General features: G+C 41.4%; 1 protein-coding gene across 1 annotated transcript; it reads left to right on the forward strand.

The window, feature by feature from the left end:
- The first annotated feature begins 4,410 nt into the window (after positions 1–4,410).
- Wwc3 (WWC family member 3) lies at positions 4,411–118,271 on the forward strand. Its single transcript, XM_090325834.1, has 23 exons — positions 4,411–4,688; positions 46,412–46,521; positions 49,456–49,659; positions 60,650–60,726; positions 62,037–62,116; positions 71,763–71,892; positions 74,554–74,703; positions 77,357–77,430; positions 88,717–88,959; positions 91,957–92,046; positions 93,284–93,849; positions 99,910–100,030; positions 100,929–101,003; positions 102,253–102,339; positions 103,440–103,632; positions 104,884–105,051; positions 105,476–105,627; positions 107,221–107,386; positions 110,035–110,199; positions 112,266–112,358; positions 113,517–113,744; positions 114,206–114,333; positions 115,625–118,271. Exons 1-23 carry the CDS (start codon positions 4,411–4,413, stop codon positions 115,689–115,691), a joined length of 3,645 nt encoding a protein of 1,214 aa, XP_090181960.1. The 3' UTR covers positions 115,692–118,271.
- Positions 118,272–119,757: the final 1,486 nt, after the last annotated feature.

Here is a 119,757-nt window from a genome sequence, read left to right on the forward strand (position 1 = left end):
TGAAAGACAGCATTCTGTAAGTTATACATCAGTGCGTTTTAGCAGCCTCAGAAAGGGAACTTCCCAGAGGAACTGGGGATAGGAGAACAAAAGTATTTGCATGTCCTTTACCCAGAGCTAAAGTGGATTTTTCTGAGCTGTTTTTCCATCTGAAATCTTGGTGGGAGGATGAATCATTACAATGCCCTTACTTCTGCTGTTAGCATGGCTGTTGGTTTTAATGTGGAGGAAAGAAAGAATGCATAATTGTGTATTCAGTTAAGACTAGACTCCTTTACCCTGCAATGTTGTGTGAATGCACTTATTTTTAGTTCAACATGGAAAGTACCATTTAACTGTAAGAAATATAGGCCTCATTTTTTTCTACCAGTTTGCATGCTTGTATGCATACATCCCCTAACCCCAACTCTATGTACCCTTTCATAATTCATGACAATGCTGGGGAGTCAAGAGTTTCTCCACCCCTCTACCAACTTTCCCTTCCCAATTCCATTCATAGTTTTTTTTTTGTTGTTTGTTTGTTTTTTGCCAGTCCTGGGCTTGAGCTCAGGGCCTGAGCACTGTCCTTGGGTTTTTTCTCAAGGCTAGAGCTCTACCACTTGAGCCTCAGTACCACTTCTGGCTTTTTTCTATGTATGTGGTACCAGGGAATTGAACCTGCGTCTTTGTGCGTACTAGACAAGCACTCTACCACTAGGCCAAATTCTTGGCCCCATTCATAGGTTTGTAAGGATAAAGAGTGGATGCCTGGCACCAACACTGCAAATCAAAAAGGACTAGTGGTGTGATAAAGGTCATGATCACCCCCAAACACAGGCTTTTCTGATGTTGATTTTCCTTTTCTAGAAACTCCAGTGACATGTTCTGTTTAGAAAGGCAGATCCACCAGCCCTGCCTTAGTTATCTCAGGCAGAGTGGTCCAGAGGCAGTCAGTGGTAGATGGGCTTCTGGATTAAGTTTTTTTTTCAGAATATATCTCCAATCTCTCATCACTGCCCTGTCACGTTTCTTCTCTATGAATCTGGGGCTGAAATGAAGAATACCTTTAGATGTGGTGATGATGAACTGAGCTCAGATTTACTGTCTAGACAAGAGCAGGCATGGAGGAGACAATCCCTGTCAAGCTCCCTAGAAATGAGCCTTCAGTGGCTGAGATGGACTTCTCCTGTAATCAAATGATTGGGAACATATTTGCAAGGCTGTAAGGAGGCAGGACTAGACAAGCTATGGTTTTGGAGAAATCTAGCTTCAGTCCAATTCCTCTGGGAAGCTTTGAATGTGAAGGGTGCTCATTAGAGTTTGTCTCACCAAGACAAAGAGACCTTGTTACATTACATAGTCACCCACTCTGGCTTAAGTGGTGTGGGCTGGGTGCACAACCTCTCAAGCATCTCTTGTCAGTGAATAGTTATCCTTAGTATCCTTTAAAGAAAAGAGCCAATTTCAGCCAGGGTGAATGGGAATGACCATTACAGAGTCTGCTACAGAAATCAACCAAGATTTGATGACAGTTGTTCCATGTACCAAGAGGCAAGAGCTCAGAGCTCAGGAATCTGGAGACCAAAGCTTTAGTTTTCCCATTCAAGTTATCTTCTCTTTAGTTTCACAAAACCTACTCTGAGTCCTCAATCTGATGCTGGCACCTTCACTTCATTTGTGCGCAATTCACCATTGTTCCGTAACTGCCTGTTTCTTTGCTTAGTCCCCTAGGTAGGACTGTTGGTATAGAGACTTTATTCTGTGGCTTGCAGCAGTGTAACACCCAGCACCACATCCACAGCCCATATTTGGGGCCTTCAGAACGAATCCATTGTCTCACTAAAGGCCAATCACTTGCTTCTGTTATCTCCCGATAGGACTGGACATCACAAAGTACAGTTGTTGGTTTTCTGTGCCCTGAGTGGGTGAGAGAGGAGAGATTTGTTCCGGGACACTGTCCACTCCAACCAGAATCCTGAGATGCTCAAGATCCTTTTATAATATGGCATGGGGTTGGCATACACCAATGCAATTGTCTTGCATACTTTATCTCTAGATTACTTAGAATACATAATATGTTTATGTTATATAAATAGTTGTTAGACTGGGTTGTTTTGGGAATAATAGCAAGAAATCTGTTCATGTTCAGCCAGCCTGGTGTGAAAAAGCCAAGTGAGAACACGAGGGTCTGAATTTAAGTGCTAATACTAACACACACACACACACACACAGAGGAAATCTGCTCATGTCTGGTATGGACAAAACCACCAGCCTTTAACTACATAGCACATAGTAGGAACAACGTCAGTTTTTTGGTGGTGGTGCTGGTGCTGGTGTTTGAATTCAGGGCTTTGAACTTGCTTGGCTCCCTGTCTGCCACTTGAGTTGTGCTTGCAGTCTGGCTTTTGGCTGCTTATTTTTGGAGATGGAGTCCTGAGGGATTTTTTTCCCCCTGGCTTATTTCGAACAGAGAGCCTCTGGGTCATGACCTACGGAGTAGCTAGTATTATGGGTTGGTTTGTTACTGCCACTTCCTAACAATGTAACATTTTCTATTCTTGGTTGGTCAAATTAGGGAATACAGAACCCAAGGTTTGCGTGGCCCACTGGGTGTGCTTTTATAACCCTCTTCCCTTTTCTCTTGACCCCTATGAATTGTTCATAGTTAAATAAAATCCCAAGTGATGGGATTTCTAGCATAGAACAGATGTTCACTGTGTAGGAGGAGCAGATAGACTAATTGGGGAGCAAGGACATTTTAGGATTGTAGTGGGAGGTGAGGAACAAGGACTTTCCTTCAGGAGGAACCTGTCATTCTCTATAACTTCACATTCTTCTTTTCAGAAAAAAATTCTTTGTCTTACAAAATAGTAGCATTTTACAAAAACAAAGGAAGGTAAATACTGAAAGGAATGCAGAGTACTGTGAGCATTTGGAGACGTTTTGCTTGAATCTCTTCCCCCATGTAATTGGATTTGGATCACTGTTGGGCTTCCTTAGCAAAAGTTTTTGTATCATTGGAAAAGTGTTTAAAAACCTCCCTGACACTTTCCTGAATGTCGTGGAATAAGGTCTTATGGCCCTGGGGCTGGAGCACTCAATGGCTGGGGAACTTGAAGCATGACACGGCTCCAACTATGGGGCTTTGGTTTCTTTGCCCAAGACGTGCTCAGAACAGAAGTTATCTATGTAAGCTTCACGATTTAGGAGATGAGCAGGCTTCTTCCCGGGCGGTGGCCTAGTTGGGTTTCTGCTTAGATCCCCCACACAGGAGGAAGCCCTGGGGGGTGTGGGGGGACAAAAGTGTGGACCCCTTGCTGAGCCGTCTGCCGCTCTCCTGGGAGGGACACAGAGTGGCCACCTGCGCCGTTGCTGGCTTCCAGGTGTGTCCTTTCTCCTGGCCCCACCCCAGGGGACTGAGCGGGTTCTCCTCCAGCTATTCAGCTTGCCTGGCCTCCCGGTGGGGGCTCAGCCCACTTTTGCGCAGCAGCTTGGATATTCAAGAGACTGAAGGCGCAGCCTCCACCCCTAGATACGCAGAGGGGAGGACCCTAGATGTCCAGAGTTGGCGAGCAGGTGAAGTGAGGTGACGGCTTTCTCCCGCGAGAATTGTTTGGACTTCAAGAGTCAGCTCCAAGCCGGTGGCGCCAGTAACCCGGGTGGAGCGTCGTCCTCCTGGCCTTTCTTTCTTTCTGCGGTGGCCTGGGAGCAGATTGACGTGGCGGCGCCCATCCTGGCCCCCGTGCGGTTTCCCAAGGCCGGAGGAGGTAGTGGAGCAGCAGGGAAGAAGGAGGAGCTCGCTCGCGGAGCCAGAGCACCAAGGCAGAGGAGGAGCGGCGGCTGCGGGCGTGAGGGGGTGGGGCAGAGTAGCTGAGAATGGAGGAGGAGCTCCCGTGGGAGCTTGGAGGCGGAGCGGCGCGCCAGGAGGATCGGCTGAGAGAAAGGGCGGGGAAGAGGGAGGCGGAGTTAGAGGCGGGGCGAGGAGCGGTAAGTAGAGGCCTAGGATGGAGGCGGAGCCTCGGTGGGAGACTGAACGAATTGCAGCGAGTAGGGGCGGAGCAAACGAGAAGGGGGCGGGGCCTCGGGCTGCCCCGCCCTCCAGACCCGGCTACGCGGAGGAGCGAAGATGGCCGGACGGGCCTCAGGAGTGAAGTGGTCGCCCATAGCGGCGGCTGCAGCTCCTGCTGTGAGGCTGTGACCTGGTGCGCGGCAGCCACCCGGGCCCACCAGACATTGCAGGCGGCGCAGACAGCGGCGCACAAGATCAGGAGGGCGCCGGCGCGAGGGCGCCCAGCAGAGGATGCGCCGGGTGCGGCGGGCGGTTCCCCGCGGCCACCCCCGCGCCCTGGGCACCCGGCCTTAGTGCTGGCTGAGGCGGCGCGCGCGGGGCGGCCGGGCGGCGGCGGCGGCGGCGGCGGGGCCCGCGCCGTCATGCCGTGGCTGAGTGGTGGCAGGCGGCGACGGCGGGGACAGACACGGGAGGCCCAGCGGGAGCCACCGTCGCCCGCGCAGCCCCAGCGAGAACCGTCGGTGGCGTCCCCCGCTGTAGTCCCCGCAACGTCGGTGCCCTCAGGACCGCCGTCGCGGGCCAGGGAGAGTTCCGAGCTGCCGCTGCCAGCCGGCTGGGAGGAGGCGCGCGACTATGATGGACGCGTCTTCTATATTGACCACAACACGCGCCAGACGTCGTGGATAGACCCTCGAGATCGGTAAGGGGGCCAGCGGAGGCTGCGGGATCTGGCGTGGTTGCCACCATAGGGGATGCGCTGGCGACACGCCCAGTTCCGCTCCGGGCCACCAGGAATCCAGGGGTGCCCCTGTCCCGAAGCCTAGGGGCCAGAAGGAGTCCTACTGTCCCGAAGCTGGGACTTCTCTGAAGCCCTGCAATCCGGATGATGGTCGTGGTGTCTCCAACCTCCCGAGTCCGGGCGAAGTTCGTGTGTGCAGTTGGGGTTGGGCGAGAATCCGGGCCCCTCTGCCCCTATGCTACTTCCAGGGCTCTGGCGGAGGATGGGACGCTCCCGCTCTCCGTGCCTTGGGTCCCTGGAGCAGAGCTCTGGCTGGCCTCCTCCCGGTCTCCTGTCGCGGGGCGGACACTCTGATTCGGTTTCCTCACGTCACCCGCGGTCCAGGGCCTGGGAGTTGGGCCCCTGGAATTTCCTCTCCTGAGCTTTGACGGATGACCCCCTTTTCCTTTTTTTTTTTTTTTTTTGCGGTAGCCTCGCCCGTGCCTACTCCTGGCCTTTAGGGCCCCCCGTCCCCAAGGCGGGCCAGCATTCCCGGCCCCCGCTGTGGCAAGATGCGCTGTCACCTTGGATCATGAACGTGTGCCCCAGCTTCGGGGTGTGGGTTCCTTAGCTGGCGGGCTGAGCCTGGTTTCCATCCAAAGCCTAGTGCCAGACTGGCACTAAAGAGATTCCCAACCCTGGAGCTGGGAGAGACTGTTCCCAAACTCGCTGGATTACTCTAGCGCCTTAAAAACCAAGTGAGGTAAAAATCTGTTTGAAATAGCCTTGTGTACTGTGGCCAGAATGGGATATGATTAGTCCCATATGCTTTTGGAGTAAGTGAAAAACAAGAGTCGTATTTTAAGTTTCCTTTTAGTGCAAGATATGCATGGGACAGTTGTGTTATTCCTCATGTAAATACATCAGGTTCAGTAAAAACAGTCTCGTAAAAGCACTACCAGATTTCATTTAATTAATTTCATGTAATAGCGTTTTTCTTTTCCTTTTCCTTGATTGTCTGCTGGATCCAATGGTTTAGCTACTTTTTGAAGAGATGTATTTTTTTTTTGTAGAATTGAGAATTCTGTGGAAATCAAGTATTTCCATTGGTTATTTGATATCTTGTCCTTTTCAGAGCAATGTCTTTCCACCCTGGACCTAATGCCAAAAAGGAAATACTGCAGGCTTCCTAGTAATTTCAAGACTTGAAAAGGCCCAGTGTGGTGACGTTGTGCCTGCTTCCTCCCACCTACACAGGAAAGGCAGGCTGCATGGCACTGGATTTTGAAAATAAACTTTTGAGGAGGGAAGCTAACTTGTTTGAAGATTTCTATGGGTTTAGATGGGGGAGAAACAAGACCAAACAAAGGAATCATGGTTCCCCAACATTCTTGGAGCCTATGTGGGTCTCTGGACTCTGAAACTCATAGAAATCCTAGAACAATCTTATGGGTTAAAAAAGATGCTTAGTTATTTTGAAAATCAGGTGACATCATATAATTTTAACTAAATGTGAGAGCCACCTCACATCTGTTTGATCAACCCTGAATGGTTCAGGAACTGGTAGAAAGACCTACTTGGAATGTGGGACTCTTTTGTGCTGTATGTTGAAAAAAGCTCCCCCCCCCATGGCAAATGAACCAGCTAAAACCATGTTTTGAGCCTGGTGTAGTGACACAGGCCTGTAATCCCTTGGGAGGCTGAGGCAGGACTATCTCAGTTTCATTGCCAGCCTGAACTACATAGTAAGATCATGTCTCCCAAAACAAAGAATTTTGCTTAGAAAAGGGATATGGCTAATTTTATGAGTGTAATATGAAACAGTTGTGGGCGTATTGAAATGGGGATTCATTGTGAGAGATATAAATGTATTTTTGTTTTAATGGTATAACCTGTGACATATGTGCATAGACCCTACAGAAATCAGCTTATAGATTCTTGGTTTTCATGTATTTCATATACATTGTCTATGTTCTCCCCCCAAATCTGTTTGTTACTGAATAACATTATTCACTCTTTTCAAACATTACTTAGCTTGCAGGTCCCCCCCCCTTCCCAGAAAGTACTGTTTCTAATGCTAAGTGTTGATTGAGTGAACAAAAGTAGATATTTTACATTTTTTTGTAAAGTAAAAACATGTGTGTAGTTTTATGAGACATTGTTTTTATAATGAGTGAGAATTCAGCTGGGGACAGCTTGAACTTCAGCTCCCATAATACCTTGCCCGAAATATGTATGGAATGTTCAGCAAGCCACAAACATTTCAGTGGAGTCGGCTGAAGGGTGTAATAGTCATTCTTCCTCTTTCAAAACACAACTTTGCTGACTTTTATAGGTGACTGAGAACCCTTTAAAGTAGTAATTAACTTTTATTATATGGACAGGACTGTATGGCAGAGTGCAGTGTTTACTCCCTGTGCATCTGACAGTTAGAGCCCGTTTTGAATCTTGTTTGATTCATAACACTGGAAAATGGTGTTGAAGAAAGGTGAACTTTCACCAAATAGCTAGTTTCCAAAAAGCTGACAGGAAAGGGGCAAATGTGTTTAAAGAAAAGAAAATTATGGAGAAAATAAATGAATATAGTAAGTTAGGTAACAATTATTGATTCTAAACATTATTTCATATGTAATTTAGTAAAAATGAGAATTATATGAAATATGCTGTTGTAATCTAAGTAATCAAGAGCTAAGGGATATAAACAAAATTTCTTCTAGTGTGTTATAGTAATCATTTGATATTGCCAACACTGGGGCTCTTTTTTTCTTTTTGAGATGGAGTCTTATAGCCTAGGGGACCTGGAACTTAAGACCCTCTTTGCTTCATATCCCAAGTACTGGGATTCTAAACACACAGAACTATGTTTCCCTTTTTTGGAACTCTAACTTTTTTTTTTTTGCCAGTTCTGGGCTTGAGCTCAGGGTCTGAGCACTGTCCTTGGACTTTCTCAAGGCTAGAGCTCTACCACTTGAGCCTCAGCACCACTTCCGGCTTTTTTCTATGTATGTGGTACCGAGGAATCGAACCCGGGTCTTCATGCATGCTAGGCAAGCACTTTAACCACTAGGCCAAACTCCCGGTCCCTGGAACTCTAACTTTTAAAGTTGCATTAAGAACATGAAACTTAGGGAAACATCTTTACAGATGTGTTTAATACAGATGTGTCAAAAATTCTCAGTGTTCTATAAATGTAACTTTTTAGTTTGGTTATGAGTTCCCTTTAGGTTTAAACGCATTTTAATAGATGAATACTCTGAATATAGTTTCCATATTTATGTTACTGTGAATTATATTAAAAAACTCTTTTTCAAAGTCAATTTGCCATTTCTATAATATCTGAAAGTTTCCTTGGGTAAGTTGTGTGTGTGTGTGTGAATGAGTGTGTGTGTGTGTAGTGAGATACATATATTCTATAAGTATTAACTCAGAGCTTAATGGCCACCTTATAAAAAGTATTCATTGGATAGAAAATATGTGAAGGAAATATTTGCCTTAAAAAATTCAGCGCCTACAACAGTTGTATATATACGTGCTTCCTGCGGGGTTCTTTTGAATTCTTCTGTAAAGGGATTCAGTCTTTGAAACTGGATGTTTTGTTTCCTGTAGCTCAGTTGGAGTTGTATGATACTGGTGATCTAGCTCGAGGCATTTGAAGAACCCTGTGAAAAATCACATTTGAGATCAAAGCAGAGTGTAAATAATCATAATGATGGTAGACCACCAAAATGATATTATGGCATGAGCCTTTGTGGACCTATTTGTTCACTAAGTGAGATTTGACCCTTCACCAAATGGAAGAATTCTGTGGTATATGAAAATCCCCCGAACACGTTTTTGTTTTTAAGTAGGAAAAAGAACACACATAATTTATTACATGCCTAAGAGATGGGAGTATTTGACTTGAGTCTTTTGCTTTAAGAAGAAAACAGTCTATGGCTTTGGAATTTGCCAGGTTGGATCTTCATTTAACAGAAGCAGGATAACATTGCTACTTTCTTGGAACCTCTGTCCAGCATTATTTAATAAGAGTTTGTCTATATTTACTCCTCAGAGTCTGTTTCTGGATTATATGAACGGTTGTACTTGAGCTTTCTCAAAAAATTAATGAGTTCTCCAGTTTTCATTTTTTCCCCCGAGACAGTACCTCAGTATGTATCCTAGGCTGGCCTTGCCCTTTCCATTCTCCTATGTTAACATCCTGAGCACTAGAATTATGGGCACGAGTTACCACACCTGGCTCATGTTTTAAGATTATAGCTAACAGTTGTGTCAGGGAGTGTCTGGCTTTTAAGGCCATCAGAATCTTCTCTTCCTTCCATTTAGATTGTCAGCAATTGCTTCTTAGTTAAATATCTTTCATTTCCTTCTCTTTTTTTTCTCCAAGAAAAATGAATGGAAAAGTCATTGATTTCCAAAAATAGTATCCAGTTGTTTGGAAATCTCCAAGTATCCTCGTTCTCTTTCCTTTGCTTTTGATTTGGAAAGTGGAAATAATGTGTATCACGGTCTCTGGTAGGTTCTACTTCAAGAGCCTGTGGGTTAAGTGATTTGATCAAGGTCATGTGGGAAGCCTGATGTGGGAATTTTGACTTCTAGCCCACAGCCTTTTGCTAATGTCTGCCTTTCCAACAAATTCAGTAAAATTAATCTGATGTAATAAAAGTAACGTTAAATTCTGCTGAGCTCAGTCGGCCTCACTTCACTTAAATTTAATAAAGCAAACAAATATTTATGGAGATTCTTAGCCTTCTGTGTGCCACGATGGTGTTTGGAGACCAGTTTTTCCCCCCCTTTTAGGATATGGAAGACAGACATAAAATGAAGGCAGAAATGCTCACGAGCTATCGTATTAATTCAGTTTCTTGGATGGTAATCACTTCTGAGAACAGGAGAATCAGCTCTTTTGAGCCTGGGGTGGCATTTTCCCTTGTTTGTTAGTCTCAGGGGGAGGGACTACAGTGCTTTTCTAGTGATGAGCAAGATAAGGTGGGACATGAGAAAAATGCTGGAGATGAGGAAGTACTAGCTGTGTTCATAATAAGTGAGATAATCATGTGATTTGACTGACACAGGTTTCATGTGAAAGATAGAAGACTCCCCACCACATGCATAGCTTATAGAACAAAAGAGTAATATTTTGCTCAAATTCTTTTCACGCTTGACAGCATAACTAAGTGGCATGTTCTGTTGGTAGTTGGAAGATCAAAAACTTGAGCTGGGGTCTTTTGACCCATGATCTATTCCTCTTTCTAGTATGCCACCAAACTGCCCAGTGCTACACATTTTTAAGTATCCTGCCTCTGTTGGTTTGCTCATTTATTTAACAACTCTTTTGTGCAGTTTTCAGGGACTGTGACTGCAGCAGCAAGTAACACTGGTCAGGTCCTTGTCTCTATGAGACTTAAACCACATAGATATTCTCTGAGTCCTCACCTTTCTATCCCAGCCAGTGTGTTTCTCCTTCCTTGGATCCCTTGACTCTGAGTGCTCCCCCCCTCAAAGTATTGATGATGAATCTCAGGATCTCTAATGCATACTAGGTGAGTGTTTTCTCACTGAACTATACCCCAGGTTCCTGGCTCTGAATATGGTAGACATGTATGAGTGTTTATCAGGTACCAGTAGTTTAGGCATTTACATGGATGCTTTCTATCAAAAGTTCTCATGCTCTACCTGTACCTTAGCTAAATAACTGTGTGCCACTTGTACATGGTTATTTTGATCTTGCATTCATTGTCCTTTGATATTTAATCCACCCAGTGGTATGATGGCCCCTAAAAGCTGTCCTTGTCTGAATGTCTGAAACCTGTTAATAAGTTACCTTTCATAGCAGAATAGACTTAAAGTGATTAAGTTAAGGATCACAAGATAGAGAGATGATCCTGGATTATCTGGTGGGCTCAGTGTTATCTCAGGGTCTTACTGGAGGGAAGCTGGAGGTGGAGAGACAGAGGTAGAGAAATAACAATAGAACCAAAGGTTGGAGTCACAAGGCCATGAGCCAAGGAATGCAGGTAGCCTCCTGCATCTGGAAAAGGCAAGGAAATAGATTCTTCCCTTGAGCCTGTAGATGATACACAGCTCTATTGACCCAATGACTTTATATTCTTTTTTTATTTTTCCATATATTTTTAATTGTAATTAATAGAAGGGTTACATTATATTCACCAGATAGAAGGTGCATTATTTCACAAACATTGATATCCTTTCTCATGACATGGTCCCAATTCCCCCCCCCATCTTGATTCCCCCCCTTCCCTATCCAAATTCAAGCAACCAATTAAGCATATATAAAATATATCAGATAACCAGGTGAAATATTGACACATTGACTTTAGCTTGGTGAAAATGATGGTTGACTTCTGACTGCTAGAAATATAAGCTAATAAACTGGTATTTGAAGTCCTTTGGTTTGTGGTTGGTTTGTGGCAGTTTTGTCACATCATAGGACTAATGACTATACTTCCAGGCATTGGGTCTTAACCATCTGATCAGCTTGATATCTTTGGTAACAACCTCAATAACTGACATTTATCACATGCCCTGGCAGATACATCACTAAACATTTTGTACCCATTTTGTCTTCCTAGCTTCTCATAGTCCTGTTAAGATGGACTCTCATTTCTCATGGGCCAAGTGTTGGGACTCACAAGAGACTCACAAGAGACAGTCTCACCACATGCTATATTGTATGTGGTAAGCTAGTAACGTATATGGTGGTAGACAGGTTAGATTTCTGAGGGCAAGGCAGGTTGGAGACTTGGAGTTTTCTCAGTTGGTGATAGGTCTGAAATAGAAAAATAAAAGCTAGAAAAGTTAGGCCCTATATCAGAGAACTTGCAAGAAGTGCAGAGATATTTAGACAAGGCTTAAAGGACAGTTAAATCAAGAGGGGCTCAAAAGAACCTTGCTACCACCTTAGAGGATGTTGAGATACACTAAGGGCAAGCCAAAGGCCTTCATTTTAATCGTACTTAGAAGCCTTTGTTATCGTAGAGAAACATGTTGAATCATTCAAGTTACTGTACTGCTGATAGATAATGTCCTAAAATATATACAAATCATGAAAATGCTACTTTAGATGAGGCTTTCTCAGACTTGGCAGTAACAATATTTGGGATGCAATCATTTTTTGTTGTTTTGGAATTGTCCTGTATTCTTTTTTTCCTTGAGACTTTTTTATTTTCATGTTAAAGGTTGTACATGTCCATTTAAATGTCCAGTGCTTCTTTTTTATTGTCGGGATGATGTATGGAGGGGATACAGTTACCTTTGTCAGGTAATAGGTGCATTACTTCTCACACGTTGACCCCCTCTCATAACATTTAGCAGTATTCTTGACATCTACTCACAGCATCTAGATGCCAGTAGCAAGTGACCTCCCAAATTGTGAGAAACAAAAATGTCTCTGGAGACATTTCCACAGGTTATACATCTTGCCTGAAACAACTGAACCTGTTCTAAACAGACTGAAAGTTCCTGAGGTGATAGCTGGTAAGAACATAGTGGTCTGATTTCTGTGTTTTCATGAAGAATACAAATATAATGAAACGAAAATCCAGAACTAGTGCATGAAACTTTAGGAACAGTTATTTATATGTATATTGCTCAGTCCTGAGAATACATTGAATTGAGAAGTATTTATGGTGTGTCAAGTACATACATATATTCAGTTGAACAGAAAAAAGTGAATCTGTTCACACTTCATTGTATTCTAGCAGCCTTGAGAGCTGACTGGCCCTTTTAATATGTGTGTGGATGTACATGTGCCCTTGATTTTCTTTGCTCAGGTCTAGAACTGCAGTGCAAACACATCTCAAAAGGCTGCTTAGGGAGCTGTGAGATAGCCAGCATTTTCCATCTGGAAAGTCTTCTTTATTTCCTTAAAACATAAAGGGGCTTGGAGGGAGAGAGTAGGAAGGAGGCTTAGATGAGGAGCTAGACCTTCCTGTACCAACCCTTAGGCAACCAGCCCTGGAGGGACCATTGATGCAGCCTTACACACACACACACACACACACACACCGAGAGAGAGAGAGAGAGAGAGAGAGAGAGAGAGAGAGAGAGAGAGAGAGAGAGAGAGAGAGAGAGAGAGAGAGAGAGGGAGAGAGAGGGAGAGAGAGAGAGAGAGAGAGAGGGAGAGAGAGAGAGGGAGAGAGAGGGAGAGAGAGAGAGAGAGCGCACCTCTATCTCCATGGGGGTGGTGGTGCCTTCAGGCTGCCTGGAGCTTGGTCAGGAAACCCAGTGGCCATATCTGTACCTTCAGAACTCCATGTCCCTCACTAGGGGAGGTCTCGGAGTATGGAGTTGGCTGAATTGGTTCAGGAAATGATTCCCATTTTAAACATTTGAGATCTATACAGTGTAAGACGTGCCATTTTAAAGTATATAATTTAGTGGGTTTTGGTATATTCATAAGGTTGGGCAACCATCACTGCTATCATTTCCATCATTCTCCCAAACAATCCCATGCTTATTAGCATTTATTCTCCATCTCCCCCAAACCCTGCCAACCACTAATCTACTTTCCATGTCTATCAATTTGCCTTTTCTAAACTTGCACAGGGACCTCCCTGGGTAATTCTTGGTAACTCGCTGCGAATCTATAATCATTTCCACATAGAAAAGTTTAAAAAAGGGAAGGAAGGAACTAAGCAGAGATGTGGTTATATACAGTTTTTTTCCAAATTAAAGAATCTTTAACTCACTTAGATTTTCTTCTGCTTTGTCTACACAGTCCTTAACAAGTGTCTATTGAATGCCACTATGCCTATAGATCTAGGTTTTATTGCTTTATAATGATCAATTTGTATTTCTGAGTTTGTATCTCTGAGTATTTCTGAGTTTTTCTCATGTATTCTAGAATTCTCAAGACTGATCCCTTCTTTCAAACCCTCGGTACTCCTATTTTGTTGAAGTGGCCACTCATCTTGACTTGGGGTAGAACTGTCTAAGCAGCTATGGATGAAATTCTAATGGCTGTAAGCTAGTTGGTCCCAGTTAGGGACGATCTTGGTTTCTAGGGGAATTTGGTAACATTTAGGGATATTTTTGGTTGCTCCAACAAAGGGTAGGTTCGACTGACATCTAAGGGTAGAAACCAAGAATGATGGTAAATATCTAGAACAGACCCTACCACCACAAAAAAATGACCTAGCCCCCTTGATCAATAGTGCTTGAGATTGAGTACAGCCAAATCATATAACATCTAAGTCTGCAATTGCTTGAGGCAGAAGTACTTGACCCAGACCTATCCATTGATTTATGAGGAGAGGTATGAGGCAGACATAGTTAGAGAGAAGTTTATTGTTCCTATAGCCCTGCATGAAAGAAACTTCTAGTACTTCATATTCTGTCTCCATAAAAGCCAAGTGCTGCCATGGAGGCAGAATGGAGCTGGCTAAAAATACCTAGGGTGGTGGAGTAGAAAAATTATAATCCTGTATGAATAAATAAAGCTTCTGGGGCTGTCTGCCCTCAATATGTTTTTGTTGGTTGTGGGACTTGAACTCTGGGCCTGGGCATTATCCCTGAGCTCTTCAGCTCAAGGCTGCAGCCTTACCCTTTGAGGCACAGGGACACTTCCAGTTTTCTGGTGGTTAATTGGTGACAAGAGTCTCACGGACTTTAGTGCCAGGGCTGGCTTTGAACCGTGATCCTCAGATCTAAGCCTCCTGAGAAGTTAGGATTATAGGTGTGAGCTACCACGCCCAGCTTCGATAATTTTTTTTAATGTAAAAAGTAAAATAAAGGCATCTTTTCTTTTTGTTTGTGCCAGTCCTGGGGCTTAAATGCAGGGCCTGGGCTCTGTTCCTGAGTTTTTTCCCCCCCCAAAGCTAATGCTCTACCATGTGAGCCACAGCATTGTTTGGTGGTTACTTGGAAAGAAGCGTCTCGTAGACTTTCCTGCCGAGCTGGCTTCAACCATGATCCTCATATTTCAGCCTGAATAGCTGGGATTATGGGCATGAGCTTCCAGTGCCTAGCACAGTTATTTTCTGTGTAGGTTCATTTTTTATGTTTTTAGTAAGAGATAATTCTAGACACAATATACATGAAATTAAATGTAATTTTGTTTGTTTTAGCACAGTTCTTAGGATGTTTCAGAGTTATAGAACCTTTGTAAAAATTGGGCAGCTTCCCCATTGTTAGTATACTGTATCACCATAGTATATTTATCAGAACAAAGAAGCCAAGCTTGTTACATATTACTATTACCATGCTGTTTCTATTCTAGATATATTTTACCAGTTTTTTTTCACTAAGGTTCTTTTTCCATTTCATTAGGTGTTAGTGCTAAATTACTACTATCTGAATGGTTCATCATAATATTTTTGATGATTTCCTAGCCACTTGTGCGGGTAGTCTTCCACACGAGTGATAACCTTGCTCTGAGGCTTCACAGAGAGTTCAGTGATCTGAAAAAACCTGGACATTATGGAGCTTGGGAAATCTGACATTAAGATTGTGAATCTGTGTTCAGAGAAAGTTACCAATTCATGGTAACTTATTTATGCTTTTAAGAGGATTACAGACCACTACAAGCCTTACAGTGATTCCTGGAAAAATTTGGATTTGGTTTGTTTCTCCCAGAGATGTGTGCTATGTACTCTGGAAGGAATGCTGAATGAACACATTCTCCTGCATTTACCATCACCAGCCTAGGTATGTCATAAAAGATTCATCTGACAGTGATTCACAGAGAGCCTTGCATGCTTTCTCCAGGTCTTTTCTGTCCCTTCCCTAGGCCAGATTTAAGCTGTGGTATACAGGTACTAGATACAAGTCTAAAGGACTGGATAGTTTTCATATGAAAAGGGAAGCTGTGGGTGAATCAAAACCCTGGAAGACTTAGTGAAAGCAGAAGAAACAAAGAAAGCCTATGATAGGATCTATTTTCCACAAAATGTCCAGAAAAGGATATGTCTTCAGAGATGGAAAGTGGATTGGTGATACCTGGACTGGGAGTGGTGGTGACTGCTAATGGGCATGAGAGGTTTTATTGGGATGATGGAAATGTTATAAAACTGAATTGTGTATTACACAGCTCAATAAATTTTCTAAAAATATAGAATTGTACACATGAAGCAGCAGGAGAGTTTTTAATTTAATGTTATTATCAAGGTGATGTGTCTTTCTTCCTCTCCTTTTCTTTCCTACTCTTTCTTTTCCTTCTCCCTCTCTTTCATTTTCTTTCTCTTTTCCTCCCTTCTCCCTCCCTCTCTCCCTTCCCCTTTCTTCTTTCCTCTCTCCTTTGTCTTTCTTTCTCTATTTCTCTCCTTTCTTTCGTTTTCTCCTTCCTTCCTTCCTTTTTTCCCATCCTAGGGCCTGGGTGCTGTCCCTGAGCTTTTTTCCTCAACATTAGCACTTTTTTGAGCATCAGCTCCAGTTCTGGACTTTTTGAGTGATTAAAGTTTCATGGACCTACCTGCTTGGGCTGGCTTTGAACTATGATCCTCAGGTCTCAGCCTCCTGAGTAGTTAGGATTAAGGGTGTGTGAGCCACTGGCACCCAGCTGTAACAGGAGAGATTTATTACATGCTGAGTATACTTTAATAGGTGCGTTTATGAACAGTTTTTTTTAAGGGAACTCATTTTTAAATTCAGAAGGCTACTTTGACTTTGTAATAGGAGAGGCCAGACTATGTAGATTAGGTTTGGTGGCCTCAGTCCATGCAAAAGGGATTTTTTTTATCTTTTCTTTTGGCTTCTCAAATTGTCCATACAATTGTCAAGGAAACTTGCCAAGAAGCCACATGTTAGCATTGCCTAGAAGTTTTGCCAACTGTCAAGGGAGAACAATACCTGGTATGTAACAACCTGGTAATCATTATTGGATTAAAAATATAGCTGGTTTTCACCAAGGTAACCAACTTTTTCACTCAGAGCAATTTACCTTATAGGGTGACTCACGCACATTTCTGGGTGTTTTAGTAAAGTTGAAGCAAATCTGGACACCTGGCAGTATCAGAAATAAAGAGAATTTTGTAGTTAAAGGACAAATTGATACTTGGGCTTTTATGAATCAACATTCTTTATATATATATATATATTATGGAGACCCTTTTAAGTTATCAAACACACTTTTATAATGTTTTCTTTGTAGTTAGGGTTTGTAAGGTGACCATCAAGCAAGTTTGGTATGTCCTAGAAGGTACGACTAACCACATGGACTGTGAAAGTCTGAGTAGCCCCGCTTTCAGACATGGACAGCCTTGAGAAAGGCTTCCTGCCCCTGACATTTGTTGTGGGTTCCAAGGCAGGTTATTTGTGTTCTCTTAGCCTCAGTTCCTGCTTTTATAAAATGTAAATTAAATCTTGCCTTATAGGTTGAGTGAAGACTCCATATGATTGGGTAAAGACAGCACTTAGGTCAATGTCCAGTGCATGCTGGCACTCACATTTTTGTGTTAGCTTACGGTAGTTATATAAAGGGGGATTTCATTGTTATATTTCCACACATACGCACTCACATTTTAATTGTTTCTTCGGCCACACTTCATAGTCATTTAGCTTTGGGATTCTTCTGTGTTTTTAAAGCTCTTTAACCTGTGAAAATTCCCACTCTAGTATATCTTTTTGGCTTCTGATTTACTTACTCATTTTCTTTTCAGTTGGTTAGCTCTGGCAGCTCATCTGGTAAAGTCAGAATTCACAGTAACTTTTTCTTGCCTGCCTGCAGCTGTTCTTTGCATTTTCTTGATTTTGTGACTGACTAAGTGAAGTTGATAGAAATGAAGTATTCAAAGAGAGAGAACACAGATTAGAGTAGAACTGTCAAACTCTTTTTGTTCAGGGCCAGATAGTCTTAGGCTTGGCAGGCTACAGATCTCTGTCAAAATTGCACACAACTGCGGTTTTAGTGCAGAGGCAGGTAGAGGCAGCATAGGAGCGAATGAGCCTGTCTGTGTTTCAATACAGCTTCATTTAGGCAGGCCTGCTTTGGCCAGTAAACAGTTCACCACTGCATGGTTGATATCATGATTGTTTATTTACCATATTAACACAACCAAAGCTTTTATGTTATAAATTTTTATTATTGTTGCACCAGCTTGATATTTAGGATATCTGAAAATATCCCAACTATATACAGAACTATTAAATTCTAAGGTATTGATTTTGTCATGTTCTGGAACTTGAAATCTGCAGCACTCAGTGACATTAGGGACTATAAAAATTCACATCATGTGATTAGATCTTGTTCCATAACTTATAGTTATTTACTTAATATGGGCCAGGCAGAGGAGATGGAAGCAGCTTGTCATAGGCATACCTTTGAGGGTCCTTGTTCTCATTGTATTCATGGGCCAATGGTGGGAGAAGGGAAAGTAGATAAAGCAGGTCTAGAGAAGCAGCAGAAAGCCATGCAGATTAACTTCAGTGTTAGCTTAGGTATTTATTTTCCAAACAGCATGTGCCCCAAACCATAAAAGAATTTTTACTCTTAGGTTCACAAATTCCACTGAAATAGCGGTGGATATCAGCCAGGGATAATTTAGCCCTCCAGGGGACATTTGGAAATGTCTGGAGACATTTTTTGGCTGTTATAACTTGGTGGGAGTGGGATGAGGGGAATGTGTGCTAAGGGCTTATAGTGGGTTGGAGGTCAGCAATGCTACTTGGCATCCTACTGTGCACAGGACGGCCTGTCATGACAGCAAGTAGGCTGGCCTCTGTGTTCATAGGTCTGAAGCCAAGAACCTGCTCCAATGTTTGAACAGTAATCTATTCTTAGACAGTCCTGGTCGATGTGGGGCTTCCAAAGCTTGGTGGCAAATAGCAGTAGCAAGTATGTCAGTACTGTGTACCAAAAACCTCTGGTGGGTAAAGTTGCCAGGGATACTGGTGGAGTTAGGTGGCCATATTGTGGAGGGCATCAGGGGGAAGCTTTGAGTTGATGCCTGCAGGAGGTTAGGAGGGAACTTGGGAGTCTTCAGGGGAGAATCCTGGAGAGCTGGAGAGAAGGAACCACATAGGCTGAGAGAGGGTGATGAGGCTAGTAGAATGTGGTGATTAGGAGGATGTGGTTATTTAAGGTCTTTATGGATCATGGTAGAGACTGTGGCTGTGGGAAGCCATTCTGTTGGGACTTCACATTTTATTGAGATTTCTCTGAAACTAAGAAGGTAGAAGCTGAGGCGAGAAAACCGGTTAAGGAGATGGCTGCTATCATTGGGGCCAAGCAGTGGTGGCTTAGGTGAGAGAGGAAGCAGTGGGTGCTAGATGATTTCTGATCTAGATGTGGTTTCTTTAGGCTCTGGATGCTGTATTTTGGTCTCCTGTTTGATTGACCTGGTTTCGATGCTGCCCCTGAGAATCCCTGCCAAAATGGATGTCAAGGCTGTAATGCTTGGATTGGCACAAAGGAGTTGGGGTTTTTCCTGTACTTAGCTGCTGGGGCTGCAAGGAATTCCATGAAACAGACAATACTGTACTCTACATATATTCTGTTTTCATTTATTTTAAGTATATAGTCAGGCTGTGTACTTAAAAACATAGCAGCTACAGAGAAGGCTCCTATGCTTTTGGAGTGCTCATGTGCCATAAATAATTTAGTTTAGAAACTGTTCTTTTATTGTTAGTCTTTAAAAAGTAGTGATTAACAGTTGGAATAGTTCAGAATCTAAAATGACAGAGTTTGAGTCTGTGGTGGCCATCTCCACAGGGTTTGTCACAGTTTTTCCTCCAGGAGGACAGTGGATTTCCTTCAGAAGCTGTATGACACTGTTTTGCTATAGATATACTGATTTAAAAGGTATTCCAGGGGCTGGGAGTTTGGCCTAGTGGTAGAGTGCTTGCCTAGCATGCACAAAAACTTGGTTCAATTCCTCAGTAGCACATACATAGAAAAAAGCTGGAAGTGGTGCTGAGGCTCAAGTGGTAGAGCTCAAGCCTTGAGAAAATCCAAGGACAGTGCTCAGGCTCTGAGCTCAAGCCCAGGAACTGGCAAAAAAGGTATTTCATATAAATCATTCTGTGATTAACCTGACTCACATTAGCTCAATATTGTCATCTTGTTAATTTCAGTATTAAAAGCCAAGACACCAGAAACTGACCTTCTCTCTTCCCCGGCCCATATCATAAACCTCCAAAATGTCACCATGCACATGGCATATTGACAAAAGGTCAAGGATTACCAAGAATAACTTCTTGAATTCATGTGTAGTTACTAGAGATGGTTGAAGTAGCTTTTGCATTTTTAAGTACCACCAGAGCAACCAGATTGAAGATTTTAATTTGAATAACTCCAGATGCTTAGCTTTTGGGGCTTTAGAACACACTTTCACATTTTAAATATGAACGCATGTACTTATTAAGATTCTAAAATAATTATTACAAAGAGTTTTTTGGTGTTATTTCATTGATCAATAAAACCCACCCTCACCCCCACCCCTTTTATTCTTTTGCCAGTGCTGGGGCTTGAATTCTGGGCCTGGACTCTGTTTCTGAGTTTCTTTTGCTCCAGGCGAATGCTCTACCACTTGAGCCACAGTGCCACTTCTGGCTTTTTTGAGTAGTTTAGTGGAGATAAGAGTCTCATGGAGCTTCCTGCAGGGCTGGCTTAGAACCATGATCCTCAGATCTCAGCCTGTTGAATATCTAGGATTACAGGTGTGAGCCACTGGCGCCTGGAAAGACAGTACTAAATGACCAACTTCCCAAAGCAAGGGGAAAAAAACACTCCAGAAAGACATCAGTTATAGTACAGTTTATAAAAAGACAAGTCAGTACTATGTATAGCAGTGCTTTATAGTAATTAACTACTTATCTTTGATCAATATTGTTAACATCTGATTTCAGAACTATATATATATATACATATATATATACATATATATATATATATATGAGAACTATCCACAGTGAACAGTGAACATAATAGACTTAAAGCCTATTGCAAGGTGGATCTTACTCTTCAGATTTCCTGTAGGAATCAGACTGAGAGCATTAGCTCACCACCAGTCATGTGGCTAGGTCCTTCCTGACAAGTGGTAGCTCCAGCCACTGGTGGCAAGCCGGCTCTACATGGCTCCATCTTTCTTCCCTTGAGCGGTTCATTGCTGCAGCTGAAGTTTTACCTCCCTGTATTGGCTAGAGGTCTATTACTATTTGTCCTCATTTGGTGTTATTAATGAGCACATCATAGTCTGCTGATAGTTGATGACAGCACTCCAATTCGTTCAAAGTGTTCATCTGTGCCTACTAAACTGTTTTCAGAGCTTTTGTATCTTTCTGGAAGTATGACTTAAATGTACTCACTGTTCTCATTGCCATGTTCTTGAATGCCTTGTAGCTGTGATTTTGCTATTATCTTTATTTTCTGAATATTACATAGCTACTTATCTTGTTTTAAAATACATATTTTTCTTCCCTCAGGGAGAAGAAGGGAAGCAATGTCATGCTCTGATGAGCATAACATCAGATTAAATCCTAAGGACTTAGGCATAGCAGTGGTAGTGGTATACATCTAGCATTCTAACCTGATGCTTTTCAATCCTAGATTCAAGTAATATTAACGTGGAAAGTTGTAGTGTGTCTCTTATTCCCAAATAATAATCTATTGTAAAGATAGTTCATGTTTATTTATCTGTCTGTTCATTATTAATACAGATATTTGCTCAGAACTGAGAAGGTAGGAGAGTCCTAGGACTGTTGATGAAACTTTCTAATGATAAAAGTTCTTATTCAGTGGGAAGCTGGCATGAGGGCAGGGACATTTGGTGCTCAGGCTCTTTTCCCTGTGTCATAGTAACCTCTTAAGAAAAATATCCCATTCAGCACCCTGGCATCCACTGTCATGTAGCATCTTTTATTACCCTGATAGTTCCTTTCTTGGTCCTGGGCCCAGAGGGCCTGAGCCTACCATATGCCTGCCTGTCTCTCCCTAGCCTACCACGTGGACTTCCCTTTCCCTGCTTAGATGATGGAGCCGTCATAAAAATTCCTAAAGTCAGCCTGGCACTGGTGGCTCACACCTGTAATCCTAACTACTCAGGATGCTAAGATCTGAAGATTGCGGTTTGAAACCAGCCTGGGCAGTAAAGTCAGTGAGGCTCTGATATCCAATAAACTACTCAGAAAAATTCAGAAGTGGTGCTGTTGCTCAAGACGTAGAGCTTTAGCCTCTATCACAAAGAGGCTTAGGGATAGCACTTAGGCCCAGAGTTCAAGCCTCAGGATCAGCAAAACAAAACAAAACCCTAAAGCATGAAGTTTGGGCATCTTTCTAGGTTGAAAAATGTACCTATTTGTTTGGAGGGTTAACCGTACGCCATGGGAGGAAAAGTTCCTGGGCTTTTCCCTACTCCAAGCTTCTGATCATAGCTTGGCCTTTGTGGTGACCAGCTGCCATTCAGGAGTGCACTAAGAATCCCTCATTAGAACAAATGGCGTTCCTATTAATCCAGGGAAATCTGAGATATTTGGTTCTCTGTCGGATCCTGTGAACAAAGACCAAAATACGTATTTCCTTGTCTACCACAATATCTTAGTTTTTGACTGTTCACCTAGAAGCTTCCCTCTCCAAGTATACCCAAGCATTCAGGAGACAGAAGGAGCGTCCCTATAAAAAGTGTTTCTCACTCCAGATCTCAAATGTGAATTATCTAAAGAGTTCTTAAGAAAATGCCATTGCTCTACCATGATGAATTAAGCCCAATCTCAGAATGAGTCCAAATAATGATCCTGCTCACAATGATGAATGACTATTTTTTGCTGGTCCTGGGGCTTGAACTTTAGGCCTAGATGCTGTCCCTGAGCTTTTGCTCAAAGCAAGCTTTCTACTACTTGTGCTACAGTGCCATGTCTGGCTTTTGTGAATAGTTTATTGGGCATTAGTTTCATGGCATTTCCTGTCCGGGCTGGCTTTGAACCTCGATCCTCAGATCTCAGCCTTCTGAATAGCTAAGATTACAGCCATGAGCCACTGGCATGTAGCTTATTATTATTATTATTATTATTATTATTATTGGTTGATTGTGGGCTTTCATTTAGAGCTTAGAAACTGTCCCTGAGTGTATTTGTTCAAGGCTAGCACTCTACCATTTTGAGCCACAGTACCACTTATGGTTTTCTGGTGGTTCATTGGAGATAAAAAGCTCATGGACTTTCCTGCCACAAGGCACCAGGTGGTAACTAAGCCTGCAGTACATGAGGGTGTGTGTGTGTGTGTGTGTGTGTGTTGGTACTAGGGCTGAACACAGGGCCTGGGTGCAATCCCTAAGCTTGTTTGCCCAAGGCTAGTGCTCTACCACTTGAACCCCAGCTCTTCTGGCTTTTTCTATGATTAATTGGAGATAAGAGTGTCACAAATTTTTTTCTTACCCAGACTGGCTATGAATAACAGTCCTCAGATGTCAGCCTCCTGAGTAGCTAGCATTGCAGGCTTAAGCCACTGGTGTCCAGCACAAATGAATATTTGTTGATGATTTCAATGCTTTTCTGAAGCATGGACAGGTAAGCCTTGATCCTGGGAACAAGGAATGACAGTGTTGTCATGGAGAAAGAAAGATGAGGATGAGGATCCTGATCTTGAGGATGGCCCTGGGCAAAGACAAAACCTACCTAGAAAATAAGCAAAAAGGGCTGAAGTGGTAAAATGGTTGTCTAGCAAGCCAAAGGCCTTGAGTTCAACCTCCAATACTGCCAAAAATTATATTTATATTCAATATCTTCCATAGCTCTGTGATTCTGCCCTCATATGAAGTGAATGTGTGGGTAATGGAGATTCGTTACTTGTTTGCTCCCTGGTAGGGCTGAATTCCTTGAGGTTAACTCCTGGCACTGAGCATCTCAAATAGCTTTCGTGCAGTGAATATTTGAGCAAATGAATAGCACTTTGCAGTTTTTGTAGAGCTTTTCCTAGGGTGGGGTCCTCCAGCTCTCTCATCCTTAGCCAAGATTACATGCCTGAGGCTGTGAGCATCATTTATACGAAGTTTCACGCATGCCTCACCTGGCAAGAGCTCTCTGTACATACCATCTGTCTGCCCGTCCATTCCCACCTTTGTGCCTCACCTTAATGTGCTCATTATAGTCTATGATACCCACCAGGGTTGGGCCCAACCCCAGATGGCCTTATGTCAGAGGTAGCCCAGAACAGGGTGAGGGTAGGGGGGGGCCTGGTGAGCTAGCAAGCAGTTTCTTTTGAAAGGCATGGCCTTCATCAGTGTTAGCCAGCTTTTGTCTTTGGGGACTGGAATACCTTTCTCCTACCTCTTCTCCTTTTAGGAGCATGAGAAATTCCAGACATTGAAATGAAATTTCCTGAGCTTAAGTATTGGCAACCCATTGAAGTCTTGTTAGAACCTGCCAAGGGCCAACACAGTAAGACAGGCAGAACATACCTGCAGGTAGAGGAGGACTGGGTGGTTTGGAGTCCAGTGATTCTAGCTTTTATTACCTGGCTTGGTCCACTTTGAAGCAGAGAGAAGAACTCAGAAAGAATCCAGTGATGACCCTAGTTGCCATCAGGGATCATGGAAAGAGGAGGCCACATTAGGTTTTGGGTAAACTCTTAAAATATGGCTTATTTTCTCCCACCTACTCTATTAACAAAAACAGCTGCAGCTGCATTTAGCTATCTTCTCTTTTTCTCTTTGTAAATACAGGGACAAAAATATCAGATATCAAGTAAATTTGTAGCCATTTTTTCTTACCATTTAATCGAAACACTCCTAAATCATGGCAGTATCAGTTGAACATACTTAAAAAGTTATCCCAGATAGGCTCACAATGATAAAAAATTTTTTGTTACAGGCTTTGCTCTATTCACTGCGTCCACACAAGTATTAAACAAATAACTTTTTAAAATATAAGATCTTGTTATACAGTCCAGGATGGTTTTATATCATCTTTTTCCCTTACCTTCTATAGGCTCACAAGGACAGGAATTCTATTTTGTTTTTACTCTTGTTTTTTTTTGTTGTTGTTGTTTACTCCTAGTATTCAAGCAGGTATGAAGTAAATATATTAAATACATTCTTTGAGGCAAGGTCTTCCTGTGTAGTCCAGGCTGGTTTGGAATTCCTTCTGTAGTCTGGACAGTCTTCAAAGGCATCATCTTTTCTCTTTAACCTTTTGAGTACTATGACTACAGATGTGTACTCCAGTTCCTGGCTAATGAATAACTATTGAATGGTTTTTGATATGTAGTAACTTTTTTGGATCACATCCTTGACATTAGTTTTTTGGCTTGTTTCCTTTTTTCCTGTGATTATAAATAGAATTCTGATGCACCTTTTTGTCCATTAAGTTTATTACATGTTTTAGATGTTTTCATGAGTTTATCATTTGGATAAAGATCATTGTCTGTGGTGGAGACTATCCTGTGCATTGGGGGATATTTGAAACCCTACCCTCCATCTCCACCCACTAAATGCAAAGAACACTTCCAGTCAGTGTTAAATATTGTCAAGTACCCTCCTGAAAGACACATATAATCTCTCTGCAAATGCAGTTATTGAACTGAAGGATTATTCCAATATCTTTTAAGATTTTGGACCCCAAGGTATATGCTGCCTGTTGATAACATTTCAGTAGCTTGTTGCTCAGTATATCTATCTATGTCCTGTTTTACCCAGTCTCCTTTTGCTATGAGCTTGGGAAGTCAAGGCATTGATTGCCATAGTCCCCTTAGAGGATTGCAGTCTATATGTCAGCATTCACAGAGTACCACTGGCTTAGGAGCATCAACAGTAGAAATTTAGTTTCTCACAGTTTGGGTAGCTGAAGTCCCAGAGAGGGTTGAGTTCTTTTTCTTGGTCGTGGGCTTTGAACTCTGGGCCTGGGAACTGTCTTTGAGCTTTTTAGGTCAGAGACCACGTTGAGCCACAGCACCACTTCTCGTTTTCTGGTGGTTAATTGGAGATAAGACTCACAGACTTTTGTGCCTGCACTAGCTTTGAATGGCGAGCTCAGTACTCAGTCTCCTGAGTAGCTAGGATCACAGGCATGAGCCATTAGTGCCGAGCTTGATTTCTTGTAGCTTCTCGTCCTTGCTTGTAGTGGGCCACCTCCTAAATGTGTCCTCACAAGGCAAAGAGAGCAAGCTTTCTTTTCTTTTTCTTTTTTGAGGTAAGATCTCACTACGTAGGCTTGGCTGTCATTAAACTGTGATCCTCTTACTCTGCCTCATGACTCTTCATCTTTTAGGGTTACCAACCCTAGAGGGACCAATGACCTCGTTTAACTTTTTTTTTCAGTCTTGGGCTTGAACTCAGGGTCTGAGCACTGTCCTCGGGCTTTCTCAAGGCTAGAGCTCTACCATTTGAGCCTTAGCACCATTTCCGGGTTCTTTCTATGTATGTGGTACTGAGGAATCCAACCTGGGTCTTTGTGCATGCTAGGCAAGCACTCTACCACTAGGCCAAACTCCCGGCCCCCTCATTTAACTTTTATAACTTCAAAGACTTTGTCAACAAATGTTGGGACTTAAGACTTTAACATAAGTTTAGTACACAGCATTGTACCATGGGCCTCTCAAAGTTCATGTCCTTTTCATATACAAAATATATTCCTTCTATCTCAATAGCTACCAAAGTCATTCCAACATCAGCTGTAAGGTCGAAGGTCCAAACACTCTTCTTCAAAATGCCATCTTAAATCAGATATGAGTGGGGTTCATATGATCCATTCTAAGGCAAAATTCCTTTTCAGTTGTGAATCTCTAACACAGACAAGTTTCATGCTTTCTAAATAACAAAAAATGGAACAAGCATGCGATAGACATTTCTATTTCAAAAGAGAGAAGTCGGAAAGGAAGGGGTGGCAGGGCCCAAGCACACCCAAAACCTAGTGAGGCAGATGCCATGAAGTTTTAATGCTCAAGCTTAGCATTATGCAGCTTGATGCCCAAGTTTCCAAGTCCTCTGGGATGGTGACATCACCCTAAAGGCTCAGTGGAGGGTTTCTGAGGCCTGGGGTAGGAGTGATAGCTTTGATCTGAATTGCCTTCATGGTAATTCTTTGATTTTCTTACTAGTTCACGTTCCTACTGGAACATGTCTATGATTGCGTCCTTTATAATCTAAGAGATCTGATACCTTTCATTCATCCTGATTTCTGTTTTCTGTATAATTCAGACTAGCAGTCTACCAGTCTGATCCCTTCTCTATTTCTGACTGCTTCTAGGATGGCTGATTATCATTGTAGGTACTGCCTTTATATGGAGTGATTGTTTAGTCATCCTCTTGGCGTTGTCTCCAGAACAAGCATCTTCATTTTTCATATCCCTCCATTTGTCCCTTTGGCCATCCTTCAGTCCATCCACTAAGATACCCTGCTATCAGTTCTTCTGCCCCTCTATCTTTCCACACATCTGGACACAGTGCACTATGGGGTTCATGCTTGGTTCCAGGGGACAGAACACCTCTGTTCCTTGACTTCATGGTGTGCAGAGTGTAGTGGGTACATCAAAAGTATTTTTGCTACTGTGAGGATTCGAAAGAGCAGATGCTTGGGATCAAGATTGCCTGGGCCTGTGCTGAGGTGGATTCTTCAGGGAAAGAAGACTGTGGCTTCCTGGGAGCGGGAAGAAGATACTTTGAAATAAGGGCATTTCCGAGTTTAAAGCTGTGGCAGATGTTTTGGGGGATACAAAGACAAAAGGCCTGTATTCTTATAATATCTTACGTTACTGGATTGCTGATTCAGGCAGGCATAGTCCCTTTGGTTTCTATATCTTAAGATAACTACTTACTGCTATGTGTCTCTTCTTCCATCATGAAGCAGACCTTGGGCACACAAGGTTTGCGCCAGCAAAGTCACTCAGCATAGAGTTCTGATAAGCATTGTTCTAGTGATATGGGTGGCCAGACAGTTCTGCACACTAGTAGATCTGAGTTACCTTACAGTTCCTCGTGATGGTAATGCTAAACTCTTTGGATAGGCACAGAGTGTGTCCCCGGAGGGAGCTAATTCTAAGCCAACGTGCAGATTCTGGTCTGGTCTAAGTGGGCCAGGCAGAGAGATTAATCACACATCGCACTGTTGGTACTTGAGAGGCCCAGTGTGGATGTTGAAGGCTTTCTAAGTATTTTAAGGCCCAGAAAAATTATACCAGAATGGCAAGGGCATGTGGTGATAGATATGGGCTTGGTTCTACATAGTGCAGTTTGAGGTAGTTGGTAAGATGGGGAGTATTTGCTGAGCTCTCCAGGTGGGCAACTTGAGCTTGCCTACAGTTCTACAACAGAATGTTGTGTTTGGCCTCCAGAGTTTTTATGTCAGGGGTTTTTACCCACATTCCTGCTGTGAGGACTTAAACATGATTTTTGTGGGTCGGGAACATGACCTAGTGGTAGAGTGCTTGCCTAGCGTGTATGAAGCCCTGGGTTTGATTCCTCGGTACCACATTCACAGAAAAAAGTCAGAAGTGGTGTTGTTGCTCAAGTGGTAGAGCTAGCCTTGAGGAAAGTCCAAGGACAGTGTTAAGGCCCTGAGTTCAAGCCCCAGGACTGGCAAAAAAAAATCAGTGATTCTTACGACTTGATAAGGAGCAAAATGACAATCCCTGTACCAGTACTAATTATTTGGGGAATGGATTCCTTTATTAAAGAATGTCTGCATCCAACCTAGCAACACCTGGACTTTCATTCACTGACTTGTTGGAATGTGAGCATATCAAGCCCCTGCCGGTGCCGTTCTTGCTTCCTAGATGACTAGAGCTGGAGACAGTTCCTATTTTGATGGGAGAGCAGGAGTGCAAATGTACTGCAAAGGCTCATACTTGATGTCTTGCCCATTCCCTTTGGGAGGAAGACCAAGGCCATGGAAAAGAACAAGAATAGTAACCAAGTAAGTCCATGTTTTCCCATCATACTTGCCATGGTGTACAGCAAGGAGATAATGTTTATGCCATTCTAGGTCAGGATTATGGTGAATCTTTTCACAATAGATTCACAGGACCTGGTCTTTCTGTGGTGGCTTGTGGCTCAGTACTAACTCAGGCAGGCCTTGTTACTTCCCTATTTTGTCACTTGTTTCCCTCCTTTATGTACTTCCCCCCCCATTCTCTTATGTCCACTTTCTCCTTTGCAAAACTAATCTGCAGCTGACACACCCTGCTTCTCATTCCTAAGTGGCTTCGTGCCACCTGCAGAGCCTGGCTTGTATCCTTTATCAGGGCATCCCACTCTTTCTTCAGGAGCCTCCCTTCCCTGCACCTACCCTGAATGAGGATAGGGTGGGGCCCCAGCCTGCTTGGGACTGGCTTGTCTAGGTTCAAGTGCCCTTTTCTCCTCCCCTGAGCTCCCAGTTAAGTTTGAGGTGGCCTTGGTATCTCTGTTAAACCAGCCTTTCCACCTGGAGCAGTACTTGTTTACCCTGCTGGCTCTGCCTCCAGGCTGGGAGCTTTGGGGACGGGTTCCTGAGCCTGGAATTCCCAGACTAGAAGCATTGTGGCTGTACATGTAGGCACATTTTTCTAGGATGGAGATCAGTGCATGTCTCATATTCCTAACGTCTAAGATCTCAAAAAGAACCACTGTCCCCAAGAGCTTATTAGTTTCTGAATCTTTACTGGCACACAATTAATACTTCATAGATATTTGGCATTACCACCACTAATACTATTGTTAATAGAATCAGTGATATTTGCAAATATATACCATTCTCATGGCAGGTTAATTGCTGAAAAGTTTTTTTTTCTTTTTTTTTGAAGGTGGAAGTGGTAAATAACATTAAAAAAAAGCAGATGATAAAATCCTTCTGTGTTTACTCCTGGAATACTGGTGGAAGAGTTTGCCACTAGGTTCTAATACAAAGGAGAACTTAATTTTGGCAATATTTGAAAAGTTTACATTGAGATTATACAGCCCAAGGGAGAGTGACATTGCTGCTACTGAGGATAGCCAAGAACATCCTGGGTCACCTCCCCTTGTGATGCCACTTCTCAAGAATGTTATTGTTTAGCCTCTTTGCTCTCCTTGATCAGTGTAGTTTTCCTCTCTCATTTCGATTGGATTCACTTCCGTCCATTGTTACTGGGTTTTTTTTTTCTTCTTTCCTCCCAAATCTGTCTTTTAAAAATCCTCTTTTAACCTTCAGATAACTTCCTGTCTTTTTATGTTCGGTATTAAGTTAAAAATCAAATTATTATACTATTTTATTTTGTTTTTAAAGGTTAAGGCTTCCCCCTTACCATTTTGACATTAAAAAAAATAACAACTACTACTCTCACCAGAATATATTTGTCAAAGAAAGTAAGAGCAGTAAGTCACTACTTAGTCAGGTACCAGTGGCTCATGCCTGTTACCCTAGATACTCAGGAGGCTGAGATCTGAGGAGCATGATTTGAAGCCAGCTCAGGCAGGAAAATCTGGGAGAGAGACTCTTATCTCCAATTAATCATGGAAAAAGCTAAAAGTGGCACTCTGCCTCAAGTGGTAGAGTACTCTCCATGAGCAAAAGGAGCTCAAGGAAGCTCTCAGGCCCAGAGTTCAAGCCCCAGGACTAGCAAAAAAAAAAAAAAAGAACAATCGTTTAAATGCAGGGTATGGTGCATATTACCTTTAAGAACTCTTGGAGTCCTATAACTTTGCATGACATGTTACTGGTTTGGTACATAGGCTTTGTCTAGCCTCGGCTGTGTCTCTTCTGTATCACATTTTTTTTGCAGGTTCTGGGGCTTGGATTCAGAGCTTGGGTGCTGTCCCGGAACTCCTTTTGCTCAAGGCTAGAACTCTACCACTTGAGGCATAGCTTCACTTCTAGATGTTTTGATAGTTTAATGGAAGTAAGAATCTCATGGACTTTCCTGACCACAACCCTCAGATCTCAGCATCCTGACTAGGTAGGATTCCAGGCAACCACTTTTTAAGTATTCCCCCACCCCTATCTCAGTTTCCTCCTGTGTCAATTGGGGGTAGAACCCAGGGCATTCTAGACAAGCACTTACCACTGAGCTGTAACCCCTGGCCTCAACCTACCTGTTAAAACTGGTATCATAATGACATGAGATTTTTCCTTTTTGGCCATACAGTACACCTGGATGTTGCTGCAGGGTGGTTGGCAAATTTGGCTTCACAATTGTAGTAGTGACTGCAAAACTGGCAGGGTCATATGCAGTGAGTGGCCAGGTGCATTGAGTCCTTTCATGCCTTATGTAACTTTACATGTCTATATACTGTCAGCCTTCTGCATCTGTGAGCTCTGCATCTATAGATTTAGTCAATCTTTGAGCAAAAATATTTGAAAACAATTCCTTTAGACTGAACATGCACAGATTTTTTTCTTGACTCTTTCCTGAACAATATAGTATAACAACTACTGACAGAATTTATACTGTCATTAGGTAATGCTCTACCATTTGAGCCACAGCACCCCTTCTGGTTTTTGTGTGGTTAATTATAGGTAAGAGTCTCATGGGGACTTTTCTGCCTGGGCTGGCTTTGAATTGCAATCCTCAGATCTCAGCCTGTTGAGTAGCTAGGATTATAGGTGTGAGCCAGCAGTGCCCAGCTGAGATTTTTTAAAATATGCAAGAGGATGTGTGTCAGTTCTGTGCAAATACTGTATCATTTTGTAGAAGGAGTGGAGCACCCATGGATTTTGGTACCCATCAACGTCTTGGGACCAATCCTCTATGGATATGAAGGAATGACTATATAGATATATCCTGGAATGTTGGTTTTCCAACTATGTGTGTTATCCGAAATAAGGAAGCTATTTTATATCACATGCACAACTAAAATACAAGGTAATGTATAGTACCTACTGTCCTACTCTTAGGAAGAATCATGTGTTCATTTGATATCTTTGCTTCCTAATGGATTGTGACTGTAGTATGAGTACCTTGATGCAGTGTGATGAATGAACAGAGAGGATCAGTAATCAACGGTTTAGCCTTAATGCATTGTGCTGCAATGTAACTTAGTGCAATCACTATGGAAAGCAATATGGAGGTTCTTAAAAACTAAGTACATGATCCTGCTATACCACTCCTGGAATGTAAGTCAGCATACAAGTGAGATACCTCCACACCCATGTTTATTGCTGCACTATTCAAAATAGCTAATCTGTGGAATCAGCCTAGATACCAATCAGCTGATGAGTGGATAAAGATAACATGGCATACATACATAATGGAGTATTATTCAACATAAAAAGAATAAATTAAATCACTTGTAGGTAAATGGATGGAACAAGAGATTATCATATTAAGCCAAATAAGCAGGATTCAGAAGGTCAAAGTTTTCTCTCATATGTGTCATATATAGAAACTAGACTGAAAAGATAAGCATATACACAAGTACATATCAATTTATATATGCCTATATATGTGTCTCTCTATATAGTATATAAAAAGATAATTATAGAGGGTGAATAATATCAAAATACATTGCAGTATATGAAGATGGCATAACAAACTCACTGAAAGCTGTTGAATAATAGGTCAGCAGGGAGGATGAGGAATAATAGAATAGGAGAGAGGGAGTCAATCTGACTAAAATACAAATAGTATATGCACATGTGAAATATCACTCTGTTCAATTAATATACACTAAAAATGAAATGAAGACTGGCAGGAAAGTAAGAGAATCTCTTTGGGGGGCTGGTACCAGTGGGAAGGGAAAAGGCCACATGGAGAGAGTGAATGATTGTGAATGTTGTCAAAATACTTTATAAGCACGTAGGAAAATAGAACAATGAAATTTGTGAAAATTGTTTGAAGAGGGAAGGTAGGGGGAGTGAAGGAGAGTGAGGGGAAGGGTGAGCCTAATCATTACATTGTAAGTAGATACGGAAACATCACAACAAAACGCTCTTGTATAGCCAATATGTGTTAGTAAAATTTAAAAAAACCAAAAGTTTGAGTCTTTATAAATATAAGTGGTTAAGAGAGTATTTCAATATATGTTTAGGTATTTGGAAAACATTCTGGGCATCTATCAGCTGTTAATTCAAATTTGCAGATCAGAATTGCCAGCTGTGGGCCAGGAGTGTGGTTTAGTGGTAGAGTGCTTGTCTAGCATGCATGAAGCCCTGGGTTTGATTCCTTGGTACCACATACACAGAAAAAGCGGAAAGTGGTGCTGTGGCTCAAGTGGTAGAGTGCTAGCCTTGAGAAAGCTCAAGAACAGTGCCCAGGCCCTGAGTTTGAGTCCCGGGACTGGCAAAAAAAATCGAAAGGTACATCTAATAGCTGAGAGTGAATAAAGATGACAGAGAAACTAGTAACTGCACCCATATCCTCTGATTTTTTTCCCTTTTCTTTTCCTAAGTGTTTCATAGGAATTAGAGTTCTGAAATTTTTTTTTGCACAGCAAATGTAAGGTATTGCTCAATAGAAATGTCAATTACTTGTGTGTATAATATTTTAATGCTTTAATTTACATACCATAAAACCATTCATTTTAGTAGTTTGATGCATTTTAGTCAATATATACAGCCATGTGACAATCACAATTCCATCTTAGAATATTCCCATGATTACACTGCAATGGCTGGTATTCCCTTTGGGGGCCAGCTAGCTTGATCTTAAGCCTAGGAAGGATGACTCAAATAGAGGCTCTCAAAGATGCTGAGGGCTGCTTTGCAAATGCATAGTGGGGACCTGAGAGGCAGATAAAGAATAAAGGCTTAGAGCAGACTTGGAGACCACCTTGTGAGGTTCTTTTCGACTGTTCTGGCTCCTCTCCCTTAGCTCTGTGTACCCAGTATGCTTGAGTTTCTGATGGTACTGCAAAACATCCTGTAGTCAGTCCTTCAGGAGGAAGCCATGTATTTATCATACTTCAGTCTGTTCTTCCTTCACTCCAGTCTCATGCCTCAGTGGTGTACACCTGCTCATGAATAGATTCTCTTGAGACCAGTGCCATCTAACAACAGCTCTTAGAGGTACCATAGGTGACATCTATTTGGGTGATAGACTATTCAGTGTTGATCAAGTCTGACTCATCCTGTGCATGCAATGACTCCATTGCCTGCTGGGCATGCCCCAGAGTTCCATGGGATTGAGTCAGAGTTAGAGGAGATGCCAGTCTTGCCCTGAAGGCACCAATACTAGGGGAGATGGGACAAGAACAAATAACCATACTCTTCCTACAGTTTTAATAAACATCACCGAAGAGAGCAAGTACTGAGGCTGACCCGAAGAAAGAGAAGCTTGCTTCTTGCTGGGATGGGCTGAGTTTGGACATGAGAGATATGATCTACATCTTGCAAGAAGCATTACGATATGAAGTGGAAGAGGGGCAGGCAGCAAGCATGCCAAAGAAAACAAAGCACAAGTTTGGAGATGACTGTTCCAGAATATTGCTAGGGGAGCAGCATATGGACAATAAGGGAGCAGAAGGAAGCCAAGAGTTCTCTGCTTTATATTTTGTGGTCTCAGAAACCTGCTTCTGTTACACTTCCTACCAGGACTTATGGAAGGCAGCTTCTCTGGTCAGATATTTCTTCAGCTGTCTCTGCCTCAGCTGGATGGGTTTTGCTGTGATCAGTCATAAATCAAATGATTGAAGAACTTAGATGAGATCCTAGAGCTCTCCAATGCAGTAGCCTCAGCTTTGTGCCACTAAGTACTTGACTCTTCGTGAGCTCCAGATGGGAGGAAGCAATGGCAAGACTTCAGTGTGTAAAGCATGTGCTTGAATTCAAAGCTTTCATACAAAAATTTTACAATATTCCACTTACGGTTTTTATAGTCACTGCATTTTGAAACAGTAATGTTTTCAATAGACTGGGTTAAGTAAAAGTATGTTTCTAGAGTTAGTTCTACCAGTTCTTACTCTTTTGAAGTATAGCTAAAAGAAGGACACGGTTTCCACTGGATAGGAATACCCTAGGGAAGTCATTTTACCAACTTGGCTAAATTTTGTCTTTACTTTACCTTAACTTCTGTCACTAGTGCTTATATGTGGAAGTGAACAAATGTTTCCATGTCATCTCAGGAATGTGTGCTTGATAGACCTACTGAGAAATCCTTCTCTTACTCCTGCTGGGTTGTGTGCCCAGTCTTAATGTCAGCTACTTGGGCCCTCCTCTGGGTGTGGTTTCCTTTGGGTGGTACACTGGTAGGTTGGCCTGATGTCAGCTTGCTTTTAAACTGTGTTCCACTCATACAGTCTTACGTGCTAAATCAGAATGGTAATGACATTCTTCCAGTTTTTCCATGGAAGGAAAACAAACCTTTATGGAATATGTAATAAGTTCCAGAAACCTATCAGTCTCGGCCTTTTGGTTCCTTCAATCCCATAATAAAGATTTGAAAACTGAGGCACAGGGAGAGATCCTTTGCCCTGGCTTAATAACACCGATATGTGCTAATAGAGTTGTATCAGTCTGAAGTTACTCTGCCTTTAAAGTTTAAAAAAAAACCTAATGCAGTCTACTCCTAAGAGTGAATAAAATATACACGGAGGGACCTTACATTTCTTTATTCACTAGTTGGGGGCATTTCCCAGGGTTCCTAACTTCTATTGCACTAGTGCCTGAACCTGTTTTGAGAACTGGTTGGATGAGATGGCTGTGGGAGTTTGCTTCTCTACTGATTTCTCTTGGGACAGTTTATTCTTAGCTGGAGAATAGAACATCTTGCTCAAAGTTTGCTTCGTTGTCTTCTCTGGATACTTTCTTTCTGGTGGATATTCAGGAAATTTTATAATGCATCAAGCTGAGTTGAACAGTAGAGAATAAGAACAAAAAGATAGCTCTGGTAGCCTGGTGGATTACCCTTCTTCCTTCTAAGGCTATCTCAGTTTAAAAGCAGAGATGACCAAATGAGGACTAACGAGTATCCCTGGCCTTCTAAATCCTGCTTTCTTATCACCTGAGTTTTAGGATTTCACATTCAAATGTCTTTTTTTTCTCCATTCTCTCCCTTTCCAATTTTTCTTTGACTGTCAATAGGCTCTATTCCGGTTCCTCCATAGTTTTGGTTTCTGAAATTGGCTGGATTAATTGGTCAAAGACTTCAATGAAGGCTTACTGTACTGGGGGTTCTGGCTTAGCAAGGAAAATCAGAGGAACAGTGTTCTTACTTTCAAGGAACTCACACTTCATAGGGAAAATAGCTATGTTATGATCCATAAAAGAAGCACCATCCATAATAGAAAAATGCACCCAGGTCCTTTTTACTCTTTCCCACAAAACTCTCAAGTGAGGAAAGGGCAAACCATCCTGTCCCCAGAAATGTTCTTTACTTGGCGCTCTTTTGTGAATCACTAAAGACACAACCTCAAATGGTATTATAAAAATCTGGTTATTTCCTTCTCTTGTTCAGATCTCCAATTGTGGTAGATAGTAAGTGTTTTAGGAAACAACTCCAGAGTTTTGTTTGCTTAGCAATAGAAGTTTCTTGCTCATGTTAGTTCATTGTGGGTGATGGGCTCCTAAGACCCTCTGATCCATGTATCCATTCAAAGACTGAGGGCTTTCTCCATAGTGTGATTCACGTATCTTTTGGGATTTTACTACTCTTTGATGACTATTCTGCTTCGGCCAAAAGGCAAGGGAAGAGAGAGGACATGGAAATCCTGTCAGAAGCTTGTGGGACAAAGGAAGAAGATGAACGTATATTTCTTTGGTCCACATCCCATTGGGTACAACCATCACATGGTCCTGCTCAGCTGCAAGGGAGGCTGGGATATGCGTTTTCAACCTTTCTTTGGGTCTAAGGTGGCACATAGTACTGTTGCCATTCAATTACTTTGAGTAACAAATGCTGACCTACAGATGGCAGCTTTTAAATATGGGCTCAATTGATGCAGCGGTGCTGGTTTATTGGCTGTTAAAGCCATGGACTTAACATAGTTCTTCCTGGGATTTTGTGATCTGAGTACTACTACTGCTGAAATACCAGCAGCATTCGCTTGAGAGAGCATACAAGTTAACTGTGAATAGGTTCCCTTAGCTCTCCTTTGGCTGGCTGGCCTATTGCTTCACTATGAAAAGCCACACCTTGTGGAACATGCTATCCTGTAGCTTTGCAGATAGAGGTTCAGGAAGACATAAATGTCATGTATCATCATAAGGCCATATAGTATGAAGCTAATTGAAAGGACCTCCAGGATATTGAAACAAAAGCCATATAACGAATGATTGTTGTCCTTAATGTACTATGTTATCCCTCATCTCCTTTGCTGTCCCTTGGGTATCTCATATTGTTACAGTATCTCACTTTGTTATCTGATATATTGAATTTATTTGTATTTGGTTATTTGAAATTTGATAGGGAAGGGGGGAAAACCAAGACAGGGGGTGGGTGGTGGGTGGGGGGGAGGGTAATGGGTACCAAGACATGTGAAAGGGTATCAATGTATGTGAATTAATGCACCTTCTATCTGGCAAATGTCATGTAACCCTTTTATTAATTACAATAAAAAATATAAAAAATAAATAAAATACCAGTGTAGATAGGTAAGAATTTAAAAAAATGTCATGTATCATATGGAGAATTTTCTTCCTGGGTCGGGGGGACATGGTCACTAAAAAAGTTAGTAAGCTATTCCTTGTTGAGAGCTAAACAAATAGTGGCATAGCTTGTTACTGCTGAAGCAGAGAACTACATCTGGTGTGATATGCCTCTTGTTTCTCCTACTGAAATTTTGAGGCGAGATCTGCTGTAAATACACTTTATATTTTGAAGGGGTTTGTTTGCTGTTCTAAGTTTGTAGTAATTTGTTTTATGGGTTCAGTGCTATTCATAATACCTTGAACCAGCCTTTTCCCTAGAGATAAGGTCAAGGAGTCATTTGCTCCTCAGGGTAGTCTGGGATCTGTTTGTATCCTATAATGGTTTTATGTTTGAGACAACGAAAAGACTGACAATTGTATATTTTTCTTTTCTTCTCAATAAAACTCAGCATTTTTGCACAGAAATTATAAATAGTGACCTGAAATGATGATCAGTTCTAAGGTACTGTCACTAAGCTAGACCTCACAGTTCATTAACACATAATGTCATTTGTGGTGTTTAGACTCAGTGTGATTATGCTCCATCCTAAATTCTAGAATTGGGACTTGATGGCAAGTGCCAGTTCAATTTCTATGTATAGTTTAGGTGAATATTGGGTACAGAGGGTATATGTAAATGATTATTACACATGACTTTTCAGAACTAATGTGGCAAGTTTATGGTACCATTCACTACCATTTTAAACATTGACAATTGAGGAGTATTTGTGAAAGAACTTCTTAACTTCATTTTGAAGGCAAATGACATTCCTTGGAAATCTGCTGAATGTTGCTCATAGCTAAACGAGAATCTTGGCCTTAGGATGTAAATGATATGTCACCCAAAGCTTGGAGAAGCAACTAGCAGAAGACACAACATCAATTCACCACAGAAAAAGCCATAAATGGCCTGGTGTTCAATTCCAGTAGGCTTCAAAACACACTTAGAGCCAGATATTGTAGATAAAAGGTAAAGGAAGTCATTACTATGTCTTGAGGATTGGTTTGGAATTGAAGTAGTGATTAATAGTATCATATCTGAAAGCATATTAAAAATGAGCATGAATTGGAAATATAAATATTATTTTGTCTCTTTTTTTTCCAGTCCTGGGCTTGAACTCAGGGCCTGAGCACTGTCTTTGGACTTTCTCAAGGCTAGAGCTCTACCACTTGAGCCTCAGCACCACTTCTGGTTTTTTCCATGTATATGGTACTGAGGGATCGAGCCCAGGTCTTCATGGATGCTAGGCAAGCACTCAACCACTAGGCCAAACTCCCAGCCCCGCTAAATATTATTTTGTTCTAGGAGACTGGAAGGAGTAGCATAAGTGCCAAACTATTACTCTGGGTCTCCTTCTGAAAAGGTGAATATATATATATATATAGAACCAGAATATTTTGCTCTCTGCCTCCTGATTCTACATCTTTGCAATTTATTGTGGTTGATGTTCAGTATCCAGCCCCCTGAGCCCGGCTTGCCTGGGAAGATGGGTGGGAACTTGTAGGTCCAGGACTGCCATTATTGCTTTGCTGTCCTTTCAGGCCCTGTAGTCTCTCCAATGGCTGATTTGTGGTTTTCCCAGTAATGACCTCTGAGACCATCGCCCATGTTCTGAACCCCAGAACCCATGGAAGTACTGTTTCATGTGGCAAGAGGGACTTTGCAGATGTGAATTAAGCATGAAGAGATTAGCCTACCTTATTTAAGTTGACCCAGAGTCATTACCAAGGTCCAAATTGGAAGAAGAAAGAATAAAGAGAATCAGAGGAATTATCCCAAAAAGGCTCTAGTGCCATGGCTGCCACTGAAGATGGAGAAAGGGAGGGGCCCCAGGCCTAGGCAGATTTATTGCCCATGATGAGAAATATCAGGTCATAGTAAGTGATGTTGAGTGAGTTGGAAGGCATGAAATACCCAACCAAAAAATAAGTGTATGGAATTGTATCTAGTGAGATATCAGCCACGAAAAATTGTAGAGAAAAGAAGCAAGGCTAAAATGTGAATTCAGGGTTTCTTGATCACAAGGAGTCCTTTTCTTTGTTCTTTACATTTATTATGTGAATTTTGACATTGAACTTCAAATATCAGGGAAAAAGCTTCAGTCCTTTGCCTCTGAAACTTGGTTTTGGGAATCTTTGAAACATAGTTATAAATCGAGCTTTAAGTTTTGAACATGCAGATTTTTTGTTCATTCTTAATCTAAGTATAATTCACATAGCCCATAATAGTCACTAGTATACAGTTTATAGGTTTTCATTATATTCACGAAGTTGTACAAGCCAAACATCACCATTCTATTTACAGGATAGGAAAGCCCCTTTCCTCCAGCTCCTGGCAACCTATGGATATTCTGGACTTTTCCTATAGATGGCGCCACATAACGCATGGCTTGTCTGGCTTCTTTCCCAGCACAATGACTTCAAGGTTTACCACATTGAAGCATATGTCAGCACTTTATTCTCTTTTATTACCCAATACTATTCCATTGTATGGATAGACCAAGTTTTATTCATTTATTCATTACTTTGTGACTATTAGTTATTTCTGTCTTTTGACTGTTGGGAATAATGCTGCTGTGAATGCCCATGTGCAAGTTTTTGTGTGGATGGACATTTTCATTTCTTTTGTCTACACACCTAGGAGTGGATTTCCTGAGCTGAATGGTAATATATCCTATGTTTATTTGAGAAATTGCTGTACTGGTTTCCAAAATGAATGGCTCTCAGGGATATTTATATCACTGAAAACCTAGGAATAGTCTAGATGTCAATAGTAGGAATGGGGTTTAGGTAAAGTATATTAATCTTCTGAGTGGATATTTTACACAAATACCAGTTATTCATCAAACATTATTGAACACCTACATTACTGTATTCTGGACCAGATCAAATACATTATAGATGGCATAACTGTTCTCAGTGAGCTTAGCTAGTCACCTATTCCAGGTGATGCTTACAAATAATTTATGACAATAGGGACAGAAGTCTTATAGTTAATATTAGGCTAGCTTTGGAGAGTTTCAGTGTGTGAATGAACATGTGACCAAATGAGGTAAAAGAGGTAGAATAGAAAATTCTATATACTATATGATTCTGAGTATGTCAGTAAAAGCAATAAAGAGTTTATCACTAAAACAAGGAGGAAAGCATCAAAGAAGGAAGAGTGGTTGCCTTGGATGGTGGTATGAATGGATACTTATCTCTTATTTAAGTATATGTTGTAAACTTCCCTTATCGGAAACAAAAATGCCCTCTTGTCTGTGTGTGATGACTGTGGGAAGTAGAAGAATTTAGCATCACATTTTGGGGGCAAGAAGAACTCAAGAACCTGGGCTGCATTTCATCACCATGGAAGAAGATGGAACTTGGGGGAAAACACCAGGCTGCTAGTCTAGACCCCTTCTTCCTTCCTTCTCACACATATAATTTCTAATTTTATATCCTGTGTCATCCATGACTCTCCCTGGCTACTAGCAAGGTCCCATTGGGTAGTTAACAAGGAGGCACTTTGAATTTTTTTCCAGAAAAAAAGGGCTTCAGAGTTAAAACCCTTATCCATGCTTTTGTACAGAGACAAAATGAATTTGTTCGTTTATTTGCCTGAATACTATTATCTAATCTTTTCCCATTGATTAAAATGGATTCCAGAATCAGAAGTGAGAAATTGCCCAAGCCAGCTGTTCTACTGGCCTTGACTATTCCAGAATATTCTTTGGGCTGCCTGAGAGCCTAACTTTGCAAGCCCATTTATCTCTGTTTTTGAACAGGCAGAGAGGTCTGAACTGGGGGAGATGGATAAGAGTGGTGGGAAGCACAGAATGTACATGATCTTACCACTAGACTTAGAGCAGGAGGCAGTCAAAATTTAAGAAGACTAACGATCATAGTTGTGTGAAACAAAGAACAGAAAAATGGAACAGAGGAATAGTTTAGAACAAAGCACATTTCCTTTTTAGTTTTACCTTTTTAAAATTGTTTTTTTTTCTTTTTTTCTTTCTTTTTGTGGGCTCTGGGGCTTGAACTCTGGGCCTGGGCTCTTCAGCTCAAGGCTTCCACCCTACCCCTTGAGCCACATTGCCACTTCCTTTGTTTTTGGTTTCTGAGACAGAGTTTCACATGGAACAGAAATAGAATGAAGGGCTTTTTCTTTTTAGTTTTTTTTTTAAATATGTCTTAAATTTTTAGATTAAAAATTTTCATTTCTCAAACAAGATGTGTAGTGAAGCCTTTTCTTTTTAGTTTTAAAATTGTTGCTTCGAAAGTGTCGGTTTTTCAAATTATTGTTATTTCCTGAGACAGTCTTACTAAATAGCTCAGGCTAGCCTGGGACTCTGGAGCCCAGGGTGGCTTCTAACTCACAATCCTCCTGCCTCAACCTCTTGAGTGCTAGGGATTACAGGCATATACCATTAAATCCAGCCTTACATTTGTTTTTAATTATGTGCTCAGTACTTGACTTAGCAAAAGCAAATATAATGAAAATCAATTATATTTACAAAAATAGAAAATATTCCCCCCATCAGCAGTTTAATCACAGTATTAAAAGTTCCATATCTTTTAATGGTGCAAAAACAGTTTAGGAAATTAAAATTAGGCACCACTAAATCCATAGTGATCTTCATGAATACAAATCATTGGATAGTGCTGTGAAAGGGAAAAGTCTAGGAGAGGCTGAGGCCACTGGCTTGTTTTTTCCTTTTACTGAATGGCCTCAGATTTGGTGGCTTTGTTCTTTATTTTTATTCTTTTCATGTATTCTTGCACTTGTCAGCCATTATTTTCTCTGTGTTTCTTATAACGATATACCCCTTTCTACTTCTAATTTTTCTCTTCTTTATTCTAATAGAAATAAGTTAAATATTACCATTTCCTTTTGTATAATATGTAACTTAATGTGCATTGGGGGAGGAAGGAAGGAGCTCTGTTTTGGAAGAACTGAAAAAGAAATAAACAACTTCAATTCTTCCCTATCTTTTATTCATAGACTTTCATATATTTCTAATTTTTGGTTCAGTTCCACTAAATTTGTTCTTTTCTTTTTAGATCAGCTGAATTCAGATGTTGTCTAAGGTTTTAGCCTTTTAATATACTCATTTCTACCTTTAATTACACAAAGTTCATACAACTCCTCTGTTAGTTTTAGCAGTTTCATTTTTGTATCCTCTTATTTTTATAAAATATAACAAATTTAATGTATTAAACCAGCTGGAAGCAGGCAGCCATGAGTTTTCTTGTCTTCAGTGGCTGTACCTGAGATTGTTTTGTGTTCTTACCAACAGTTTGAAAATCAAGCAGTAAAATGTTTACATTTCCCATGTGGTGCCAGACGGACCTAAAGATACTTTAATTGTCCTGAGTTTCTCCTGTGGAAAGGTCTGAGACCTGGGTCCATTGGGAGCCATCCAGAAGAATCAGTCTGACACTGAAGTTCAGTTTGGAGGTGTCTGTTTTTTTTTAAGCAAGTTGTCCAAAATTGGAGACCTTGATTTGTTGTGAGGCCACTATGGCTGTGTCTTTTCAGTGAGGTTGGGAAGGGCTCACTTAAGAGGCAAGCAAACGTGCTTCAGGCTGACTTCACTTCCAAAGCCTCCTTTCCATCTGAGATCACTGCTAGGTTCTGACTGAATGAAGAGGACGTGGGTATAATAAATGTGATTAGGAATGATGTTTTGTATACAATGAACCTAGTGAGGCAAAAAATAGAAGTGGCTGGTGAGCAACAGAGATGGTAGACATTTGGAAGCCAGGCTCATGATGTATCAGGTTGAACTGACGTCTACAGAGCAGTTGGGATTTGGGCCTGAGGTGGAAGAATAGCCCAATGCAGCTGGGCATGGTGGTTCACGCCTGTAATCCTAGCCACTCAGGAGGCCGAGATCTGAGGACCTCGGTTCAAAGCAAGTCCAGACACTAAAGACCGAGAGACTCTTACCTCTAATTGACCACTAGAAAACTGGAAGTGGGGCTGTGGCTCAAGGGGTAGGGTGGTAGTCTTGAGCTGAAGAGCTCAGGGACAGCGCCCAGGCCCAGAGTCCAAGCCCCATGACCACCAAAAAAAAAAAACCAAGCCCAATACTGAAGATAAGATGTTAGGCTACAGCAGGAATTATAATTTAGGTGGGGGACATAAACACACTGACCTATCTGGAAAAGTGGGTGTGGAGGTATGTCTAGGGTAGGGGAATTGAAACAGGAAGTGCAGAAGCTTTGTCTGGACTTGGCTAAAAGAGAACTTTTGGGACATTGCCTCTGCAGACTTAATGCTCAGTACTTTTGTATCAAGCTAGTCGGCTTGAGTCTTTGGACATCAATGTCTGTGCAAGTGAGGGATGACAGGGAGTCATGACATTGTCTACAGTGGAGCCTAGCACCTTGCTCAGGGTGCTGGTGATCCCTTCTGCCAAGACAGAGCTTTCATGGGAGGCTCCCAGCCTCACCCCGACAGGCAGGAACCAGACTTTTCAGCCAACAGCAGCTTGCTGAAAAGCTAATGCAAAAAAAAATCCAGTGATTCCAACCCCCAGACAGTTTCCCTACTGACAGTAACACTCAACTCTCCTCATTGTAGAGATGTGATCAAATAGATTCGGAAAACTGAAAATATTTCATTTGAATGATTTAGTCATTACTGAACTTACTTCTGTTTCTTGGGAGAAAACAGCTTCAGTTTGATACTGGGACAGTTTAGATTATTGGTGATAGCATTTGCTGGGCAAGAGAAACCATGAAGTCCCTATCTCAGAAATATTTTGGAATGTTAATTAGGAGAAGAATAAAGCTAGAATTTTCAATACTACTATTGAAAATTATGCCAGGATTTGTCTGTGTCAATGAAGTCACAACTATCTGGGTATCTTGAGTATGTGTCCTCCTAATAGATAAATCAAAAGAATATCATAGATGTTTATTTTAATGCTTTGTTTTCACTGCCTGCTAGCAGATGACAGCCTGGATATTCACCACAAATGTTTGTTCCGGTGTCTGATGGGCTCAGAAGGGATGTCATAGCTTAGGGATTAGTTCTCTGTTGCTGCACATTAGATTAACCTGAAATTTAGTGGCTTTAGCTGACAATAAGTATGATCTTCTATGACTTGTGTGATGTGGGAATTTGAAGGGTTATTTGGGGGTGGGGCAGGGGGAGGGAGATAACGTTGTTGTAAAAATGCTGACTGGGGCCACTGTCCTTAGAAGACTTGACAGGGCTTGGGGATTCCCTTGCTTGGTTTCTCTACAAGGCTGTCCTGCTTGCTTGTCCCCCCCCCCCCCGAGCCAGTGATTTGGGAGAATAAGTTGGGTGTTGTCTACTTCTAAGACCAATGGCAATAACTTGACAATTTCTCTGTGGTTATAGAAACTTTGCTCTTGGTATGAGCTGGGCTCTAAGAGATCTGACTCCTCTGAGGCTTGCCTTGAGGCACTCATTCTGTATGTGATGATACCAACTCCATGTTTGGCTCACAAAGGAACTGGAATCCATGACTGTACATAAAGCCAAAATGAAATTCACCAAAATGGCAGAAGTATCTCTCAGTTTGTTACTGGAACATGGAGCTGCTTAGTATAATAATCTCATTGTTTTAAAAGAGAAATTAGAGAGATAGGAACTTGAAATAATTTTATAATGTAAAATAAGTGGATTATGCTCGGTGGGTGCTGTAAGGATAGGTTTTCTACAGGAATCTGTGGATTAGATGAGATCATGCATATAAGTATGTTTTGAATGTGCCTGTGCTTAGGCATTTTTCTCTAGGCTTCTATGTGAATATTATTATGCTGGAGTAGCAGTGATATACTCAGGGTTCAGTTCATGTTACAGTAGGATTATGTTTTTGCGGTGCTTTGATCCCATTCGGGACATGAATCATGTACGGCACCCTGTTAGCACCTGCGTGACTTGGAATCATACCACCATCAACCATTCAAACTAGACAGGTTTGGGAGGATGCTGAAAGCCTATTTTACCTTTCACATATTTCTGTTTTTATGTTGATCCTAACTTCTTTAAAGTGAAAATCAAATGAAGATTAATTCAGATTGTTCAGTGTTGTTCTGATAGTGTCGACCAATTTCTCAACTGTAGTAGGGAGATAGCCTTGTTGTTCAACCAGTTTGGAGAAATCATAGGTTCAAAATTTAAACTGGTCTCATGGGGCCTGGCTGTGGTTGTTACAACTTACTTTCCTGGGGCCAGAGACTTGAACAGAAGTGGGAGGATTGAGCTTGTGAAATTTGGGTTATCGGATTCCCATGCATACCAGTCAGTGTGCATTTATAGAGACAACCAAAGAGATAGCTGCCCAGACTCAGACAATTATAGGTGTGTCCTGTTTTATACAACAGCTGCTGCCCTAAAACCTCTTGTCAATCAACATGATCTTGGGAAAGGGGGAGGGGAAAGCTGTGCTTAAGGTGGTGGTAAACCCTTTACTTTATTTCTTGTGGAGTAAAGGTTTCCTTAATCAAATTTCCTTCAATGAGAGATGTTTGTAAGCATTATACTCTTCTGTTTTTATTTAGAAAACAACTTTAAAAATCCCTTTGAAAATTAAGAATGCAGGAAGTATTCAGAAGGTATCCGATTGTCTTGTTGTTGGCTTGTCTTTTTGCATTTTTGCAGTGGTTATATTTTATTAACTTATGAACACTGAAATTTGAATATATTATAAGTAGATTGGGACTAGATCCAAGATGGTGTTCACATGTACTCCGTGGAAGCTGAAAATTGTGAGGGAGGACATTTCTCGGGGAGGAGAACAGACATGGTGCTCTCCCATTCTGGAAGAGTTACATTCCATTGTCATAGCCTCATTGAAGTAGTGTGAGAAAGAAGATGCTTGTTTTACCTGTTTTATTGGTAATTGTCAATATCTGTTTTCCCTGGTATTTAAAGTGCACTTTGAGATAGCAATGCTTTTAATGGTATACTAGAATAGTTGTGATTTAAGCAAACCTGGTGAATTAACTTCCCAAGGAATTATGTAGAACAAAAGCAGACAGTTACAAACAAAAAGGAGGAGAGGGTGAATATAGTTAAGAATTCAATGTACAGCCTACAAAATTAAGAAAAGTGAGGGAAGGAGTGGGCTGAGAGGAATGGGTGAGAATGTTGAATCAAGATGCATTCTATTTATAAACTGCTTCACTAAATGGCAAATCCTTTTTACAGTTACTTAAAAATAATAAAGTAAACAAAAAGAAGCGCAAAACATAGTCTGTTAGGTACCATAATGTACAATGTATGAAAATCGAATTTTATGCAAAACTGACCTGACTTTCAAATTTGTTTTCCTAATTTTGTTTTGCAGGATAACAAAGCCATTGACTTTTGCTGATTGTGTGGGGGACGAACTTCCTTTAGGATGGGAAACTGTATATGATAAACAAATCGGAATTTATTATATGGACCACATAAATAGTAAGTAGAGTACCACATTCGCAACATTAGATGTGAATGAATTGTCAAGCTTGAAGCCCCTATTTTATAAAGCAAAGCAATCTTGGCTGCCCAATGCAACATGAAATAGAACTTTATACATACAAAGTATTCCTTTAGTTTTTCTTGTATGCTTTCTAGCTCTTTAGTTTATTAAATGTGGGGACTGGACAGGCATAATGTTCCCCACCTGAGTGATTTTGAAGCTCTTTTTCCACTCAGGTCCTCTTGCTTCCTTATTGTGATTGATGCATCCTGAAGTCTTGAGGGCTGGTTCCCAAGTTTTTGTTTGCCTGAGTCCTTTTGAAGTTGAGTTCACTGTCTCAGATGGGTTTCCTGTACCTTGGACTGGACCTTGAATAATTGCAAGTTTTATCAAAGACAGACCATTGGTGATTAAAGATGAGAGATAAGTACTGTCTTGGCCCAGTGCCCTTCCAGGAAGTTAACCCAGGGGCAAGGCACTTCTACGAGTCCACTATCCACTGGGAAGGGTAACATAGCTGTCAGAAGAGAAGCTGAGAGGTCCCAGGAGAAGGTCATGCTTCCAGTGGCCCAGAACCTCATGGTTCAGGTAAATGTGCCTTTCTGGGCTGTCTTCCCAGTTAATGCCTCAAAGGGATAGCTTTTCATATATTAGACATGCCCTCTCTGCTCTGTGGGGGGACTTTACCATTGGCTTAGGCACTCTGGATGCATCACCAGGTTTCATCCTTCCCACAGCCAGGTGGCACAGATACTTACCAAATGGCATAGACATCTTCCTGACACAGCCTTTCTAGATTGCTTGCAACTTGCTGCCGTGGCCTGGGACCTGCTGTGGCCTGCCTCTGGTAAACCTAGCTTTCGCATTACCCTGTTCCCCTTGTTTGCCACTGACATTCCTTGCCCACTTGCTGACTGAATCACAGCAAGTGCTTATAGAGTGTCTCTGTGCTGCCCTCTCAGTGCAGGCCCTAGGATCACAGGGAAGTGAGACATCATGTCCACATTCAAGGGTTTGATACTCTAGAAATGGCCATATTCCTTAAAAGCACATAGTCACCAAGGACATTCCTCTGGCCACTCAGAGCACATGGTATGGCCCAGCATCGTGGGGTGGTGGGTAAAGACAGCAGCGCTGAGGCTGCACCACGTCCTTCCCTACAGATCTTCAGGGAGTGTAAATCTAGACCACAGAGCCTTAAAATGCCTTAATTAAGATACAGATTCTTGGGGGATGTTTTTGCATGTGTTTAATTATTTTATTGTGCTCTGTTAAAAGTTTGATTTTTGCTTCAAATTCATACCCTTGAATATTTGGTTTCTTTTTTTTTAAGGTTCAGTATGTCATTTTAATTTTTGAAATTGACATTGTTTTTAATTAGTACATATGAGTTTACAGGGGTTTTATTTCATTTTTCTATCAACTTATAGCTATCATCCTCCTTCAATTAATTTTTCAGATCTAAGCATCTGAAGCATCGTATCATAATCCTTCTTAATTACTTCTATTATTAAAATACACATTCTGAGGGGTTGAAAGTTGATGAGGTGAGGGTCCAGAGAGTTTCTAGGTTGACAGTATTTGAGATTCCAAAGACCTGGACACTGGAACAGTGTGAATGATATATAGCAGCCAGTTACAGAGGTCTCACTACTGAATAAACTGAATAAACATCTTGATAGTTATAAGAACCCTGCCCAGTTCTGCCTCAATCCCACTGAACCTCAACTCTAGTGGCAGGGCAGGACTCACATTCTTTTCTTTCTTTTCTATTTCCCCATGGAAGTATTTAAAACCTAGAGAGGCTTTCCAAGGCCTGAGTAGGGACTATCAGTGGAAAGTAGATGAGGAGAGTTTTGAGAGGGAGAACTTACCCTAAAACAATTAGTACATGTACGTGAGTGTATGTGTGTGTGTGTGTGTAAAACAACATAAAATTTCCCTTTCTAATCACTTGAGGTAGTTATAGATCATAGAATGAGCAAGTTTAAAGGTAAATAGCACTTGATACACTCACAGTGTTGTGCAATGACTATTTTGATCTAGTTCCCAAATACTTTCATCAGTCCCCAAAGGAAACTCATTCTTGTTAAGTATTCACTCTATATTCCCCTCTTCCTCGACCTGCTTTTTGTCTCTGTGGATTTGCATATTCTGGACATTTATCTATAAAACCATATACTATGTGGCCTTTTGTTTCTTTCACTAGCATAACGTTTTGAGACTCCATCATGTTGTAACCTGTCAGTGCTAAAACACCAATTCTTCATTTTTGGAGTGTTCTGAGAGGGAGATCTCAGAGCTGGAATTTGTTGAGGATGAAAGTCAGAATGGATTCCCAGACATGCTAAGTGGGTGGCGCTGCTCACTATGAGAAGGAAAATAGTAGATGAACCAGTGTGTGCTCCATGTCATTTGGTTTAGTTTTGCTTTGGCTAGTGAAAAAGTAATGTAGGAAAATGAGCTATGCTTTGGAGGGCTAGCTCAGAATTACTTCAGATCTATCCAGAAGGAAATGAATCTAGGAAGCCTCTGTGAATCAAAGATTAGAGCTCAGAAGAAAAGTTGGAGCTGAAGGCTGCTGGAATAGGAAGGCAGGAGATGGAGGGGAAATATTGTAAATAATCCACGTGTTGGGCAGTTCTCCTGCACTTATTTGAAGTGTAGTCTTTACTGGTGAAAATTTTGTCTTGTTTTGTCTTCCTTCTAATGGATTATTTCATTATCTGTAGAGATTTTTCACTTGAGCTGTGGACATGCAAGTAGAGGGTATACCACACTTTAAAAAGGCTTATAATGTATCTCTCAGTGTGCATCATGCGAATTAGTTATTTTTCATGTTGAGTAGCAGTATGACCGAATGAATGACTTTTGGTCAACCTGTCGACTTTACCTTCAACTCACTTGTGTTCCTGATCTTTTCGTTTCAGAGCTGACCCAGATTGAGGATCCAAGAGAGCAGTGGAGACGAGAACAGGAACGGATGCTGAAGGAGTATTTAATTGTAGCCCAGGAGGCTCTCAATGCTAAGAAAGAAATCTACCAGATCAAGCAGCAGCGGTTCGAGCTCGCTCAGGAGGAGTATCAGCAACTGCACAAACTGTGTGAGGATGACGGCCGCTCATATGCCAGCTGTGAGTTCAGTTGTCTTCTGTGGTGAACATACTTGACTTTAAAAGCTATCCTGCAGTGGCTCATGCCTGTAACCCTGGCTGCTCAGGAGGCTGAGATCTGAGGATTGAGGTTCAAAGCCAGCCTGGGCACCAAAGTCCATGAGACTCTTATCTCCAGTTAACCACTAGAAAATGGGAAGTGGAGCTGAGGCCCAAGGGGTAGGGTGGTAGCCTTAAGCTGAAGAGCTCAGGGACAGCGCCCAGGCCCAGAGTTCAATCCCCATGACACTCCCCCCCCCCTGCAAAAAAAGCTATCCCCTTTGCTGGCCTCTCTTCAAATACTCAGCTTTACTTGGGCAAGACAGCTTTATAAAGGTGTCAATCACATATTGTTGGGTAATCAGTAATTATCAAGAGTCTCCTTGGTACCCAGACACTGGGGTGCGGTAGTCGCTTACAAAGAAAGGTCAAGTGGGGATGACAAAAAGTAAACAAGCACTTGAAATCTCAGGCTATGATATGAAATAATCTTCTGTCTCAATCTGGAGAAGGCTTTACCTGGAGATCATCACAGTTAATACTGCCTGTCTGAAATGATCTGTTGGGAAATTCATGTAGCAGTCCCCTTTTCCTGACTGGGAAGATGCAGGGGTCTGGAGGTCTGTCAAGTACCCGTCTCTGTAGAGCTCTTTCTTGGGCTTTACGTTATATTGGGCAGTTCAGTGAAGGATCAGCAGCCAGGCTTGTCCTAGAGCCTTGGGAGCATTTTTCTTTGACCCTCAAATAAGAGGCTATGTCCTGTTATCCTCAGAAGGAACCCTTTCTTAGTTTTGGAGACTGCCAGAGTGGACTGCCATTTCATTAGTACTTGCCAGGTGTCCAGTTATGGAAGGAGCCAGTTTCAATCTCCGAAGCTAGGCCTTTTGTTCTCCACAGTCATTTACTTCTGGAGCCAGTCTCTTCCCAACAGAAGTTGTCACACTGCACAATAGAGCACAGGAGCATGTGGCTACCATTGTTTTGGGTGGTGGTGAACTTGGAGAGAATATATGTGTATGAAGTTGGTATTACTATATTTGATCAGTACCTCAATCTAGATGGGACATTGGAGAGGGGGAACCTACGTTGGACCTTGTTACCAGGTGCCTGACTCTGATGACAGAGCTTTGAACATTAACAATATAATCATAGCTTTATTCTGTGTTGCAAGTTAGAGTGGAATTAAGGCCAAGGGGTCATGATGGCTTGTGTTTTTCTAAAATCACAGCTACTATTGAAGTTAAGAAATACAAAGAAGCTATGGATAACAATGAAGGTAACAGAAATTTAAGATATTTCTATTACCGTATATCTTGAGGTGACACAGGTATAAATGATGTGTTGATTCAAGTCATCTCATCTCTTGGTCTTCAGATATTGATTCATACCAGTTTATTTTTTAAACTTTCCATCAGAAGGTAATAGGTGAGCTGATTGCTGAATTTTAGAGGCTAGTTTCTTCTTTCCACAGTTTAAAAAATAATATCTTTCTCTGATTTCCCTGATTTTATTAGAATGATACTGTCTCAATAGAATTAATTGAAAAAGTATGCCCTTCTTGACTCTACTGTAGAACTTTATGGAAGTTAATGCTTCCTTCGCTAGAAAAGCCAGTAGGGCCTGAAGTTCTTTGTAGGAATATTCTCAACTATACGTCGTAATATCTTCAATAGATACAGGTCTATTCACCTGTAGTAGTTGTAGTAATTGTAGTAGTAGTAGTTGTTGTTGTTATTGCTCCTCCTCCTCCTCGTCCTCGTCCTCGTCCTCGTCCTCCTCCTCGTCCTCCTCCTCCTCCTCCTCCTCCTCGTCCTCCTCCTCCTCCTCCTCCTCCTCCTCCTCTTCCTCCTCCTTTTCTTTTTCCTTCTTCTGGTCCTGGGGTTTAAACTCTAGTCCTGGGTGCTGTCCCCAAGCTTGTTTTGCTTAAGTTGAGTGCTCTACCACTTGAGCCACACTGCCACTTCTAGCTTTTTGGAGCAGTTTATTATAGATAAACACCCCCCGAGTTTCCTGCCTGGGCTGGCTTCAAGCCAGGATCCTCAGATCTCAGTTTCCTGAGTAACTAGTCTTACAGGTGTGAGCCACTGGTGCTCAGCTTCTGTATTTCTTTGTGAATCAGTTTTTTTTTCCCCAGAGATTTTGTCTATTTCATCTAATACAAAAATAGCAACTGCGTGCCGGGAATTTTGCCTAGTCGTAGAGTGCTTGCCTAACAAGACCTGGGTTCGATTCCTCAGTACCATATACATAGAAAAAAATGTCAGAAGTAGTGCTGTGGCTCAAGTGGTAGAGCTCTAGCTTTGAGAAAACCCAAGGACAAAGCTCAGGCCCTGAGCCCAAGCCTAGGACTGGCAAAAAAATAGCAACCTTTTCTATAAAGGCTCAGTAGTAAATGTTTTAGACTGTGGGCCATTTGGTCTCAGTGCCAACTACTGAATCCTATTATTATGCAAAAGCAGTCAGAGACAACATGTAAATGAGTGTGTGGCTATGTTCTAAAAAAAAGTATAAAAAGAGGTAACAAGCCATATTTGGCCCACAAGAAGTTTACCAATGATAATCCAAGCTGCTAGATTGCTTTCAATCTAGCAACCTCTGGAAGGTCTGAGTGGATGGCCTTTAATGCCTGATATTAGTAATTTTTATCTTATTTCTTTTCTTCTTAATCAGTGTAGCTAAATGTAATTTTTCTTTATTATGAACTGGACTTTAGCTTTCTTTTTTACATATTTGTTATATTTTTTATAATACTGATTTTCCTTATTATTTCCTTTTCCCTACTTAGTTTGCTTTTAATTTCTTTTATAGCATTCGGAAGTAGAATCTTTAGATTACTGATTTTAGACCATTCTTATTTTCCTACATAGCTTTTATTTTATTTTATTTTATTCTATTTTTATTTTTATTTATTTATTTATTTTTGTCAGTCCTAGGCTTTGTCTCAGGGCCTGAGCACTGTCCTTGGGCTTTCTCAAGGCTAGCACTCTATCACTTGAGCCACAGCACCACTTCTGGCTTTTCTATTTTCTATGTATGTGGTACCAAGGACTCGAAGCTGGGTCTTCGTGCATGCTAGGCAAGCACTCTACCACTAGGCCAAACTCCTGCCCCCTACAGAGCTTTTAAAGATGTACAATTCTCCAAGTTCTTTTAACTGTATCCCACGGATTTTGGAATACATAATTTTCATTCAGTTAAAATTTTTCTCATTTTTGTATAATTCATTTTTTGACTCATAGGTTCTTTAGAAGTTAGAGTTTTAAAAGATATCATGTTATTATTGATTCCTGATTTAATTCTATTTTTGTCAAAACTATACTAGGGAAAATTTCAACCTTTTGAAATCTGTAGAGATGATTTTTATGGCCTAGCATATGGTTTCACTGGATCTGAAGCCAATAGACAGTGTGTCAGGGTCACTTCTAGCAGACACATTGGCTTATCACTGGTTCTGAGATGATATAGTTAGGCATTGTAAACCTTTCAGAACGTACTTGAAAGAAGCCAGTTTGAACCATATGAAATTGTCATTGTTGTAACGAAAAAAAAGACAGAATATTGCCAGTTTCTTTTAATTTAACCTAATAGTATATTTCCTTTCAGTAGCCCTTAGGTACTTTATGTGATGCAGGATCGGGCTCTATTAGGTCTCAAATCAGTTTTTCATTTTTTAAATCTCAAACAATGAACTCTTTATTATTTTTTCTACTAAAATGAATTATTTTATTTTTTTACTAAAATGAATTTTAAGGAGCCATAGAGATATCAAAACACTTAATAACCATATTTCTACAGTATTACATACAAGAGAAAGTAGTGAATACTAAACTTTAATATTAGTATTTAATATTCCAATATAAAATACTTAAGATTTATCTCTTACTTCAGTGATTCCTAACATCATGAAACCTTTCCCCACAAGGAATATACCTTACAAGTATCATGCATACAGTATCATAGGTTCATGGTTCCCCAGGAATTTAATTCCTGGACTTCACTTTCTCATGTATGTACTAGAAATGCCACCTTCTTACAGTCTAACTTATTTTATAAAACAGTATTATCAGGCAAAAACTACCTAGAATACTAAGGAACAAAATTATGCAGCTTTAAAACGTTTTTAGAGGGACCGGGAGTTTGGCCTAGTGGTAGAGTGCTTGCCTACTACGCATGAAGACCCAGGTTTGAGTCATGGCTACCATGTACATATAAAAAGTCGTAAATGGCACCGTGGCTCATGGTAGAGTGCTAGTCTTGACAAAGGCCAAGGACGGTGCTCAGGCTCTGAGTTCAAGCCCCAGGACTGGCAAAAAAAACCACACCCTAAAAAACAAAAAACAAAAACAAAAACAAAAACATTTAGATACTGTTTCCTGCTTTTAAGACTAAAAAATGGCTGGGTACAAGTGGCGCAAGTCTGCAACCTGATTGAAATGGAAGTACACATCTGAAAAACTCAGCAGTAGGTTTCCTGCCTGTAATTGTAAAGAAGAAGACGTGTAGCCAGGCGTGGTGGCTCAGGCCTGTAATCCTAGCTACTTAGGAAGCTGAGATCTGAGGATCGTGGTTCAAAGCCAGTCCAGGCACTAAAGAACCTAAAAGAATGTGAGACTCTTATTTCTAATTAATCACTAGAAAATGTGAAGTGGGTTGTAGCTCTAGGGGTAGGGTAGTAGCCTTGAGCTGAAGAGCTCAGGGACAACAGCCAGGCCCAGTGTTCAAGCCTCATGACCCACAGAAAAAAGAAGGCATGTGTTATATATAGTCACAACTTCAGCTTAAGTGAGTGTAGGGCCTCAGGACTATAGTCCCTTAAAGATGCAGAGATGCACCTTTCGTGTAGTATTAGAGTACCAATCGTGGAGCAAATCTAGGAGCAAAGAGAGAAACACACACAATGTAGTAATGAGTCTCTGAAATGAGATTATTTAATACTTAGAATCCTATGATCCTGAGATACTCAATACGGTCAAGTTTTATATTTCCATGGACTTTTTACTCCCTTGACATTTGGAGAAATAGGAATTATACTCAAATAACTTCCTGTACTCAAAGGAATTTCATTAATGTCCAATAAGAAGAAATATTCAAGACACTCTCTTGGAAGTTGCATCCATTTCTTTAATATAGGCAGCTGATGATTCTGTGGTATTGAGATTTCATTGCTGGACCTGCTCAAAGTCTTCCTTCTTCCCTTCGAGCAGGCCTGCTTGTTTTCATGAAAGGACTGGAGATGCCAGTGGAGCTTCCTGGGGCCTATCAGCTCACCAGGGAAAAAGTCAGCTATGAATGGAATCTAGGAGCTAATCCAAGTGGTTTATCAAGTTGCTGCTGTCTCTAGGGTTTCCACCAGTTCCTTTTAGTCTGCTGTTTAACCTGAGCTACTGATTACAATGAGGAAAACCCTGCTAGTCCTGACTCAAGTAAATTCTTTCTGGCCACAGGGTAAAGTTCAGTACAGTGATTCTGTTGGCTTGAATCACTGTGATCTAACAGATGGGTTGTAGGCCAAGCCAGGACTGGGCCTACATTAGTAGCTTCTTATGGCCATTTCCATAGCACACCTGGCTGAGGGCAGTCACACAGGATCTCCTTTAGTGCCAGCTAATCATCTCAAGGAGGGAGGTGTCTCCTTGTCTTGGTACTGCGAACTGAATATCCTGGATTTAGTTCCCATTAGTTCCTTTATTGGTAATAAACAGAAGCAAAAGGAAACATTCAACAAGCTAGTATTTCATATGCATTATTGTGGTTGCCACATTGTAAAGCATGTGCTGTTATCATCATTGTTCTCTTGAGAAACTGAATATCACTAAGACCAAATCACTTTCTTCAAGGTTACTTGCCTGGGAAACGATGAAACTTGGATTTAAATTCAGATCTGTTGTGGCTTTCAGTTTTGTGTAGTATTTCCTAGACAAAGAGCAGGCGGTTCAAAAGAGCTGATTGTGCTTTTGGAACACTTGTATTCCCCCCACCCCTCCGCTCACTTACCATTTTCAGGTTATCTGAAAATAAAGATTGGCCATAAATCAACAACTTGTCTGGCAGTGAGACAACAATAAAGAGAGCAAGTGGAAGACAGAACACTTTCTACTTGATTCTTTCATGGTTTTGTATAGTATTATAAAATTATTCAATCATATTTTGAGCAGATATTTATCTAGTACCTGCTGTTGGGGGACACAAATATCCATAATGGCTTCTTGATAGCAGGGGAAAATGAGGCAATAATGATGAACATAAGAATGAACTAGAGGGACCTGGAGTGTGGCCTAGTGGTGGAGTGCTTGCCTAGCATGCACGAAGATCCAGGTTTGATTCCTTGCTAGCACATATATAGAAAAAGCTGGTAGTGGTGCTGTGGCTCAAGTGGTAGAGTGCTAGCCTTGGGAAAGCCCAAGGACATTGCTCAGGCCTTGAGTTCAAGCCTCAGGACTGACAAAAAAAAGAATGAACTAGAATAGCCACTTCTAATGTTGGAGCTGAAGGGTGTGGGGAGGACTTGAGAAGGGGAAGTGTTTCTTGCTCACACCCTTCACAGATTTCCCCTGAGCTATGGAAATCACCAAAATAAGGTTCCATTCATTGGAGAGGAAAGATTTTTGTGTCAATGTGGGGCCATCTGGTATCTAAGAATATCCGAGCCTTGACCTTTTTTTGTTCCTGACAAAAACAAATTCAAATGCTGTGTTGAATTAGCACACACATGTCTCCAGAAATCAAGATGTGAACTCTCCTTTATTTCTGTGAGCTCTGGCTCTCACTGCCTGGTACCCAGTCCTATTTTGTGCTTTGTAGGGCACTGGGATGTAACTACAACACATCATTCAGTGACATACCCAGTACTGTTTTGCCCAGCTCCATTTTGTAGAATTCTCACCTGTGTTTTTTTTTTATTGCAACATGTTGTTGTATTTGTCTTCCTTTTATCACTGAATCTATTATGTTCGAAATACTTTTCTGGACCTACTCTTTCAGTTTTGAGAAACTTTGCCTCTGCACGCGTTCACTTAACAATATGACCATTTTGGCCATTTGCAGGATCTTTTGGAAATTCTCATAAACTTCCATTAAGCCCACAAGCTGATTTCTATAAATGCAAGTGTTTGCAAATTAAGTTTTTGTGGAACACAACTATGACCATTCACTTGAGTGGCTGCTGTTTACAACAACAGAACCGATTATTTGAAACAGACTATATTGGCCCCCCAGAGCCAAATATATTTACTGTCTTAAAAGAAAAAACTTTCCTATCATTGGTCTATACCAGTATTCTCAACATTGGCTATAAATTTGGATCTCCTTCCTAGAGGGCCTTTACAAACTACTACTGCTTGGTCCTTAGGCTGAAAATTTTGGATTTAAGTGGGTTTGGCTGGCACCAAACGCTTCTGTTTGCGTCTTTAAAGCACCCCCCATGATGGTTGCTGAGGTTCACTCTAGACTGATCTGACTGTTACCTTGGCTCCATGAGTGAGACACCAAGAGTAGTGTTGGGTGCCTGGGAAAGAGTCCACCTTATCTCGGTGAGAAAGTGCTGACTCATCCTGGATTCTCGGGTCAGGTGGTGGAAGAAGCTTGACCTTATCAGCTATGGGTTTTGCCAACATTCTTTCTGAGACTCCAAGCCCATCCCACTCAGACTATCTTACATCGGCTCTGCTAAAGGCTTTCTCATCTGCTGTCTGGGTTAGGATAAGGGCTGCAGGCAATCTGCTCAGCCCTTTGTTTGCCTTCACACAAGCATGTTGGAGCAGGCAGGAGAAAATGGATCACACAGCGTTTTTTACATGTATTAGCTGGCACGCCTCAATCTTGAGGGCTATAGCAGAGATAATCCCTCAGGAGCCCAAGTCCCAGACATGAATCCTTCCCCGAGTGATGGTATAGTATAGGTCAAGTCACTCCAAACTCAGTCTTTTAATCTATAAAGTGGAAAACATAATCATTCGCTCCCTTTCACAAAGATTTTATGAGGATAGATGAAATCCATGTGAAAAGTACCCTATAATAGCAAGGTATAGTAATTTTCATTGTTGTGGTCCAGTTAAGCTATACCCTTTTTATTATATCATCCAAAGCAATATTATATGTCTGAGCAGACTTTTTGAGCTATTTAATCGCTCTGTACACTAAACTCTCAAGAAAGCTTCTGAGGTGGAAGGCTGGTCTTTATCATAAATTTTGATATTGAGACATGCTTAACATAGGAAGATGGTTATATATATATATATATATATATATATATATATATATATATATATATATATATATAAATGTGAAGGGTATGCTGTTTAGGAGCCTGGAGTCAGAGCTGTTCCTTGAACTCATAAGTGGTTCTGTTAAACTTACTGTTTGATGTATGCAACTTAAATTGCATACTGTCTTATCTCAGACCTTAAAAGTTCCCAACTTTGGAGAGCATATGGATAGCATTAGTGTAGTAAAATCTGTCATTTGAGGTGGTTGCAGCTATAAGTAATGGAAGACTGACTCACATTGGCCTAAAGAATAAGCAAACTAATTGTCATATAACATAGACCTTTGGAATTTGGGTAGGGTTTTCCATTGGTAGATTTGGTGGCTCCTTGGTGGTTTTGGTCTATTAGAAAAGATTAAAGCTTTAAGTTTTGGGACTAGGCATTCTCATCTAAGAAAGAATTATGATTCTCTTGTCTCTTGTCTGTCTGCCTGTCTGTCTGTCTGTCTGTCTGCCTGTGTCTGTCTTTCTCTGTGTGTAATTTGTTGATATTTGTTACAGTACTCTACCTGTAGCCCAAGAATACAGCTTTTTTGCCCCCAAGAATACTGTTTTAAAGAATACTTTGCTCTATGTTTTTGAGAAATCATAATTCAAGGTATAAGAACATTTGAGATCAAGCTGGAAAAAATTGAGTTCTTCAAGATACTTATTTCTAGTAGCTTCAGATGTTTGAAGTTCTGACTAAATGGAGCTTAAATAGTAGATTTTCCACAGAGCTGTTTTTAGAATGAGAGATCTGAACTGCTTAAATTAACTTTGGATGTGGTACTAATTGAGGTTTTAAATAACTGTGCTGTGTAAGCTCCTTGATAGTTTTGAGCTATCCTTTCCAATATAAAGTCAAGAAGGGATTCTGAATAAAATTTTAGTTGTAGACACCTAACTTAACAGTCAACTTTGGGTACCCAAATTTAGGGAGTAAAAGAAAGAGCACTGGTCCTTCAGATAGATCTTTTGAGCAGTTATATTAAGGACACTTGCCAGGAGGAAGATGATTCCAGTGTCTGGGTGACTCACAGATAAAAACAAGGAACCAAAGCAGAGAGTGTAAATCAAGTTGTAAGAAACTTCAAGAAAAAGCTGTGCAGAGAGGTGAAAAGTGTGGTAGGCATGAGAAATAGCCCATGGCTGTTCTGGCTGTTGGAACATTGGAAAAGGCAGAATGTGGGGCATGTGTAAACAGCTCTGTGGCACCATTCACCTCTGGTATTGGCTACTCACACTAATGATGCTGGGCCGGTAAAAAAGAATTTAAACCATGTGCACTGCACTGTTTAGGAGAATATTGAACTATGTGGTATATTTCAGCTAACCATTCATCAGTGACAAACTGTGAGAAAGGCTTATGAGTTCCTCACTTTGGTTTCAGGGGAACAAACAACTTGGGAGCACAGCTTTTTCTCAGTCCTGCCAGATTGATACAGTATTGATACAGAGATGATAGAAAGCTGCTTTTTTATTTTATAAATTCTTAATGTTTCTCATATCAAAGCATATTTCTCTGGAGAATATTGATGTGAAGAAATAACCACAGTTACCCTTTTGGAACCCTTTGGGTACCCTTCTGGAACTTCTTTCCGTATATTAGAAAAAAAAGCAAAAGATAGGTTTATATTACAGGGTACCCATCACATAGTAAGAACAATTTTCTACATCATATTTTTCCTCATTTGCATGTATGTGTGTATATCACAGCTTGAATTGTATGTGTTTGTGTGTGAGAGAGTTAGTGTCCAGGCTGAACTCAGGTCGTTGTACTCTTATTCAATGTTCTTTTTTTTAATCACAACTTTTTTATTGTAATTAATAGAAGGATTACATTATATTCACCAGATAGAAGGTGCATTACTTCACAAACATTGCTACCCTTTCTCATGTTTTTGTCCCCATTTCCCTCCCCCAACCCCCTCCCCTCATCTTGTTTTCTCCCCTTCCCTATCCTATTTCAAATAAACATATAGACAATATGTCAGACAACAAGGTGAAATACTATAACCATATGAAATAACCAATGGACAACAAAAGAGATGAGAAATAACATAGTACATTAAGAACAACAATCACACATTATATGGCTCTTGTTTCCATATCCTGGAGGTCCTTTCATTTAGCCTCATCCTACATGGCCTTATGTATCTAGGATTTGCCCTATTGTAAATCTCTGCTAGAAGAGTCCAAGGTTTATACTGATTATGACTAATGAGGAAAATCATTGAGCCTGTGTTCCTTTGAGTCTGGCTTACTTCACTTATCTTATTCAATGTTCTTATTCATGGTTGCTGCTCTGCCACTTGAGCCACACCTCCAACTGGCCTTTTTGCTGGTTAATTAGAGATGATGGATTCTTGTAGACTTTTCTGCATTGGCTGGCTTTGAGCTATCATCCTCCAGGCCTCAGTCTCCTGAGTAGCTAGGATTACAGGTGCAAGTCACCATTGATTGACTGAAAGTATGCTTTTTAATCTGAGTAGATTCAATGCAGAAATAAACAGTTTTGATTTACCTAAAGCTATGTATTTTCTTATGTGGAATCATGTAGAAAATCTCAGTGCAAAAATCAAGCATGAAAAATGTTAATTTTTTATAAGTCAGAGCCCATTTGTAAATCTGAGACTTAGAATTAATTATTTAATGTATGATCAGCCAGGAGTTCTTGTGTACATTTCTTTTAAAGGATTCATTATGAAATATTTTCTTTCTGTTTAGCTTTCTCTGGATATTCAACAAATACAAAGTATGACCCACACCAGATTAAAGCAGAAATATCAAGTCGTCGTGATAGGGTAAGTAAAACCAGTATTTTCACAACAGGAAGTCTCATACATATTTTATGTAACATTACTTATCAAGGTTCATTTTGTGGTTCTCAGCATGTCTAGCACTCAGATGTTAGGAAGATTTCAATTTCATGGGTTATTATTGGATTTTGTTTTACTTTCGACTTTTTCCAATAGAAAGAAAAAGTTTCATTTTAAGACCATAGCCCCTCCTGACAAATGTAGTCAGTATCCCTGTGCATGTTTCATGGGCTTGAACTTGCCAATCAATTGCGAATGACATCAGGGCCCTTTCTCATGAGGATGCTTGCTTCTCTGAGCCAGTGAGATGCCCACCTTGACTGCAGTAGCTGCCATTCACCCTGGGTGACTAGTCCCTGAGGGCTGGCTCCTGCAACACTCCTTGACCAGACGGTTTTGATATTCCTCCTCTTCTGATGCCTAGATTGCTCAAGTATCACCTTGTCTGTCTGGGAGTTTGTCAAGGGGCACATTGGTGCTGCATTTGTGGTAAAACTCAAGAGGTACCCTGGCAGTGAGAACTCCTGATGTGCTACTCCCTGAACCAGGGTTTATCTTTTAGTGCAGTGGTTCTCAAAATTTAGCACAGCTAAGAAAATGATTTGGGAAACCTTCTAAAAGTGTAAGCTAGTACCCCACACCTCATGTAGGCCTGGGGCAGGTTCTGAAATCTGTTTATAAAATTACAGTAGGCTGGGCTCTGGTAACCATAGCTACTCAGGAGGCTAAGAACTGAGTTCTTAGCTGGTTCAAAACCAGGTAGGCATGAAAATCTGTGAGTCTTTTATCTCTGATTAACCACCAGAAAGCTAGAAGTGTAGCTTTGGCTCGAGTTGTAGAGTATTAGCCTGGAGCAAAAAGTTCAGGGACCGGGTCCAGGCCTTGAGTTCAAGCCTCACTACTGGCATGCACATACATAAATTACACTAGGCAGTTTGAGTTTCATGTAGTCATAGAGACCTGCTTTTGCAGACGGTTTCCTAAGTGAGATCAGTGAGAAGATGAAAATATCACAAGTGTGTTAATTGCGAGGTATAAATTGTCATCTTGAAAATGAAGTTCCTTACTGGTAAGTTCCCCACTTGGCTAGATATTTAGCAGGACTGGGAATGCTTCAGTGTGAGCAGGGCTGCTCAGTGGTGGTTTTATGACACCTGGATGAATGGAGGTTCATGAGAAAATAGATGATCCAGGGAGTTGCAAGTTAAATAGAAACTTAGATGACAGGGCAAATAATAACTGTCGAAATAGTTTTTTCGCAGCTTATTTTTAGAAAAAATGTAATTTGTCTTTAGCTTTCCAGATTAAAGCGAGAGCTGACCCAGATGAAACAGGAACTGCAGTACAAAGAAAAAGGCGTGGAGACACTGCAAGAGTGAGTTGCCCACGTGTGTCAAGGCAGCATTTGCCTGTGATTCCTTTTGTTCTGACGTACTTGGTTCCTGGGCATGTGTCTGATCTTTCCTTTCATGCTTTTATTTGTGCTTTTGATTTCCAATCCTAAACACCAGAGTCCCTTTTTCTCTTGAAGGTACTTGTTAGGCTTATTCTTTAACATTGTTTTTTGTTCTTTAACTCCCATTTCCTGCATGAGGAACAGGAAGTGTGTCTCTTTTCCATTCCTCCCTCCTTTGACCCTGTTACACTAAAATGAATCCTTACCAACACTTTCAAATGAAATTTTCATTCTAAAATTAAAATGAATTAAATTAAATTAAATTTTAATTCCTCAGCCTTTCTAGTCACTTCCAGTATGCTCAGGGGTCAGATGCAGTGCGTAGGCTAGTGTATATTTTCTTTGTCATAAACACTAGTGATATTTTGGATCAGATGACTGTGTAGGGACAATCCTGTGCACTGTGGGAATTTGGGTGGCACTCCTGGCCTCTACCCACTAACTGTTGCTAGAACTCACTGTGACAACTGAAAAGTATCTCCAGACATTCCCAAGTATACCCAGTTGAGAAATACTCAGCAGCTACTGGTTGAGCAGCATAAAGAAGAGATTTCCATCAATATAGGACAAGCTTGCTGGTGACAGTCTCAGTCTCATCTGCAAGACTTTTTCTTTATACTTAGAATTCGCACCAAAAGTTTGGAATGACTTTCTTCTAATTAGTGAACCATATGAAACCAGCAAATTAAATAAACAAAATTGTTTTGTTCTAAATGTGATAGTGTTGCTCTGAAAAAAATTTGTTTGCGTTAAAATGGTGCTGTGAACTTTCTGGCTGAGTCCTTCTCTCTCTTGATTTGGAACCTGGTTTCATGGTTGCAGCTGGGCCTCTACTATACACTTCCTGTACCCAATTTCTCGTAGGTAAATGGTGGAGTGTCTTTGTCCATTTTGGTTGCTGTAACAAATTACCATTGACTACGTGGCTTGAACCATAGACATTTAGTAGTCTAAGACATCTATTCCTCTGGGCCCTCTGTTTTCTTTGGGAGACATTAATGTCATCTAAACCTAAGTACCTCTCAAAGGCCTGACATTCAAATTCTATCACACAAGAGGATAGGTGTTTAACCTGAGAAGCTGGAGGGGATACAAACATGAGTCACTAATACTGATGATTGTTCTCAGTTGTCCAGAGGGTAGCACCAGAGCCTTTAAAAAAAAGCAGAAACCAATCGAGGTACTGGTGGATCATGCCTGTAATCCTAGATGCTTGGAGGACTGAGATCTGAGAATTATGGTTCAGGGCCACCCCAGGCAGGGAAACCTGTGAGACACTTATCTCTGATTAACTACCAAAAAGATGGAAGTAGAGCTGTGGCTCAAATTAGTAGAGTGCTGGCCTTGAGCAAAAATATTTAGGGACAACACCCAGACCCTTAGTTCAAACTCTAGAACTGCATCAAAAAATGAAAAAAGAAGCCAGTGACTTACATGGTTTTTATTGTTTTTGATTGACACATGTGAGCAATGTAACGTGCTTTGTGTCTGAGTAGACTCAGTATTGCTGTGCCAAACATGACTGCAGTGTCAGTGTTTATGGAGAGATAATAGATGAGTGTGTCTGACAAGTATAATTATCTCAGCCTTGTATAAGGGGCATGTCAAGTCCTCTTGTTGAACACTAAGTTAAGATTGACTTTCTTAGCCAGTCTTTCTTAAGATTGACTTTCGGTGTCATTTTATATTAAGATTATCTAGGCACCAGGGGAGAAACAGGAGAAAGGTGAATTGAGCCTGCTAGAGGGGCTTTGTGTTTTTAATTCTTTAAAAGATGGAGGTTTCAGAAATTTCCATGCCCCCTGCAGGTGGGTTTTGATAAATCCATTTTTTAAGTCATTGTCAACCTTTTGCCTTTTCTATTTCTTACTAGCATGTTTGTGTCTGTCTTGTCCTACTTTGTTTATATAGCTGTTTTTCTCATTTTTTTCCAGTCCTGTGGCTTGAACTCAGGGCCTGGGCACTGTCCTTGGACACATTTTGCTCGAGGCTAGCACTCTGCCACTTGAGCCACAGTGCCACTTCTGGCTTTTTCCTGTGTATGTGGTACAGAGGAATCGACCCCAGGGCTTTGTGCATGCTAGGGAAGCACTCTACCACTAGGCTGTGCTCCCGGCTCCATGTTTTTTCATTTTTTTAAAAAAAGTTTTATCTTAGGGAAATCAAACAGTGACTCCCGTACTTGTATTAGCTACTAGTTTTGATTGCTCATTTGGTTCATTTGCTACATACTTCCCAATCCACTGACACAAGCTCTGTCTATATAACCTATTAACCTCTGTAGCCCCTATAACCTAGCCAGCCTCAAGCTTCTGAGTCTTCTCAGGGTATCTATGAGTAGGTGGCGGCTATGTTATCCTGTGCCACTTCTGCTCAAGGGATGGGGAAAGAATAAGAGCAAGCAAGTAATTGGAATTGGTAGGCTGCTTGGGCAGCCTACTTGAATTGGATGGACTTCTGCTCTCATTGGGGCCTCCTATAGCTTTCTTTCACTAGTCTATAGTGTCTATGGATAAGTTAATGCTAGGCATGTTTGAACTAGAGATGGTAGTCTATTTCATTCTCTCTCGTAGAAACTAAAGAAAGTAACTGAAGCTCAGGAAGAGTCTGAAGCTAGAGTCTAACAGGAAGCTAAACCCTATGCTCTTCTTAGCAGGCTTTCCTGCCACAGTGCCAGTGCCAGCTCCCTTGACAGGGCTCCATCATTTTAGGCAACTCCATTTCCATGTTGGAAGGCAAAAGTTCTATTGCAGTGTTTTCTTGAAGCTGAATAGCCTAGAAAATAGAATATGCTGGGAACCAAGAAATCGGTCTTGCCCTTTTTCTTTCAGGAACAAAATCCATCTGGTGCAATTGTCATTTTTTTTGCTAGTCGTAGTGCTTGAACTCAGGGCCTGCGCACTGTCCTTGGGCTTTGCTCAAGGCTAGCACTCTGCCACTTGAGCCACAGCACCACTTCCAGCTTTTTCTATGTATGTGGTACCGAGGAATGAAACCTAAGTCTTTGTGCCTGCTAGGTAAGGACTCTTACCAGTAGGCCAAATTCCTGGCGCCCCTGCAGTTGTCATTTTGAGCATGAAAAATGGCAGTGTGTGTTTCTCTCGGTGGCTGGGTAGGGGCATAGTCGCCCCATGCTGAGAGGACTAACTGCTCCTGCACCAATGTGGACTATGAGTTGTGCTCCTAGATGAAAGGACGACAGACAGTGCTGTCTGTATTTCCCTTTTGCTTTATTAGCAAGTTCCCACGCTTGAGAGCAGTGATTGTAAATTTGCCTCTTGCCATGGGAGGCTGCTAGTGCCTGCCAGAGCCCATGGGGACATCCTCCCTCTCTGGGGAGGTGGAGCAGTGGCTGGGAAGGCTGTGGACCTGGCCTTGGTCCTGAGGGGCCTATCCCTAGCCCCATGTACCACCAAGAGGCTAGGCAGCCTTGCATGGAGGAGTCTCTGAAGGAGCTCAGGCTTACTCAAGAACATTGCTCTCTGTCTGAAGCTTTATCGTCACTATGTTTACTGTGTTCTGTGATTCAACCTCAGCAAGAGGAGAAATCATGGGCACCAAACTGATGCCATTCTTAAAATTCTCTGTAAGTTAAAAATAATCTGGTAGTCTTTCTCTAAGTTTCACAGGATTTTTTTTTCTGGTGTTGAATACTGGACATTTCTTTTAGAAGAAGTGGTACAAATTTGTATTTACTATTTGCTGAGAAATTTTGGAAGCATTTAGTATTGAAAATATAATTACCTTACGTTAGTTGTAAGCACTGACTGCAAGTACAGATAGCATATGATCTCTTGTACAGAAAGGTGAATCTTCTCTGGTTTTACTACCAACGTTGATTTAAGGCAGTAGCCCTAGATTTTCCTTCAGAAACTTTCTGCTGTTCTTGCTTCCCAGAAACTCTAGTATATTCTTTTCCAGAGTACCTCACCAGGAGTTTGGCTGCTTATGAGTGTTTTAAACTTGACTTGTTTATTTTGGTGAATTTCCTGGCTAGCAAGGAAATCCATCATTATGCTTGACTCCAAGTGGGGAAAAAAGAACCTTTTGTATTTTAGAAAGTATCTGTATATGTTGTTAGTGTTGTGGAAGGATTGTGGCCAAGGATAAATTCTCTGGATTAATGATACAATACACACACACACACACAGACACACACACACACACACACATACAAGTATCGAATATGTATTTGTGTGTATGCACACATATCTCAATGATAGAAAATGCCAAACAAAGATAGAGAGAATAGTATAATGAAACTTTTTTGTGCCCCTCATCCCATTTTAGCTTACACACCGATCAATATTAGTACCTCTATGGCTTTGTCTCATGTACTGTTTGTCCCTTATTGAAGCAAATCCAAGAGTCCCATTTAATTGATAAATATGTCTCCTAAAGCTATGGACTCCTTTTGTAAGCATAACTATACCAATACCCCAATTACTAGGCATTCCTGTCTAGCCTCTAGTAAGCTTTCATTTCTTTTTCTTTCTTTTCTTTTCCTTTTCTTTTGTCAGTCATGGAGCTTGAACTCTGAGTCTGGCCATTGTCCCTGAGCTCTTCAGTTTAAGGCTAGCGCTCTACCATGTTGAGCCACAGTGCTACTTCCTGTTTTCTGGTGATTAATTGGAGATAAAAGTCTCACAGACTTTAATGCCTGGGCTTGCTATGAACCATGATCCTCAGAATTCAGCCTCCTGAGTAGTATGATTACAGGCGTGAGCCACTGGCACTAAGCTTTCATGTTTCTATGGAGTGCTTTGGTCCAGATTCTGATGAGGCCCACAGTATATTTGGGTGATATGTCTTTTTTGTGTTCCTGATAACATGTTTGTTGAAGAACATAATTTACTTCTCTTTTAAAATTTTCTCTGATAGATCTCATTGCTTGCATTCCCAAGGCATTGCTGAACTTGTCCTTTGTCTCTTATTATTGGACACACAGGTTAATTAAGAGGCTGTTTCTATTTTGTGTTCCTTGTCTATCTTCTTTCTTTAGTAAAGATGTTGTTTAATAAAGACGGTGGTGTGACTTTCATCAGGGCATATATACTCTCTGCTTGTCTCTTTGTGTTGTGAGAATTATCAATGGGTTCTAGCTTTCTTAGTCTGCTGAATCCAGGTATAGTATTTCTCAGCTTTTCACCTAGTGTTGTACATATGGATCTCTTAGGATGAGTTCCTCAAGACGGGCTTGATGGTTCAGAAGGTACATGCATTGTCATATTATTGGATGTTGTCAGATTCTCCTCTCTGTAGTAGTACCATATTATGTTCCTATCTCTGGTGTATGAGCATCTTTGTTTTCCATTGTTTTGCCCAACAATGTGTTGATGAGCATTGGCACTTTTGCTAGTCCTTTTAGTGAAAGATAACTCTCTGTTTAGTGTTCTTTTGCGTTTCTCTTGAGGCCCTCTGTGAGAGTCTTCAGAAAATAAGAGCATCACTTATAATAAAGAGTTAAGAAAAAGTAAGCTTAAGTGGCTCATACCTAGCTACTCAGAAGCCTGAGATCTGAGGAGTGAGGTTTGAAGCCAGACAGAGCAAGGAAGTCTGTAAGACTTATCTCCAATTACCCACCCAAAACAAACTGGAAGTCGAATTGTGGCTCAAAGTTGTAAAGTGTTAGCCTTGAGTGAAGAAGCTCAGGGACAGTGCCCAGGCCCTGAGTTCAAGTCCCATGACCGACTAAAAGAAAAAGTCAGCTTTACCAGCAACAGATCTACTCAACACTGTTGCCATAAAGTTTCTGGAGCTTTGTTTGAAAAGTTTTCTTAATGAGATTCATTTCTAGTGCCCAGAGGCAAATGGAGGGACACAAAATTAGGGTACTTCAGTGTTTTCCATCAGGAGATCCACAAGAATGGATTGAGCATGCTCATTGGTGTGGGAAGACTCTCCTCTAGTTTCCTAATGGAGATCTAGAATGTAACTTGTGTTAGATTTTTGTCCTGCAGCCAGATGTTCATTTAACATGGCTTCATCTTGAGTTACCATACCTACATGACATTGAAGCCATTTTTTGCCATGACAAATGTAATATCCATGGATACTGACCACCTTGTTACCACATCCATTATTCGTGGTGTGATATTTCCATATCTGGCACCCAGTACTTCTTACAGATTCCACTGTGACCACTATGAGCTGAGCCACCATTATGACTCACATTCTTGCAAGGTGACTGCAGGGATTCTTTTAAATATCTCCTCTGCTTGTGACCCTCTTGTAGCCTTCTCTCTCCCCTAGAAACAACTAGACTCTAGATGAGTTGTTTCCCTGGTCTAAGCTTTCTTTCCTACTGGTTACTTTCTTTTCCATTAGCCTAATTCTCCAAACTGAGTTTTAACTCTGAGCCTCACTCTTCTTAGCTTGCTTGCTTGGCTGGTGCTCTTCCACTTGAGCCACACCTACAGCCCAGATTATTGAGGGCTAAATTTTCATCTAGGCACTTAAAGTGTTCTGACTCCCCAAACTTCATTATTAAGTAAAAGAAGATTGTGCTTAGCTCATAAGGCTGTTGAAGGAGTTAAGTGAGGTGCCGGATATCAAGCATACAGCAAGACCCTGTCATTTAACATGACATAGCTTGACACTGAACTACCCTCAGGTAATATTATGTAATATGTCATATAATATGATCAAATAATAGGGTTTTTTTTGGCCAGTCCTGGGGCTTGAACTCTGGGCCTGTGTACTGTCCCTGAGCTCCTTTGTGTACAGCTAGCATTCTACCACTTGAACCACAGTGCCCACTTCTGGCTTTTTGTGTGATCAATTGGAGTCACTCAGTCTTTCCTTCCCGGGCTGGTTTGGAACCTTTGTCCTCAGATCTCAGCCTCCTAAGTAGCTAGGATTACAGGTGTGAACCACCGGTGCCCAACAAATAGTGCATTTTATATAGTAATACTTTCTATGATTGTTTCCCCCATGACAAGCATGGAGCATGTACAATCCTATGCTTTATATACTGGGATATTTTTTATGTAACAATGTATAATAATATATAATAAGTATTTTTGGTAATAGTTGTCCAAAAGTTTTTTAGACTTGAGACCATATTATTCAAGGCATTCATATATATATATATTTTTTTTTTCTGGGTCAATCTTGGGGCTTGAACCCTGGGCCTGGGCTCTGTTCGTGAACTCTTTAGCTCAAGGCTAGTGCTCTACCACCTTGAGCCCAGGTCTACTTTCAGTTTTCTGATGGTTAATTGGAGATGAGTCTCATGGACCTCCATGCCTGGCTGGCTTTGAACTGTGACCCTCAGATCTCAGCCTCCTGAGTAGCTAAGATTATAGGCATGAGCAACTGGCACACGCACACACACACACTCACACACATATATATGTGTGTGAGTGTGTGTGCGTGTGTGCACGCGCGTGTGTAACAGTAAAATCTTTTCCCCTTTCTTTTCCTGCTGACTACTTCTGGGGGAACTAGAACATCTGTGACACAGCGCTGAGGAGCTGCTGGGGTAGCAAGTCTGGGGGTTCCTATCCCTTCCTGGGCTCACTGCTTCACGATTGGGCTTGCTGCTCTAGGACTTCTTAGTACAGGCCAAACAGTAGTCATGGTCCATTTTTCTTCCTGCCTCTCCAGTGTCTCACAGCTACTTGCATAGAGCTGAGGCCAGAGCTCAGATCCCTGCCCTCAAACTCACACTTTGGTCCAGGACATTTCCTGTAATCCAAAAGCTACTGCTCTTCTCCATAATGGGATGGGAATCTTTTTTCCCTGATGAAGCAGCTGTTCTCTTCTAGAACCTGCCCTTAGGAGGCTGCTGACTCCATTCAAGGGTTTACTGGTGGTCATACTTTGGTGGTATAGTTTCTGAAAGCAACGACATTCAAGTCAAAAACAGGGACCAATAGCACTAGCCTCTCAGACTGTAGCTTTGACCAGGGTGCCTCTGTATGTGTCCATAGGTATTTGATTAGCATCTGTTCCCAAGTACTTGAAAACTTGTGTTCAGTGCTGTAGAGAAGAGAGAGATTCTGATGCTGTGCTTCACTATGAATTGTGTCACACATGGCAAAGAGGTTTTTTTAAACCAGTCCTTGGGCTTGAACTCAGGGCCTGAGCACTTCCCTTGGGCTTTCTCAAGGCTAATGCTTTACCACTTGATCCACAGCACCACTCCTGGCTTTTTCTCTGTATGTGGTACCTAGGAATTAAACCCGGGATTTTGTGCATGCTAGGCAAGCACTCAAACACTGGGCCACGCTCCCAGTCCCAGCAAGGAGCTTTTTTAATGATAAAAAAGATAACAGAGTTGTCCCATTATTTACTTTTCTCCATGAGTAAGTCGAAATTACATTACCCTGTAGTAATCATCAATGGCAATATTAGATGCCAGGCCTCCTGCCAAATGAGCCATTTCCTTGCATTTTCTCTTTAAACCTCATGCCCATTCTATGAGAATAGTATTTTTACTATCCTCATTTTTGAGACACAAGGAAACCGGTGGAGAATGGGGAGCGTTCCCACAGGTATTGAGTGGATAGGGGGTACTATGCTACTTTGACTTGCAGTATGCCAAGGGGTGTAAATAGTGGAAACATGGAAGGTTGGCCTGGCAGTTAATAATTGAAATTCTCAGGGTGATGTGTGGGAAAAAGATTAGCACTATAACCTGTGTAATGTTAGGTCTGGAACCTGAAAAGCAACCTAATTGCTTTCCAGGGAAGGAATTCATTCCATCTCTGGACAAGTTTCCCAAGCTCCTTAGCCCTGAGGGCTTCCAAAGCTTGAGATTTAGGTATGGGAAACATGACAGAGAAAGCGCTCCAGAGGCTGCTTGTTATGTGAAGGTGAAACCCAGTCTTGCCCTGTTCTGTGTTCTACTTCCACTATCCTAAACCAGATCAGGACTCCTGAACCAGGAGTTGGCTGGAAAGACAGATGGATGGACAGACAGAAGGAAGGAGGCAAAGGGAGAAGGAGGAAGGAAAAGAGAGAGGGAGGGAAAAACAGAAGAAAGGAAATTTGGATACATGGACATTTGGATTGAAAGAGCAATTTGAATAGGTAGAGGAGAGAGAAAATAGACTAAAATAAAAAAGAGAGGACAAAAACATTTCCAACTTTTGCATAAAGCACCATTGTTGAACGCATTACTTATTGCTGTTTCTCATGTACTCTCCTTGCATACAAATCTCATTCATAGACATATTTCATAAACATTTTGACAATCTGGATAGGTGCTAGTGATAAAGAAGACAGTCCTCCCCTGAGGACTTCACCAAAGCTAGTTATCTCGCTGCCTTCTCCTTAGCAGAGGACATGGGCTTTCTAGTCTGCAGAGGATGATTCCAGAGTAAAGACAGTCATCTTCCAGCTAAGTCTCAGTTCTTTGCAGTTACCACAAATGAAGGAAGGTTTTGTAGAATCTTCTCCAATCTGTGTCAAACAAAAATAGTGCTTTCTTTTCTTTTCCTTTTTAGTTTTGCCACCTTTCTATGAAGACTTTTTCTTTGGGGGGGGGGGTTATTGCTGTTGTTTAAAGGAATGTTACAATCTCGTGTGGAGCAACTTTTAAGTTTTCTTTTTCAACTAGGATCGATCGGAAGATGTCAAGTGCTCACACTAACTACAAACTGGATGAGGCTCAGGCCATAATGAGTGAACTTCACACCATCAAGAAAGCTATTTATACTGGTGAAAAGGAGCGACGGGATCTGATGCAGGTAGGACCTAAGGGTGTCCCTTGCAGAACCTGCCTACCTACCTGTCTATCTTTTATTTATTACACATGGTATATACAATTTATGTATAATATTATGTATGTACATTTTATACACACAATTGCTTAGTATGTTTAAATAAATCTATTAATTGCTGGGCCATTGTAACGTAAGAGGCCTAAAATAATAGAAATGAACTGTTCCTGTTCTGGAGACTAGAAGTCTAAATCAGGGTGTCAGCAGGGCTGTGCTCCCTTTGAAGGCCTAGAGGAATAGGAGTGACATTCTTCTCTTCTTCTTCTTAGCTTTGGTGGCACCAGGTGTTCCCGGCCTTTCTTGGCTTAAAACTGTATCATTCCAGTCTCTGGTTTTATTGTCACACAATCTTCTATTGTCTGTCCAGATTTCCTCTATCAGGACACCTGGCATCCAATTAGTGACCCCCTATTCAGGATGACCTCATCTTACAGAGCTAACATCTTTGAAGACCCTGTTTATCCAAATCAGGTCACATGTACAGGTTCTGAGAATCACTATCAGGATATATCTTTTGAGGGGCTATAACTCCACTCAAAGCAGTAGGTGATACATTGATGTTGTTATTAATGAAAACATCACGAAATATCTGATAAATCTTGTTATTGTTCCATCCTCCTACTTCTCATAACTACTTACATTTTCTCATTGCATAAGCTTCCAGCATTCATGAAATACAAACAAATGGGAATACATGTTCAAAAGCCCTTATGCAAAGATAGGATGCTGATCCTGTTCTTTAGTAGTTTCCTAATGTGATGATAATATCCTATACTTGTTCCCTTATCAGTTGCTAAAGAGCTTCTTTATTCCTTAATCGGTTGCATAGTATTATACTATGAACATATATTTGAATATGTATTAAGGGTCATTGTAGCTTAATGATTTTGCCCCTTGAACTTCTATGGTTTTTATTTATTTTAGAAGTCAAAGTTTTATAACTGAACACATGCCCTCCTGTTTTCTTAGTGGTAGAATACATTCCTTGCTGCTTATTATAGCTTTTGTTTTTTACTTGATGCTCAAAGTAGTACCTAGCGCCAGAGAGGCATTTGTCTAGATTCTGTAGAATGTAACTTCAGAGAACATAGAATGCAAGGCTCACATTTTTTTGTGCCAGTCCTGGGGCTTGAATTCAGGGCCTGAACGCTGTCCTTGGGCTCTCTCAAGGCTAGTGCTCTACCACTTGAGCCACAGCATCATTTCTGCTTTTTTTCTATATACGTGGTACCGAGGAGTCGAACCCGGGTCTTCTTGCATGCTAGGCAAGCACTCTACCACTAGGCCAAACTCTCAGCTCTGAGGCTCAAATTTATAAGCAAATATGTGGCAGATCATCCTATGTGGAAGTACTTCCTAAGGCTGTGAGAACTTAATAGAAAGTTCTCATCATGCTTACCAAAATGTTTACCAGGCCCCATCCCAATTCTATTGAATCAGAATTTTTAGGGGCAAGGCCTAGTAGTCTGTATGTTCAGGTGGCCTTTCCAAATTATGATAGGTAGATTCATTTTGATACTGTGGTAGTACTGAGGGCAGCTAGCTACCATTTATTAAAGTCTCTGTGTATGACATTGGAACAAGATACCTTATGGCTATTATTTGTATAATCCTGGCCAACTCCCAGGTGGCCCTTCATGACAGAGACACAGAGAATTTACCCTGCAAAGTCAAGTGAGACTACCTGCCTATATTCTCTGAAACTGTTGTGGGCTGCACTGGGAAAAGCTACTTGGTTACTTTGCTTGGAGTTCCCATCATGGAGGCAGGAGATACAATTTCTAGAGGAGTCTCCTGCCCCACAATCTTCTTTGTGATCTCCACAGCTTCTTCAACTCTTAGAAGCTCTAAGGAGAGGCTTGAGAAAAAGTTCTCTTCCATTAAAATCAGCTTGACTGTGTGTGTGTTGGTTGTTGTTTTATGAACTTAATATGACTAGCTCCTTCCAAGGGGCCTTTGTCTTGATTTTGACCCAATTATGTGAGTTCTATTGCACTTACACATTCTGGGTCTATTATCTGAAGTGATAACTGAAAGTGAATAGGTGAACAGGTTCAAATGTCTAAAAGAAATGGTTAAAAATCAGATTTCTTAAACTTCCCATGCAAAGGGGTTGCATGTGGTCAAATGCATACTTATTATAATTTTTGGCAAGCATTCATATGAGATTACTTTTGACTGTATAATTATGAGTGAAAAATCAGGTTATAAAACTGTATGAGCATTGTCTGGAGCTTTTTTGCATCTTCTGTGGTTTATCTATAAAAATTTTGAGAGGACCTGCATCTTGCCAGAGTCCTTTACTCATTGAACTTCTTGAATAGGAATGCTTATTTTTTATTTAGGAAATACATACATTTAAAATACAGTAAAATGGTACTATAACAATTTTCTTTTATTCACGTCCTGCCAGGAGGACTGAATCACTTTCTTATTTCAGTGACTGAGAATTTTATTAAAAGTGCATGCAGTGAAAAACATGGAGTTTAAAATCTAGTGAGAAAGGGAACTAGAGCTGGGACTAGGGGCTAAGGCTGCAGACCTTGAACACAAAAGAAATGATTGCTTCTAAAATGAAGGGAAATCTTTCCTTCTCTACTTCAGAGAGCTTGTCTTATTCCCTTCCAGAGCCTGGCCAAGCTTACTGACAGCTTCAAGAATAGCTGCTCCATCACTGACTCTCTGCAAGATTTCCCTCACAGCACAGGCACGCTTGGCAACTCTGGCTCCACTCAGCAGTTCTGTGATACCGGCTCTCAGACTGATGCCATGGGGGAGGTATGTCTGCCCTAGTGCGGAGAAACGAATGCGCCCAGAGAAGAGTTTTTGGATTGCATTGCCTTCACTCATTTGCCTTAATGTTACATTTTCATTTCAGAAATATTTTGGCCTTTGTGTCATTAAATGTGAAGAAAAAGACTTATTTCTCATATCAACCTGTGACATAAGATACAATTCAATAGAATGTTACCTTGTGATTCTTAGCATGGGTCAGCAAACATTTTCTGTGGAAGGATCCGTTAGCAAATATTTAGTCTTCACAAGCCAGACTGTCTCTACCTTAAGTATTCAGCTCTGTCATGCGGTACTACATGATAAGTGAGAGAATGGGTTGTCTGTGTGCCAGTGTAACTGTATTTACAAAGTGGGTAGTGGGCTGGACTTGATATCTGGCTTAGACCATCTGGGTTATATTTTGTTACCATTTTTTACTCCTCAAAACTGAATGCTATAAAAATGTCGCTAAAAGAAATAAAGTAAATGGGTGAAAATTGGCCACCTGAAATAATTTCATCACCTCCCTCAACTTTGTTGGTGATGGGGATAAACTCAGGGTTCCACGCTTGCTAAAAAGATACTCTTACATTTGAACCATATCCCCCACTAGCCCTGTTATTTTTTCAGATAGAATCTCAAAGCTGTTTGCCTGGGGTTGCTGCAAGAGAGAGAGCCTCCTACTTACACTTCCTGTATAGCTGAGATTACAGCATGAGCCATCACACCTGGTCCTGTCCCCTTTAGTAATTAATGAGGCCTTTAGTTAACTATAGGGACAGTTGGGAGAATTATCAGCTGAAATTGTGTAGTAAATAATCAAATATATACTTTTGTAAAGGCACTGAGTTTGAAATTGATTTGCCAGTAAATCTACTTGGAAAGCAATTGGGAGGATTTTTTCCTCAGGATTTATTAGGTAAAGATAAAATACCAAGGGAATGCACAAACTCTCTTCCTCCCTACCTCATTAAATGAAAACAGAAAAAAAGAAGAAACCACTTGATGTAAGGTGCTAGTATTCTGAGATTTGGGGATAATACCTTTCAGGGAAAGGATGATATAAATTATGTCTCATAATTTATGTCTTGATGTCCTGTAAATATCCTATTTTCAGGATTACCTTTGTTATTGTCAAAAGCAGATTTGGGCATTTTTGACCAGACACCATCTTTAGTTTAAGGAATATGGTCACATCTGTAACATAGAAGAACCGGAGTCAAAAATGCTTGGCATTTTTGCCTAAAGATTTTGAAGGAAGGAAACAAGTAGAAGACTAATTGAATTCTGGAAGTGACTCCCTGCTGCTTATCATAAGATTAGATTTAGAATTTACAGCTCTTAATTGGTTTGAGAGAAACAGATAAGATCAAAGGCTCTCTAATGAATTTGGTAAGCCATTCTAAAAATGTTAGGTCAAGAGTGGTGGCTGGTTCTGCTACTCTAGCTGTAAATTGTCATGGTTTATGAGCTCCTACAGTTTGCTGGGGCTTGTCTTGGCTTGGCAGCTTTACAGCTGTTATCTTGGTTTAACTAGTTTTGTGTGTGTGTGTGTGTGTGTGTGTGTGTGTGTGTGTGTGTGTGTGTGTAGGATTTTGTTACTTTCAGGATACCTGGTATGAAAATATTTAATAGTTATGTAATATTGACTAAAATATTAATAAACTATGGTAATCATGTATAAATGATTAATGTATGAATTTAATTTTTAATAAAATATTTAATATTTCATCACAGCTGCTGGTCATATTTTGAGTATTTAACGTGTAACTTTAAAATGTTAATCCCCTCACTCTCCTGCCTTTTATGGCTTGTTTTCATGACTACGACCTTGGAAGGGATCTTTTACCTCTTACCTACTAGTCTTTCTTCTTCAGAATTTGAAACTGCTTAGTAGATTATTACAGTTGCCTCTCAGTATCCACAGCCAGAGCCCTCCTCGGATATCAGAATCTACACATGATTGAGCTCGTTACGTAAAATGGAATGGTGTTTGGAACATTACCTACACACTTCCTCCCAGACACTTAAAATCTTCTCCAGAAGATTGCTGTGTTCTATTGTTTGGGAAAGAGTAATAGGAAAAAAAGGTCAACCATTCCTAACTACAAGTTTTCGTATAATTTTCTATTATCTTTAGATAGTTGTACAAAGGATTTTCACTGTAACATGTCACCCTTTCTGTAGCTATAATTTTGATCGTCGGGTGGTTGAATCTATGGATATAACTCACAAATGTGGAGGAACAGTAGAGTTAGTGTTTATTGAAGTATTGGAGAGTCTTTATTTCAAAGTTAAATATGATTTTTGCCTTTATATCAACTTACACTAAGTAATTTCCTGGTTTCTAAAAAAGGGAATTTGTTGTTATTAGTAATTATATGATAGATGAATATACTTGCCTTACTTATAAAACAAAAACAATACTGGTTTTAAGGAAGCAAAGGTCTTCTCAGTTTGACTCCTAGCCCTCACCAGTCCAAGATAGCAGCAGAGTATAATTTGGAGTGTTCTCCCCTAGGGCTTTGAAAAAGTTAAATTGGAAGACAAATTAAAAGAATATTCTTTGTGATTGCTGAAAGTTTAAATGAATTCTTTATATTTTGAAAATACGGTTTTAATGTCTTTCCCCTTTTTTGTTCTTTCTTCTGGGAAGTTTGTCTTTGATGATAAAACAAGACTTGTAGACCGAGTCAGACTTAACTGGCAATATGAGGAAGCCCGAAAGAGGTAAGAAGCCCATTATTGCAATTTTGACTTCTGCTCATTTCTTTTCTTTCATGGAAAAAAGTTTAATGTCCATCCAGCATGTGGTTATTCACATTTTACTGGAAATCAGTGTCTGTAGTAATATAAACCCAAGTACCTTCATTTTATATGTGGCTTCTTAATACACATGGCAGACTTTTTTTTTTTTGCCAGTCCTGGGCTTGAGTTCAGGGCCTGAGCACTGTCCTTGGACTTTCTCAAGGCTAGAGCTCTACCACTTGAGCCTCAGCACCACTTCTGGCTTTTTTCTATATGTGGTACCGAGGAATTGAACCTGGGTCTTCATGCATGCTAGGCAAGCACTTTAACCACTAGGCCAAACTCCCGGCCCCAAAGACAGACTTTTTTTTGTGGGTCATGGGGCTTATACTTGGCCTGTGCATTGTCCCTGAGCTCGTCAGCTCAAGGCTACCACCCTACCCTTGAGCAAAGCCCCACTTCTGTTTTCTAGAGGTTCATTGGAGGTAAGAGTCTCAGGTCCTTTTGTGCCAGGGGTTGGCTTTGAACCTTGATCCTCAGATCTCAGCCTCCTGAGTAGCTAGGATTACAGGTGTGAGCCACTGTGCCGGCTAAACTTTTGAGTGTACTTAAAATATGGAGTTTTTAGTACTGCAAATTTATGAAGAGGTGAGTCAGAGTAGAGGCTTTTACAGCTTTCTTCATCATACCAGCTATTTCTGAACTCCAACAGGCAGTGTCTGTCCCTCAGACTAGTGTGATAAAACTGTCCTGTCATCTTTGTGGCTCCTACTGCCTAAAGGTCAGCGCAGAAAAGCACACACAGCTTAGGGTACAAGCCCTTTAACTAAGTATTAGGTCAGCAAGTGACAGCAGCACCTAATCCATTTCATTTTATTGGAGAGAAGTGACATCACCTATGTTGACATGCATTGTGACTCTCTTGCTTTCTGCAAACTGAGATTTAGCAGTTTGTGGATTGACTTTTTCTTTCCTTACCAACAATGCTGCCCCTAAGCTTTCACCATAGAACACAGGCCAACCTGAGTTTTCCCTAGTCCTCTCACAGCAGTTTTTCTGGTGTGATATTTTTAGTGTGTCACATTTTTCCTCAGGGGTTCAAGATCCCCATTTTCAGTATTCTGACCCTTCCCTGGATTACATGCCCTCTCTTTAGACATTTCATCTCTGTTATGCCTTCTGGAAAGAGTCTGAAAACCAAATCCTTTCTAAATATATGCTTTAGAAAAGTATGAATTAGGGGCCAGGAGCATGGCCTAGTGGTAGAGTGCTTGCATAGCATGCACGAAGCTATAGGTTCAATTCCTCGCTGTCGCCACCACAGACACAGTAAAAGCCAGAAGTGGTACTGTGACTCAAGTGGTGGAGCACTACCCTTAGAAAGCCCAAGGACAGTGCCCAGTCCTTGAGTTCAAGCCCCAGAACTGGCAAAAAAAAGTATGAATGGTAATTTCTTAAAATGTTTCCTTAGTCATAAATGAACTGCTATCTTATTATTTTGAGAAAAACCGAGCAGAAATCAGGTGAGACGAGGGGTTCCTTTATGGAAGCTCAGCTCTTGGGATTGCTCAGTGTACTTTAGAGCTCATAGAGTCTGGAAATTGACTTTGTAGAAACTGTAAAAATAGCAGCAAAAGCAAACCATCTGACTCTGGCTACTGGGCCAACTTCAACTGACATGGCCTTATGTTTCTAGGAGGTGGTTCACTCCATCTTCCTGGCTCTTTAGGGTATACTCATGGTGGGCTTTTCAGTCTGCCTATAGAATGTTGCCAGTTGACCAGTACTGATTCCCTTTGTGGTCACATTCTTCATTTTTCATGCATTCTTTCTCTTGCTTGTGCGGGGCAATTGTTTCTTCTGACTCCTCTTCTGCCTGTTTGTGCCTGTTTGGAAGTGGAACTTCAAAGTGTGGGTGCTGGAATTTGCTGTGCTGTATCAAACACAGAAAAGAGATTATTGCTACACTTAGGACCATAATTGTTGTGTGTGTTGCTGTGACATTTACCAAACATAGCAAGTGACCTCTTTGCTTTCTACAAATGGTGTCAACACAGAGTAAGCCACCTTTTAAATGTCAAGTAATATATTTGGGAAAAGTTGAGTGTTTAAGAAAATTACTCAGGGAGCATACACCGTATTTCCTGATTGCTTTTGAATGAAAGTATTATTTCAAGATTGCCAAAACATTGAGCAATGTAATGCAGCTACAGAGGAGGGTCCGGAGACCTGGATTTCCACCTTTTCAAGAATGCCCTTCTGGCCTGTACTGAAATGTCTGAAAATCCACGGTGCAGTGCAAGCTGACCTGTGTTGGCTGCACAGGCACAGCCCGTCCCATGAGAGCAGTGCTTAAGCATGTGGAGTGGAACTTAAGCTCATGGTTCATTGTCACAGTTGGGAAGGGGGTGCTCAGAATTTTCCAGTACAGGGCCGGGAGTTTGGCCTAGTGGTTAAAGTGCTTGCCCGGCATGCATGAAGACCCGGGTTCGATTCCTCGGTACCACATACATAGAAAAAAGCCGGAAATGGTGCTGAGGCTCAAGTGGTAGAGCTCTAGCCTTGAGAAAGTCCAAGGACAGTGCTCAGGCCCTGAGCTCAAGCCCAGGACTGGCAAAAAAAAAAAGAATTTTCCAGTACAGAGGCTGACTCTCACAGCAAGGACTCGGCTGACCTATGCTGTTGGTAGTATTGAAGCTAAGAAAACTTACTCTTGGGAACTGGGTGCTAGTGGCTCACGCCTGTAAACCTAGCTACTCAGGAGGCTGAGATCTGAGGATCACAGTTTGAAACCAGCTGGGCCAGGAAAGTCTGTGAGATTCCTATCTCCAGTTAACTGCCAGAAAATCAGAAGTGGTGCTATGGCTCAAGTGGTAGAGTGCTAGCCTTGAGCACAGAGGCTTAGAGACAGCGCCCAGGCCCTGAGTTCAAGCCCTCCAACTGGTAAAGAAAGAAAACATACTCTTGGAATTCTGCCTGTCTTGATCGTGAATCTTCACTTTGCATAGACAATAGGACCCTATATGAGCCCTTGCTAACTCACTCGCATCAGCCCACTTCCTTAGGTCCCCACTTGCCCTGTGCCAGTCACATTGTTCCCTTGATTTTCCTAAGTCCTGCTTCTGCTGCTCTCAACTTTCCCTATTAGTATCCTGGCAGGCCTCAAACCTGCCAGGCAAATTTGTGACTTGGTGCCTAGAGTCAGCAGATAGGCGAGCCTGTGAGCATGTTACCTTCCATAACGAATAAGGCTTTGCAGATGTGATGAAGTTAAGGATCTTGAGGTGAAGAAATCATCCTAATTGATCCAGGGGAGCCTAGTGTCATCCAGAGTCCTTACAAGAGAGAAGGAAGCAGGAGAAAATGAGGGAGATATTAACACTGAAGGGAAATGTACTCATTACCTTACATATATAACTGTAATCCCTCTCTACATCACCTTTACAATAAAAAAGAGCGCAAGAAGGAAGCATAAAGGCAAGTGTGAAAGAAGAGACAGAAGGGTAGAAGAGAGGCCAAAATGAGCCAAGGACTAGAGGAAGCCCCCAGAAACTAGAAGAGGCAAACAGATGGAATCTGTCCTAAAACATCCAGGGGGAAGGGTCATGCTGATTCATAGATCTGCAGCCGAATAATGGTTTTGCTTCACCCTACACGTTTGTGGCCAGCAGCAAAACAAAGCTCATACAATGTCCCTGGCTTTGGCTATTTCCTCAGCTTGGAATAGAGCACTTTCCCCAGATTGTCTTGGGAGTCTTTATTATGATTTGGATCTGAAATGTCCCCTGATTGTTATGTGTTAAAAGCTTGGCTGCCAGCTGATGGATGAACTTTTCAGAGGGTAGAGTCTACTTGAATGAAGTAGGGTACTTGGGGTATGCCCAAGATCTTAAATTTCTTAATTTTTCCTGGAAGTGGGATAGGGATGGCACTCTCTCTGGAATTAAAGGAGAGAGTTTCCAGAGGCTGGTATTATGGGGAAGGATCATTTAGATGGTAGATCTTAGTTTTTGACAGTGAATGTGGTGCTTTTAATGGCTTTAATCCAGCCTTGAAACATTCCTGTCAGTAGAGGCCTTGACAAGTTGATCACAGTTACACACTGGCTGCCACCCCTTCTGGTTCTGATCACTTGATGTGGTGGCAGCAGTGCACCTCTCCTGTCCCCTTGGAATCATTATGTCCTGTCTCCAGTCATTCCAGGTTGTTTCTTGTAAGTTAGGGCTTGACTGGTAATTATTACACGACTGAGTTGTAAACTGCCAATCTTCTAATCCAGCTGCAACACTGGCAACTCACTGGATTCAGTACCATTTTCAGGGCAGCCTTACATCTCCTCTGCCTGAGTACATACAGTGAAAGTTAGGGCCAGTTAATGTCATCAGGTTTTATCTTCCCCTATATGAGGGATTTTACTACCATTGTTCTTTCAGAACCTTCTTTTAGATTGCCTCTAAATGAGGCATATGATTAGAACAATATAGACTTTGGAAGAGAGTGGTAGCAAGCAGTTTTCTAGCAAGAATTAAATGTTAAATGGACATTAACATTCCAGGGTCCAGGTGATAAGGCCACAATCAAGACCTTAAAGCTTCAAGGTGCTGCCCATGACTTGATTGGACTCTGATATTTTCCGGATATGAGCATCACCAATGAAGGCATGTCTGTGTACAGGAAAGCATTATTCTTAGCCACCAAAACATTTTAATGGTGGTATTAGCAAAGAATAACGTGTCCCTCCCTCATCATTCACACTCAAGTAGAGAGCATCATGTGGTCTTTTCTCTCATCCTGATAGACTTCCATCATTTTAGTTCCACAACCCAGCATTTGGGTTTTCCTTCTACCACTTCCTTGGGGCATCAATCTTTCAGCTTTCATTTCTAAAATCATCATACCCTGAAAAGTTTAGTTTATCTACTATATTGGTCAGTGATCTCTGGAAAATGGGATCAGTAGGTAATATGGGAGTGGTAATTATAGGAGTTGGCTCATGAGACTTACAGGCTGAGAAATCCTACCTGATGTTTGCAAGCTGAAGAACCAGGAAAGCTAGTGGTGAAATTAAGTTGAATCTGATCACCAGTCATCAGCGTTTGGTAGGGTTGCTGGTCTGTCTCAGAGCCAAAGACAAAAGGACAAGGAACTTCAGTGTCTGATTGCAGGAGATTATCCCAACTTTAGAAGAGGAGGTGCCGGGGCCAACCGGCAGCAAACCAGGGTTCGCAGATTGGGGTTCCTGAAATAGGGGGCAAGGACTAGGAAGAAATAGAAGAGAGACAGACACACCGGGTCCGGGATGTCCACAGTCCAGGTAAAGACTGCCGCGTTTATTTTCCACTCCCCCTTCTTCCCTCCTCCTGACCCAGGGAACCTCCAGGTGTTACATTCATATGGTAAATCTCAGGTCATTTACATAGAATAGGGCCAGAAAACAATAAGACAATATAGCCATCGTCTGATGCAAGTCAAGGTACAGTTTGATTCCACTCTGGCTCCCAACAAGGAGGCATCCGTGGATTGGATGATATCCACTCACATTGATGAGAGAAGGCCTTCTTTACTCCATATACGGATTCAAATACTAACCTGTGCCAGAAACATTCTCATTGGCATACACACAAATATTTTACCAGCTATCAGAGCATCCCTTAAATCAGTCAAGTTGACACATAGTCATCATATTCACCATCTGCAGAACCACTTGTATTTTGCTGTTTCTGACAGATAGAGAAAGATATATAAATATATATATATATATAGATATATATATATGGAGAGAGAGAGAGAGAGAGAGAGAGAGAGAGAGAGAGAGAGAGAGAGAGAGAGAGAGAGAGGTGTATATATGTACCAAAATAAAATATATATTTTGGAGAAGTCTTTCCTTGGTTATCTTGATTTGAGATTGTTTTTGAAAAGTACAAAATTATCAAAATACATGATGCATGACAATGAAGGATTTTTTTATCTGTTCAAATTTAAATTTAAATTTTTTATATGTTCAAATTTAAAGGAAGTTTATAGAGAGAATTCTGTGACCAAACTGCCAGTATCATGGTAACCAGTTTTGTGTTGCAACTGTGTATCATCTGAAATGTACCAAAATGACTACTTTTGCTATTCCGTTTAGGAATGTGTCTTTGAAGGCAGATAAGATAGATTTTTCACATTGCTGGTTAAAATAATTTTGAGGTAAAGTTGGAAGAACAAGTCTTCCTGAAGCAATCCTGATGACATCGTTCCTCATTTTTAACCTAAGAGCACTTATTCTAGAACTGTACACAAATCATAGATATTACCATAGAAACACTCCACCCAGACGGGAGAGTAACTATTGATATATTCAGTTTCTCGGTCTTTATTTTCATTGCCAGGATCAGTCCGGGTGTTCATCATAATGTCAAAAGTCAGTAGTATGATTCTAGTTGAATTTAATAAATCACTTGAGTTTTCCCTTCACTTTCCAATGACTTTGTATTTTGTTTTTGGGGAATAGAATACAGCTTTGAGAAATAAAGAAAAGCATCTTGGCCATTACAGCTCCGTCTTCACTATTTGAGTCAGGGTAAAGAAGCTGGAGAGACTTAGTGTTTGTTTTTTCTTCCCATATTAGGATGTTGTGCTCTGAAGATGTAAAAGTTATTAGGAAGGAAAACTGGGTTAGATAGGACATTGTTATTTATTAGCAGACCATTCTTTGCATGTATGTTCTAGACTCAGTTTTCTTGGATTGCCCATGTGGAGTTCAGCAGAATGCACACTGGTTTATCAGTATGTAATTCAGTCAGGTGAAGTGATTTCATTATCTGTTTAACTTAGATCTCAGATGATATTTTTCTTTAGTCTCTGCTTTCATTTAAATCTATGAAAAATAAAACTGAGAAAAATATAAGAAATATCAAATCTGGAATTGTAATAGAAGTCTGAAGGCACAGATCTCAAAGTTGTCATCATGTCTTGAAATGTGGTCTTAGGATCCATCCTGACTCATCACTGTCAAGTGGTGGGTGGCCTGGAGTTTTGTTTGGTCTTCCAGAAAGCAATATTATTTTAGGAACATGAGATATACACCTCAGAGTTTGTTGATTCAAATAATTTGAGATTGCTTTTGATGTGCCTGAAAAATTTTAAATATCACCAATGTACTTTTCTAGGAAAAATGCAAGTCACTTAAGATTTCCATATGAATTGTGAGAATCTGAATAGTTTCTGCAGCATACATGCTGCATGGTTTAATGTACTTGGGTTTAAACAGAAAAGTTGTTTGGGTAGAATTCATAAGGGAAAGATGATTCCTGGTTTATCTTAAACTTGACCAAGGAATAGAATTTGAAATCCCATGATAAATGTGAAACCTGAATGTTCAGTTCAGGATTTACTTTTCATTTCTTCACTACGAGGGAATAAGCTTTTTAAAGGCATTCGTGAAAGATTATAAACTGCATTATCTATCAAAAAGAAGAACCAATGAAACTATTGACTTGTACAAAAAAGAAAAAAAACAATTGCCAGTTTCAAGTTGCTTTCAGTTCTCTTTTAAAATGCAGTTGGAAGAGATTTTTCTGCAACCTTAATCACAATCTTGCTTTGTTTCCACGTATTTAATTTCACTGAAATGATATTTCAAAGAAAAACTTTTCTGGAAATTGCTTTTCCTTTAATGCCCAGAACTGGAATGATGGCCCTCACAGGAATGGGGCTTTAAGTACAGGCTCAGCTGTTTGGCATGGATATGGAAGAAGGTGCATTGAACCTCTCAGCACATCTGTGTTTAGCTTTAGGCAAGAAGTCTTTTCCTCATGTAAACCTCCCATATTGAAGATACTCCCTGCAGATGGCTCTTTTCCCCAGCACAGCAGACAGGCATATTGTTTGAAAGGCAGGGGAATATATGAGCAATCCATTGTTGAAGGAATCCGAGTGCTTTTGGCTTCCAGAACAGACAAAGAATGATGTGCCTCTCTTGACCTGGCTGAAGGGGTCTCCAAATTTCCACACCTAGAGTATGAATATGAGGAAGGATATACTTCCTAATATAGATCACTTCCTCTTCATAGCTTAAAATTGAACTTGGGATCATTCGCGTTGCTGTGAAATTTTATTTTAAAAGGCACTAAGTTAAGCATGGAAATGCTTGCTTAGTTTTCAGCACAGCCGAAACAACTTTTCCAGATGGGTTGCAAGAAATCAGCCTCATCCGGATCTTGTTTCTGCTGGAGAGGTCACCCCTCCCCATTTATCCTTGCATATTTTTCCTGCAAGTTATGAAAAGTTGACTGCATTGTTTCTTTATGTCTGAAGCAGGCTTATGTCTGAAAGTTGTTCTAAGGCCTCTCTTACCTCTTACATGCTTTTCCTTCATTCTGTTTTCCATCTTGATAGTGTACATTACTTGAGATTTTTCTGGAAAGGGTATGATTATCTGGAACTGGCATCCTTGTAGATACCAGTTATCTTAAAGCTGGCAGGTTCAAATGGGATTGTGATCACCTCACATTTAAACCTCAGGAGACTGGGGTTGTTGCTCTGTGATAGAGTTCTTGCGTAGCATGTGTAAGGTCCTGCCTGGGGTTCATATCCAGAACTATAAAAAACCCTAAAACAATAAATAACCTCAAAAAACTTAAAAAGAGTGAATTTAAGAATGCATGTAGCCAGGTGTTGGTGGCTCACTCTTGTAATCTTAGCTATTCAAGAGGCTGAGATGTGAGGATTGTGGTTTGAAGCCAGCCTGGGCCGTGAGACCTCTGTGAGACCATTATCTCCAATAAATTACTCAGAAAAGCTGGAAATGGCACTGTGGCTCAAGTGGTCCAGTGCTTGCCTTAAGCAAAAAGCTCAGGGACAGAGCCCAGACCCAGAGTCTAAGCCCCAGGACTTGCAAAAACATGCATGTACTTATACTGACAAGTAGATTTGGGTAGGTTTCCATGAACTCACATAGGCTTTCCTATGTGTCCAATAAATTGAAATGAAAAAAGTATGAGGACAGTAGGTTTTCTCATTGTTCTTCAAGTATTTATTTTTAATCTTTACCTTTGACTTGACTTGGTTTTCAGTAAAATGTTCCAGACACTTCATTGGGTAGAGTGTCTTATTTGGCACCAAGTTATTTATGGATCTGCTTGGAATGTATTTTCCTTGGACTTTAGTTATATGGCTGCCATAAATTTTAATTACACTAATTTGGTATAGGTGGACGCTTACACCTATTTGGATTCCTAACCCTGTTCAGCTGCCTCAGTCATTAGTTTTTCAGTGACATGATTTGGCATCTTTTCCCAACACCTTTTCAGGAAATTGCTTTGAGTTTGAAAAGAACTTATCTATAAAAGCTACTGGCATGCAACTAGTTTCCTTACCTTGGAGAACTGAGGTTGAGTAAAATGTGTACATTTACACTATAGTTTGTGTACCCTTTAATGGTTTGATACCTAGAGAAGGAGTTGTATCTGATCCTCTAATCAGACTAATAAGTCCTTATGCTCCTGCGTAGATCAGGCAGAGTCTGTTACTGCACCGTGCAAGACACCAAGTTTAATATATGGTCTACTTCAGTCAGTTCAGTAGCATGTGTGTAGGTCACAGTGTTAAGATGGATTCGGAGGGCTGGATGCAGGTAGGAAATGAGACCTGGTTGGTGCCAGTGCGTCCTTAGGCATCGGAGATGGGTAATCTCAGGAACGTTCCTATCGTGCACCTGTCATTTCTGTTTTAGTGAGAATCAACATCCTCACTAAAATGTGCTTAATGCAGGCTCCTAAAATTCCTAAGGCCAGTTCGCATCCTTTAGACCAGGCAGTGCTGCAGAGAAGGCAGCTCTGTCTGAGAGCAGTGTGTATTTAGTTTGCGTAAGCCTCTGAAGCGCCAGAAGGCTTGTCAAGTGCTGGACTGCCAGATCCACATCCTAACCTGCAGAGTTGGATTCAGCAAATATAGGCGACCTGAGATTGACCTTTGTAAGAGCTCTCAGGTGATGCTAAGGTTTCTGACCCCAAGGACCCCACTTTGCTGCCTTAGAACAATGTCCCTGCACCATCTGTTTTTTGATAGCTCTCTATTAACAACAACAACAACAAAAAAAAACCTTGGAATTTTTTGTTTGGGTATATCTGCCAGATTTCATCCCCGCAGCATTGGGTTCAAGCTGAGTCTGGTATTACTTGCTTCTGGTCCTAGTTTCTACCTGGAATGAGCCCTGGGCATTAGGAGGACCTTACTTAAGGAGCTTAAAACATACTACTTCCACTTTAAAGGAGGCTTTAAAAACACAAGCCATGCCTCTTTCACTTAATCTACACTTACACACCACTTTATGATACAAAAAAGTGATGCAGTCTGTTTGCCAAGCAAGCAGTTGGAAATTCATGGGCATAGGAAGTGAAAAGAGACTTATACCCTGCTGAGGATTGTTATGCTGATGCCTTGGGTGAGGTTGATTGGTTTGCGTCTGACCAGGTCTTTGGCCAACACGCACACTCTCAGGGCTGCCTCTTGTGCTCTCCTGTAGTTGTTTGTGAATGTGCCCACTGTTTGATGCACTTGGCTGGTGTTGAGTATCGTGCAAGGTGATTGCATTCACATCTGACCAAGGTCTGTGAGGCAGGAGGAACGCACAGAACCAGAAGATGCAGAGTGCACATTTAGAACTATTCTTTTCAGAAGCCCCACTTGGTGGATGTGTTTCTTTCCTGTTATTTTTCCAAGGTGTTTAGGTATGGCTGAGGAGGCCAAAAGCTTAAAAGTGTCTGTTGGATGTCTGGTGACAATGTTTAGCTATGGGTGACTGTGGGACATGGAGAAAAGAATACCTTCCTTAGGGGGGAAAACCAAGATGGGTGGGGGGTGTGTGGGGGGGAGGGAAATGGGTACCAAGACATGTGAAAGGGTATCAATGTATGTGAATTAACGCACCTTCTATCTGGCAAATATCATGTAACCCTTTTACTAATTACAATAAAAAAAAAAAGAATACCTTCCTTCTACTCTGGTATGGCATGATGTAAAAAAATAACCTACAAATCTATAATAACATAGAATATGGGTGTCTTGAGGACTGCTAGCCTTTTTGTCCATTTTTTTAAGAAAACAAACACGATGTAATTATTGTTGCCTCAAATCTTAAACTAGGAGAGATTATACAAAGCATCTTGCACTGTTTCCATAACCTATCATTTTCAAAATCAGTAATGGTATAGAGAATGTTTGAGAACTATTTCCTTTTTCAGTTTGGTGGTATCTCCCTCACCCTTGTCTCTCTACACACAGAGTCTCCAATATTCAGCAGCAGCTGGCCCAGCTTGCGAATGAGTCATGGCCAGGCATGGCAGAGGCTGACAGGGACCGGCTGCAACTCATCAAAGAGAAGGAGGCTCTGCTTCAAGAGCTGCAGCTTATCATTCAGCAGCGAAGGTCCACAGAAGACATGGCCCGGTTGGAGGAGGAGAGGAGGCGCCTGGAGGAGGAGATTCAGCGTGCACGAGCCACATCTGCACAGGGTGCCACAGAAAGGTTGGTTGCTCTCCAGAGGTTCAAGGGCAAATGAAACATGGCTTCCAGTGAAGAGCCAACTGGTAAAACCAACTAGATGCTGTGGATACGGCTTGCGGGTGTTCATGTTTACTGCAGGTTGAGTATTCCTTATCTGAAAAAAAAACAAGCCCAAAAGTGTTTTCAGTTTTGGGTTTTTTTTTAGATTTTTAAAAAATTACATGGACCATACCAGTTGAAAATGCACCATCTGAAAACTTCAACTCAGAAATGCTCCAAAATCCAGAGCTTCTTTGGTATACTTGGGACTGACTGTTTTCTAAAAGTCAGATGCTCTACTTCCACTTGAGCCATACTGCTACCTCTTTTTCAATTAGTTATTTATTATGCCCAGACCAGCATGGGCTGCTATCCTCCTGCTTGTGCTTCCTCATGCTGCTGGGAGGGATTGAAGAGCATATACCTCTTTACCCAGCCATTGGGTAGCTGGGATATCAGGTGAGTATCACCATGGCTAGATATTGGGTGAGATGGATTCTCATAAGCTTCTTTTGCCTGAGCTGGCTTTGAACTTTGATCTCTTGATCTCTGCCTCTTGAGTAGCTAGGATTAAAAACCTTAGCCATCATAGTTGGACAAAATTCAAAACTTTTAAATAGCATTGAGTGATCAAAAACTTAAGGTTCCACCAATATTTTGGATTTTAAAATTTGAGACTAGGGTACTTAACTTTTACTGAGAGCAGCTACTTCTTGGCACGTTTCCTTGTCAAGTAGAAGGGAGTGGGGGCACGTGCCTTCTGCACCATGTGAAGTGGCAGCTGCTCCCCAGGGTTCCTGAGGCTCCTGGTACCTGCTCAGAAGTAGAGGATGATGGAGAAGAGGGACAGAGTGAGGAGAGACAGGTGACATATCATCTCTTTTGCACCCTTTCTGGCCTAGATGCTTGATGCGTTTGCCTGTGTTTGTGGACAACACACCCTGGGCAGGCTTGGGGGTGCTGGCAAGAGCAAGATGGGTGGCAGTGCAACTCAGAAGCAGGGAGATTCTGTTGCCATGGAGAATTCTAGCTACATTCTGCTTTTATCTCTGACTTCGATTTCTAGCCAGGAAGCTTTAGTACTGGGGTTTGAAGACAGGACCTTGTATTTGCTAGGCTAGTGTTTTGCCACTTGAGTCATACCTTGAAACTTGGTTTTTGCTGGTTATTTTGGAGATGGAATATAAGGGTCTTTTCTGCCCAGGCTGGCCTCAAACTATGATCCTCTAGATCTCAGTCACTTGAGTAGCTGGGATTACATACGTGAGCCACCACAGCCGACTCTATTCTTTCTTTTGCAGTAGGAAGTCAGCAGCCTTTTGTGGGTCTATTTCTGAAGGGATCTGTTCTCAGTTGGTTTTATGGGCTCTTTCAAGCACAGCGCACATGAAACCAGTGTCTTTTGTATTCTTCTTCCCATATGTTTTTGGGTCAGTCTTGGAGCTTGAACTCAAGGCCTGAGCACTGTCTCTGAGCTTTTGTGCTCAAGGCTAGCACTCTACTACTTGAGTCACAGCTCCACTTTTTTTCGGTGGTTAGAGGTAAGAGTCCCACAAACTTTTCCTGCTTGGACTGGCTTCAAACTCTGATCTTCAGATCTCAGCCTGAGTAGCTGGAATTATAGGTGTGAGCCATGGGCACCTATCGCGCACCGACCCTCGCCTGCAAGGATCCGACACACGATACAGGTTGCAAGAAGCTTCTTTATTCTCCTGGTTCTCCCTTCTTTTTCCTCCTTACTCCGGGTATATATGTACAAGCCCACCAATAGGAATAGGCCGCCTCAAACACTCCACCAATCATCTCCTGCCACCCACAGTACATGCACCTGGCACTCGCTCGATCACGCAGTAAAATGGAAAACAGCACGCTTCCGCACATGCACAACGCAGGCTTCCACTAAGCAGTAGGGGCGCATGGGCAGCCACGCCTGATTGCGTCAGACCCCCATTCCAGGAAGTGAAGGTATGGCCGCCAGGTCCGTGTGCCGCTTCCCACAGGTACCTGTCTAGAATTTAGAACTTTTCAGGGTACTTTTAAAATTAAAGATAACAAAAACTCCATTGTATGTGTGTGTGTGTGTGTGTGTGTATATGTATGTGTGTGTGTACGTACACACATTCATATGTACATACATATGTAACAATTTTATGACTGATTACTTTTTTGAAACAGAATAGTGACAAGAATGATTTGATTTAATATTTTTATAAACCTCTTAAGTTTCACTTTCTAGAAGGCAGCTCATTTGAGCTTTTATATCATTTGTGGTAAACACATGAAGATAATGTGGCTATTTGAGGATATGTAGTTGGGAAAGAGAGGACTACTTAAGACTCTTGAGGAAGTACTGGCAATCCCCTGATGAAATTAAAAACATTGGTTTTAATATATGCTGTACAGGTTTAAAACCAGTTGTGTAGAATCCTTGGTTATGAAAATATTGTTGTGGCCCACTAGTGCCAGGGTGGTAGGTCCTATTTTATTATAAGGTCATCAGAGCTTTATATTGTTTTTGCCTAGAATGGGGCATAGGATGAGGTAGTGGGTTTATTTTAAGGAATATCATTGGTTTAATACATGTTATTCACTTGAACCAAGATTCTAGTCTAGTTTCCCATTATTTTAACCATTTACCTTTCCATCTGTCCACTCATCCCACCTACCCAGTTCATACGGCCATCCTGGCACTTTCTTGCCTATTCAGCTGTCCATTCACCCGCTCATGCTCTCATTCCCCCTCCTACTCATCCACTGTTCAAGCATCTGCAGTGTATTAGGCACTGCTCCAAGTGCCAGGATTGTGTTTTTCAAATAAGACAAAGCAGTGTTATCTTGGCACTTATGCTCTATATACTTGTAGAATTGATAGTCATTCCAACCTAAACCACTTGCGGGGAATCTACAGTTGAATTTCTTGTTATGAAAATATACTCCCTGCCTTTTGAACTCACCAAACCACTATTTTTATATGTGCAGGATTCTCCTTCAGGAAAAAAGAAATTGTTTACTTATGCAGCTGGAAGAAGCTACCCGCTTAGCATCCTATCTCCAGTCCCAGTTAAAAAGGTAGGTTAAAGCACGGTGCCTGTGTGCCTCTAATCATATCAAATAATCTTTATCAAAATGAATTGCAGGAACTGGAAACAAGAGGTTTTTCTTTGTTGTTTTTGTTTTGTCTTCTGTCTTATTTGCTCATTTATTTGTCTTTGGGAGGGTCAGGGGGCACAGAAATGGATGGAAAGGGTAAAAAAGGCAGAAAACACTAGACACTATGTGGAAGATGAATTATACAACTTGTGGGTGGAGACAAGAGGGAAAAACTGGGACAGAGTGAGGGATGGGTGACATTATCCAAAAAGAAATGCGTTCCTTACCTGACTTACGAAACCGTAACCCCTCTACACATCATTTTTATAATAACAATTAGAAAATAAAAGATAGGCTACTTTACAAAAATTTTATACTCGATTATCATGCTTCAGTGACATGTGCATGAACTTTATAATTCTCCTTAGCTTGAACTTTTCTCCTACTGCGAGCTTGGAACCTAAAGTGGGTTTTAAAAAGATGACTTGCTAACATACAACTAAAGGAAAACAAGACCTTCCCCCTCTGTACCTAATGCAGACTAATCAGAAAAAGGGAAATGAGGAGAACCAAATTTGGCTTCAGGATAAGAAGTCTGAGCCAGAAGTTATAGTATATACCTATGATCCTAGCACTAGAGAAACTAACTCAAGAGGATCATGAGTTCAAAGCTAGTTTGGAGTATATAGTGAGACCCTGCCTCAAAGAAACGAAAGAGAGAATAAATAAATCTGAAGCCAAGTTTGTAGAAAGATCTTGTAATCTAATTGCCACTATCAGAAGTGTCCACCTATGCAACACAGACATTTTTATTCTAGTTTTTTAAATACTTATAAGCGAGATCTGGATGCAGAATAGTTGTTCATCTTTGTAAGTATTTGCTGTATTATAGTCATAATGTTAAAGGCTTTATGTGAATTACTCTCTCAGTGACTCCTAACTGTGCAAGGAATGTAGGATATGTTGTTCCCCAAGTCTTCAGTGAGCAAGTGGGAGTCTGATTATACCCGTATGCTCTTGAGCATGGACTCCAACTCATGCAGGAGTCTTTTGTTATTGCTCACTGCCCCCTGGCGTCATTCAAGAGACATACCAACCAAGGTCTGCTCATGCTACCAGGGGTTATGCCCTGCTCAGTTCTGGGGAGAATAAGGCTGGCAAATGGTGTGAAATATCAGCAGCATGTGTTTTTAAGACTTTGGCTCTCTCGTTTCAGCCTGTCTGCCAGCACCCTGACGGTGTCCTCCGGGAGTAGCCGTGGCTCCCTGGCCTCCAGCCGGGGTTCTCTGGCTTCCAGCCGTGGTTCCTTGAGCTCAGTCAGCTTCACAGACATCTACGGCCTTCCACAGTATGAGAAGGCTGACACCGAATGTGGCCAGCTTTTGCGCTTTGATCTCATTCCCTTTGAATCTCTGGGACGAGATGTCCCCTTCTCAGACCCAGCAGGCCACTCCAGCTTCCACAAACAGAGGCGATCTCTGGACACTCCCCAGTCCCTAGCATCACTGTCTTCCCGCTCCTCCCTGTCTTCTCTGTCACCCCCCAGCTCTCCCTTGGATACTCCCTTCCTGCCAGCTTCGCGAGACTCTCCTCTGGCACAGTTGGCAGATGGCTTTGAGGTGCCAGGCCTGGGCTCCCTGGACAGACTGCGAGCACAGGCCTCTGCCTTGGGAGATGAGGATTTACAGGGTACAGTGTCACTTCAGCCACATGGATTTTCTGGGGACGGGGAAGGACCTCGCGAAAGGGGACCCCAAGTGGCCAGTGCCCCCACCATTGGAAGTAAGTGGTGATGGGACTTGGGGAAGCAAGGTCTGAAGTTTGGGGAGAAGTCCTGGGCAGTAGCATTGAAGCTTTGGCTAGCTTTTCATGTCTTCAGTTAGCTATGGATTTAAGAACCTTGGTAGGCTAGGAAGTGTGTGATTTGCTCGCTCACCTTCGTGTCCATTGGGAAAGATAATGGACATGGCCAAAGTAGTCTTTCTTAGGCATTTAGCTTATTTTTAGAATGAAGATAAAGGCAATAACCATATAATCTCCCACATTCAGAAGATGGCAGAGAAGTACTAGGGTCTCTGTACTCTATGTCAAAGTAGAACATTGTGTGTGTGCCCTCACCATACTTGCAGGTGGACTACTATCTGGTTGTAGCTCAAGAGGAGTTCTGTTTCCTTTGTTGCTTTGGTCTTTTCTCTTTATTCATGTGTCCTTGTAGTTTCTAAGGAGGTAATTCTATCAAATCTGTATTCCACCAAATGTGGAAGTAACAGTAACTCAGTCATTTCTACCAAATCCATTTTTCGGGTGGCCTTCAAATGGAGAACTGCTTGGTTACAGAAGTCTGCTTCAGCTTGTTAGTTCAGCAGATCCTTGATGCTAGGCTGCAGTTTGAGAGAATATTGACCTCTAGTACTTAAGTTCCTTAGGTTTTAAACGGGACTGAGAAAAGGATTCTGCAGGGGGCTGGGAGTGTGGCCTAATGGTAAAGTGCTTGCCCTGGGTTCCATTCCTTGGTACCACACACACAGAAAAAGCCCCAAGTGGGGCTGTGGCTCAAGTTGCAGACCGCTAGCCTTGGGAAAAGCGAAGGACAGTGCTCAGGCCCTGAGTTCAAGATCCAGGACTGGCAGAAAAGAAAAGCGTTTCCCATTCCTGAATTTCAGCCTATTTTCTTAACTTTTATTTGCTCAGAGAAAATATTTGTACACATTCCATTTAGGCAAGGAATAGATGATTTGTAAAGCATGGTAGATCTTTCCCCCCTCCCCTAGAGGAAATTTGGCAATATCTGGAGACATTTTTGGTGTCTCAACTACAGGGGGCAAATTATTTGTGGCATCTAGTAGCAAGAGGCCAGGGAGACTTGTACATATCCTTCGGTGCACACTACAGCCCCCACAACAAATAGTGACCAGTTCCCAAACATAGTAGTGCAGGGGCCAAGAAACCTAGAAGCATGCTGTTGACTCTGCAACAAAAGGTGAGAAATAAAACTGGAATATAAAAGCAGTGTGGTGTAGTGGAAATAGCATCTTAAAGGCCGAGATTCTGTTCCCTGTTTTCTTGATTTCTAGTCATATGATCTTGTGCTGTCTCATCTTCCCTGTCCTTGAACAAGGTGATTTTATAGTCTCTTCCATTCACTACTATTCTATTACCTATGAAATAGATCATTTGGTAGATGGAAAGGTTGACATGTTCAGGAGGGCCTGACTATATGAAATAGTAGTGTCAAAGCATTTATATGTTTAACCAGAGATCATTACGTTTTGGGCTGTCTCATGACTTTTTACAACACTGCTAATTTGTTGCTTTCTCACTCTGTGTTTGCAAACACAGTTTTACATCCCCAGACACTTTTTTTCTGTAATTCACACATATAAGTAAACTGCATTGCCTTTGTTCCTCTTTATAATCATAGATTCTTTGTTCCATGTTTATTCCTCTCATTCAGAAATGCAAATACATAATAAGGCCTGAACTGGATGTCTGGTGTTGCTTAAACTTTTCGTCTGTTTCTCCTTCCCCCTACCTACCAAATTATCTTTGAGACTGAGGTTCAAGAATATCTGTCTGTTGATGTATGCAGAGAACCTACACAAGGGTCCCTTTAGGTCAGGACAAAGCCGGGAAGGATGGAAGGGAAAAGAACTGATTTAATTTCTGACCATGGTTTCTTTAGTTTTCCCCTTCCATTCTGTGGCAAGTATTGTTACATGTGGACAATTTAGACAGGGTAATAGTTACTTAATCACTGTTTAGATACTTCGACCTGGTAGTAGATTTATACATGACATCAGTTGATGTGTCCTAAAGAAACTTGAAATCATTAACCAAAGTGATTTCTAGGTCCTGTTGGGTCCCTAACCTGCTTTAGGCAAGGACCCAGGAGGACTCTCAGTGTCCCTTAGAAGTTCCAGAGTTCTCATAGCTTCATAAAGATGGAGCTTGATGTTCATCACATTATCTTACTCTCTTCCAGTGTCCAAGGTCATACCGTTTCCTCCACTATTTCAATCTTGCTACAAATAGTGCAGTCTAGTTTAGCTCCAAGTAAGTTTTAGTAAGACAAAAATCTAAATTGCCCAAACCCACAAAGCAATGAATTGAACTTCCACTATGTTTGAAATCAATTAGATGGACAGAAGTTGGAGACAGAGAAGTGGAGAGATAGACTTGAATCTTGCTTGAACATCTTTAACGTTTTTTTTTTTTTTACTACAGTTCTATCGTCCCTGGATTTTTGAAAGTCCAAGTTGTGATTTTGTATTATTTTCCAAATTTAATGTGCTCATTAGTATTTGCTAATTAAAACCAAAAACATCTTGACTTGACTAATCTATTCATGTTTTTTAATCGTATTTATACCTTGAAATTAGTGACTTAAGCCTTAAAGGCTTTTCACATATCTCTTTTTTCATGCGGCTCCACAGAAAGATCTGCTGTAAGTGGCCTTGGCATTTTCTTTGTTCCCCTTTGGTGCTCAGGCTGTGGGCATGGGAACATCTTCATGTGGTGAATCCATGTTTACGATGGATGCTGGGTACAGGCTAACTTACTGATTGTTATTGTTTATATCCATGGGGGCTATAAAGTTCTTGAAAAACTTACCTGAAAAGCTTTCAGTATTTAATCCCCATGTGTATTTTTTTTCATCCAGCATCTAATGACATTTATTATTTTAATGTACCATCTGGAAGTTTTAGCTATAATATAGTTTCATTTTATTTCCTTCCTTTTTTTTTTAGCAATTACTGTTCATGTCCTTGGATTTTTGTGTCTGCCTGTCTCTTTTATGGTTAAAAAAGTTATTAGGGTACCACGTACATAGAAAAAAGCCGGAAGTGGTGCTGAGGCTCAAGTGGTAGAGCTCTAGCCTTGAGAAAGTCCAAGGACAGTGCTCAGGCCCTGAGCTCAAGCCCAGGACTGGCAAAGATAGTTATTAGGGTTTTTTTAAAATGAATGAGTAGAATTTTTCTCCTTTGCTTCATTGACATTGCTTACTCTCTATCAACCTCATTTCCTAGAAGCCCAAGAGCAGACTTCAGGTATGTAGTGTGGGGTGTCACTGTGTTTTTTTGGTTCTCACCCTAGAAAATTGCTATAGGTCCCACCTGCTAGGGACTCTTGCTTTCTGAATTTACTGACTCAGCGTGGGTTCTACAAGGATTTATTCCTTAATTTCCCTTTCTTTTAATAGTTTCCCATTGTGATGAGAGAAATTTGGTCAGAGTTGCACCATAGGATAATACTACCTGGAAGTATCTATCCTATGGGACTGTTACCCAAAGCTGTTAGCTTGTAACGATTTAGAGCTATGTCTAGGAAATAGTCTCAGTGATTTTCAGAGCTGAGAATGGACATAGGGAATGATGTGTGGACACACACACCAAATATCTCTTTATAGTCAATAATAGATGATTATGGCCCCTTTATATGGCGGGGCTGAAGCAAAGAGCTAGATGTTGAAATCAAGGATGCAATCTGAGAGTCAATACTTCTGGACACCCTAGGATAGAGCCAGCTTCCATCCCTGGCTGATGAGTACAGGAGAAGATAACCTCAGGCTTGACATTGAAGACCTTTGGAAGGCTAGCTTTTGCCTCTAGTTGACATTAAGAGACTAATGACCATGTCCTCTTTTGTTTTGTATATTCTTTAACATGTTTGTATTTAATTGATGTGGATAATAATTTGGTTGAAAACGGGATGGTCACCTTTGGACTCGTGATTTTCCTCAGTTTAAGAATGCACAGATGTTGGGATTTTAAATTTAATAGAGTTTAGATAGCCAGAGAAAAGTATAAAGGCAACAGAGGGACCTGTGTTATTAAAGGGCATTGTGATGCAAGAGCTGCACTCAGTTCTGTAATTTAACCAAACATGCTATTCTAGGAAACACTGAGATTCCTGTGTATGCAATTACATTTGACAAAGAAGCATATATATATATATATATATATTATTAGTTTTGTTTGAAAGGAGTCATTATCATGAAGGAAAGATAAAAGTGGTTAAGGAAATATTAGAAGGGGAAAACATGATTGTTTCTGACTCTTGATAAAAATAAATATGAAGGGCCGGGAGTTTGGCCTAGTGGTAGAGTGCTTGCCTAGCATGCATGAAGACCTGGATTCGATTCCTTGGTACCACATACATAGAAAAAAGCTGGAAGTGGTGCTGAGGCTTAAGTGGTAGAGCTCTAGCCTTGAGAAAGTCCAAGGACAGTGCTCAGGCCCTGAACTCAAGCCCAGGACTGGCAAAAAATAAAATAAAATAAATATGAAAATAAAATGTAAGGGATGCTAGTATTCTAGCAGTAAAAGAATGAATGACAGAAATGTAGAACAGATCCTGCCTAGGATGTAGGTACTAGTTAGTAGGAGAGAGAAGGGTGAATCAAGAAAATGAAGGAGGTTGCATGTGGTCAAAACACTTTAGGTGCAGGTGTAAAAATGGAACAATGAAGCTTGTTGATATTGGCTTGGAAAGGGAGGAGGGTGATCAAGGTACATCATATGCATATATGGATATGTCAGAATGAAACCCCTTGTACAACCAATCGATGGTAATAAAATGTGGTAGGGGGGAACATGGAAAATACAAGCTAGCATAAAGAAGGGAAATGGAAGGTACATTCCTCAGAGAACACAGCCGCTGTTCTTTTGAATATGTGAGTCTTTGTGTGTGTGTGTGTGTGTGTGTGTGTGTGTTTAATAACTATAGTTTATTGTCAGGGTGATATATAAGGGGTTACAGTTACATTCATAAGGTAGTAGGTTCATTAATTCATTGATACCACTTGCAAAGTTTTGATCTCAACTTCTCCCCCCCATCTCCTCCCAATCTTATTTTTCCCCTTCCCTTCCTTATTTCAAATAAATAAATGTATATGTAATATACCAGATACCAAAGTCAGATATTGTAACAACATGAGAAAAAACATAGGAGAAAAAAATAGAAAAGAAATTACTGCACATAGTACGTTATGAAAAACAATCACCAAGATAAACCTCTCATTCCCATATCCTGGAGTTCATTTTGCTTAGTCTCATCCTATATGGCCATATACACAAAGCTTTGAGCTCTGCTAGGAGAATCTTAGATGTGTACTAATTATTATAGAGGAGGGAAATCATGAAGTCTGTGTTTCTTTGGGTCTGGTTTACTTCACTTAATATTTTTTCCTAGTCTTTCCAATACACCTCTGTCTGGCAAATATAATGTAACCCTTCTATTAATTACAATAAAAATATATGAAAAAAAGAAAGAAAGAAAGAAGGAAGAAAAGAAAGAAGAAAGAGAGAAAGAAAGGATGGAAGGAAGAAAGAAAGAAAGGCAGGCATTGTCTTATTCATAAGGAAATGGAAAGACTAGGAAAAAATATTAAATGAATATGTGAGTCTTTCTAAAGTGGAACTCCAAGGAACTTCTTATGTTCTGAATGCTCATTAAAGGAGTGCAAAAAGATGTATGAATCCAAGTGTCTTTCCAGACAGCTCAAGAGCTTTCCAAAAAGTAGTCAAAGCTGAGCATGGTGATACACAGCTATAATCCCAGCACTCTGGAGATTGAGACAGGAGGATTACTAGTTCAAGGCCATTCTGGGCTTCATAATAAGATCCTATCTCAACAAACAAAAGATGAAACCCTACCTTAAGAAACAAAAAACAGCCGGTCTGTTTCTTCTATTTTTTTTAATGTTAAAGATTACTTTTATGGAGTTCATTTGCACGTACCTATAATGGTATGTTCTGAAGCACTTAGTAACTTAATAGTTTTTTTTTGCCATAAGGCCTCCACTGCTGTCACGTCCTTATCGAATGTGTCCCTTGTTTGCAGCAGTGACGCTCCGGGAAGACAGTGCAAAGAGATTGGAGAGGAGAGCACGCCGGGTCTCTGCTTGCCTGTCTGATTACTCACTAGCCAGTGATAGTGGAGTCTTTGAACCTCTAACCAAAAGGTGAGAAGTGGATTTTAAACCAATTTCCCACAGTATTAGTGTTGTGCACATAAAGGATCTTCATGGAAACTGTGTATCCAAGGTAGACTATTTTCCTTGCTTTTTCCCAACTTGGTAGATTGGGCCTTAGAAATCTGCAAAAACTCTTCTGGTTTCTGTGTAGTTTTTAGAGGCCATTGTTCTAGAATGACTTCTTTTTCCCTAGCTTGCTGTGGATTAAAGCTTATGTCTCATAGAGCTAAAAAAGAATTGGCATATACACAAAAGAGACCTGCTTTTCTGGAAAGGATGTTCCTTAGAAAATGAATTTCCTTTCTCCTCTCTTTCCTTGACTTTAGGGGTCCCAGTATAATGAAAAAAAAAAACATTGAATTCACAGTTTTGCATATGTTGAGTAAGTGTTGTAGCACTGATCCTAAGATCTAGTCCCACAATTTTGGGGTAGGGGAGAAGTATTGGGGTTTGAACTCAGGGTCTTTTGACTGCCAGCCCAGTCTTCCTACCACTGGAGCCACGCCCCTGGCCAGCCATGACTAGATACCTTTGACATCATTATTTCTTTGTAAATTTCATATATCTGTAAGGTATTTTGAACATTGCAGACTATTTTTTAAAGTTCCCATTTGAACACTGCTCTGAATATCATTTGGGGATTTGAAAATTATACAACTATTTCTGATACAAAATAGAAACCCAAAACAGCATAAATAAGAAGAGCAATTTTGGAAGTAGGTGCCCATGAGCTATTCTATGGATCCTTTCAGCCACATAATGACATTACTTCTTAACATCACGATTAGATGAAGCTCAGTGCTCTCAGCATGAAAGTATTTCTGCATAACCTGCAGCAAACACTCCCCTTTGGACTAAACTCTGGTTAATTTCCGATTGTGTTTAGGAATGAAGATACTGAAGAGTCTGCTTTTGGAGACGTGTGCAGTAGCAATGACCCCCAGATCCATGTGGGATTTCTGTGAGTACAGACGCTACCTTCTCTATTGCTGTTAAAGATGCCTGCCAGATTGGGCCTGCCTGAGTGCTGCTTCCTGGCCCTTAATACCCCTAGTCCTTAAAGCTTCAACTTTAAGGATATGATTATGTCCAACCTATGTGTCCTGCTTCCATGTATAGGCAAGGAGGGCTAGAGGGACCCCGTGACTCACATGCTGATCCCTCATTCTTTTTTAAAATTTTATTTGTTATTGTTGGGGTAATGTATAGAGGGGTTACAGTTACATTTGCCAGGTAGTAGGTGCATTACATCTCACACATTGATAACCTTTCTCATGTTTTTATCCCCCTATCCTTCCCCCCATCCCCTCCCAATCATCTTGTTTTCCCCCTTCCCTTTCCTGTTTCAAATAAACATATATGCAATATACCAGGTAACAAAGTCAGATTTCCCTCATTCTTGATAGTGACAGTGTCATTTTGACCTGTCTCAGAAAAGAGGAATGAGAGAAAAAATGTGGCTGCATTGCTGCCATTAAGCAGTAATATCCACAGCTGAGGACTGTCACTTCTTAGGAGTTAAGGATTTGAGGACCATAACTCAGGGTACTGTAAGCTTCTTTGAAGTCCAGCAAAATAGAGACATTGCACACATCTCTGCCAGTTGTATTAACTACAACATAGGCATCACGGTTCTTTTCTCATTTCCAGAGTAAGTAACTAGATGGTTTCCAGAACAGCATTCTGGTTTCTTTGGTTTCTGATTTTTTTTTTTGATACCGGGGCTTGAACTCAGGGCCTGGGCCCTGCCTTGAGCTTCTTTTTTGCTCAAGGCTAGCGTTCTACTACTTGAGCCACAGTACCACTTCTGCTTTTCCTGTGTAGGTGGTACTAGGCGGGCACTCTACCATTAAGCCACATTCCCAGCCCCAATGATTTAGTTTCTATTAAGGCAATAGTTACAGTATTTCTGTTGGCAGGGCAGGATTCTTCAGATTCCTGCTGTTTAATTTTGCTCTACTCTTGTTATTTCAGTTGTGGTTTTTAAGTGTGAACACTGTTGACATCAGAACCAGACTGTTCTTTACTTATACATTGTAGGGTGTTCAGTAGCATCTTACTCATTAGGTACCATGATACCCCTTCTCCTCTGGTTGTGACAGTAAAACATGTGTCCAGACATGGTACTTGTCTCCTAGGGATGTGGTGGGGGAAATATTCCTGTGTTGATGGGCAATTCATGGACCACAGACTTGGGCTTTGTTTTCTAGGTATGACAATGCCAATGAATGTCTCCTCGTGCATGTTCTACAACTGAGAAATTTTGCTGGACTTCTGATGAAGGAAGAGTGCAAGATGTAAGCCTCTGGGTTCAGAGATCTGGGGAGCTCTGTAGGGCTAGCAGTAGCCTTCCTTAGGCCCTTCCTCATACAACATGGCTCACCTAGTCCGCTCAGATGCAGAGAGAGAAAAGAGAGTATGGGAACCTACATTTACAGTAGAGTAACCAGACAATGCCTGTCTGAAGAATAAAAGAGGATACTTTTTTAAGAACCTAATTTATTAGCTGAGAAGCAGAAGAAAGTAATAGCACCAGACTTCGTATATGCAGTATTGATGTTTAGGAAATGCCTGTCATTGACCCAACTAGGGCTTCAGCCGTTTCCTGGGTCCAGGGATGGGTAGTAATGATGTGGGTCTACTTGGCCTTGTGAGCCTGTGTGCATGAAGAGGCCTAAAGTTGGGATTAGGGAGGCCTTGGCTAAAGTGAGGAGCGGGAAGTATGAGTTAGGACCACTTGGAAGTCACCTGGTAATCTTGGCCTCTGTCATGGGACTGTTGCCCCTCTCTGCTCTGTAGCCCAAAGTGGGTACCAGGTGGATGGTTACCAAGATGGTGACTATGCCACTAATGATGAAGTCAAGTCCAGTGTAGACCCGAATCCAATAATCTTTGAGAACTAGTCTTCTAAAAAAGCCTTGGAAGCAACCTGGTGCAAGTGGCTAAGGGTGACTTCTGGGATTCGGCTTACTCTGGTGATGTCACAGTGATCCATAACATTTGAGACCTCCCTGCTGGATAAAGAGTTCTGGGCTGAGGGTGGAGCGTGCAGGAACGGTGGTGCCTGGTGGGTGATGGGCTGACAAATTGGCAGTGAAGCTGTGAGGCTCTGGGAGGTCGAAGGAACTCTTTCCAAAATACAGTGTCCCGCAGAATTCCCGAGCCCCAGTCTTCAAGACTGACCTCCAAGTGGTTCTCTTGGCAAATAATTCCTCCCTCCTCCAGTGTCCAGGGGCTTACTCCCAGTTGATAAAGGAACTTTTTTTCCAAAGGACTCTGAAGTTTTCCTTTTGGTTTATGTATAGAGGGCAACACACACGGGCACATGCTGGCGTCCTGTCAGTAAACACATCAGTCCACACTGCCTGCCAACGTTTTTCCTCCCCCCTCCTCCCAGCCACATCCGTGTCTACTTGCCCCCGCTCGACTCTGGCACTCCCAACACCTACTGCTCGAAGGCTCTGGAATTCCAAGCCCCGCTGGTGTTTAATGAAGTGTTCAGAATCCCTGTGCATTCCAGCATGTTGACATTGAAGTCACTTCAGTTATATGTGTGTTCAGTGAATCTGCAGCTGCAGGAAGAACTGCTGGTATGGCGCCAGGGCCCGTGCGCGCTCACGCGGCGCCCTCCTTTCTCCCATCTGTCTTTATTTCCCCTCTCCCTCTTTTGTCCTTCCTTCCTTTTGCCTTCCCTCCCTCTCTCCTTCCCTCCTTCCCTCTCATTCTCCTACCCTCTCCCTCCTTTCCTCACTCCCTCACTCCCTCCCTCCTTGCCTGCCTGCCTGCCTGCCTGCCTTCCTTCCTTCCTTCCTTCCTTCCTTCCTTCCTTCCTTCCTTCCTTCCTTCCTTCCTTCCCTCTTTTCTCCCTCCCTCCCTTCCTTCCTTTCTTTATTCCTTTGCAATTTTCCCTTTTTTTGGCAGTACTGGGAATTGAACTTAGGGCCTAGCGTGCAAGCATTCTACCATCTGAGCCATGCCCCTAGTCCTTGTCATTTTCATCCTTAGTTACTGTCTTTGTCTATTTTACCTTCTTTCCTTTGTCTCTTTTCTATTGTCTCTGTCTCTGCTTAGAAACTGTCATAATGTCAAGTGGTGTCTTTGGCTGAGGATATGGAAAGAGATGAACAAAACCAGTGGTCTTGTTACACTTTAAATGTATTGTCCTAGTCAACACTTGCTCCCTCCATGAGACAACATCCATGTTATCTCCAATGTAATTCAAGGAGCAAGTACAAATATAGAGTGACCAGTTAAATTTGAATTTCAAAGAAATTATGGATATATTTTTAGTATAAATTGCATGCAATATTTGAGACTTATCTATACTAAAATCTCTATCATTTATTTGAAATTCAAATTTACTAGGATGCCCTGTATTTTACCTGAAACCCCAAGACTGGACCTCAAGAGAGGCCTGGGCATTGCAGTTGGGGCGGGGGTGAGGGTGGTGGAATTCTTCCACCTTTAGAGTCTTTCCACATTTTGTCTGCCTACAGCAAAAAAACCCCTAAGAAATATAGATTCAGCCAGTCCTTTGTTATTTCAAGACTCCTGAGAGAATCTGGCTCATCAGCTCACACAGGCCTGGGCTTCCCTCAGCAACTCCAATTGCCACTCTCTGCCCCAGGTCTCTTTCCAGCACTTTCTGATTATGCTGAATAAGCAAGACAGAACCGTCCTTTTAGGCTCCCCTTGCACCCTTTTTGCTGTACTTTTATCCTTCTAGTAGGAATGATCCATTTTATATCTTACAATTGAAGGCAGAACTTTTAAGGGATTCCAGTTGTTCAATGCAGTCATTCAGTGTTTGTTCTGGCTTTTCTTTTTGAACTCCTATACAGGGCATTGCTCAGATAAACTTGGCTGACTGTGACAGTTCCAATGACATGCAGCTGCGATGGTACTCTGTACAGGTCTTTGCCAGCTCTGAGCCCCCAAGGTCGAGGGAACTTGTGCGGGTTGCTGAGAGTACTGCACGGGGACCCACGATTGCTGACCTGGGGAAGACGGTACGTGGTGAATGTTTTGTAGCTGCTTTCATGACTTTGAGACTGATTTTTGCTTGGACAAGTCATTTCTAAGAATAGTCTATGTAGACCTCAAGTGAAATGTGGCAGCAATGAACTTTGAAGGGCAAGAATCAGGTAGAAATAGTCCGGACATATGGCCACTTGATCATAATGCTTTCTTCCTTCCTAATCACAAGAGGCACAGAGGCACAGAGGTTATCAGATTTACACCCAGACCTGCATGACTAGGTTGAAGAGAGTGTCTTGCTGTGAACTGTAGATGAGTGCTCTTCCTGCAGTGCCACTGAGGCCGGCCTCAGCAGATGGCCTGAACGCTTGCTGTGGTGTGTGGCCAGTGCTGTCTGTTATGCCACCAGGAGTTGCAGGCTTTGCTGAGTGTCATAATCACCTTTTCCTCTTGTAGGACGCGGTGACAGTGCTGCTGGCCCGAACCACAGCTCAGCTGCAAGCAGTGGAGAGGGAGCTCGCTGAGGAGCGTGTGAAGCTGGAGTACACGGAAGAAGAGATCCTGGAGATAGAGCAGAAGGAAGAGCAGGCTGAGGCTGTGTCTGAGAGGTGGGTGTCTGCCATCTTCTTCTCTCTAGCAAGGGGAAAAAGTCTTTACAAACCTTGGGGAGAATAGGCATATTTCCAACATTCAGGGAAAAGCCACCGAGTGTTGTTGGTCAGCCACAATTGTCAGAGGAAGCTAGGTCTCTGGTGAAGTGGATGTTTTCTGTTTTTGAAAATGCACCCTTTCTTTTTTTAACAATGCATAACACACTTTTATTTTCATGTAGAAATCATTACTGTAAGTTGGTATTAAGCCAGAAATTCAGTTGAACAGTAAATGCAATCCTACAAGAACGAGAAGGTACCTTACTTACAAATGCAGTTTTGGTCCACATGCCATGCTTTGCTTAAAAATGTAATTCCACGTGATAGAAATTATGCATATTGCAAATTTCTTTGTATTTTGCCACTGATGCTCCTTCTTTTGCGGCCATACTCACCTCGAATTCTTTTTTATCATTTTATTTGTTATTGTTGGGGTAATGTATAGAGGGGTTACAGTTAGTAGTTACAATCGCCAGGTGTAGGTACATTACTTCTCACACATTGATACCCCTTCCCATTGAAGTTGATGTTTTCATCCATGCCTTAGTAGAAGGTGCCAGCTGATTCTTTGGTACCGTTGCTTAGGAGCCAGGATTCTGGTGGGGAATCTACTGATCTGCCCATTGGCAATGTCCTTGAATCTCAGCCACAGTCTCCTGTGTGGAGTTTATACCTTTCCCTCTATTCCAGCTTTTCTCTTCATGAGAAAATTATCACCAGTGAGCACAAACTCGCTTTAAAGCTTTTGAGCAGCTTTATTGTGGTCTAATCTACATGTCATATAATTCACCCAAATAAAGTATATAATCCACTGGTTTTTAGTATAGTTATGCCACTCTTGCCATTGTCAGTTACAGGGTATTTTCATCATGCTGAAAAGACTGATTCCCCTAGCCATTAGTAGTCATTCCCAGTCTGCCTTCTATGCAGTCACAGGTAATCATAAATCCACTCTGTGTCTCAGTGGGCTTGCTTATTCTGGCTATTTCCTGTAGATGGAATAATGCAGCATCCCTTTATGCATTAGATGAGGCAGCCCGGTGGTGAGTCCTTGACTGAAGAAGCCTGTTCAAAGTGAACAAATAATTCAAGTGAACAATTGCTCTTGCCAGGTGGTTTTGCCCTCTCTGGAGGCACATAATTTCATATTACTTCCACATTTTTCCATAGAGTGTCATTTTTCCAAAGCTCCAGGCTTCTTCCCATGATTTTCATTGAATGTAGTTTAAAGAATTTATTTTAGGAAGGAAGAGTGCATGGCCAAGGGAGAGGGTTTCATGTTCATAGCTAGACAGAAAGCGAGGGGAACTTGTGTGGTGAGAGTTTGGGGTCAGCTATAACTGGTTGGTCAAGAAAGTACTAGTTGAAAGGGATTGAATCATTTTCTTCCCTAGGATCAGAATTACCCTTTTACTTGGTGAGAACAGCAAATGTCTTTAGCAATTAGAAAGAGGTTTTATTAGATGTTTCTACTACCATGCTCTGAGGGCAGGCACGAATCAGGTTCCTTCTGCTGAACATTCTGGGGAATTTTGCAATATCTGTCTTTAGGAGTTGGCAGGCTGACTCCGTTGATAGTGGCTGTAGCAACTGCACACAGACCAGCCCCTTGTACGCAGAGCCCTGTTGTGTTGGGGTCGACTCTGTTCATGGACACACACTTGCTGGCCAGGCAGACGCTTACAACCCTGTGAAACATCAGCCACCACCACTGAAGGTAAGCAGAAAACATCACTAGATTTCATGGAGCTAGCGGTATTTGAATGTGCAGTACTAGGCTGGTGGTCCTAGAGGGATGCGTGTGTGTCCACACACATCATGGGAAACATGGAGCAGTGGCAAAGGACAGGCCTTACAGGAAGCCTGTTGGAGCCACTGGGTTCACATCCAAATAGAGAGGCATGTTGACCAACAGCCACACAGCTGCGTGGGTATGGTGGAGTATGGGGAAGTCTGGTATGAAATGAACAGTGCTGCTGGATTTGGGGGCTGTACCTAAACAAAAGCTATATTTCACTGAGCTGAGGGAAAGATCTGTAAATGGCTTGACATGGGTGCAGCAGGTATTACTGAAGTGTTCATCAACCCTAGTTTGTAAGGAAAGACAGTGCCAATGAAAAGGTAGGCTTTTACTCTTTCTTATGATGTTTCCTATCTTTAGGGATGGAAACTCTCAGACTGTTTCTTGGTTCCCAAAGGTGTGAGAAAGTACAAGTACTGCTTCTCAATTCTCTTTTGCCCTTGTTATAAAGGTTACTTCAGGTTACACTGAAGAACACAAAACATGCCTTTGTCCCTATGATCATCTCATTTATTTTTCTTTGGGGTACGGGTTTGTGATTTTTTTTGTCAGTTGTGCGTATTGAACTCAGGGCTTGTGTGCTGTCCCTGAGTTTTTTTTTTTTGCTCAAGGGTAATGTTCCTTGAGCCACAGTACAACTTCTGGTTATTACTGGTGGTTAATTGGATGGACAGATGGACAGACAGGTGGATGTTCCTGATTAGGCTGGCTTCGAACTGCAATTCTCAAATCTCAGCCTCCTGAGTAGCTAGGATTTCAAATATAAGCCATTGGTGCCTGGCTGATTTGTTACTTTTGGTTGGCATTATACTGATACTCTGTTGAAACCTTATTACCCAAGTTGTTTGTACACAAAAACATGCTATCACCACAGCCCATGGTCTCATGCTGAAAAACCAAGCACAAATTTACCACCTGCCAGCTTACCAGGGCAGCCCATGCAGCAGTTTTGCACTAGACTGCCAGGAATTTCTGGTGTTGAACATTTTACAACAAATAATGCTAAAATGAGTGCTGGAGAGGAACTGCAGTATGTGTATCACCCCACTCACAGGATAGCATGGAGTTCAGTAAGATAAGTTCAAGTTTTGCTCTTTGAAGCTTTCTAGAATTGTTTTTATTCAATATTTTTATCTCTAGTTGCTTGAATTCACAGATGCAGAAACTGCAATATGGAGGGTTGACTCCCATTATATGATTCCACTCACGTGAGGTACCTGGAATAGCAAAATTCACAGACACAGAAAATAGAATTGTGATCACCAGAAGCTGAGGAAAAAACGGGGGATGGGGTTATTGTTTCATAAGGATGGGATTTCAGTTTTGCAAGATAAAGAAGTTGTGGAAATCTGTTATATACTTAATACTCCTGAACTGTACCCTTAAAATGGTTAGGATGGTGAATTTTTTATATTTAACTACACTTAAAGATAACTCCTGGAAGCTTCACTAGAGAGCAAGGATGATAAAGAAGGATTGCCAGGTCTAGTGGGATGAAAAGGGGATTTTTTGATCTGAGGACAGGGGAAGCCAAGGGGTAATAGGGTGTGAAATCTACTTAGGAACTTGGCTTTTCTCTGAGGGGCATGGAACCTGGTGTACGGTTGAAGCCAGCAATGATGTGATTTGACTTAAAGTTTTCCTTTGAAATCTAGTGAGATGAAACTCAGACAGTCTAACTATTTTAAAACAAATATATGCATCTACTCTCTGCACAGTATTTCCACTACTCAAAGCAAAAATCCACATCCATGTAACACTCACTCCACCCATGCCCCTGTGACAACCAAAATCAATTTCTCTTTCTGTAGATTTTCCTATTCTGAATGTTTCATGTAAGTTGAAATAACATAAGATGTGGTCTTTTGTGGCCAACATCTTCCACTTGTCAGGTGTTTTCACTGTGGTTCCACACGGTAGCGGGTGTCAACACTTCAGTCTTTCTCGTGGCTGAATATTATTGACTGTGTGGACACAGCCACTGTGGACATTTAGCTGCTCTTGTCTTTTGTCTATGACTTGTGCTGCCACAAACATCTGTGTGCAGGCATGTTTTTTGAGTGCCTGTTTTTAGTTCATCTGAATGCTGTCCTAGCTTGTTTAAGTTTCCCCAAGGCTCCCTGTTATGTTGAGAAGAGACAGAAGGGGCAAGGAAGCTTGTCATTGGGAGCACAAGCAAGATGCCCATTGCTCTCCTCTGGGCAGTAGACAATGGTGACTCACATGAAAGATTGGTAACGAGTGGTCAAGATCCACTTCATCTTGATTATAAAGCCAACAGGATTTTCTTTTAGACCAGAAATAGGATATGTGAAAAAAATTTCCTGTGAACCAAAAAGAAAACCAAGATACTGGTAAGAGCCCGTTCTGGTGTGTGTGTGTGTGTGTGTGTGTGTGTGTGTGTGTGTGTGTGTGGAACAGGAATCTTAGCCATTCCATTTTGGACATAGTAGATATAACCAGTAGAGATTCAACCAGTAGAGATGCAGAGAGATGCTTGTTCACACTGCATGTATGGCTTGCACTATGGAAGGGTGCACAGTAATGAATAACCCCCTCTCTAGGTTGACAAGGAAACCACCACAGAAGATCTCTTTCCAGAAGAATCCATGAGTATTATAAAGGAGCGGCCTGGCCGTCGGGCACGGGGCTCGCCTTTTGTTCGGAGTAGCACCATTGTTCGTTCCCAGACTTTCTCTCCTGGAGCACGAAGCCAATATGTCTGCAGAGTGAGTGGGTTCTTTTGTTTCCATCAAAAACACTTTCTTCTTTGTTCTTGCTGCGTTTGTATACTTTTTACTGTTTATGCAAAAGGACATGTACATTCTCATGAACTATATGAATGAATGATGAACACTCCATGAGAGTGGAGATGAAATTGATGTTATAGACTCATCTCCCCACCCCGACTTCCTGCCTGCCTAACTCGAGATGTCTTCCGACTTCCAGGTTTTTTTTTCTCCTGAACTTTCAGTGTTATGTGCTCCGCCTCATGGCCAGGAGGGACTAAATCATTTCTCTATCAGCATCAGGAGCCACAAGGCAAAACACAGGACTCTTTTGATCTGGCAGGCAGGTCCCTCTGCATGATTAGAAGGCCTAAAGAATAACCACATCATTGAGTGACAGGTGGCAGCCAACATGGAGACTCTGAGCATTGAGGAGTGGGTTCTAACTCACCTGTGGCAGTATAAATTCATACTATGGGGGACAGTAGGCCCTTCAGGGATCTGCTCTGTGGCTGTACCTTGCAATCAAACCATATTGGGAAGCATCACCAAATTTAGATACCTAGATTTGATATTTGATTTCTCAGAGACTGGACACTGATCACAGGTGGGGCCAGGGTAGCAGAACTTTCAGAAGCTCCCCCAGATCCTTTTTGTTTTGTGGATCATGGGGCTTGAACTCTGGGCCTGGGCGCTGTCCCTGAGCTCTTTAGCTCAAGGCTACTTACTGCCCTACCCCTTGAGCAACAGCGCCACTTCCCTTTTTCTAGTGATTAATTAGAGATAAGACTGCCATGTTCTTTAGTGCCTGGGTTGGCTTTGAACCGGGATCCTCAGATCTCAGCCTCCTGAATAGCTAGATGTGGCCCATTGTACCCAGCTCCAAATACTTAAGTGTCTTGAATAGTTAGAATTACCGGCATGAGCCACCAACTTTGGCTAGAGGAGTAGTTTTTAAGGGTAAATGGTCAGGTGTTGGGTGTACTCAAGGGAATGCTGTTATCAGAGCCTGCTTTAGTGCAGCCTGTGACGGAACCTCCAGGGAGCCGACTCCGGGCTGCGCCTGGAGGAGTATAGGACATGATAGGGCAAAGTTTGCTCACCCAGATGAGGACTGGCAGTCACTCTGCAGTGCTCTGCACCCTGCATATAACTCTATTTATTGGTAATGCTTTTAGAGGCCTCATTGTTCACAGATACGTTCGCATGATTGCGGGGCAGGTAAGTTGTTGTGCCAGTATGTTTCCTGAGTATCTCAGGTTAACTGCACAGAAAAAAAAACACGGCCATGAAGGCAAGGCTTGGACTTTTACACAGACACACATTGATTCTGTGGTGAGACCCTGCTACCACATGAAATCCATAATGTCCTGGCTCTCATAAAGAAGACCTTTTTTATTTCCCTCAACTGACCCAGCAGGACTTGATGATGTTGACTTGTCTTACTGCTACTGGAATGATATCTTTTTCCAAAAAGCCATTTTTCCCAGCTCTTGCTAAAACCCGAAATACAGCAAATGAGAACAATCAATAAATAAGAAAACACTAAGAACAGTGTCAGCTTTCATAATCATCATACCTAATATCAAGTTGCAGTTAGTACTGATAGGGAAGAAATATTGATTCTGCTAGTCTGGAAACTTCTTGTGGTTAACTTGAAAGACATGAAAGGAGACCAAGGTTGTGGCTTTGGTTTGGTTTAGCTTGCTTTTACCTTTCTTTTCCCTTAAGCTCTTGTTTACTTGTTTTTATAACTGAAATGCAAAGATTTGGTTAAAAACGCCAAAAGTGCTAAATACATCTGTATACCCACGAGAAAACAATAATACCATTCAGAATACACACAGACACGCAGAAAATGAATGTTTTATTTAACCTTTTTATTAGCATATATTGGTTGTACACGAGGGTTTCATTGTAGCATTTCTATATATGTTTAAAATGTACCCCCCTCTATCATTTGCCCTTTTTCCCTCTTGTAATTGTCCTATTTGTATGCATGAATGCAAATACTTCTACTGTAGTGAATTTCTGATTGTTTCCAAACATCATGCTTTCTGATGCAGCTTTATCGAAGTGACAGTGACAGTTCAACACTGCCCCGGAAATCCCCTTTTGTCCGAAATACTTTGGAAAGACGAACCCTTCGCTATAAGCAGGTGGGTGACACATAAACTAATATGGGATTGTACTTTCTCTGACAATTATTTTTATGTTTTTGAAGGCAATTACCTTTGAAAGGCAATATTTTGTTTCCCTTTTAACATATGATTTTTGAGAGCATATATTCATGTTATAAGTATATCTTAAGATAACATGATTTTATTATACAAATTAATCATTTGTATATATCTTTTACTTTTTTGTGGGTGTTGGGGTTTGAACTCTGGGTCTGGGCGTTGTCCCTGAGCTCTTCAGCTCAAGGCTAGTGCACTACCACTTGAACCACAGTGCCATTTCCGGTTTTCTGGTGGTTAATAATGGAGCTAAGAGTCTCATGGATTTTCATGCCCGGGCTGGCTTTGAACTGAAATTCTCAGATCTCAGCCTCCTGAGTAGTTGGGATTACAGGTGTGAGCCACCAGCACCCAGCTCCTTTTACTTTTTTTGACAGGAGAGTTTATATATTTTAGACAATTTGAATTTCTTGACATACAGCATTTTCTTCTGCATAGGCTATTCCATGGTTTTAATTTCTTTACTTGCCAGTTCTTTTCTTTATATCATGCCAGCCTATAAAATTTTATTTTGTAAGATAAGGTAGTAGTACAAAATTTGGGGGGGATACACACACACACACACACACACACACACACACACACACTTACATTTTTTGCTTAAACTCAGGGCATAAGTGCTGTTCCTGAGGTTTTGGTTTTGTTGGTCATGGAGCTTGAACTCAGAGCCTGGGCACTGTCCCTGAACTCTTTTGCTGAAGGCTAGCACTGTATCACTTTGAGCCACACTTCTAGTTTTCTGCTGCCTAATTGGAGATAAGAGTCTCACAGACTTTCTTGCCTGTGCTGGTTTTCCACCATGATCTTCAAATCTCTGCTTCCCTCGTAGCTGGGATAACAGGAGTGAGCCGCTGGCACCTGGATCAACTGGTATTTTTTGTGGTCATTTTTTTAAACTTGCCTGCACCATATAAGTCAATACATTACTCCATACATTTGCAAATATATCTTAACCTTACTGCAGTCATTTGAGTTGTAGTTAGAGAGACATACTTACACCGTACCTATTTATTAGCTGTGGAAGAACCTTCCAGAAGGCCAGAGCTGATATATATACTCATAAGGCAACATCTCCCACAGTCCTGCAGGTCTTCTCTGGCTGAGCTCATGGCTCGCACCTCCCTAGACCTGGAGCTGGATCTCCAGGCATCAAGGACACGGCAGAGACAGCTGAATGAAGAGATCTGTGCTCTCCGTGAACTGAGGCAGCGCTTAGAAGATGCCCAGGTCCGAGGCCAGACTGACCTCCCACACTGGGTGCTCCGGGACGAGCGATTCCGCAGCCTGCTGAAGGAAGCAGAGCGGCAGGTGAGAGGCCACAGGCCTGCCTCGGCAGCCCCCAGCTGGCTTTCCAGCTGCAGCTAGGCTTGGTATGGAAGTGGGGATCCTCATAATGACAGCGTAAATGAATGACCCAGCCAAATGCACATGCAGTCCGTTCTTCCCCACTATGAGCCATCAGGGTGGTGATTGTGGTGGTATCAGCATAAATGTCTGGAGGTTCTAGGGGCTGGAGACAAAGGTCTGTGGTTGCCCACTTTGTGAGGAGAGTGTTTGGGGTCCTAAGTTAGCTAGACCTGATTCTGGCCACCCTTGTGACTGCTGTGGAGATTTTCCTGGGAGCTGTGAATGAAGTAGGCCTCCCTCTCACCTGGAACTGTATGGCTGGACTTGGTTCTTCTGAGCTCCAGTGAAAGTAAATCCATTTGTTCTTCATTTTAAAATAAGCAGCAGTAAAGAGGGTTCCTAACCAAATGTTTCTGTTCCAGACCAGACAGACCAAACTTGACTACCATCAAGAACAAGCAGCCGAGAAGATGCTGAAGAAGGCCTCAAAAGAGATCTACCAGCTGCGTGGGCAACACCACAAAGAGCCCATCCAAGTGCAGACCTTTAGGTAGAGTAGAACCCAATACCATAGCCAGTGCTTGTCATTACACTCTTGTTACTGTGATAGCTTTGTTATGATAAAAGGCCAAGTATCCCCTAAAAGAAACCCAGGTACGCAGAATTCTCACCACCAGTGGCACTTGATGTTCCCTTCTGATCTTTTATTTCTACCGACTATTTCCTACTCCAGAATCAATTTTTAACAATGAAAGCATTGCATAATAGCTTGTTCCATCTAGTAGGTGGTATAATTCACCCAAGTACTCTTGTTTTACAAACTGCTCCTTCTTTCCATGTATTTGCTATTACAAATAGTTGATTTACACATATATACACATACATGTCAGCTTTGCTTTTCCAATTAACTTTCCATTAAGGTGAAGTATTCATAGAGGATAGTGTGTGTTTTGTAGAATTGAATGAATTGTCACAGAGTCAACATCTATGAGGCTCAAGCATTATCAGCACCCTGGCTTTTCACAACTAGAGTAATCAGTACTTTAAAGCCTGCTTTTGTTTGGTACCTGAGGGGAATAGCACACACACATCTGTATTCTCTTATATCTGCAAAAATTAAAGTGAAATTTACATAACATATAATTAGACATTTTAGAGCCAACAGCTCAGTAGCATTCAGTCTGTCTACCACGCTGTGGCACACACTGCCTCTATCAGATACTTTTATCAGCCTGAAAGCACCTGGGCACATTTCGTAGTCACTGCCCTCCCTGCTTCCTAGCCCTGCCAACCTGCAATGCGTTTTCTGTTCTTTGGGTTTGCCTCTGTTGGCTACTTCACATCAGTGGAATCATGCAATACATTGTCTTTCTCATCTTTTTTTTTATCGTGGGACTGCATATTTTGAAGTTCATCTACCATATCACATGTTTCATTCCATTTGATTGCAGGATAATACACCCCCGATACTTAGCCTCCTTGGGTATTGGCTATCTTTGGACCTCACATCTCCATCATGAATTAGTATAAAAGACTAACTTGTTTCCTCCAATTAATGACTTAAGTCATTCATGTATGATTTTTTTCTTTTATTAATTAAACAAGCATTTCCTGTGCACCCTTATCTATCTACTAGGCAATAATTTAGGAGATAAGACAACTTCTGCCCTCAGAGAGCTTCATATTGTCTATTAAAATTCATACTCAATGTACAGACCTGTGCTATTATGGCTTTAAGTTCAGTTTATTCTGTAAGGAAAACTATCATTGCCATGAGAGCCTTACGTTAGCATTCAGTATCTTCAGATTCATATCTAACCTGTTATTCTTTCCAATCCCAGGGAGAAGATAGCATTTTTTACAAGACCAAGGATTAACATACCTCCTCTCCCAGCTGATGATGTTTGATGTAGTGCATTGTGCACAGGAAGTATTTATCAGCCTGATCTATTTTCATGAATTTCTTAGATTAGCTAAATTTGTCTTTAAGATATTTGTGCAAAGCTATTAATATACACATTTTGTAAAAAATCTCATATCTATTCATATATATTTTATAATAGTGACGACAACAGGGCTTGGTTTTTCCTTGTTGTGAAATTGACATCTCTGAAGACAGGTTATTTTATAAAAGATCAGCTATCATGTTAAGAGTGTACAGTTTTTATGCTGTTTTATTTGACTTAAAGGCTGGAAGACAGAAACGAAGTGAGTTCAGGCAAATTCACTGTATTGTAATTTATTTATAGTACTTTTTTTCCTTGAAGGAAAATACTGACTTTAAGATGTATTTTAAGACTGAAATTTTGTTCTTCCGTATTTGTCATGCAGTAGAATGGAACTTGGGGCCGGTCTTGTTTCTGACACCCGAAACGAAACGCAAACACTATGTGCTAAATTTGTTACTTGTATTAGTTTCTCATCGGTTCGTTGACCATGTCTATTGTATGCTGTCACTCTCTTTGTGTTAGGTTAAAATATCATCTGTAATAGTTCAGTTGTAATTCTCAAGCTGTGTCCACAAGCTGTGTGTGCATTGCAGGGCTCAGTGTTGTGTACTGGTCACTGCTGGCTCTCATTGCTATGTTGTCGTCTAATGCATCTTTCTGTGCTTACGAGTCTGAAGTTGGTGACAGAGCCTTTGGTGTCCCAGGTTTCAGCCTGCTTGTCTATGGTGGCCAATGGCTGTTCATGCTGCCTGGGCTCCTTAGCACATGTGCAGCTGGCCTTTGCTGCCTCTGGCTTATTGACAGATGGGCGGGGTGGGAGTGGCCTCGTACTCTCTACTACTGTTTCATGAAGGAAAGTGGACAGGAAATTCAGTGTGTACATTTCCAGTGAGCTGAGGGTAAATACAGCAGCTAGTATGGAAGAGACATAACCTTTGAAGGTGCTTTTTTGTGTGCGTGGAGAGAAGGACATATAGGTAACTGGACTTACCCAGATAATCATTTGTAGGAATCTACCTAATTAAATCAGAATCCCCTCCCCCCATATTGAAGTTTTTCTCATTAATTCTCACAAAATCTTATTGCTGTCTCATGAGGAAAAAATAATTATGTAATAAAAATATGCCATGATTCTTTTAAATGCCAAATGATACAGTTTGCCTGGCACATACTTACTTCAGGTGAAATGTGCTCTTCTTTCTGAAGCCTTGAATGAGTAAATGAAGTGGTCACAAGAAATGTCAAAGAAAACAGAACTCTCTTCCTAGATCTTTCTTCCCCTCCTGCAGAAATGCCCCCTTTAATCAGGTCTCTCTATCAATCTATAATCTCCCTCCTTGTATAACCCACTTTCCTTTATAGATTTATTAAAATTGAATTTTGTAAAAGCATTTCATTGATAAGACCAATCACGGACAATAGAATTTGTCAGTGGTGGCAAGACTGAAAATTGTATGCTTTTAATGGTTGCTATTTCTTGCTATGCATTCCTGATTCTTGCTTTTAGTCTTGCTTTTTTGCCTGTTTTTTTGTTTTGTTTTGCTTTTGCTAATTCCTTTTTGTTTGGACCCACAATAGCAGTAGAGACCCAAAGCATCTGTTGGGCAGGCCCTCTCTGTGCCCCCAGTAGCAGGATGCTGGAGTGTGCATAGAGTTCAGGTCCCACATGACAGGGCTGTCACGGTGTCAAAGGATGCCTCACACCTGGGCCTCAGTGCCCCTTTGTAGCAGCTGCCTGGGGCAGCTAAGGGTCAGTGGGTTGAAGCAGCCTTTCTGCCGACTCTTATTGAGTAGCAGTGTTGGAGAAACCCACTGTGTGCACACAGGAAGCCCACTGAACGTCGTTGTTCCCTTTGCACAGATGTCTGTGTGTAGTACTGCCTCCACCCCTGCCCCCCAGAAAGCACACTAGCCTCTGCTTTCCAGCCAGGTGGAGCTAGGAACCCCTTTCTTTGTCACCTTTTGCATTGTCCTCTTCCTGTCTCCAGGCCTGGGTTGCTGAGTTGCCTTTAATTGGAGTGGAATGGTAGTAAGGAAAGAAAGCGCAGGCGCACGAAGGCTGACAGAACAGCAGTTCTGTGCGCATGCACAGCATAGGCAACTGGTGTGGGCAGGCAAGAGAACCTGGAGCATCGTCATTGCTTCTCATCCATGATGTGGCTGGCTTGACAGAAGGCACTGCACACATCGGACAAGTGAAAACCTATGCATTCAGGGGGTTCCTCCAGCAATTTCAATTTGTGTATGTACTGGGCCTTGTGAAATAAGGAAATGCTGCTTTCTAAGCAGTGTTGATTCAGAAATGCTGGGATTCTGCCACCAGGATTTGTAGAAGTAGCACTCTATGTAAAATGGCATTTGGCTTCACGTTATCTAATCATTTCATTGTCAGGCTTTGGTGATAATCTCTGAAATGAATTTGTTGTGGGAATAAGTTATAATCAGTACTCATCTCTGTTTTTGTCCCCGTTCTCTCTGATTTTGTCTTTTGTATTGTTTGCAAGTATTTCCTCTATAAAAATTAAACTAACCTGCCTTAAGAACAAAATGGAAGTGTTTTGGTTTTCTTTTTTACAATTTTATGAAGACTCACACATATAAATGTAGACTAGTGGTAGAGTTCATGTGTTAGTGAAGTCCTGAATTTAATCCCAACACGCACATTAAAAAAGTTAAAAATATGCCCAGTACACATTTAAAAAAAAAGACACAAATATGCTGGGTGCATCTGTAAATATTTTAATCTATAACACTGATAGAGGAAAAATACATACCTCTAATCTCTACACTCAGGACACTGAGGTAGAGGGATCACAATTTTGAAGCCAGCCTGGGCTATTTTAGCAAGACTGTCAAAAAATAAGTAAATGGCTGGAGCTCAGCAGTAGAACAATTATCTAGCATTCCCAAGGACCTGGGTTCCGTTCCAAGTGCTACAAAGAAAGGCTATTTTGCTTTTATCAGACTTTAGTGAAAACTAGTGTCTTGTACTGTGGCTATAGTAAAATATCTGCTTCTGGATAATTAGTGAAGCATAGAAGTGTATTTATCTCTTTCTTGTAGAGGTTAGGAAGTGCCAGAGCATGGTGACAGTATAAACGACAGGCAAAGCCATGTGCTGGTGGCTCACACCTGTAATTCTGGCTACTCAGGAGGCTGAGATTTGAGGATTGTGGTTCAGGGCCACCCAGGGTAGGAAAGTCTGTGAGACTCTTATCTTCAATTAGCCACCAGATAACCAGAGGTGGCACTGTGGCTCCAAATGGCTGGGTGCTCTCCTTGAACAAAAGAGCTCAGGAACAGCACCCGGGCCCCCAAGTTCAAGCCCCACAACCACCAAGCAGCAGCAACAACAAAAATTCCAAAACTCCATGCAGTGAGTTCACATCTCGGTGAGTAAAGACAAAACAAGTACTTCCAATAAGTAAAAGAGAGGAGGAAGATTCATTGCCTGCAGCAGGTAAGGAGAACAACGTATGTTATTTCCAAAGCAGGGGGAAGGGGAAAGAAGTAGTTATTTGCAATGGAAGTGTGGGAATTTTATTCTGTGAACCTATACATAAGTATGTATAGGAATGCACTCAGTTAAGGAGTATATTTCTGAGCATGTTCAGTTTCAGGTCAACCAACTTAAAAAGACTGCAGACATATTTTTGGGCTTGCTGGCGAAAGGTCATATATCACATGTTCCAAGATTAAAATGAGATAGCTTTGGTCTTCAAAAGACCTTAGCGTAATGGGTACCAAGACATGTGAAAGGGTATCAATGTATGTGAATTAATGCACCTTCTATCTGGCAAATATCATGTAACCCTTTTACTAATTACAATAAAAAATATTAAAAAAAGACGTTAGCTAAATGAAAGGACGCTTTGAAGGTGTGTTCATATAGGCATTTGTCCCTAAAGGAGACGGCTTACACCAGTATCTGCTCGGTTTCTAGCAAAGGCCTTAGGCTGCATCATAACATGGTAGGAAATCAGAAGGGCAAGTGGCACAAACATGGGCTGACTCATTTTACACCA

The sequence above is a fragment of the Megascapheus bottae genome, chromosome X (assembly GCF_031878675.1).
Source record: "Megascapheus bottae isolate mThoBot1 chromosome X, mThoBot2.hap1, whole genome shotgun sequence".
Classification (NCBI taxonomy): domain Eukaryota; kingdom Metazoa; phylum Chordata; class Mammalia; order Rodentia; family Geomyidae; genus Megascapheus; species Megascapheus bottae.

Coding starts and splice junctions, on each gene's coding strand:
- Wwc3 (XM_090325834.1), top strand. CDS start 4,411: ATGCCGTGGCTGAGTGGTGGCAGGCGGCGACGGCGGGGACAGACACGG. Junction 102,340..103,439: donor ATGAAGGAAGAGTGCAAGAT/GTAAGCCTCTGG, acceptor CCCTCCTCCCAG/CCACATCCGTGTCTACTTGC. Junction 114,334..115,624: donor ATCCAAGTGCAGACCTTTAG/GTAGAGTAGAAC, acceptor TTCCAATCCCAG/GGAGAAGATAGCATTTTTTA.